Source organism: Hyla sarda, chromosome 2 (genome assembly GCF_029499605.1).
Source record: "Hyla sarda isolate aHylSar1 chromosome 2, aHylSar1.hap1, whole genome shotgun sequence".
In the NCBI taxonomy this organism is placed as follows: Eukaryota; Metazoa; Chordata; class Amphibia; order Anura; family Hylidae; genus Hyla; species Hyla sarda.
This window is the reverse complement of record NC_079190.1, coordinates 3400133-3519594: the sequence shown is the minus strand read 5'-3', so window position 1 is coordinate 3519594 and position 119462 is coordinate 3400133. Positions and strand designations below refer to the sequence as shown.

Here is a 119462-nt window from a genome sequence, read left to right as displayed (position 1 = left end):
TTGTGTCTCCTTCCTATACATTCCCCTCAGTATTGTCTCCTTCCTATACATTCTCCTCAGTATTGGGTCTCCTTCCTATACATTCTCCTCAGTATTGTGTCTCCTTCCTATACATTCTCCTCAGTATTGGGTCTCCTTCCTATACATTCTCCTCAGTATTGGGTCTCCTTCCTATACATTCTCCTCAGTATTGTCTCCTTCCTATACTTTTTCCTCAGTATTGTGTCTCCTTCCTATACATTCTCCTCAGTATTGTGTCTCCTTCCTATACATTCTCCTCAGTATTGTGTCTTCTTCCTATACATTCTACTCAGTATTGTCTCCTTCCTATACATTCTCCTCAGTATTGTCTCCTTTCTATACATTCTCCTCAGTATTGTGTCTCCTTCCTATACATTCTCCTCAGTATTGTGTCTTCTTCCTATACATTCTCCTCAGTATTGTCTCCTTCCTATATATTCCCCTCAGTATTGTCTCCTTCCTATACATTCTCCTCAGTATTGTGTCTTCTTCCTATACATTCTCCTCAGTATTGTCTCCTTCCTATACATTCTCCTCAGTATTGTCTCCTTCCTATACATTCTCCTCAGTATTGTGTCTCCTTCCTATACATTCTCCTCAGTATTGTGTCTCCTTCCTATACATTCTACTCAGTATTGTGTCTCCTTCCTATACATTCTCCTCAGTATTGTGTCTCCTTCCTATACATTCTCCTCAGTATTGTCTCCTTCCTATACATTCTCCTCAGTATTGTCTCCTTCCTATACATTCTCCTCAGTATTGTGTCTTCTTCCTATACATTCTCCTCAGTATTGTGTCTTCTTCCTATACATTCTCCTCAGTATTGTGTCTCCTTCCTATACATTCCCCTCAGTATTGTCTCCTTCCTATACATTCTCCTCAGTATTGTGTCTCCTTCCTATACATTCTCCTCAGTATTGTGTCTCCTTCCTATACATTCTCCTCAGTATTGTGTCTCCTTCCTATACATTCTCCTCAGTATTGTGTCTTCATCCTATACATTCTCCTCAGTATTGTGTCTTCTTCCTATACATTCTCCTCAGTATTGTGTCTCCTTCCTATACATTCTCCTCAGTATTGTGTCTCCTTCCTATACATTCTCCTCAGTATTGTGTCTTCTTCCTATACATTCTCCTCAGTATTGTGTCTTCTTCCTATACATTCTCCTCAGTATTGTGTCTTCTTCCTATACATTCTCCTCAGTATTGTGTCTTCTTCCTATACATTCTCCTCAGTATTGTGTCTTCTTCCTATACATTCTCCTCAGCATTGTGTCTCCTTCCTATAATCTCCTCAGTATTGTGTCTCCTTCCTATACATTCTCCTCAGTATTGTCTCCTTCCTATAATCTCCTCACTATTGTGTCTCCTTCCTATACATTCTCCACAATATTACGCTGTGTATGTGGAGATTTTCAGTCATACAAACCTTCAGAACAGTGAACTTCGTTATTTTATCCCTAATAATTGCAGACACAACGTGTACACATAGGTGTCGCTGCTTCTGGACGAGAACCTGAAAAATGCAGCCATACAGGTATATGAATAAACTCGTCCCCATAATTCACTAATAATGTAGCGCCCCGTGCGGTCAGGCTCGGTATAGCACAGGACACACATGACTCCTCTCAGCCCTGTACCTGTCACCGCCGCACACAGCTCTGGCCATAACTGACCGCTTACTAAACGTTTTTCCCGCGCTGCACTTCACCCAATCACATAACGCATTTTAAATCAGCTGACCGACATGCAATACCACATGACATTTGACACAGCACGTCGGCCATGTCTATACACCCTTTCAAGAGGCTCGGCTCTGTATATTTATTGAGAGCTAATAGAGTCAGCATTGATCTTTGTGGAGTTCCCCGGGGCGCCATTTTGCCTGAGACCAAATATATAAAAGGATCGAATAGGTTTTTGTCTCAGGCAAGATGGCGCCGCTCGTTCGTGGACGTTGACGGTTTCGCGCGACCTCTTGAGTTCGTAGCGTGTTCCGTTCCTAGTGCTGCGAGTGGGCGTGGTTTGTCTTTAGCCACAGAGGGCGCGATCTCTATGTAGTGCTAGCAAGATGGGCGTGGCCTGTTTGTAATTCCGTCAGCAGGGGCGTGGCCTGGTCCTGGACGCGGGAAGTTCGTAGTGTTGAGGATCGTGAGTATTCCCAGTGATCAGGTGACTGAACCTATAATAACAAGCTTCCAGCTGTTGTAAAACTACAACTCCCAGCATGCCCGGACAGCCTTTGGCTGTCCGGGTATGCTGGGAGTTGTAGTTTTGCAACAGCTGGAGGCACCCTGTTTTGTCTTAATCACTTATTATTACTTCCTGTAACTTTCTTACATTCATGTATTTGCAGATTCCGGTTATTTCCTCCTAGATGGCGCCGATCCCCATCCGTCACATCGTGTCCTTCAGCTCACAGGTGCGCGGCCGCCCCCAGGGGGCACCATCGCTCCTTTACCTATTCTCCATCTATCTACGCTTATCCTTCACATCTCAGTGTGTGTAATGCTGCTGTCAGCCACCAGATGGCAGCACAATCACCTTCTTGCTTTACAGCCTGCTGTGAGAGCCTGTCTATATTTGTAGACAGGTGTAGTACTGGCTGTTGTCCTCCAGGTGTCACTAGCGTTCTACAATGTTGTACTTAGTTGTCTATGTTTCTGTCCCAGGACCCGAAGCACCCGGCAGAGAACCTTCTGATGGAGAGCGCCCCCCGGCCGTGGCTCAGCTGTCCCCGGGAGCGCAGCCGGCAGCTCAGGGCGGAGTTGCAGTTGGAGCGTGCCTGTCGTATCGCCTACATTGATATAGGTAGAGGGGTAGGGGCGGAGCAGGCCATGTTGTATCTTATTGGGGGAGATGTTATTCAGTTTTGTGTCCTCCCCCCGTGTACAGGGAACAGTGGTTCGGCCTTCCTGCAGATCGACGTGGGCCGCTCCACCTGGGCCCCGGATAAAACGTTCACCACACTGCTCCCCATGACCACCATGATGTCACCGACAGATGCCAGGGCCATGAGGAACACCAGGAGAGTCCGGATGTTTAAGGAAGGTAAGGGCTAATAGATAGGAAACCAGCAGAATAGGGAGTGCAGCTCTGGAGGTGAATGGAGTGAACTGCACTATTCTGCTATTACATCATGTCTTATCCTCCTGTCACTTCCAGAGCTCCACTCACTATTCTGCTGTTACATCATGTTTTATCCTCCGGAGCTGCACTCACTATTCTGTTGTTGCATCATTTCTTATCCTCCAGTCACCTCCAGAGCTGCACTCACTATTCTGTTGTTGCATCATTTCTTATCCTCCAGTCACCTCCAGAGCTGCACTCACTATTCTGTTGTTGCATCATGTCTTATCCTCCAGTCACCTCCAGAGCTGCACTCACTATTCTGTTGTTGCATCATGTCTTATCCTCCAGAGCTGCACTCACTATTCTGCTGTTACCTCATGTCTTTTTCTCCAGAGCTGCACTCACTATTCTGTTGTTGCATCATGTCTTAACGTCCAGTCACCTCCAGAGCAGCACTCACTATTCTGTTGTTGCATCATTTCTTATCCTCCAGTCACCTCCAGAGCTGCACTCACTATTCTGTTGTTGCATCATTTCTTATCCTCCAGAGCAGCACTCACTATTCTGCTATTACATTATGTCTTATCCTTCAGTCCTCTTCAGAGCTGCATATAATATTCTGAAGTTCATCATATCTTAGGCATGATTTAACAGCAGAATAGTGAGTGCAGCTCTGGAAGTGACTGAAGCATAAGATATAATGTAACAGCAGGATAGTGACTGCAGCTCTAGAGGTGACTGGTGGATAAGACATGATGTAACAGCAGAATAGTGAGTGCAGCTCTGGAGGTGACTAGAGGATAAGACATGATGTGACTTCAGACTAGTGAGTGCAGCTCTGGAGGTGACTGAAGGATAAGACATGATGTAACAGCAGAATAGTGAGTGCAGCTCTGGAGGATAAGACATGATGGAACATCAGGATAGTGAGTGCAGCTCTACAGGTGACTGCAGGATAAGACATGATGTAATAGCAGAATAGTGAGTGCAGCTCTACAGGTGACTGGAGGATAAGACATGATGTAACAGCAGAATAGTGAGTGCAGCTCTGGAGGATAAGACATGATGTAACAGCAGAATAGTGAGTGCAGCTCTGGAGGATAAGACATGATTTAACAGCAGAATAGTGAGTGCAGCTCTTGAGGTAACTGGAGGATAAGACATGATGTGACAGCAGAAAAGTGAGTGCAGCTCTGGTGGTGACTGGAGGATAAGACATGATGTAACAGCAGAATAGTGAGTGCAGCTCCGGAGGTGACTGGAGGATAAGACATGATGTAACAGCAGAATAGTGAGTGCAGCTCTGGAGGTGACTGGAGGATAAAACATGATGTGACAGCAGAAAAGTGAGTGCAGCTCTGGAGGTGACTGGAGGATAAGACATGATGTAACAGCAGAATAGTGAGTGCAGCTCCGGAGGTGACTGGAGGATAAGACATGATGTAACAGCAGAATAGTGAGTGCAGCTCCGGAGATGACTGGAGGATAAGACATGATGTAACAGCAGAATAGTGAGTGCAGCTCTGGAGAATAAGACATGATGTAACAGCAGAATAGTGAGTGCAGCTCTGGAGAATAAGACATGATGTAACAGCAGAATAGTGAGTGCAGCTCCGGAGGTGACTGGAGGATAAGACATAATATCAGAGTAGTAATGAAGTCCAGTATATGATTATGCTCTTACAGAGATCTCTCCCCCGCAGGAGACTTCTTACAGGAGGCGGCCATGGAGCAGTGGGATCGGCTGCGGGTCACGTGCGGTCAGCCCTTCAATAAGCAGGAGCAGTTCGGCCTGTCCTTCATCCGAATCCGATCCGCGCTGAACGAGGAGGATGATCAGCGAGGCCCGCCTCCTCAGGTCAGCTCCGCTCCCCCCATCACATCTCTAATGGCGTCAGATCATCCTTCACTCATCACATGGTGGGACTACAACTCCCAGCATTACCTGTTCTCCATAGATTTATAGCCATGAAGGGCCGGTCGGTGACTACAGTAGACAGACATGGACTGGACGTCTTGTTCCATGTAGATCAGTGTTTCACAACTAGGGCGCCTCCAGCTGTTGCAAAACTACAACTCCCAGCATGCCCGGACAGCCAACGGCTGTCCGGGCATGCTGGGAGTTGTAGTTTTGCAACAGCTGGAGGCGCCCTGGATGGGAAACACTGATGTAGATTCTTCTCCCCCCTGATCCAGTGAGTTTCGGGGCAGAGGACCCCCTCAGTTGTGTGTATCCGAGCTGTATCACATCGTTTCTCTGTCTCTTACAGGACACAATCTCCTCTCTCCACCCCAGAGAAGAGTCCACAGAGGACCCGGAGTCCTGGTAAGGACCACACACTCTCACCACAGCTTATATAAAGCTCAGCTCCTCCCCCATGCTTTATACTGCAGCTCAGCTACATGTGCTCACAGCCATAAGGCTAAGTTTTTTTATCTTATTTTTGTGGCGTTTTTTGCATTTGAGTGGAAATTGCATTTTTGGACCCTTTTGGCGTTTTTATTTTATTTTTTTTATTTTTATTTTTTTGTTCCCAAAATTTGTTTGGTACCAATAAAAAATAAAAGGATGAAGTAGTGATGGCCAAAAAATGTATTTAACGAAATTTATAATTTTTTTATAACTAAATTTTGATAAATTTTTAATAAAGTGTGTGTGTGTCACCTTTTTTTTTTTTTCTCTATTTTTTTACATTTTTTAGGTAATACTGCTACTCCCTGCATGGAACATACTGCAGGTAGTAGTACCTGTGCTAATAGACATGTCGCCCCGGGTGTCACTCCTGACACGCGACTCGATCGTCCATACTATAGCAGGGATGCGGAGTGCCTCTATACAGCGCTCTCATCTTTGCACTATACTCCGGCCGGTGATGTGAATAGAACATCACTCATTCATATTTTCCGCCCAGAGTGGGGATTGGCCGGATGGTTGCAGCCAATCACAGCTCTGAGGGAAATATGAATGAGTGATGTTCTATTCACATCACCGGCCGGAGTACAGTGCAGAGATGCGAGCGCAGTATACAGCCGCTCCGCATCTCTGCAATAGATAGGACGATCGCATCGGGTGTCAGGAGTGTGTGATGTGATCTTTCTTTCCTTAAAGGGGTATTCCAGGAAAAAACTTATTGAGATAGATTATATATATATATATCTCAACTGGCTCCAGAAAGTTAAACAGATTTGTAAATGACTTCTATTAAAAAATCTTAAACCTTTCAGTACTTATGAGCTTCTGAAGTTAAGGTTGTTCTTTTCTGTCTAAATCCTCTCTGATGACACCTGTCTCGGGAAACACCCAGTTTAGAAGAGGTTTTCTATGGGGATTTGCTTCTAAACTGGGCGTTTCCCGAGACACGTGTCATCAGAGAGGACTTAAGACAGAAAAGAACAACCTTATCTTCAGAAGCTCATAAGTACTGAAAGGATTAAGATTTTTTAATAGAAGTCATTTACAAATCTGTTTAACTTTCTGGAGCCAGTTGATATATAGAAAAAAGTTTTTTTTCCCCCTGGAATACCCCTTTTAACTGCAGGTACTACTACTCCCAACCATGCAGGTACTACTACTCCCAACCAACTCCATGCTGGGAGCTGTAGTACTTGCATTAAAAGACAGATCGCAGCGAGTGTCACTTCTGACACCTGTTGCGATCTGTCTATTAATGCAGGTACTACAGCTCCCAGCATTGGAAGTAGTAGTACCAGCAGTTAAGGACAGATCACAGTGGATTTCACTCCTGACACCCGCTGTGATCCTCCTGTATATTGTATAGATGCGGCCCCTCTTCTATGGTCCCCCTGCTCTGCAGTATATATACACCTATTCATATTTCACACAGAGAGTTGTGATTGGCTGGGCCAATCTGGCCAATCACAGCTCTGCTGGAAATATGAATAGGTGTATATATACATCAGTACAGGGGACCATAGAAGAGCGGCCGCCCACATCTATTCATTATACAGGAGAATCTCAACGGGCTATCTATTAGTACAGGTACTACTGCTCCTATCATGGAACAATGTGTTCCATGCTGGGAGTAGTAGTACTACCTAAAAAAGTGAAAAACACACAAACACTACATTTCTCTATCAGCTCCATTGGGGACACAGACCATGGGTATATGCTGCTGTCTCTAGGAGGCTTGACATTATGGCAACAAGAAAAGTCGGCTCCTCCCAGCAGGGTATACCCGCCCACAGGCACCTGAGGTAATCAGTTTTAGCTTAGTGTCTAAGGAGGTGGACATGGTCTGGAGTTCTCTCCAGACCAGGTCTTATGTTTTATTATTTTCCTAGATTTAGGGATGTTAGTTTTTTATTATTCCGTTTTTTCTTTCCTGTTTTCAGGTGGGGACTCAGGAACTGCAGCTCACTGTTTCCCCATTGCGATTGAGGGGGCACAGACATCGCGTTATGTACTGTTAACCACCTCTCGCCAACGGTCAGTGCCTGGGGTTGTACCTCATGGGTCCGGGTCCCCCTACCTCCCTGCTCGCCTCGCTCGCACATGGTAGCCCGGCATGATGCAGGTGACAAAAGCTGGCTGAAGGAGGACTTCATAGGAAGACTTCAGGAGGTAAGTTCTTCTTCCTGAGGTAAGTATTTTTCCCCCTTTTTTCCTCAGGTGCGGATTTCACGTCCCGCCACAACCAAAGCGTTCCTCTCTCTTGGTCGGTGTTTGCCCTACCGTTATCTGTTTATTGGTCGGGCTTTTCCCTACCTTATCTGTTTCCTCCCCTTCCTCTCTTTTCAGGGTCCCGAGGAAACTCACAGCAGAGGGCGTTCCCGCCATTCTCGTGGCCCAGACTGGCCCCGGCAGGCGTGGTACGTTGTCATGGTCAAGCTCCTGAACGACTTACCGCTGCACCTTCCCTATTGTCCAGACCTCCTATATCAGGTCTCCTGGGTCACCCCTATTTACTGTCTCTGCTTTTGACGGCGTGGCGGTTGAGACAGCGGTTCATAGGACTCGCGGTTGCTCTTCCCAAGTGGTTCGCACCAGGCTGAGGACTCACAAGCCTTCCTCTGCAAAGATTTACCACCATACCTGGCGGTGTGAGACTCAGCCTTTTTTCTCCGATCGTGGTTGGCTTTCAGCTCCCTTAGGGGTCAAAGGTTCGGCCGTTTCCATTCTTTTTCAATGTTCTCTGGCGTTCAATTATAATGTCCAAATCTAGTTCAGGGAGTGGCACAAGCTGCCCCTCGTTATCAGTCTCCTTTTTTCCCTTGGGACTTGCACTTGGTCTTAGATGCCCTGCAATGCACCCCTTTTGAACCTCTCAGGGACATTTCTCTTCGCTTCCTTCCCCCGGAAGGTGGTGTTCCTTATTACTCTTCCCTCTGTTAGGAGGGTGTCAGAGCTGGCAGCTCTCTCCTGCCGTTCTCCCTTCCTGGTGGTATACCAGGACAAGTTGTTTTGTTTTCCGTCCAGGTCCGTTCTTCGTACCTGATATGGTTTTGACTTTTTCATCTCAATGAGGACATCATCCTACCGTCCTTTTGTCTGGCCCCTTCTCATCCCTGGAAGCGTTTGTTCCACTACCTGTTGTGGTCGTCGGACAGGACAACCATTTCGGGAGCTTACCGCGGCAAGAGGAAGATCCCGCCCTTCAGGGTTTTGGTTCATTCCACCCGTTTTTCGGGGCATCCTGGGCCCTCCGGTACGTGGCTTCGCAGTTCTGTACGGCGTCCACGTGGTAGTCTTTGCACTCTTTCTCAAGGTGCTACCAGATTCATACCTTAGCATCAGCTGATGCTACTCTGGGTCGTAAGACGTTGCAGGCGGCGGTGGTCCAACCGTCCACCCGTCTGATTCCTTACCCACCCAAGGGACGGCTTTGGTACGTCCCACGGTCTGTGTCCCCCAATAGAGCCGATAGAGAAAAGGCGATTTTTTTTATGCTTACTGTAAAATCTTTCTCGAAGGATCCATTGGGGGACACAGCTCCCACCCTTTTTTTGGTGTTCCTAGTTCAGTTATCTGTCTGAGGGTGGGTTCAGTTGCCTTTTCTTCTCCTATTGTTCTGGGACTAAAACTGATTAGCTCAGGTGCCTGTGGGTAGGTATACCCTGCTGGGAGGAGCCAACTTTTCTTGTTGCCATAGTGTCAAGCCTCCTAGAGACAGCAGCATATACCCATGGTCTTTGTCCCCCAATGGATCCTTCGAGAAAGAGATTTTACGGTAAGCATAAAAATCTCCTTTTTTTTATTCTTGTGAGCTACATTTCTAGGTTCCCGCCCACATAAATTGATCCCTGTTTTAAAAATGTTGTTATAAAAAAGATACATTTCATTAGATACAATTTTTTCCTTCACTACTGTACTTTTATTTTTTTATTTTTTTTAAATGGTACCCTACGAAATTTTATTAAAAAAGGTATCTACCTTACATTTTTTGGATCGCTAAAGTCCAAAAAAGAATAAAAATCGCCTGGAGAAACGTCAAAGTTAAAACCCACATGTCGTTTTTCTTGGTGTTTTTTCACTCCCATAGTCTTCTATGGGAGAAAAACGCCACGATTTCAGGGGAAAAAACGTCATTGGCTCAACATGCTGCAACTTTGCAAAACCGCCAAGGAGCAAAAAAGAGTGAAAAACGCCAAAAGGATAAAAAAAATGCCAGACTGAAAAATGGCAAGTGGAAAAATGTTTATGTGATTTCTCATTGATTTACAGATAACATCTGTCCGCAGCGGTTTTTGGCCGAAAAAATACCGTACGGCAGAATTGGCGTTTTACTTGGCGTTTTTACCAAAAAAAAACAAGTAGAAACTTGGCCTAATCCATGTTATTTCAGCCTAGTATTCTTGACTATTGTAACTGGGGAGGTCGTTTGCGATCCACCTCTTGTCTGAGCTCCTCTATTATTTACACTGCAGCTTCTTTCTAGAAAGTAGTCACATGACGACATGGCCCACCCTGTGTCTCTTCCCCCCCCCCCCCCCCCACGTCTCTTGTATTCATCCATTAGGCAGCACATCAAGAAGAAACTGAGAGAAACGTTCCAGACAACGTCCTCCCCTCCCCCGGCCTGTATGAGCCGCTCCGCCCGCATGCTCCAACTAACCACCGCCAAATCCCAGAAGCTCAGCCGGCCAATCACAGCGCCTCGGAGCCCACCCATCCCGCTGCAGAGGGAAGACAACTGCGGCCATCAAGAAGAGAGCCCTAGGTCATCTGGTGGGTACACGACCACTTAATTATGTCTTCTCTATTCTATATGGCTCCATCACCGTAGTTTACACGCCTCTGATCCAACCACAGGTTCTTGCCCTGAGACCCTTACAGGGAGGCTCCGCCCCTCACAGAAAGAACATGTGACCCCAAGTGCCCGTCGAAGGGTTAAAATGGTGGAGACCCAGAGAAGGTAGGACAACTCCTGAGACCCCACGATGTATTCAGGAAGGAGATCAGTGACTGTAACACCCAGAATGCATCATGTCTGTCATACTGTATAATCCATGTCCTCAGTCACTGACTAAGATTATCCTCCATTCACCTCCAGAGCTGCACTCACTATTCTGCTGTTACATCACGTCTTATCCTCCAGAGCTGCACTCACTATTCTGCTGTTACATCACGTCTTATCCTCCAGAGCTGCACTCACTATTCTGCTGTTACATCACGTCTTATCCTCCAGAGCTGCACTCACTATTCTTCTAGTACATCATGGCTTTTTCTCCGGAGCTGCACTCACTGTTCTTTAGTCTTCCTGTTAGCTCATCCCTCTGCTGGTCCAGTCTTCTGCAGTATTGATAAGTTATCTGGATCACCGAGTACTGTACAGTAGTTTAGAGATCACTACTCTGGTGCAGGACTGTACAGTAGTTTAGAGATCACTACTCTGGTGCAGCACTGTACAGTAGTCTTGTGTAGAGATCACTACTCTGGTGCAGTACTGTACAGTAGTCCTGTGTAGAGATCACTACTCTGGTGCAGTACTGTACAGTAGTCCTGTGTAGAGATCACTACTCTGGTGCAGCACTGTACAGTAGTCCTGTGTAGAGATCACTACTCTGGTGCAGTACTGTACAGTAGTCCTGTGTAGAGATCACTACTCTGGTGCAGGACTGTACAGTAGTCTTGTGTAGAGATCACTACTCTGGTGCAGCACTGTACAATAGTTTAGAGATCACTACTCTGGTGCAGTACTGTACAGTAGTTTAGAGATCACTACTCTGGTGCAGTACTGTACAGTAGTTTAGAGATCACTACTCTGGTGCAGTACTGTACAGTAGTCTTGTGTAGAGATCACTACTCTGGTGCAGTACTGTACAGTAGTCCTGTGTAGAGATCACTACTCTGGTGCAGGACTGTACAGTAGTCTTGTGTAGAGATCACTACTCTGGTGCAGTACTGTACAGTAGTCTTGTGTATAAATCACTACTCTGGTGCAGTACTGTACAGTAGTCTTGTGTAGAAATCACTACTCTGGTGCAGCGCTGTACAGTAGTCCTGTGTAGAGATCACTACTCTGGTGCAGCACTGTACAGTAGTCTTGTGTAGAGATCACTACTCTGGTGCAGTACTGTACAGTAGTCCTGTGTAGAGATCACTACTCTGGTGCAGGACTGTACAGTAGTCTTGTGTAGAGATCACTACTCTGGTGCAGTACTGTACAGTAGTTTAGAGATCACTACTCTGGTGCAGCACTGTACAGTAGTCTTGTGTAGAGATCACTACTCTGGTGCAGCACTGTACAATAGTTTAGAGATCACTACTCTGGTGCAGTACTGTACAGTAGTTTAGAGATCACTACTCTGGTGCAGTACTGTACAGTAGTTTAGAGATCACTACTCTGGTGCAGTACTGTACAGTAGTCCTGTGTAGAGATCACTACTCTGGTGCAGGACTGTACAGTAGTCTTGTGTAGAGATCACTACTCTGGTGCAGTACTGTACAGTAGTCTTGTGTAGAAATCACTACTCTGGTGCAGTACTGTACAGTAGTCTTGTGTAGAAATCACTACTCTGGTGCAGGACTGTACAGTAGTTTAGAGATCACTACTCTGGTGCAGCACTGTACAGTAGTCCTGTGTAGAGATCACTACTCTGGTGCAGCACTGTACAGTAGTCCTGTGTAGAGATCACTACTCTGGTGCAGTACTGTACAGTAGTCCTGTGTAGAGATCACTACTCTGGTGCAGCACTGTACAGTAGTCTTGTGTAGAGATCACTACTCTGGTGCAGGACTGTACAGTAGTTTAGAGATCACTACTCTGGTGCAGCACTGTACAGTAGTCCTGTGTAGAGATCACTACTCTGGTGCAGTACTGTACAGTAGTCCTGTGTAGAGATCACTACTCTGGTGCAGTACTGTACAGTAGTCCTGTGTAGAGATCACTACTCTGGTGCAGTACTGTACAGTAGTCCTGTGTAGAGATCACTACTCTGGTGCAGGACTGTACAGTAGTCTTGTGTAGAGATCACTACTCTGGTGCAGGACTGTACAGTAGTCTTGTGTAGAGATCACTACTCTGGTGCAGTACTGTACAGTAGTTTAGAGATCACTACTCTGGTGCAGCACTGTACAGTAGTCTTGTGTAGAGATCACTACTCTGGTGCAGCACTGTACAATAGTTTAGAGATCACTACTCTGGTGCAGTACTATACAGTAGTTTAGAGATCACTACTCTGGTGCAGTACTGTACAGTAGTTTAGAGATCACTACTCTGGTGCAGTACTGTACAGTAGTCTTGTGTAGAGATCACTACTCTGGTGCAGTACTGTACAGTAGTCCTGTGTAGAGATCACTACTCTGGTGCAGGACTGTACAGTAGTCTTGTGTAGAGATCACTACTCTGGTGCAGGACTGTACAGTAGTCTTGTGTAGAGATCACTACTCTGGTGCAGCACTGTACAGTAGTCTTGTGTAGAGATCACTACTCTGGTGCAGGACTGTACAGTAGTCTTGTGTAGAGATCACTACTCTGGTGCAGTACTGTACAGTAGTTTAGAGATCACTACTCTGGTGCAGCACTGTACAGTAGTCCTGTGTAGAGATCACTACTCTGGTGCAGTACTGTACAGTAGTCCTGTGTAGAGATCACTACTCTGGTGCAGTACTGTACAGTAGTCCTGTGTAGAGATCACTACTCTGGTGCAGTACTGTACAGTAGTCCTGTGTAGAGATCACTACTCTGGTGCAGTACTGTACAGTAGTCCTGTGTAGAGATCACTACTCTGGTGCAGCACTGTACAGTAGTTTAGAGATCACTACTCTGGTGCAGTACTGTACAGTAGTCCTGTGTAGAGATCACTACTCTGGTGCAGGACTGTACAGTAGTCTTGTGTAGAGATCACTACTCTGGTGCAGCACTGTACAGTAGTCTTGTGTAGAGATCACTACTCTGGTGCAGCACTGTACAGTAGTCTTGTGTAGAGATCACTACTCTGGTGCAGCACTGTACAGTAGTCTTGTGTAGAGATCACTACTCTGGTGCAGCACTGTACAGTAGTCTTGTGTAGAGATCACTACTCTGGTGCAGGACTGTACAGTAGTCCTGTGTAGAGATCACTACTCTGGTGCAGGACTGTACAGTAGTCTTGTGTAGAGATCACTACTCTGGTGCAGCACTGTACAATAGTTTAGAGATCACTACTCTGGTGCAGTACTGTACAGTAGTTTAGAGATCACTACTCTGGTGCAGTACTGTACAGTAGTTTAGAGATCACTACTCTGGTGCAGTACTGTACAGTAGTCTTGTGTAGAGATCACTACTCTGGTGCAGTACTGTACAGTAGTCCTGTGTAGAGATCACTACTCTGGTGCAGGACTGTACAGTAGTCTTGTGTAGAGATCACTACTCTGGTGCAGTACTGTACAGTAGTCTTGTGTAGAAATCACTACTCTGGTGCAGTACTGTACAGTAGTCTTGTGTAGAAATCACTACTCTGGTGCAGCGCTGTACAGTAGTCCTGTGTAGAGATCACTACTCTGGTGCAGTACTGTACAGTAGTCTTGTGTAGAGATCACTACTCTGGTGCAGTACTGTACAGTAGTCCTGTGTAGAGATCACTACTCTGGTGCAGCACTGTACAGTAGTCTTGTGTAGAGATCACTACTCTGGTGCAGTACTGTACAGTAGTCCTGTGTAGAGATCACTACTCTGGTGCAGGACTGTACAGTAGTCTTGTGTAGAGATCACTACTCTGGTGCAGTACTGTACAGTAGTTTAGAGATCACTACTCTGGTGCAGTACTGTACAGTAGTTTAGAGATCACTACTCTGGTGCAGCACTGTACTGACTATACTGTATATAATATCATCTTATACTGACTATACTGTATATAACATCTTATACTGACATATACAGTATAGTCAGTATTAGATATTATATACAGTATAGTCAGTATAAGATGTTATATACAGTATAGTCAGTATAAGATGATATTATATACAGTATAGTCAGTATAAGATGATATTATATACAGTATAGTCAGTATAAGATGTTATATACAGTATAGTCAGTATAAGATATTATATACAGTATAGTCAGTATAAGATGATATTATATACAGTATAGTCAGTATAAGATGATATTATATACAGTATAGTCAGTATAAGATGATATTATATACAGTATAGTCAGTATAAGATGTTATTATATACAGTATAGTCAGTATAAGATGTTATATACAGTATAGTCAGTATAAGATGATATTATATACAGTATAGTCAGTATAAGATGTTATATACAGTATAGTCAGTATAAGATGATATTATATACATTATAGTCAGTATAAGATGATATTATATACAGTATAGTCCGTATAAGATGATATTATATACAGTATAGTCAGTATAAGATGATATATACAGTATAGTCAGTATAAGATGTTATATACAGTATAGTCAGTATAAGATGATATATACAGTATAGTCAGTATAAGATGTTATATACAGTATAGTCAGTATAAGATGATATATACAGTATAGTCAGTATAAGATATTATATACAGTATAGTCAGTATAAGATGATATTATATACAGTATAGTCAGTATAAGATATTATATACAGTATAGTCAGTATAAGATGATATTATATACAGTATAGTCAGTATAAGATGTTATATACAGTATAGTCAGTATAAGATGATATTATATACATTATAGTCAGTATAAGATGATATTATATACAGTATAGTCAGTATAAGATGATATTATATACAGTATAGTCAGTATAAGATGTTATATACAGTATAGTCAGTATAAGATGTTATTATATACAGTATAGTCAGTATAAGATGATGTTATATACAGTATAGTCAGTATAAGATGATATTATATACAGTATAGTCAGTATAAGATGTTATATACAGTATAGTCAGTATAAGATGTTATTATATACAGTATAGTCAGTATAAGATGTTATTATATACAGTATAGTCAGTATAAGATGATATTATATACAGTATAGTCAGTATAAGATGTTATATACAGTATAGTCAGTATTAGATATTATATACAGTATAGTCAGTATAAGATGTTATATACAGTATAGTCAGTATAAGATGATATTATATACAGTATAGTCAGTATAAGATGATATTATATACAGTATAGTCAGTATAAGATGTTATATACAGTATAGTCAGTATAAGATATTATATACAGTATAGTCAGTATAAGATGATATTATATACAGTATAGTCAGTATAAGATGATATTATATACAGTATAGTCAGTATAAGATGATATTATATACAGTATAGTCAGTATAAGATGTTATTATATACAGTATAGTCAGTATAAGATATTATATACAGTATAGTCAGTATAAGATGATATTATATACAGTATAGTCAGTATAAGATGTTATATACAGTATAGTCAGTATAAGATGATATTATATACATTATAGTCAGTATAAGATGATATTATATACAGTATAGTCAGTATAAGATGATATTATATACAGTATAGTCAGTATAAGATGATATATACAGTATAGTCAGTATAAGATGATATTATATACAGTATAGTCAGTATAAGATGATATTATATACAGTATAGTCAGTATAAGATGTTATATACAGTATAGTCAGTATAAGATGTTATTATATACAGTATAGTCAGTATAAGATGATGTTATATACAGTATAGTCAGTATAAGATGATATTATATACAGTATAGTCAGTATAAGATGTTATATACAGTATAGTCAGTATAAGATGTTATTATATACAGTATAGTCAGTATAAGATGTTATTATATACAGTATAGTCAGTATAAGATGATATTATATACAGTATAGTCAGTATAAGATGTTATATACAGTATAGTCAGTATAAGATGATATTATATACAGTATAGTCAGTATAAGATGTTATTATATACAGTATAGTCAGTATAAGATGATATTATATACAGTATAGTCAGTATAAGATGATATTATATACAGTATAGTCAGTATAAGATGATATTATATACAGTATAGTCAGTATAAGATATTATATACAGTATAGTCAGTATAAGATGTTATATACAGTATAGTCAGTATAAGATGTTATATACAGTATAGTCAGTATAAGATGATATTATATACAGTATAGTCAGTATAAGATGATATTATATACAGTATAGTCAGTATAAGATATTATATACAGTATAGTCAGTATAAGATGTTATATACAGTATAGTCAGTATAAGATATTATATACAGTATAGTCAGTATAAGATGTTATATACAGTATAGTCAGTATAAGATATTATATACAGTATAGTCAGTATAAGATGATATTATATACAGTATAGTCAGTATAAGATGATATTATATACAGTATAGTCAGTATAAGATGTTATATACAGTATAGTCAGTATAAGATATTATATACAGTATAGTCAGTATAAGATGTTATATACAGTATAGTCAGTATAAGATGATATTATATACAGTATAGTCAGTATAAGATATTATATACAGTATAGTCAGTATAAGATATTATATACAGTATAGTCAGTATAAGATGTTATATACAGTATAGTCAGTATAAGATGATATTATATACAGTATAGTCAGTATAAGATGTTATATACAGTATAGTCAGTATAAGATGTTATATACAGTATAGTCAGTATAAGATATTATATACAGTATAGTCAGTATAAGATGTTATATACAGTATAGTCAGTATAAGATATTATATACAGTATAGTCAGTATAAGATGTTATATACAGTATAGTCAGTATAAGATGATATTATATACAGTATAGTCAGTATAAGATGATATTATATACAGTATAGTCAGTATAAGATGTTATATACAGTATAGTCAGTATAAGATGATATTATATACAGTATAGTCAGTATAAGATGTTATTATATACAGTAAAGTCAGTATAAGATGTTATATACAGTATAGTCAGTATAAGATGATATATACAGTATAGTCAGTATAAGATGTTATTATATACAGTATAGTCAGTATAAGATGATATTATATACAGTATAGTCAGTATAAGATGTTATATACAGTATAGTCAGTATAAGATGATATTATATACAGTATAGTCAGTATAAGATGTTATATACAGTATAGTCAGTATAAGATGATATTATATACATTATAGTCAGTATAAGATGTTATTATATACAGTATAGTCAGTATAAGATGATATTATATACAGTATAGTCAGTATAAGATGTTATTATATACAGTATAGTCAGTATAAGATGATAACATCTTATACTGACTATACTGTATATAACATCTTATACTGACTATACTGTATATAATATCATCTTATACTGACTATACTGTATATATCATCTTATACTGACTATACTGTATATAATATCATCTTATACTGACTATACTGTATATAATATCATCTTATACTGACTATACTGTATATAACATCTTATACTGACTATACTGTATATAACATCTTATACTGACTATACTGTATATAATATCATCTTATACTGACTATACTGTATATAATAACATCTTATACTGACTATACTGTATATAATATCTTATACTGACTATACTGTATATAATATCATCTTATACTGACTATACTGTATATAATATCATCTTATACTGACTATAATGTATATAATATCTTATACTGACTATACTGTATATAATATCATCTTATAGTGACTATACTGTATATAACATCATCTTATACTGACTATAATGTATATAATATCATCTTATACTGACTATACTGTATATAACATCTTATACTGACTATACTGTATATAACATCATCTTATACTGACTATACTGTATATAATATCATCTTATACTGACTATACTGTATATAACATCTTATACTGACTATACTGTATATAATATCATCTTATACTGACTATACTGTATATAATATCTTATACTGACTATACTGTATATAACATCTTATACTGACTATACTGTATATATCATCTTATACTGACTATACTGTATATATCATCTTATACTGACTATACTGTATATAATATCATCTTATACTGACTATACTGTATATAATATCATCTTATACTGACTATACTGTATATAATATCATCTTATACTGACTATACTGTATATATCATCTTATACTGACTATACTGTATATAACATCTTATACTGACTATACTGTATATATCATCTTATACTGACTATACTGTATATAACATCTTATACTGACTATACTGTATATAACATCTTATACTGACTATACTGTATATATCATCTTATACTGACTATACTGTATATAATATCATCTTATACTGACTATACTGTATATAATATCATCTTATACTGACTATACTGTATATAACATCTTATACTGACTATACTGTATATAATAACATCTTATACTGACTATACTGTATATAACATCTTATACTGACTATACTGTATATAATAACATCTTATACTGACTATACTGTATATAATATCATCTTATACTGACTATACTGTATATAACATCTTATACTGACTATACTGTATATAATAACATCTTATACTGACTATACTGTATATAACATCTTATACTGACTATACTGTATATAATAACATCTTATACTGACTATACTGTATATAACATCTTATACTGACTATACTGTATATAATATCATCTTATACTGACTATACTGTATATATCATCTTATACTGACTATACTGTATATAATATCATCTTATACTGACTATTCTGTATATAATATCATCTTATACTGACTATACTGTATATAATATCATCTTATACTGACTATACTGTATATAATATCATCTTATACTGACTATTCTGTATATAATATCATCTTATACTGACTATACTGTATATAATATCATCTTATACTGACTATACTGTATATAACATCTTATACTGACTATACTGTATATAATATCATCTTATACTGACTATACTGTATATATCATCTTATACTGACTATACTGTATATAATATCATCTTATACTGACTATACTGTATATAACATCTTATACTGACTATACTGTATATAACATCTTATACTGACTATACTGTATATAATATCTTATACTGACTATACTGTATATAATATCATCTTATACTGACTATACTGTATATAATATCATCTTATACTGACTATACTGTATATAACATCTTATACTGACTATACTGTATATAACATCTTATACTGACTATACTGTATATAACATCTTATACTGACTATACTGTATATAATATCATCTTATACTGACTATACTGTATATAATAACATCTTATACTGACTATACTGTATATAATAACATCTTATAGTGACTATACTGTATATAACATCTTATACTGACTATACTGTATATATCATCTTATACTGACTATAATGTATATAATATCATCTTATACTGACTATACTGTATATAATATCATCTTATACTGACTATACTGTATATAACATCTTATACTGACTATACTGTATATAACATCTTATACTGACTATACTGTATATAATATCATCTTATACTGACTATACTGTATATATCATCTTATACTGACTATACTGTATATAATATCTTATACTGACTATACTGTATATTACATCTTATACTGACTATACTGTATATAATATCATCTTATACTGACTATACTGTATATTACATCTTATACTGACTATACTGTATATAATATCATCTTATACTGACTATACTGTATATAATATCATCTTATACTGACTATACTGTATATAACATCTTATACTGACTATACTGTATATAATATCATCTTATACTGACTATACTGTATATAATATCATCTTATACTGACTATACTGTATATAACATCTTATACTGACTATACTGTATATAATATCATCTTATACTGACTATACTGTATATAATATCATCTTATACTGACTATACTGTATATAATATCATCTTATACTGACTATACTGTATATAATATCATCTTATACTGACTATACTGTATATAACATCTTATACTGACTATACTGTATATATCATCTTATACTGACTATACTGTATATAACATCTTATACTGACTATACTGTATATAATATCATCTTATACTGACTATACTGTATATAATATCATCTTATACTGACTATACTGTATATAATATCATCTTATACTGACTATACTGTATATAATATCATCTTATACTGACTATACTGTATATAACATCTTATACTGACTATAATGTATATAATATCATCTTATACTGACTATAATGTATATAATATCATCTTATACTGACTATACTGTATATAACATCTTATACTGACTATACTGTATATATCATCTTATACTGACTATACTGTATATAACATCTTATACTGACTATACTGTATATATCATCTTATACTGACTATACTGTATATAATATCATCTTATACTGACTATACTGTATATAATAACATCTTATACTGACTATACTGTATATAATAACATCTTATACTGACTATACTGTATATAATATCATCTTATACTGACTATACTGTATATAACATCTTATACTGACTATACTGTATATAATATCATCTTATACTGACTATACTGTATATAATAACATCTTATACTGACTATACTGTATATAATAACATCTTATACTGACTATACTGTATATAATAACATCTTATACTGACTATACTGTATATAACATCTTATACTGACTATACTGTATATAATATCATCTTATACTGACTATACTGTATATAACATCATCTTATACTGACTATACTGTATATAATAACATCTTATACTGACTATACTGTATATAATATCTTATACTGACTATACTGTATATAATAACATCTTATACTGACTATACTGTATATAATATCATCTTATACTGACTATACTGTATATAATATCATCTTATACTGACTATACTGTATATAATATCATCTTATACTGACTATACTGTATATTACATCTTATACTGACTATACTGTATATAATATCATCTTATACTGACTATACTGTATATAACATCTTATACTGACTATACTGTATATAATATCATCTTATACTGACTATACTGTATATAATATCATCTTATACTGACTATACTGTATATAACATCTTATACTGACTATACTGTATATAATATCATCTTATACTGACTATACTGTATATAATATCATCTTATACTGACTATACTGTATATAATATCATCTTATACTGACTATACTGTATATAATATCATCTTATACTGACTATACTGTATATAACATCTTATACTGACTATACTGTATATATCATCTTATACTGACTATACTGTATATAACATCTTATACTGACTATACTGTATATAATATCATCTTATACTGACTATACTGTATATAATATCATCTTATACTGACTATACTGTATATAATATCATCTTATACTGACTATACTGTATATAATATCTTATACTGACTATACTGTATATAATATCATCTTATACTGACTATACTGTATATAACATCTTATACTGACTATAATGTATATAATATCATCTTATACTGACTATAATGTATATAATATCATCTTATACTGACTATAATGTATATAATATCATCTTATACTGACTATACTGTATATAACATCTTATACTGACTATACTGTATATATCATCTTATACTGACTATACTGTATATAACATCTTATACTGACTATACTGTATATATCATCTTATACTGACTATACTGTATATAATATCATCTTATACTGACTATACTGTATATAATAACATCTTATACTGACTATACTGTATATAATAACATCTTATACTGACTATACTGTATATAACATCTTATACTGACTATACTGTATATAATATCATCTTATACTGACTATACTGTATATAATATCTTATACTGACTATACTGTATATAATATCATCTTATACTGACTATACTGTATATAATATCATCTTATACTGACTATACTGTATATAATATCTTATACTGACTATACTGTATATAACATCTTATACTGACTATACTGTATATAATATCTTATACTGACTATACTGTATATAACATCTTATACTGACTATACTGTATATAATATCTTATACTGACTATACTGTATATAACATCTTATACTGACTATACTGTATATAATATCATCTTATACTGACTATACTGTATATAATAACATCTTATACTGACTATACTGTATATAATATCATCTTATACTGACTATACTGTATATAACATCTTATACTGACTATACTGTATATAATATCATCTTATACTGACTATACTGTATATAATATCATCTTATACTGACTATACTGTATATAATATCTTATACTGACTATACTGTATATAATATCATCTTATACTGACTATACTGTATATAATATCTTATACTGACTATACTGTATATAATATCATCTTATACTGACTATACTGTATATAATAACATCTTATACTGACTATACTGTATATAACATCTTATTTCTCATTGTCAGAAGAAAAGTACAGACCCATAAGAGTGAGAGACACCAAACAACGAGGAGAAAGCAGGACAGCCCCCGCACAGCACAGCGCCCCCCAGAGACCAACATGAACACCTGTCCAGTCTGTGCAGGTAAGGAGCAGAGTACATGTGTATTATATCATCATCATCATCATAGGATTACATGTATATTATATCATCATCATAGGATTACATGTATATTATATCATCATCATAGGATTACATGTATATTATATCATCATCATCATAGGATTACATGTATATTATATCATCATCATAGGATTACATGTATATTATATCATCATCATCATAGGATTACATGTATATTATATCATCATCATAGGATTACATGTATATTATATCATCATCATCATCATAGGATTACATGTATATTATATCATCATCATCATAGGATTACATGTATATTATATCATCATCATAGGATTACATGTGTATTATATCATCATCATCATAGGATTACATGTATATTATATCATCATCATCATAGGATTACATGTATATTATATCATCATAGGATTACATGTATATTATATCATCATCATAGGATTACATGTATATTATATCATCATCATAGGATTACATGTATATTATATCATCATCATCATAGGATTACATGTATATTATATCATCATCATCATAGGATTACATGTATATTATATCATCATCATAGGATTACATGTGTATTATATCATCATCATCATAGGATTACATGTATATTATATCATCATCATAGGATTACATGTATATTATATCATCATCATAGGATTACATGTATATTATATCATCATCATCATAGGATTACATGTATATTATATCATCATCATAGGATTACATGTATATTATATCATCATCATCATAGGATTACATGTATATTATATCATCATCATAGGATTACATGTATATTATATCATCATCATCATAGGATTACATGTATATTATATCATCATCATCATAGGATTACATGTATATTATATCATCATCATAGGATTACATGTATATTATATCATCATCATAGGATTACATGTATATTATATCATCATCATAGGATTACATGTATATTATATCATCATCATCATAGGATTACATGTATATTATATCATCATCATAGGATTACATGTATATTATATCATCATCATCATAGGATTACATGTATATTATATCATCATCATCATAGGATTACATGTGTATTATATCATCATCATAGGATTACATGTATATTATATCATCATCATCATAGGATTACATGTATATTATATCATCATCATCATAGGATTACATGTATATTATATCATCATCATAGGATTACATGTATATTATATCATCATCATCATAGGATTACATGTATATTATATCATCATCATAGGATTACATGTATATTATATCATCATCATAGGATTACATGTATATTATATCATCATCATAGGATTACATGTATATTATATCATCATCATCATAGGATTACATGTATATTATATCATCATCATAGGATTACATGTATATTATATCATCATCATCATAGGATTACATGTATATTATATCATCATCATCATAGGATTACATGTATATTATATCATCATCATAGGATTACATGTATATTATATCATCATCATCATAGGATTACATGTATATTATATCATCATCATCATAGGATTACATGTGTATTATATCATCATCATCATAGGATTACATGTATATTATATCATCATCATCATAGGTTTACATGTATATTATATCATCATCATCATAGGATTACATGTATATTATATCATCATCATAGGATTACATGTATATTATATCATCATCATCATAGGATTACATGTATATTATATCATCATCATCATAGGATTACATGTATATTATATCATCATCATAGGATTACATGTGTATTATATCATCATCATAGGATTACATGTTTATTATATCATCATCATAGGATTACATGTATATTATATCATCATAGGATTACATGTATATTATATCATCATCATAGGATTACATGTATATTATATCATCATCATAGGATTACATGTGTATTATATCATCATCATCATAGGATTACATGTGTATTATATCATCATCATAGGATTACATGTATATTATACCATCATCATAGGATTACATGTATATTATATCATCATCATCATAGGATTACATGTATATTATATCATCATCATAGGATTACATGTATATTATATCATCATCATAGGATTACATGTATATTATATCATCATCATCATAGGATTACATGTATATTATATCATCATCATCATAGGATTACATGTATATTATATCATCATCATCATAGGATTACATGTATATTATATCATCATCATAGGATTACATGTGTATTATATCATCATCATCATAGGATTACATGTATATTATATCATCATCATAGGATTACATGTATATTATATCATCATCATCATAGGATTACATGTATATTATATCATCATCATAGGATTACATGTATATTATATCATCATCATCATAGGATTACATGTATATTATATCATCATCATCATAGGATTACATGTATATTATATCATCATCATAGGATTACATGTGTATTATATCATCATCATCATAGGATTACATGTATATTATATCATCATCATAGGATTACATGTATATTATATCATCATCATCATAGGATTACATGTATATTATATCATCATCATCATAGGATTACATGTATATTATATCATCATCATAGGATTACATGTATATTATATCATCATCATCATAGGATTACATGTATATTATATCATCATCATAGGATTACATGTATATTATATCATCATCATAGGATTACATGTATATTATATCATCATCATAGGATTACATGTATATTATATCATCATCATCATAGGATTACATGTATATTATATCATCATCATAGGATTACATGTATATTATATCATCATCATCATAGGATTACATGTATATTATATCATCATCATCATAGGATTACATGTGTATTATATCATCATCATAGGATTACATGTATATTATATCATCATCATCATAGGATTACATGTATATTATATCATCATCATCATAGGATTACATGTATATTATATCATCATCATAGGATTACATGTATATTATATCATCATCATCATAGGATTACATGTATATTATATCATCATCATAGGATTACATGTATATTATATCATCATCATCATAGGATTACATGTATATTATATCATCATCATAGGATTACATGTATATTATATCATCCTCATCATAGGATTACATGTATATTATATCATCCTCATCATAGGATTACATGTATATTATATCATCATCATCATAGGATTACATGTATATTATATCATAATCATCATAGGATTATATGTATATTATATCATCATCATAGGATTACATGTGTATTATATCATCATCATAGGATTACATGTTTATTATATCATCATCATAGGATTACATGTATATTATATCATCATAGGATTACATGTATATTATATCATCATCATAGGATTACATGTATATTATATCATCATCATAGGATTACATGTGTATTATATCATCATCATCATAGGATTACATGTGTATTATATCATCATCATAGGATTACATGTATATTATACCATCATCATAGGATTACATGTATATTATATCATCATCATCATAGGATTACATGTATATTATATCATCATCATAGGATTACATGTATATTATATCATCATCATAGGATTACATGTATATTATATCATCATCATAGGATTACATGTATATTATATCATCATCATCATCATAGGATTACATGTATATTATATCATCATCATCATAGGATTACATGTATATTATATCATCATCATCATAGGATTACATGTATATTATATCATCATCATAGGATTACATGTGTATTATATCATCATCATCATAGGATTACATGTATATTATATCATCATCATAGGATTACATGTATATTATATCATCATCATCATAGGATTACATGTATATTATATCATCATCATCATAGGATTACATGTATATTATATCATCATCATAGGATTACATGTATATTATATCATCATCATCATAGGATTACATGTATATTATATCATCATCATCATAGGATTACATGTATATTATATCATCATCATAGGATTACATGTGTATTATATCATCATCATCATAGGATTACATGTATATTATATCATCATCATAGGATTACATGTATATTATATCATCATCATCATAGGATTACATGTATATTATATCATCATCATCATAGGATTACATGTATATTATATCATCATCATAGGATTACATGTATATTATATCATCATCATCATAGGATTACATGTATATTATATCATCATCATAGGATTACATGTATATTATATCATCATCATAGGATTACATGTATATTATATCATCATCATAGGATTACATGTATATTATATCATCATCATCATAGGATTACATGTATATTATATCATCATCATAGGATTACATGTATATTATATCATCATCATCATAGGATTACATGTATATTATATCATCATCATCATAGGATTACATGTGTATTATATCATCATCATAGGATTACATGTATATTATATCATCATCATCATAGGATTACATGTATATTATATCATCATCATCATAGGATTACATGTATATTATATCATCATCATAGGATTACATGTATATTATATCATCATCATCATAGGATTACATGTATATTATATCATCATCATAGGATTACATGTATATTATATCATCATCATAGGATTACATGTATATTATATCATCATCATAGGATTACATGTATATTATATCATCATCATCATAGGATTACATGTATATTATATCATCATCATAGGATTACATGTATATTATATCATCATCATCATAGGATTACATGTATATTATATCATCATCATCATAGGATTACATGTATATTATATCATCATCATAGGATTACATGTGTATTATATCATCATCATCATAGGATTACATGTATATTATATCATCATCATCATAGGATTACATGTATATTATATCATCATCATAGGATTACATGTATATTATATCATCATCATAGGATTACATGTATATTATATCATCATCATAGGATTACATGTATATTATATCATCATCATCATAGGATTACATGTATATTATATCATCATCATCATAGGATTACATGTATATTATATCATCATCCTAGGATTACATGTATATTATATCATCATCATCGGATTACATGTATATTATATCATCATAGGATTACATGTATATTATATCATCATCATAGGATTACATGTATATTATATCATCATCATCATAGGATTACATGTATATTATATCATCATCATCATAGGATTACATGTATATTATATCATCATCATAGGATTACATGTATATTATATCATCATCATCATAGGATTACATGTATATTATATCATCATCATAGGATTACATGTATATTATATCATCATCATCATAGGATTACATGTATATTATATCATCATCATAGGATTACATGTATATTATATCATCATCATCATAGGATTACATGTATATTATATCATCATCATAGGATTACATGTATTGCATTATCAGGATATATTCTATCTCTGTATAACCAGTCCCTATATTGTATTCTCAGGATATATTATATCTCTGTATAACCAGTCCTTATATTGTATTATATGGATATATTACATCTCTGTATAACCAGTCCCTGTATTGTATTATATGGATATATTCTCTCTCTGTATAACCAGTCCCTGTATTGTATTATGAGGATATATTATATCTCTGTATAACCAGTCCCTGTATTGTATTATCAGGATATATTCTATCTCTGTATAACCAGTCCCTGTATTGTATTATGAGGATATATTATATCTCTGTATAACCAGTCCCTGTATTGTATTATATGGATATATAATATCTCTGTATAACCAGTCCCTGTATTGTATTATCAGGATATATTCTATCTCTGTATAACCAGTCCCTGTATTGTATTCTCAGGATATATTCTCTCTCTGTATAACCAGTCCCTGTATTGTATTATCAGGATATATTATATCTCTGTATAACCAGTCCCTGTATTGTATTATCAGGATATATTATATCTCTGTATAACCAGTCCCTGTATTGTATTATCAGGATATATTCTATCTCTGTATAACCAGTCCCTGTATTGTATTATATGGATATATTCTATCTCTGTATAACCAGTCCCTATATTGTATTATCAGGATATATTCTCTCTCTGTATAACCAGTCCCTGTATTGTATTATCAGGATATATTATATCTCTGTATAACCAGTCCCTGTATTGTATTATCAGGATATATTCTATCTCTGTATAACCAGTCCCTATATTGTATTATCAGGATATATTATATCTCTGTATAACCAGTCCCTGTATTGTATTATCAGGATATATTCTCTCTCTGTATAACCAGTCCCTATATTGTATTATATGGATATATTATATCTCTGTATAACCAGTCCCTGTATTGTATTATATGGATATATTATATCTCTGTATAACCAGTCCCTGTATTGTATTATATGGATATATTCTCTCTCTGTATAACCAGTCCCTATATTGTATTATCAGGATATATTCTCTCTCTGTATAACCAGTCCCTATATTGTATTATCGGGATATATTCTCTCTCTGTATAACCAGTCCCTGTATTGTATTATCAGGATATATTCTCTCTCTGTATAACCAGTCCCTATATTGTATTATCAGGATATATTATATCTCTGTATAACCAGTCCCTGTATTGTATTATCAGGATATATTCTATCTCTGTATAACCAGTCCCTATATTGTATTATATGGATATATTATATCTCTGTATAACCAGTCCCTATATTGTATTATATGGATATATTATATCTCTGTATAACCAGTCCCTATATTGTATTATATGGATATATTATATCTCTGTATAACCAGTCCCTGTATTGTATTATCAGGATATATTCTATCTCTGTATAACCAGTCCCTGTATTGTATTATCAGGATATATTCTATCTCTGTATAACCAGTCCCTGTATTGTATTATATGGATATATTATATCTCTGTATAACCAGTCCCCATATTGTATTATATGGATATATTATATCTCTGTATAACCAGTCCCTGTATTGTATTATATGGATATATTCTATCTCTGTATAACCAGTCCCTGTATTGTATTATGAGGATATATTCTATCTCTGTATAACCAGTCCCTGTATTGTATTCTCAGGATATATTCTATCTCTGTATAACCAGTCCCTGTATTGTATTATATGGATATATTATATCTCTGTATAACCAGTCCCTGTATTGTATTATATGGATATATTCTATCTCTGTATAACCAGTCCCTATATTGTATTATCAGGATATATTCTATCTCTGTATAACCAGTCCCTGTATTGTATTCTCAGAATATATTATATCTCTGTATAACCAGTCCCTGTATTGTATTCTCAGGACTCTTTCCAGCCGCTCACCTCCCGGCCCATGCCGCCACCTGTGGAGAAGCCCCCGGATCACGCAGCATCGTTCTGTCCTCTTCTTCTGATGATGATGATGTCATCCTTTGGCCGCCGGCCGCTCCTCATAGACCCGCCTCCTGGGTGCCGTGCCCGTTGTGTGCTTTCCCTTTCGAGGACCATAAAATAGAAGAACACGCCAGCAGGTGCGGAGAGTAGAGGAGTAATTTATCACATAAGGTATTACCCCAAAAGGGGCTCTAGAATGTGGTCGATCACAAGCCCCTTCTACAGAAGAGAGACCCCCCCCCCCAAACCATCCCGTCACCTGCAGAGGCCCAGGATCGACATCCGTTCCCACCTCTCAACCCTTTGGCCGAGGCTTATGGGGGGACCCCCCACACTACTCGTCTGCTACCCTGGTGTCCATAAAGAACTGATTGGTGTCCCCGAGACCTGGGAGGAACCTGATGGCCACATACATGTCCTCGGGACCTACAGGAGGGACATCCCTGAAGAATCCCAGTGACTGACACGGGTGTATAGTGAACATACACTGACATTTATCTGGTGTGCACTGTGTTATACATCCTGAACGTCTACGCGGATCTATAAATACCCCTCATAGAATTTACAAGGCCGAGGAGCTAGAGGTGCGGGCTCAATATTCCTGGCACCCCGTGGTCACCACTTCTGCACCTCGACTCTCTCCTACCCGCACCTTTATGGCCAGATACAGAGGTCAGATGAGCCCCAGGGTAGCCATTGGACCATCACTGGAAGCTGCTCTGTCTGACACCCGCTCTAGTGCCCTCCTCGGCTCTACAGATGGTGCAGGTAGCTGCATGGACCATCATAGAAAGCGAGCACGCATACTTCCTCATAGATTGTAAGCTCCTGTCACCTCCTATTGAGGGAACTGTTGAATAGTTAGTTGCATTATGTGATTCCGTCTGTATATGATCCCTGATGTACAGTGCTGCAGAATATTTATATAAATAAAGATGATTATTTATTATTATGATTATTATTATTATGTGTCTATAACCTAAATGAGGTGGATGTTAGCCGGTGACCATAGGTTAGCAGCAGCTTAAAGGGGTACTCCGCTGCTCAGCGTTTGGAACAAACTGTTCCGAACGCTGGAGCAGGGTCCGGGAGCTTGTGACATCATAGCCCCGCCCCCTCAATGCAAGTCTATGGGAGGGGGCGTGACGGCCGTCACGCCCCCTCCCATAGACTTGCATTGAGGGGCGGGGGCGTGACAACATGAGGGGCGGGGCTATAATGTCACAAGCTCCCGATGCCGGCTCCAGCATTCACACCAGTTTGTTCCAAACGCAGAGCAGCGTAGTACCCCTTTAAGTCTACTATCTAGTACAGAGGTCTCAAAATGTGGCCCTCAAGATGTTGATAAACTTCAACTCCCAGCATGCCCCGACAGAAGTCATCCGCTTCAGTAATGTAGACGTAAAAGCTACACGTATAGCGCTAGTACATAAACAGCAGCGTAATATTGTTCAGTGCGGAAAACGATTGTGGAACCGTACACCTGCAAACAGACTGGACCCAGCTACTTGGCTTCATCAGGGGTGTATGATTGATTCCTCCATGTATCAGTATATACAGGATACACGTGTGACCAATCAGCACCTTCTGTATATATAGACAATATACTGTAATAACTCACTACAATGCGGGTGCAGTACCCTGTCTGTGCTTCTACTCTCCACACGGGGGTGGGGGGGGGTGAGTATTGGCCATTCAGGGGTTAAGCAATGGTCCCCAGTTTGCTGAAAACTCTTTGCTACATGCACAGTGCACGTGCCGCTGTTATACCCAACGTTGCTGCGCGTTATCCCTTTGGCACAGACAGAGCGCCGCTCCCACGTTGTAGGAAGTTCTTACTACAGGTGTAAACATAAGGTACTGATTGGTTTCGACGTGTGTATACTGTATATATTCATATAATGGAGGAAAGGATCATTGACCCTTGATGAAGCCAAAAAAGAGAAACGCTCGTCGGGTTATCTGGACGCCACTTTTGGCTCATATTATTATTTCTGTGGCGATCGTCTGACTGACTGATTCCTGTATGTAGCAGTAGCTCAGTCCAATCTGTTCGCGGGTGTATGGTGTGTTACTTGGGGTGTGTTATTTGGGGTGTGTTACTTTTGGGTGTGTTACTTTTACTTTTGGGTGTGTTATTTGGGGCGTGTTTCTTATAGTTTACTTTTTACTTGTGCTGTGTTGTTATAAGTTAAACACATAATAGATTTGCTTTTCCTTTTGCATATTGTCCTCTCTCAGAATAGAGACATAAATTCCCTCCTTTATTGTGCATTTGTTTCCATTTTACGCGCTATCACTGTGGAACTGTTGAATTTCCTGAGAAATCGGCAAATAAAATGCTCATCAAAAACCTTAAAGTGGTACTCTGCCCTAGACATCTTATCCCCTATCCAAAAGATTGGGGATAAGATGTCTGATTATGGGGGTCCCGCCGCTGGGGATTCCCACAATCTCTCCACTTGTCATTAGCTTCATGGAGCAAAGAATGCTCCATGTCTGATGACTCCCGATACAGGGGCCAGAGTATCGTGATGTCACGGCCCCGCCCCTTGTGACATCACAACCTGCCCCCCTCAATGCAAGCCTATGGGAGAGGGCGTGACGGGCACCACGCCCCCTCCAATAGACTTGCATTGTGGGGGCGGAGCCATGACATCACGATACTCCGGCCCCTGTATCGTGGGTCATCAGACACTGAACAATCTTCGCTCCTTGCAGCTAATGACAAGTTGGTGCTGCAGGAGAGGAAAAAACGGGACTCCATGCTCCTAAACGGACAAGCCGGAGGACCAGGTCTGCAGACTTGTGTGGGCGCTCAGAGGCGACTGCCTGCAGTCGCCTCTGAGCGCCCACACAAGTCTGCAGACCTGAAGCATAATCCAACAAAAATTACTTAGTGTGCAGGTACCCTGTCACTTTTTTTTTTCCTGCGCTTGTTATATGGTCTCCTTGATACTTACCTTCTCAAGCTAAGGCTTAAAAGGGGGTTACTCCCCTGGAAAACATTTTTATTTTTTTTATTTTTAAATCAACTGGTACCAGAAAGTTAAACAGATTTGTAAATGACTTCTATTTAAAAATCTTAATCCTTTCAGTACTTATCAGCTGCTGTATGTTCCAGAGGAAGTTTTTTTTTTTTTTTCTTTTTGAATTTCTTTTTTTCTGTCTGACACCTCTGTCCATCTCAGGAACTGTCCAGAGTACAAGAGAATCCCCATAACAAACCTCTCCTGCTCCGGACAGTTCCTAAAGTGGACAGAGGTGTCAGCAGAGAGCACTGTGGTCAGACAAAAAAAGGAAATTCAAAAAGAAAAGAACTTCCTCTGGAACATACAGCAGCTGATAAGTACTGGAAGGATTAAGATTTTTTTTTATAGAAGTCATTTACAAATCTTTTTAATTTAAATCTGGGACTATTTGATTGAAAAAAAAAAAAATATATATATGTTTTCCAGGGGGAACACCCTTTTTAATATTAACCCCTTCCTTCAATAGGACATATGGGTATGTTCTGGAAAGTGGGGACTAGCATTGGAGCAGCATTTTGATGTTAGCATGGCATTAAACAGTGTATGCAGTCTAAGGATGGGGACTAAAAAAAACAAAAAAGGGTAAAAAAAATAAATAAATAAAAAGAAATACTTGTGAATAAGTCAGGTAGAAAAAGCAGACATGGCCGCACATCCACAATTTTGCATTTTGATCGAATTGCTTCTCAGCATAATTTCAAAAACTAACAGGTTGTTAGTATACATTTTGATCAAAAGGTACAAGCCCACTCACCACGTCAAGGCCACCTATCCAGAGTGGGTCCCAAACGTCCCTAGCATAAAATGGCGCAGCACCGGGCGGCGACCACCACCGCCGCGACGCTAATGCCCACAGGGGGGAACGATCAAAATGCAAAATTGTGGATGTGCGGCCATGTCTGCTTTTTCTACCTGGATTCACACTTGTGAATAAGCTCCTCCCCCCAATAAAAGTTGAAACACCTCCCTTTTTGCCATTTTCAAGTACAATAATGTCAACAAAATAACCATAAACATAAGTGGTGTCACCGCTTGCGGAACTGTCCAGACGAGTAAAATATGATGAAAATTAAACCGCGCAGTCAATGGCGTAAACATAAACAAATACCAAAATGCAGATTTTTGGTCACTTCATATACCAAAAAAAATAAAATGAATACAAAGTGAATACAAAAGTCCCATAAAAACAAAAATGGTTCCAATAGAAAATACAGATCATGGCGTAATGAGCCTCATACAGTTCCGTATACAGAATAATAAGTTATAGGGATCAGAAGAGGACAATATCAAGCAAACTCATCTTTATACAGAAAATTTGCATTTATTTATTTTTTTTTACTAGTAAAATAGAACAAAATCTGTATAAATTGGGTATTGTTGTAATCGTATGGACCTACTGAATAAAGATAATTAAAAAGGGTCCTCCGCTGCAAGGCATCTTATGGATAGGGGATAAGATGTCTGATCAAGGGTGTCCCAGTAACCCCCGTATTCAGACATATCCTCCATCTAAAGGATAAGGGAGAAGATGTGTTACGCCGAGCGCTCCGGGTCCCTGCTCCTCCCCGAAGCGCTCGCGGCGTTTCTCTCCCTGCAGCGCCCCGGTCAGACCCGCTGACCGGGAGCGCTGCACTGACATTGCCGGCGGGGATGCGATTCGCATAGCGGGACGCACCCGCTCGCGAATCGCATCCCAAGTCACTCACCTGTCCCGGTCCCCAGCTGTCATGCTCTGGCGCGCGCGGCTCCGCTCTCTAGGGCGCGCGTGCACCAGCTCTCTGAGATTTAAAGGGCCAGTGCACCAATGATTGGTGCCTGGCCCAATCACCCTAATTAGTTTCCACCTGCTCCCTGGCTATATGACCTCACTTCCCCTGCACTTCCTTGCCGGATCTTGTTGCCTTGTGCCTAGAGAAAGCTACTCTGTGTTTACCACTACTGTGTTCCTGACCTTCTGCTATCATCATTGACTACGAACCTTGCCGCCTGCCCCGACCTTCTGCTACGTCCGACCTTGCTCTTGTCTACTCCCTTGTACCGCGCCTATCTTCAGCAGTCAGAGAGGTTGAGCCGTTGCCGGTGGATACGATCTGGTTGCTACCGCCGCTGCAAGACCATCCCGCTTTGCGGCGGGCTCTGGTGAATACCAGTAGCAACTTAGAACCGGTCCACCGACACGGTCCACGCCAATCCCTCTCTGACACAGAGGATCCACCACCAGCCTGCCGAGTCGTGACAAGATGCCTAGCAGCGGAGGACCCTTTTAAGTACAAGTCCTGTAAAGAAATAGCCCTGTAGATGGAAAACTGATGGAAAGATTTAGAGAGTTATGTTTTTTAAAAAGCGAGAAGGAAAATTAAAATACAAGAAAACAATCATTGTGCCATTCAAGGGTTAAGCAGTGGTCCCGAGTTTGCTGAAAACTCTTTGTTATGCCTACCATTGGTGCGCGTTATCCCTTTGGCGCAGACAGAGTGCTGCTCCCACATTGTAGGAAGTTCTTACTACAGGTGTAAACATAAGGTACTGATTGGTTAGACGTGTGTATACTGTATATATGGCTATATGGAGGAACGGATTGTTGACCCTTGATGAAGCCAAAAAGAGAAACGCTTGTCGGGTTATCTGGACGCCATTTTTGGCTCCTATTATTATTTCTGTGGCGATCGTCTGACTGATTCCTGTATGTAGCAGAAGCTCGGTCCGATCTGTTTGCGGGTGTATGGTGTGTTCCTTGTGGTGTGTTCCTTTGCTTTTATGGTGTGTTTCTTATGTTACTTATGGTGTGTTACTTATGGTGTGTTACTTATGGTGTGTTACTTATGGTGTGTTACTTATGGTGTGTTACTTATGGTGTGTTCCTTGTGGTGTGTTCCTTTACTTTTATGGTGTGTTACTTATGGTGTGTAACTTATAGTGTGTTTCTTATGTTACTTATGGTGTGTAACTTATAGTGTGTTTCTTATGTTACTTATGGTGTGTTACTTATAGTGTGTTTCTTATGTTACTTATGGTGTGTTACTTATGGTGTGTTACTTATGGTGTGTTCCTTGTGGTGTGTTCCTTTACTTTTATGGTGTGTTACTTATGGTGTGTTACTTATGGTGTGTTACTTATGGTGTGTTACTTATGGTGTGTTACTTATGGTGTGTTCCTTGTGGTGTGTTCCTTTACTTTTATCGTGTGTTACTTATGGTGTGTAACTTATAGTGTGTTTCTTATGTTACTTATGGTGTGTAACTTATAGTGTGTTTCTTATGTTACTTATGGTGTGTTACTTATGAAGTGTTACTTATAGTGTGTTTCTTATGTTACTTATGGTGTGTTACTTATGGTGTGTTACTTATGGTGTGTTCCTTGTGGTGTGTTCCTTTACTTTTATGGTGTGTTACTTATGGTGTGTTACTTATGGAGTGTTTCTTATGTTACTTATGGTGTGTTACTTATGGTGTGTTTCTTATGTTACTTATGGTGTGTTACTTATAGTGTATTTCTTATGTTACTTATGGTGTGTTACTTATGGAGTGTTACTTATAGTGTGTTTCTTATGTTACTTATGGTGTGTTACTTATGGTGTGTTACTTATGGTGTGTTCCTTGTGGTGTGTTCCTTTACTTTTATGGTGTGTTACTTATGGTGTGTAACTTATAGTGTGTTTCTTATGTTACTTATGGTGTGTTACTTATGGAGTGTTTCTTATGTTACTTATGGTGTGTTACTTATGGAGTGTTTCTTATGTTACTTATGGTGTGTTACTTATGGTGTGTTTCTTATGTTACTTATGGTGTGTTACTTATGGTGTGTTTCTTATGTTACTTATGGTGTGTTACTTATAGTGTGTTTCTTATGTTACTTATGGTGTGTTACTTATGGTGTGTTCCTTGTGGTGTGTTCCTTTACTTTTATGGTGTGTTACTTATGGTGTGTTACTTATAGTGTGTTTCTTATGTTACTTATGGTGTGTTACTTATAGTGTGTTTCTTATGTTACTTATGGTGTGTTACTTATGGTGTGTTTCTTATGTTACTTATGGTGTGTTACTTATAGTGTGTTTCTTATGTTACTTAATGTGTGTTACTTATGGTGTGTTACTTATGGTGTGTTACTTATGGTGTGTTATTTATGGTGTGTTATTTATGGTGTGTTACCTATAGTGTGTTTCTTATGTTACTTATGGTGTGTTACTTATAGTGTGTTTCTTATGTTACTTATGGTGTGTTACTTATAGTGTGTTTCTTATGTTACTTAATGTGTGTTACTTATGGAGTGTTACTTATGGAGTGTTACTTATGGTGTGTTATTTATGGTGTGTTATTTATGGTGTGTTACTTATGGAGTGTTACTTATGTCACTTTATGGTGTGTTACTTACACAATCATTTCCCTGTGGTACGCTGCTGTTCATGCACTAGCACTTTACTTTCCTTTTACAGCATTTGATGTTTTTCTCTCGGAAACTTGATATTATGACTGGCGATATTCTGTATTTTTAACCCCTGAGTGTATATTTATGCATTTATGATATGAGGTGTTTTTTTTAGCATATATATCTTTTTAATTGGTGCAGGTTTAACCCCACCCTGCCTCCTCTCTACTAGTGGACCCCACTGTAAACCCCAACCAGTTTGGCTTTAAGTCGCACTTGAGGATGTTCATTAACCCTTTGCCCCCCCCCCCCCACGGTTATAGATTGCTAATCCTGCCCCGCCTCACAGAAATCTACCATCTCCACTGCTAAAATGTTGTCTCTGGGGTGAACAATCAGCATCAGTCACGTGACTGGCGGTTTTTCCTCTCAGAGCTGTATCTAGATGGAAGGCGAAAGAGACATAAATAGGGTTAACCCTTTACCACCCACCATGTCTTTCACTGAATGGCACTTGGAGGGTAGCAGGTGCTGGTGCTGCCAACTCCACAGCATGGCAAGGGTTAATGACAAAGTGAAAAAAAACAGCAACAAGTGAAACAGATGTATCGTGCTCATTGTGGCGTCCCCCAGGGGCTGAGGAGCAGAACGCAGGCTGATTCTTTCCATAATGACCCCAGAGAGACAGAGCTGGGAGGCGCAGGTGAGAGACGACAGCGGCAGCAGCGCAGGATCTGTACTGATCGTGGGGAGAGGACGACTTACTGTATGGACAGAACACAGGAACGGAGCCGCAACTATGGAGAACTTAACGGTGAGTGTTAACCCTTCACCCCTAATATAAAGCCAACGTTAGGAAGATCCCCCATAACAGTGTGTCCTCTACAGATCCCCCATAACAGTGTGTCCTCTACAGATCCCCCATAAGTGTGTCCTTTACAGATCCCCCATAAGTGTGTCCTCTACAGATCCCTCCATAACAGTGTGTCCTTTACAGATCCCCCATAACAGTGTGTCCTTTACAGATCCCCCATAACAGTGTGTCCTCTACAGATCCCTCCATAAGTGTCATCTACAGATCCCCCATAACAGTGTGTCATCTACAGATCCCCCATAACAGTGTGTCATCTACAGATCCCCCATAACAGTGTGTCATCTACAGATCCCCCATAACAGTGTGTCATCTACAGATCCCCCATAACAGTGTATCATCTACAGATCCCCCATAACAGTGTGTCATCTACAGATCCCCCATAACAGTGTGTCCTCTACAGATCCCCCATAACAGTGTGTCCTCTACAGATCCCCCATAACAGTGTGTCCTCTACAGATCCCCCATAACAGTGTGTCCTCTACAGATCCCCCATAACAGTGTGTCCTCTACAGATCCCCCATAACAGTGTGTCCTCTACAGATCCCCCATAACAGTGTGTCCTCTACAGATCCCCCATAACAGTGTGTCCTCTACAGATCCCCCATAACAGTGTGTCCTCTACAGATCCCCCATAACAGTGTGCCCTCTACAGATCCCCCATAAGTGTGTCCTCTACAGATCCTTCATAAGAGTGTAATCTACAGATCCCCCATAAGTGTGTCAGCTACAGATCCCCCATAAGTGGGTCCTCTACAGATCCCCCATAACAGTGTGTCCTCTACAGATCCCCCATAAGTGTGTCCTCTACAGATCCCCCATAACAGTGTGTCCTCTACAGATCCCCCATAACAGTGTGTCCTCTACAGATCCCCCATAACAGTGATCCCCATAACAGTGTGTCCTCTACAGATCCTCCATAAGAGTGTAATCTACAGATCCCCCATAAGTGTGTCATCTACAGATCCCCTATAACAATGATCCCCCATAACAGTGTGTCATCTACAGATGCCCCATAACAGTGTGTCCTTTACAGATCCCCCATAACAGTGTGTCCTCTACAGATCCTCCATAAGAGTGTGATCTACAGATCCCCCATAACAGTGTGTCCTCTACAGATCCCCCATAAGTGTGTCCTCTACAGATCCCCCATAACAGTGTGTCAGCTACAGATCCCCCATAAGTGGGTCATCTACAGATCCCCCATAACTATGATCCCCCATAACAGTGTGTCCTCTACAGATCCCCCATAACAGTGTGTCCTCTACAGATCCCCCATAACAGTGTGTCCTCTACAGATCCCCCCATAACAGTGTGTCCTCTACAGATCCCCCATAACAGTGTGTCCTCTACAGATCCCCCATAACAGTGTGTCCTCTACAGATCCCCCATAACAGTGTGTCCTCTACAGATCCCCCATAACAGTGTGTCCTCTACAGATCCCCCATAACAGTGTGTCCTCTACAGATCCCCCATAACAGTGTGTCCTCTACAGATCCCCCATAACAGTGTGTCCTCTACAGATCCCCCATAACAGTGTGTCCTCTACAGATCCCCCATAACAGTGTGTCCTCTACAGATCCCCCATAACAGTGTGTTCTCTACAGATCCCCCATAACAGTGTGTCCTCTACAGATCCCCCATAAGTGTGTCCTCTACAGATCCCCCATAACAGTGTGTCCTCTACAGGTCCCCCATAACAGTGTGTCCTCTACAGGTCCCACATAACAGTGTGTCCTCTACAGGTCCCCCATAACAGTGTGTCCTCTACAGGTCCCCCATAACAGTGTGTCCTCTACAGGTCCCCCATAACAGTGTGTCCTCTACAGGTCCCCCATAACAGTGTGTCATCTACAGGTCCCCCATAACAGTGTGTCCTCTACAGATCCCCCATAACAGTGTGTCCTCTACAGGTCCCCCATAACAGTGTGTCCTCTACAGGTCCCCCATAACAGTGTGTCCTCTACAGGTCCCCCATAACAGTGTGTCCTCTACAGATCCCCCATAACAGTGTGTCCTCTACAGATCCCCCATAACAGTGTGTCCTCTACAGATCCCCCATAACAGTGTGTCCTCTACAGATCCCCCATAACAGTGTGTCCTCTACAGATCCCCCATAACAGTGTGTCATCTACAGATCCCCCATAACAGTGTCATCTACAGAGCCCCCATAAGTGTGTCCTCTACAGATCCCCCATAACAGTGTGTCAGCCTGTCAGTGATCAGACTATACTGCGCACACTGTATCCAATTGGCCTGCATGGCTGTTGTCCCAGAAGGAAGCCTCTTCTACAGTCGAAGCACAGGAAACCCTGCAGGCAGTCTCCTGAAGGCAGGCAGACTAAGTGCATGGGTTACTGGAACCATATCCTGGGGTCCAATGAGACCAAACTAAAATGATTTGGTTGGTATGTTGTCAAGCCTTTGTGGTGATAACCAGGTGAGAACAAAGACAAATGTCCTGTCTACAGTCAGGCATGGTGATGGAAGTGTCATGGTCTGGGACTGCATGAGTGCTGCTAGGACTGGGGGGTGTAAGGAACCCTCCTTGGGGATAGCTCTGGGATCGTCCTGGTCACTGCCACGGGACACGTTTCCTTGCAATAACTCGGCAGACAACAGTTCAGGATACAAGTCTGGCACCTCGCCAGCTTTATTTATACAGGTTGCAAGCCAAAACATAACACAGGAACAAAATAAAATCCTAGACTGTCTGGTCACTAACTACAACTCTCAGCATGCCCTGTCTACTAACTGGTGAGCTACCTTCACCCTGTAAAACATATGACACCTGCGACCTGTTTACTCACAGTTCACAGTGCTTCCCCCAGCAGGGCCCGTGTCTCCCCCTTACAGCAGCTTACTGTTTGCCCAGATCAGACTGAGTCTCTTACTTTTGAAGGCCTACCCACTCTGCTGCCTGATTACTTAGGCCCCAGGTGAAGGATTCTCCAAAGTGAGTCAAGGAAATGTACCCTTTCGTTGCCACTTTATCACATATCCCCCCCCCCCCCCCCCCTTGCTCAGACCACCGGGATAGAGCACCTGTGCCTGAAAGGCAGAGTCCATCTGCCTTTCCTTCTTCTTGGACAATTACTGTCCCACAGACACCGAAGACCTTAATTTTTTTCTTCCGCACTCTTATTAGCCACCATGTACACGTTTCAGCTTCAGAGGATTCCCCACCTGGTTTCACCTCAGTCTTAGCTTCAGGGGACTTCTCAAATAGCTTCCCCTCAATCTTAGCTTCAGAGGACTTCTTACAGGGCTTCACCTCAATCTTAGCTTCAGACGACTTCTTACAGGGCTTCACCTCAATCTTAGCTTAAGAGGACTTCTTACAGGATTTCACCTCAATCTTAGCTCCAGAGGACTTCTTACAGGATTTCACCTCAATCTTAGCTCCAGAGGACTTCTCTACTTTCAGAGAAAACATCCCTGTATCCAGTAGCTTTTGCCCCAGAAGCCTTCCTTGAGCCAATTCCACCATAGATTGGTCTCTGCTCTCTTTTAGGACTTCCAAGTCCTCTTCCATCTTTTCATATTCTCACAGCTTACTCTGGAGCTTAGCGGACTTCCTCCTCTCACTATCGTGCAACTCTGTCAAGTCCCTGATAGTGCCTTCCGAAGACAGCAATTGTTTTCTCCACTGCTCATTGTCTGCCAGCAGAGCCTCCTGCTTGTAGAGTTGCGCTCCCAGCAAAACCAAGGCAGCTGCGTGGGACCTTCTGCGCGTTTCGTTCTGCGTTGCCAGGCTCTGCACTTTGTGAGCCAACAGCACTTTCTCTCCCTCTAGATCCTCCATGGCTACCAGCCTAGCCTTGTAGTCACACTGTAGAGCGTGATATGTACTATTCAGAAGACTCACTTCTTCCGTCAGGAAGGTAACCTGCTTGGCCAGTCTCTTGACTTCATTGTTCTGGCAGGTCACCAGATTCTGGGAGTGGGACAGTTCATCCTTCAGAGCTACAATGTCACTTTTGTGGGGCTCCGTGACTTTTTCCAGTTGACGCTTCGCTTCCTGCTCACTCTGGAAGTCTGCCAGCACTTTGTCCCTTTCCTCTGTCATACACTGTACCTCTTCCTCTTTTTCTGACAACTTCATGAAAACCAACTTCAGGGTTTCTTCCAGATCCTGGATTTGCTCCAGTTTCTTCCCCAGATCAACCCATTGTTTCCGAGACCTTTTACTGACAGCGGTCTCCTCACTCTCGCTCTTGGGCCTTGAGTCATTTTCTTGTCCTCTGTCAGACACTCGACCCGACTCTTCTTCTCCTTTACTTAGGACTTCGTCTGCGACTGTAAATGCAACATCCAGCTCTACTGGTACTCTGTCCCATAGTTTTGGCTTTTCCATAGCCATCTCCGTAACTTGACTTGCGGACTGCTCTTCAGCTCCCCTAGTGGTCTGGCATACTCTCACCTGACATACATCTAGGATCTGCTGACATTCCCCGTCCTCAGCCTCTGCTGAGATACTTTCCTCTGCTGTGTGGTGCAAGTCAAGTGTTGTGAGCCTATCAGGTGTTCCTGCTCTAGTCACCTGACTATCTTCCCACAACTGTTGGAAAAAACTGAAAATCCTTTCCCAGTACTACCTCGTATTCCAAGGAGGGCTCTATGACAACCTTGTGCCCTCTAGTACCGTAGGGAGTAGAAATACACACATTAACCGTTTTATAACCCCAAATACCGGCTTGCATAGACATTATAGCGGGGTCTGGCTTTCTACAGATGGTCTTTACCAGACTTATCACACATCTAGGGTCTAACAAAACCATCACCAGGTTTTCTTCTGTCCTGCTAGAGGTGGGAATAGAACTCTTTACATCTAAACACATCATCATACGTTTTTTCACAAAAACCTTATTATCCCGCATGGGTTCACAATTTATGGCACCATTCACACAGTCCAGCAAAGAGAGCCCAGCCTTTACTAATTCCGAAACCTTTGGGTGCAAATTTTCTGGTGCACTCTCGGCATCCCACAATTCCTAAAAGTGTGGAAAGTCTCTGCCCAGAACAACTTCCACAGTAAGTCCCGCACAAACCTCCATCACATGGTTCACTGTCCCAAAAGATGTATCAAAATTAATTTGAACTGTCTTACCGGGCTCCGGTTGGGACTTCACACACGGAATTACCTCAGGCATTATCCGAAACACAGTCTGATGACAGTCCAAGTCCACCCACAGTGGGATTCAGCCCACCAACAACTCACGCATCCTCGGCTACATCCTGGCGACCACAGGTTGTGACCCACGTCAGTTGCTCCCGGCAATGGCCTGCCGACGTTGTCCCATTTCCAAAAAACGTGATCCGTTGCACCTAGCAACATTCCTCCACAGATTCAGTCCTGTGCTTGTATTCATCTGCTGGGCTCCTCAGACTTGCAATCTTGCAGGGGGTTGCTCCTAGCAATGGCTCAACTCCAACTCGACAGTTGGTTGCCCTTGGCAACGTGATGCCCGCATCCTCCACCAAATGTAAGGAACCGTCCTTGAGGATAGCTCTGGGATCGTCCTGGTAACTGCCACGGGACATGTTTCCTTGCAATAACTTGACAGACAACAGTTCAGTATACAAGTCTGGCTCCTCACCAGCTTTATTTATACAGGTTGCAGGCAAAAACAAAACATAACACAACCTACACACACTTGTAGAACCAATTTATTAGCACAAATCTGCCCTAAACACAGCAGAGCAAAAAATAATAATATACAACCTACAGAGCTGACTATAAATGGGTAAATGAATATCTCACAAGCATAAGTGTTGAATCCCAATGATATACTTTATAGAGAGATACATAATGTAAACAGACAACAACCCCTGAAAACAATCCCTCCCTCCCACTAAAAACATATACACAAAGAAAGACAATTTAAAATATGGTGAGGGAACATCCGGAGTGCATACTAATAATACACATATGATCATGTAACATGTGGATCAAGGACCATACTGGGATCTTAACTAAACACCTGTGTCATACCCATAATCAGTTTATACAATAACTATTGCACATATGAAATTGCACACTGCCCATATTAAATATCAGTTATTCAATAAATATAGTCTGGCACCCAGAGTAAGGTGCATGCAGTGCTAAAATGTAAGCATGCACCCACAAATAAGGTGCATGAAGTGCACGGGGCAAACGGAAGATGACATTAGTATAAATATCTGCCTATGGATGTAAACTTTCACCCAAAATAAGGTGCATAAAGTGCTAAATTGACATTAACTTACACCCTAAAATAAGGTGAAAGCAGTGCGTAAGGCAAACAGAGGATGACACTAAATATAGGTGTCTGCTTATAGGAATAATAGATCGGTCCTCAGATATCACATATATATACAAACAATAACTAACAACAGTGGCCCTCATTTACTTAGAAAATCGGGTTGTAAGTCTATGTTGCTTTCTTACCCAATTGCTTTTTTCCCCTGGTATTTATTATTATGTTGCATCCTGTTTGTCGCACGTGGGTTTTGTTGGTTTTGGTTTCCAACTCCTCTGAGTTGTAGGGAAAAAATCCACAACAATTCAACAAATTCGGGTTGGAAATCTTTATAAATACGTGGGAAAGCTCAGAAATGTTGGGTTACGCCCCTTTTTCGGGTTTGGGAGAATCCACATTGGGTCCGTCGGGAAAAAATGTCGCATCGTGTCGCAGACTGGCGCACGATGTCTGTGACATGTCGCAGACAAAGATGCGCCAAAAAAACCCGACAAAACAAGTCGGGTTTAGAATAGTAAATGAGGGCGAGTGTGGTCACACTTACACCTGGATGTTCCCCCACCTCACACTCCGACGCATTTCGCTGTCTTCCTCGGGGAGTAGTGAGGTGGGGGAAGTCCGGGGTGTTTTATATACGGTGGGGAATTGATCAGGCCAATAGCTAACCTTTTCAGATGGCGCCATAAGTATATGGCGCTCGTGAATGCGTACCGCCACCCGCCATGTCACCGGAAGCCGTCCGTCCCTCCACGTGATCAGCCGCCGGAAGCGGCGTCACACGAGAAGGGAGAGGACAACCCCCGGCGGCCCGGCAGGTGCGCATGCGCACACGAGCACACAGCGTCCATGTTAAGTGTGGGAAAACTTTGCCCACACTTCTATCGGTACAGATACATAACACAGATGGGATAAAGTGGATACCTCAAAGATACTGGGAGCATATAATTAGTGTAGGATGTCATGATATCCTAATAAAAATAACAATAAATACATCTATTTACATAAGAATACATAATATAATAATACATAATACTTATAAGTGGAAAACTGTGACCGAAATATAAAATTATAAATGAAAATGTTTGATGAAGTGAATAGTGACATAAAGTTTGTGACTATACATAATATGAAAACTCAATAAGAGTAAATGAATACATATGAGAACAAATGAACTGACAATAATGCCATAATTAATATAAGATGTAGTGCATCTAAAATTACGAGTGCTTGAATAATAATAAATAATAAATTGATATGTGCATAAGCATACTAAATTTATAGATAAATATATAATAAAGTGCATGTAAAACCAAAAATGAATTAATAATAATATACATATAAATGAAAAATATAAAAAATTTAAATATATAAAAAAGATCTAATATACAATAAATAATAAAGTGACTATAGTGGATAAAAAAATTTATATTTAAAATAGTGCAAAAATTCATGTGTTATTAAAAATGTAAATATTTACCAGTGACCACAGTGTTGTTAGTTATTGTTTGTATATATATATATATATATATATATATATATATATGTAATATCTGAGGACCGATCTATTATTCCTATAAGCAGACACCTATACTTATTGTCATCCTCTGTTTGCCTTACGCACTGTTTGCACCTTATTTTAGGGTGTAAGTTAATGTCAATTTAGCACTTTATGCACCTTATTTTGGGTGAAAGTTTACATCCATAGGCAGATATTTATACTAATGTCATCTTCCGTTTGCCCCGTGCACTTCATGCACCTTATTTGTGGGTGCATGCTTACATTTTAGCACTGCATGCACCTTACTCTGGGTGCCAGACTAGATTTATTGAATAACTGATATTTAATATGGGCAGTGTGCAATTTCATAGGTGCAATAGTTATTGTATAAACTGATTATGGGTATGACACAGGTGTTTAGTTAAGATCCCAGTATGGTCCTTGATCCACATGTTACATGATCATATGTGTATTATTAGTATGCACTCCGGATGTTCCCTCACCATATTTTAAATTGTCTTTCTTTGTGTATATGTTTTTAGTGGGAGGGAGGGATTGTTTTCAGGGGTTGTTGTCTGTTTACATTATGTATCTCTCTATAAAGTATATCATTGGGATTCAACACTTATGCTTGTGAGATATTAATTTACCCATTTATAGTGAGCTCTGTAGGATGTATAAAAACAAAACATAACACAGGAACAAAATAAAATCCTAGAACGTCTGGTCACTGACTACAACTTTCAGCATGCCCTGTCTACTAACTGGTGAGCTACCCTCACCCAGTAAAACATATGACACCTGCAACCTGTTTACTCACAGTTCACACCTAACTTGGGCCACTCGCCGCTCCAGCTGTGTGCTTCCCCCAGCAGGGCCTGTGTCTCCCCTTAAAGTGACTTACTGTTTCCAAGGGAGAGCCCAGATCAGACTGAGACTCTTGCTTTTGATGACCTCCCCTCTCTGCTGACTCATTACTTAGGCCGCAGGTGAAGAATTCTCCAAAGTGAGTCAAGGAAATGCACCCTTTCCTTGCCACTTTATCACAGGGGATACAGTTCATTGAGGGAACCATGAATGCCAACATGTACTATGACATACTGAAGCAGAGCAGGATCCCCTCCCATCAGAGACTGGGCCACAGGGCAGAATTCACACATCATAAACACATCTCCAAGACCCCCACTGCCTTGGTAAAGTAGCAGAGGGTCTAGGTAATGGACTGGCCAAGCATGTCTCCAGACCTAAACCCTATTGAGCATCTATTCTATACTAAACTCCAGAATAACCAACCATAACAAGACAAGGACAGATGAGAATATTCAATTCACAGAAACAAGTGGAAAAGAAATGTAATATGTACACTCCCCCGGGGCGAGAAATCTCCAAGGTGTCATCATATTCTGTATACACAAGTATATATGAGAAGATGCACAGGATAATATAACAAAAAGCAATGATAACTACTGTCATAGTAGTTATATTGTTGTATATAGGGAGCAGTATTACAGTAGTTATCTTCTAGTATATAGGAGCAGTATTATAGTAGTTATATTCTTGTATATAGGAGCAGTATTATAGTAGTTATTGTTACGCCGAGCGCTCCGGGTCCCCGCTCCTCCCCGGAGCGCTCGCTACACTCTCGCTCCCGCAGCGCCCCGGTCAGATCCACTGACCGGGTGCACTGCGATACCGCCTCCAGCCGGGATGCGATTCGCGATGCGGGTGGCGCCCGCTCGCGATGCGCACCCCGGCTCCCGTACCTGACTCGCTCTCCGTCGGTCCTGTCCCGGCGCGCGCGGCCCCGCTCCCTAGGGCGCGCGCGCGCCGGGTCTCTGCGATTTAAAGGGCCACTGCGCCGCTGATTGGCGCAGTGGTTCTAATCAGTGTGTTCACCTGTGCACTCCCTATGTATACCTCACTTCCCCTGCACTCCCTCGCCGGATCTTGTTGCCATTGTGCCAGTGAAAGCGTTCCCTTGTGTGTTCCTAGCCTGTGTTCCAGACCTCCTGCCGTTGCCCCTGACTACGATCCTTGCTGCCTGCCCCGACCTTCTGCTACGTCCGACCTTGCTTCTGTCTACTCCCTTGTACCGCGCCTATCTTCAGCAGTCAGAGAGGTTGAGCCGTTGCTAGTGGATACGACCTGGTCACTACCGCCGCAGCAAGTCCATCCCGCTTTGCGGCGGGCTCTGGTGAACACCAGTAGTGACTTAGAACCGGTCCACTAGCACGGTCCACGCCAATCCCTCTCTGGCACAGAGGATCCACCTCCTGCCAGCCGGCATCGTGACAGTAGATCCGGCCATGGATCCCGCTGAAGTTCCTCTGCCAGTTGTCGCCGACCTCACCACGGTGGTCGCCCAGCAGTCACAACAGATAGCGCAACAAGGCCACCAGCTGTCTCAACTGACCTTGATGCTACAGCAGCTACTACCTCAGCTTCAGCAATCATCTCCTCCGCCAGCTCCTGCACCTCCTCCGCAGCGAGTGGCCGCCTCAGGCCTACGACTATCCTTGCCGGATAAATTTGATGGGGACTCTAAGTTTTGCCGTGGCTTTCTTTCACAATGTTCCCTGCACTTGGAGATGATGTCGGACCAGTTTCCTACTGAAAGGTCTAAGGTGGCTTTCGTAGTCAGCCTTCTGTCTGGAAAAGCTCTGTCATGGGCCACACCGCTCTGGGACCGCAATGACCCCGTCACTGCCTCTGTACACTCCTTCTTCTCGGAAATTCGAAGTGTCTTTGAGGAACCTGCCCGAGCCTCTTCTGCTGAGACTGCCCTGCTGAACCTGGTCCAGGGTAATTCTTCCGTTGGCGAGTACGCCGTGCAATTCCGTACTCTTGCTTCAGAACTTTCCTGGAATAATGAGGCCCTCTGCGCGACCTTTAAAAAAGGCCTATCCAGCAACATTAAAGATGTTCTGGCCGCACGAGAAATTCCTGCTAACCTACATGAACTCATTCATCTAGCCACTCGCATTGACATGCGTTTTTCCGAAAGGCGTCAGGAGCTCCGCCAGGATATGGACTTTGTTCGCACGAGGCGTTTTTTCTCCCCGGCTCCTCTCTCCTCTGGTCCTCTGCAATCCGTTCCTGTGCCTCCTGCCGTGGAGGCTATGCAAGTTGACCGGTCTCGCCTGACACCTCAAGAGAGGACACGACGCCGCATGGAGAATCTCTGCCTGTACTGTGCCGGTACCGAACACTTCCTGAAGGATTGTCCTATCCGTCCTCCCCGCCTGGAAAGACGTACGCTGACTCCGCACAAAGGTGAAACAGTCCTTGATGTCAACTCTGCTTCTCCACGTCTTACTGTGCCTGTGCGGATATCTGCCTCTACCTTCTCCTTCTCCACTAAGGCCTTCTTGGATTCCGGATCTGCAGGAAACTTTATTTTGGCCTCTCTCATCAACAGGTTCAACATCCCAGTGACCAGTCTCGCCAGACCTCTTTACATCAATTGCGTTAACAATGAAAGATTGGACTGTGCCGTGCGTTACCGCACGGAACCCCTCCTAATGTGCATCGGACCTCATCACGAAAGAATTGAGTTTTTGGTCCTCTCCAATTGCACTTCCGAAATTCTCCTTGGACTACCCTGGCTTCAACACCATTCCCCAACCCTTGATTGGTCCACAGGGGAGATCAAGAGTTGGGGTACCTCTTGTTTCAAGGACTGCCTTAAACCGGTTACCAGTACTCCCTGCCGTGATCCTGTGGTTCCCCCTGTAACCGGTCTCCCTAAGGCCTATATGGACTTTGCTGATGTGTTTTGCAAAAAACAAGCTGAGACTCTTCCTCCTCACAGGCCTTATGACTGTCCTATTGACCTCCTCCCGGGCACTACTCCACCCCGGGGCAGAATTTATCCTCTGTCCGCCCCAGAGACTCTTGCTATGTCTGAGTACATCCAGGAAAATTTAAAAAAGGGCTTTATCCACAAATCCTCCTCTCCTGCCGGAGCCGGATTTTTCTTTGTGTCCAAAAAAGATGGCTCCCTACGCCCTTGCATTGACTACCGCGGTCTTAACAAAATCACGGTAAAGAACCGCTACCCTCTACCTCTTATCTCTGAACTCTTTGATCGCCTCCAAGGTGCCCACATCTTTACCAAACTGGACTTAAGAGGTGCTTATAATCTCATCCGCATCAGAGAGGGGGATGAATGGAAAACGGCATTTAACACTAGAGATGGACACTTTGAGTATCTGGTCATGCCCTTTGGCCTGTGCAACGCCCCTGCCGTCTTCCAAGACTTTGTTAATTAAATTTTTCGTGATCTCTTATATTCCTGTGTTGTTGTGTATCTGGACGATATCCTGATTTTTTCTGCCAACCTAGAAGAACACCGCCAGCATGTCCGCATGGTTCTTCAGAGACTTCGTGACAATCAACTTTATGCCAAGATGGAGAAATGTCTGTTTGAATGTCAATCTCTTCCTTTCCTAGGATACTTGGTCTCTGGCCAGGGACTACAAATGGATCCAGACAAACTCTCTGCCGTCTTAGATTGGCCACACCCCTCCGGACTCCGTGCTATCCAACGTTTTTTGGGGTTCGCCAATTATTACAGACAATTTATTCCACATTTTTCCACCATTGTGGCTCCTATCGTGGCTTTAATCAAAAAGAATGCCAATCCTAAGTCATGGCCTCCTCAAGCGGAAGACGCCTTTAAACATCTCAAGTCTGCCTTTTCTTCTGCTCCCGTGCTCTCCAGACCTGACCCATCTAAACCCTTCCTATTGGAGGTAGATGCCTCCTCAGTAGGAGCGGGAGCGGTCCTTCTACAAAAAAATTCTTCCGGGCATGCTGTTACTTGTGTTTTTTTTTCTAGGACCTTCTCTCCGGCGGAGAGGAACTACTCCATCGGGGATCGAGAGCTACTAGCCATTAAATTAGCACTTGAGGAATGGAGGCATCTGCTGGAGGGATCAAGATTTCCAGTTATTATTTACACCGATCACAAAAATCTCTCCTATCTCCAGTCTGCCCAACGGCTGAATCCTCGCCAGGCCAGGTGGTCTCTGTTCTTTGCCCGATTTAATTTTGAAATTCACTTTCGGCCTGCCGATAAGAACATCAGGGCCGATGCTCTCTCTCGTTCCTCGGATGCCTCGGAAGTAGAGCTCTCTCCGCAACACATCATTCCTCCTGACTGCCTGATCTCCACTTCTCCAGCCTCCATCAGGCAAACTCCTCCAGGGAAGACCTTCGTCACTCCACGCCAACGCCTCGGAATCCTCAAATGGGGTCACTCCTCCCATCTCGCAGGCCATGCGGGCATCAAGAAATCCGTGCAACTCATCTCTCGTTTCTATTGGTGGCCGACTCTGGAGACGGATGTTGTTGATTTTGTGCGGGCCTGCACTGTCTGTGCCCGGGATAAGACTCCTCGCCAGAAGCCCGCTGGTCTTCTTCATCCTCTGCCTGTTCCCGAACAACCTTGGTCTCTGATTGGTATGGACTTTATTACAGACTTACGCTCATCCCGTGGCAACACTGTTGTTTGGGTGGTCGTTGATCGATTCTCCAAGATGGCACATTTCATCCCTCTTCCTGGTCTTCCTTCTGCGCCTCAGTTGGCAAAACAATTTTTTGTACACATTTTTCGTCTTCACGGGTTGCCCACGCAGATCGTCTCGGATAGAGGCGTCCAATTCATGTCAAAATTCTGGAGGGCTCTCTGTAAACAACTCAAGATTAAATTAAACTTTTCTTCTGCTTATCATCCTCAATCCAATGGGCAAGTAGAAAGAATTAACCAGGTCCTGGGTGATTATTTACGGCATTTTGTTTCCTCCCGCCAGGATGACTGGGCAGATCTTCTACCATGGGCCGAATTCTCGTATAACTTCAGAGTTTCTGAATCTTCTTCCAAATCCCCATTTTTGTGGTGTACGGGCGTCACCCTCTTCCCCCCCTCCCTACTCCCTTGCCCTCTGGTTTGCCCGCTGTGGATGAAATAACTCGTGATCTTTCCACCATATGGAAAGAGACCCAAAATTCTCTCTTACAGGCTTCATGACGCATGAAGAAGTTTGCTGATAAGAAAAGAAGAGCTCCCCCCATTTTTTCTCCCGGAGACAAGGTATGGCTCTCCGCTAAATATGTCCGCTTCCGTGTTCCCAGCTACAAATTGGGACCACGCTATCTTGGTCCTTTCAAAATTTTGTGCCAGATTAATCCTGTCTCTTATAAACTTCTTCTCCCTCCTTCTCTTCGTATTCCTAATGCCTTTCACGTTTCTCTTCTTAAACCACTCATCATCAACCGTTTCTCTCCTAAACTTATCTCTCCCACTCATGTCTCCGGTTCTTCAGACATTTTTCCTGTAAAGGAGATACTGGCCTCCAAAAAGGTCAGAGGAAAAACCTTCTTTTTGGTTGACTGGGAGGGCTGTGGTCCTGAAGAGAGATCCTGGGAACCTGAGGACAATATCCTAGATAAAAGTCTGGTCCTCAGGTTCTCAGGCTCCAAGAAGAGGGGGAGACCCAAGGGGGGGGGTACTGTTACGCCGAGCGCTCCGGGTCCCCGCTCCTCCCCGGAGCGCTCGCTACACTCTCGCTCCCGCAGTGCCCCGGTCAGATCCACTGACCGGGTGCGCTGCGATACCGCCTCCAGCCGGGATGCGATTCGCGATGCGGGTGGCGCCCGCTCGCGATGCGCACCCCGGCTCCCGTACCTGACTCGCTCTCCGTCGGTCCTGTCCCGGCGCGCGCGGCCCCGCTCCCTAGGGCGCGCGCGCGCCGGGTCTCTGCGATTTAAAGGGCCACTGCGCCGCTGATTGGCGCAGTGGTTCTAATCAGTGTGTTCACCTGTGCACTCCCTATGTATACCTCACTTCCCCTGCACTCCCTCGCCGGATCTTGTTGCCATTGTGCCAGTGAAAGCGTTCCCTTGTGTGTTCCTAGCCTGTGTTCCAGACCTCCTGCCGTTGCCCCTGACTACGATCCTTGCTGCCTGCCCCGACCTTCTGCTACGTCCGACCTTGCTTCTGTCTACTCCCTTGTACCGCGCCTATCTTCAGCAGTCAGAGAGGTTGAGCCGTTGCTAGTGGATACGACCTGGTCACTACCGCCGCAGCAAGACCATCCCGCTTTGCGGCGGGCTCTGGTGAACACCAGTAGTGACTTAGAACCGGTCCACTAGCACGGTCCACGCCAATCCCTCTCTGGCACAGAGGATCCACCTCCTGCCAGCTGGCATCGTGACAGTTATATTCTTGTATATAGGAGCAGTATTATAGTAGTTATATTGTTGTATATAGGGAGCAGTATTATAGTAGTTATATTCTTGTATATAGGAGCAGTATTATAGTAGTTATATTCTTGTATATAGGAGGCAGTATTATAGTAGTTATATTCTTGTATATAGGGGGCAGTATTATAGTAGTTATATTCTTGTATATAGGAGCAGTATTATAGTAGTTATATTCTTGTATATAGGAGCAGTATTATAGTAGTTGTTACGCCGAGCGCTCCGGGTCCCCGCTCCTCCCCGGAGCGCTCGCAACATCCTCGCTACTGCAGCGCCCCGGTCAGATCTACTGACCGGGTGCGCTGCGATACCGCCCCCGGCCGGGATGCGATTCGCGATGCGGGTGGCGCCCGCTCGCGATGCGCACCCCGGCTCCCGTACCTGACTCGCTCTCCGTCGGTCCTGTCCCGGCGCGCGCGGCCCCGCTCCCTAGGGCGCGCGCGCGCCGGGTCTCTGCGATTTAAAGGGCCACTGCGCCGCTGATTGGCGCAGTGGGTCTAATCAGTCATTCACCTGTGCACTTCCCTATTTAACCTCACTTCCCCTTCCCTTCCTTGCCGGATCTTGTTGCCATTGTGCCAGTGAAAGCGTTTCCTAGTGTGTTCCTAGCCTGTGTTCCAGACCTCCTGCCGTTGCCCCTGACTACGATCCTTGCTGCCTGCCCCGACCTTCTGCTACGTCCGACCTTGCTCTTGTCTACTCCCTTGTACCGCGCCTATCTTCAGCAGTCAGAGAGGTTGAGCCGTTGCTAGTGGATACGACCTGGTTACTACCGCCGCTGCAAGACCATCCCGCTTTGCGGCGGGCTCTGGTGAATACCAGTAGTAACTTAGAACCGGTCCACTAGCACGGTCCACGCCAATCCCTCTCTGGCACAGAGGATCCACCTCCTGCCAGCCGAATCGTGACAGTAGATCCGGCCATGGATCCCGCTGAAGTTCCACTGCCAGTTGTCGCCGACCTCACCACGGTGGTCGCCCAGCAGTCGCAACAGATAGCGCAACAAGGCCATCAGCTGTCTCAACTGACCGTGATGCTACAGCAGCTACTACCACAGCTCCAGCAATCATCTCCTCCGCCAGCTCCTGCACCTCCTCCGCAGCGAGTGGCCGCTTCCGGCCTACGACTATCCTTGCCGGATAAATTTGATGGGGACTCTAAGTTTTGCCGTGGCTTTCTTTCGCAATGTTCCCTGCACTTGGAGATGATGTCGGACCAGTTTCCTACTGAAAGGTCTAAGGTGGCTTTCGTAGTCAGCCTTCTGTCTGGGAAAGCTCTGTCATGGGCCACACCGCTCTGGGACCGCAATGACCCCGTCACTGCCTCTGTACACTCCTTCTTCTCGGAAATTCGAAGTGTCTTTGAGGAACCTGCCCGAGCCTCTTCTGCTGAGACTGCCCTGCTGAACCTGGTCCAGGGTAATTCTTCCGTTGGCGAGTACGCCATCCAATTCCGTACTCTTGCTTCCGAATTTTCCTGGAATAATGAGGCCCTCTGCGCGACCTTTAAAAAAGGCCTATCCAGCAACATTAAAGATGTTCTGGCCGCACGAGAAATTCCTGCTAACCTGCATGAACTCATTCATCTAGCCACTCGCATTGACATGCGTTTTTCCGAAAGGCGTCAGGAGCTCCGCCAGGATATGGACTTTGTTCGCACGAGGCGTTTTTTCTCCCCGGCTCCTCTCTCCTCTGGTCCTCTGCAATCCGTTCCTGTGCCTCCCGCCGTGGAGGCTATGCAAGTTGACCGGTCTCGCTTGACACCTCAAGAGAGGACACGACGCCGCATGGAGAATCTTTGCCTGTACTGTGCCGGTACCGAACACTTCCTGAAGGATTGTCCTATCCGTCCTCCCCGCCTGGAAAGACGTACGCTGACTCCGCACAAAGGTGAGACAGTTCTTGATGTTAACTCTGCTTCTCCACGCCTTACTGTGCCTGTGCGGATATCTGCCTCTACCTTCTCCTTCTCCACTAAGGCCTTCTTGGATTCCGGATCTGCAGGAAATTTTATTTTGGCCTCTCTCATCAACAGGTTCAACATCCCAGTGACCAGTCTCGCCAGACCCCTCTACATCAATTGTGTTAACAATGAAAGATTGGACTGTGCCGTGCGTTACCGCACGGAACCCCTCCTAATGTGCATCGGACCTCATCACGAAAAAATTGAGTTTTTGGTCCTCTCCAATTGCACTTCCGAAATTCTCCTTGGACTACCGTGGCTTCAACGCCATTCCCCAACCCTTGATTGGTCCACAGGAGAGATCAAGAGCTGGGGTACTTCTTGTTTCAAGGACTGTCTTAAACCGGTTTCCAGAACTCCCTGCCGTGACCCTGTGGGTCCCCCTGTAACCGGTCTCCCTAAGGCTTATATGGACTATGCAGACGTATTTTGCAAAAAACAAGCTGAGACTTTACCTCCTCACAGGCCTTATGACTGTCCTATTGACCTCCTCCCGGGCACTACTCCACCCCGGGGCAGAATTTATCCTCTGTCCGCCCCAGAGACTCTTGCTATGTCTGAATACATCCAGGAAAATTTAAAAAAGGGGTTTATCCGCAAATCCTCCTCTCCTGCCGGAACTGGATTTTTCTTTGTGTCCAAAAAAGATGGCTCCCTACGTCCTTGCATTGATTATCGCGGACTTAATAAAATCACGGTAAAGAACCGCTACCCCCTACCTCTCATCTCAGAACTCTTTGATCGTCTTCAAGGTGCCCACATCTTTACCAAACTGGACTTAAGAGGTGCTTATAATCTCATCCGCATCAGGGAGGGGGACGAATGGAAAACGGCATTTAACACCAGAGATGGACACTTTGAGTATCTAGTCATGCCCTTTGGCCTGTGCAACGCCCCTGCCGTCTTCCAAGACTTTGTTAATGAAATTTTTCGTGATCTCTTATATTCCTGTGTTGTTGTGTATCTGGACGATATTCTGATTTTTTCTGCCAACTTAGAAGAACATCGCCAGCATGTCCGCATGGTTCTTCAGAGACTTCGAGACAATCAACTTTATGCCAAAATGGAGAAATGTCTGTTTGAATGTCAATCTCTTCCTTTCCTAGGATACTTGGTCTCTGGCCAGGGACTACAAATGGACCCAGATAAACTCTCTGCCGTCTTAGATTGGCCACGCCCCTCCGGACTCCGTGCTATCCAACGTTTTTTGGGGTTCGCCAATTATTACAGACAATTTATTCCACATTTTTCCACTATTGTGGCTCCTATCGTAGCTTTAACCAAGAAGAATGCCAATCCTAAGTCCTGGTCTCCTCAAGCGGAAGACGCATTTAAACGGCTCAAGTCTGCCTTTTCTTCTGCTCCCGTGCTCTCCAGACCTGACCCATCTAAACCCTTCCTATTGGAGGTTGATGCCTCCTCAGTGGAAGCTGGAGCGGTCCTTCTACAAAAAAAATTCTTCCGGGCATGCTGTTACTTGTGGTTTTTTTTCTAGGACCTTCTCTCCGGCGGAGAGGAACTACTCCATCGGGGATCGAGAACTACTGGCCATTAAATTGGCACTTGAGGAATGGAGGCATCTGCTGGAGGGATCAAAATTTCCAGTTATCATTTTCACCGATCACAAGAATCTCTCCTATCTCCAGTCTGCCCAACGGCTGAATCCTCGCCAGGCCAGGTGGTCGTTGTTCTTTGCCCATTTTAACTTTGAAATTCATTTTCGCCCTGCCGACAAGAACATTAGGGCCGATGCTCTCTCTCGTTCCTCGGATGATTCGGAAGTAGAGGTCTCTCCGCAACACATCATTCCTCCTGACTGTCTGATCTCCTCTTCTCCAGCCTCCATCAGGCAAACTCCTCCAGGGAAGACCTTCGTTTCTCCACGCCAGCGTCTCGGGATTCTCAAATGGGGTCACTCCTCCCACCTCGCAGGCCATGCGGGCATCAAAAAGTCCTTGCAACTCATCTCTCGTTTCTATTGGTGGCCGACTCTGGAAACAGATGTTGTGGATTTTGTGCGGGCCTGTACTGTCTGTGCCCGGGATAAGACTCCTCGCCAGAAGCCTGCTGGTCTCCTTCACCCTCTGCCTGTCCCCGAACAGCCTTGGTCTCTGATTGGTATGGACTTTATTACAGACTTACCCCCATCCCGTGGCAACACTGTTGTTTGGGTGGTCGTTAATCGATTTTCCAAGATGGCACATTTTATTCCTCTTCCTGGTCTTCCTTTAGCGCCTCAGTTGGCAAAACAATTTTTTGTACACATTTTTCGTCTTCACGGTTTGCCCACGCAGATTGTCTCGAATAGAGGTGTCCAATTCGTGTCTAAATTCTGGAGGGCTCTCTGTAAACAACTCAAGATTAAATTAAACTTCTCTTCTGCATATCATCCTCAATCCAATGGACAAGTAGAAAGAATTAACCAGGTCCTGGGTGACTATTTACGGCATTTTGTTTCCTCCCGCCAGGATGACTGGGCAGATCTTCTACCTTGGGCCGAATTCTCGTACAACTTTAGAGTCTCTGAATCTTCTGCTAAATCCCCATTTTTCGTGGTGTACGGCCGTCACCCTCTTCCCCCCCTCCCTATTCCCTTGTCCTCTGGTTTGCCCGCTGTAGATGAAGTGACTCGTGATCTTTCCACCATATGGAAAGAGACCCAAAATTCTCTTTTTACAGGCTTCATCTCGCATGAAAAAGTTTGCCGATAAGAAAAGAAGAGCTCCCCCCATTTTTGCTCCCGGAGACAAGGTATGGCTCTCCGCTAAATATGTCCGCTTTCGTGTCCCCAGTTACAAACTGGGACCACGCTATCTTGGTCCTTTCAAAGTCTTGTGCCAAATTAATCCTGTCTCTTACAAACTTCTTCTTCCTCCTTCGTATTCCTAATGCCTTTCATGTCTCTCTTCTTAAACCACTCATCATCAACCGTTTCTCTCCCAAGCTTGTTTCTCCCACTCCTGTTTCCGGTTCTTCTGACGTCTTCTCAGTGAAGGAGATACTGGCCTCCAAGACGGTCAGAGGAAAAAGGTTCTTTTTGGTTGATTGGGAGGGCTGTGGACCTGAAGAGAGATCCTGGGAACCTGAGGACAACATCCTAGACAAAAGTCTGCTCCTCAGGTTCCCAGGCTCCAAGAAGAGGGGGAGACCCAAGGGGGGGGGTACTGTTACGCCGAGCGCTCCGGGTCCCCGCTCCTCCCCGGAGCGCTCACAACATCCTCGCTACTGCAGCGCCCCGGTCAGATCTACTGACCGGGTGCGCTGCGATACCGCCCCCGGCCGGGATGCGATTCGCGATGCGGGTGGCGCCCGCTCGCGATGCGCACCCCGGCTCTTGTACCTGACTCGCTCTCCGTCGGTCCTGTCCCGGCGCACGCGGCCCCGCTCCCTAGGGTGCGCGCGCGCCGGGTCTCTGCGATTTAAAGGGCCACTGCGCCGCTGATTGGCGCAGTGGGTCTAATCAGTCATTCACCTGTGCACTTCCCTATTTAACCTCACTTCCCCTTCCCTTCCTTGCCGGATCTTGTTGCCATTGTGCCAGTGAAAGCGTTTCCTAGTGTGTTCCTAGCCTGTGTTCCAGACCTCCTGCCGTTGCCCCTGACTACGATCCTTGCTGCCTGCCCCGACCTTCTGCTACGTCCGACCTTGCTCTTGTCTACTCCCTTGTACCGCGCCTATCTTCAGCAGTCAGAGAGGTTGAGCCGTTGCTAGTGGATACGACCTGGTTACTACCGCCGCTGCAAGACCATCCCGCTTTGCGGCGGGCTCTGGTGAAAACCAGTAGTAACTTAGAACCGGTCCACTAGCACGGTCCACGCCAATCCCTCTCTGGCACAGAGGATCCACCTCCTGCCAGCCGAATCGTGACAGTAGTTATATGCTTGTATATAGGAGGCAGTATTATAGTAGTTATTTTCTTGTATATAGGGGCAGTATTATAGTAGTTATATTCTTGTATATAGGAGCAGGATTATAGTAGTTATATTCTTGTATATAGGAGTCAGTATTGTAGTAGTTATATTCTTGTATATAGGAGCAGTATTATAGTAGTTATATGCTTGTATATAGGAGCAGTATTATAGTAGTTATATTCTTGTATATAGGAGGCAGTATTATAGTAGTTATATTCTTGTATATAGGAGCAGTATTATAGTAGTTATATTCTTGTATATAGGGAGCAGTATTATAGTAGTTATATTTTTGTATATAGGAGCAGTATTATAGTAGTTATATTCTTGTATATAGGATCAGTATTATAGTAGTTATATTCTTGTATATAGGAGCAGTATTATAGTAGTTATATGCTTGTATATAGGAGCAGTATTATAGTAGTTATATTCTTGTATATAGGAGCAGTATTATAGTAGTTATATGCTTGTATATAGGAGGCAATTTTTATTGTGAAAACAAACAAAATTACAATTAACATAAATTCTTACAATGCAAACCAAAAATAACAAGCATTGTACACACAATGACTACTCAACTAGAGTATGTACAGAGTAATATTAAACTTAGAAAGTCCACATTTGCTGGAAAAGGAAAAACACAAAAAAAAATTTAATAAAATAACATGACACCATCCGTGTTAAACCAAAGAGACATTCCTCCATAATTTCCCATTATTTTGGTTTCTCCGTATCTCTAATGACTTTACCCACTGGAGCTCGGACATGATCTGTCTTACTGCTGTGTTGTGATGGAATGGCTCGTTGTGTATGGACACTCTAGTTCTCATGTGCCAATGGTAATATTTAGTGATAGTAATTATTATGTACATAGTCCCCCTGTCTACAGTCCTGTTACTGGATGGTACAGCGTAGATGATGTCAGGATACGTCAGGTTCTGCAGTAATGGGATGTTCAGCTTACTGGACACTTCTTCCCATATCCTCCTCCCGGCCCTGCAGTCAGATATGAAATGCTCCATAGTCTCCTCCTGCTGACAACCCAGAGGACAGTTCCTATCAGAAACGCTTAGATATTTCAGGTTACCCCTGGCAAAGAGCCTCCCATGGAGCGACAGCCAAGCTATGTCAAAGAATTTTGCAGGGAGTCGTTTCCCATTGAGGAACTTTAGACTTTCCTGTAAAGTGCTGGTCACACAATCCCTCAAGGCAAGCGGAGAGCAGAAGAAAGCCCTACAAACCCTTACGTATAGATCCTTCCTTGGCTTACTCTCTATATAGGACTTCTCAATGCGCCATCTCTTCAGACATCTGAGCCCATATTCCAGGTACGGGGGGAGGTAGTCACGCGTCCATCTCCCCCTCTTGAGACTGCCACCTCGCACCCAAGACTCTGCAAAAGGCAATATCCAGTCCCTGATACTATTCGCCCACAGGGAGCTGTTGTTTGAGTCCATGCAACCAAAATTAACTTTTAGAAACATGGAGTCAAAGAACACCCTTGGATTCAGCATATCCAACCCACCCTCTCTCCTCTGCAGGTAGGTGACCCCTCTTTTTATCAGGTTCAACCTGTTCCCCCAGAACATTTGGAAGAACAGGCTAAAGAGCCGAGCAGAGAAAGATTCTGGCAAAGGAAAAACAACAGAGACATACAAAAAGACGGGGACCAGGTAAGTCTTCAACATTTTAACCCTTTCTCTATAGGTCAGCCTCCAGTTCTTCCATCGCTGAACCTTTGCATTTCCGATTTCCAACTTCTCTTCCCAATTTAGTTTGGCATTATCGTCCCTTCCAAATTTGACCCCTAGGATCTTAATATAGGTGGAGGCTCTCACAAATTGGGGCAGATCAAAGTCTGGATCAGAATCAGATATCCAGAGAGCTTGACTCTTCTCAAGGTTGACCAGAGACCCTGATGCCTCTGAGTAACTTCTGATGGCTGCAGACAACATCTCCACCTCACGAGGCTCAGATATCACTACAGTCACATCATCCGCGTAGGCAACAACACTCAGGGGTAGGCAGTGGGGGACCGGCACCCCCTGAAAACCACACTCCTGCAGTGACCTCAGAAATGGGTCTAAGGCAAATACATACAGCAGCGGGCTCAGTGGGCAACCTTGTCTCACCCCCGCCTCAACCCTGAACGTGTCACCCTGCCAACCATTGATCAGCGGAAAGCTCTCGGCCTCACAATACAAAGTCTTCAGCCAATCGATGAATTGTCCCGGAATACCGTACTTTGACAAAGTGGCCCATAGATACTCGTGATCTACTCTGTCAAAGGCTTTAGCCTGGTCAAGACTCACAACATATCTCCCACACCTCAGGGCTTTACATCTCTCAAACATCTCCCTTATGGAGATCACTGCCCCAGAGATGTTCCGCCCTTTTACTGTGCCATACTGACAGCCTGCCAACAGTGCCGGGGACAGACAAACTAACCTAAAAAACAGGATTTTTGCCAGAATCTTCCTGTCGACATTCAAGAGGGCAATCGGCCTCCAGTTCTTGATGTCACTCGGCTCTTTACCTTTAGACAGCAGAATCAGCGAGGACACTCTCATGGATGGAGGCATCAGGTGACTTTCTAGACAATTTGTATAAACATCCACGAGGATTGGAGCCAAGAGGTCTCTGAATGTCTTATAGAATTCTGCTGTTATCCCATCTGGACCTGGTGCCTTCTTCAGATGTAACTTATCAATGGCCTCTTTGACCTCCGCCACCGTCAATTCTGCTGTCAAAGGAGAAAAGTCCAAATCATTAGTATCAGGGAGCGGAGTTGTCTCCAAGAATTGGGTCATCTTGTCTCTATCCAAAACCTTCCTCTGAAACAAGTCAGCATAGTACGATCTCACCACCCCCAGGATACCCTCCCAAGATTCCTGCAAAACACCCTGGGAGTCAGTGAGACCGGTGACAGATTTATTTGCCACCCGCTCCCGACAATTCTCAAAGGGATCAGGAGACCCTAAGGACCCATAATCCTGTTCAAGAACCAGGGAGGTATACCTGCTGTACTGATACTGCCTTATCTCAGATTTCAGCCGGTCAATCCTTTGTTGGTCCCCACCCGCCGAATATAGTGACTCCAATTCTTTCCGCAGCTTGAGATACTGGCCATACTTACTCTTCCCCTTTATAACTGACAGTCTCTTTAAGAGGGTTCTGATCTCATCCTTGACATCCTCCCACCAGGCGGCCATATCATCATAGAAGTCCACCCTCTCTAGCTGACTCTGTATAAGAGAGTGAGCCTGTCTCTGCACAGAAGGATCCTCTAATAGGCTGGAATTCAGTCTCCACAACCCTCTACCTGTCTCAGGACACCGTGTGACACCCAAACAGAAATATAAGGCCAGATGGTCAGAATAAGGGACGATCTTCTCATCCTTCTCACCAATGGTCTCTGTGGGACTAACCAGAGCTATATCTATACAACTACTTCTTCCACCACAGAAATAGGTAAATTTTGGTTTCCGACCACCCTGCACAAACACATCTGACAACCCGGCCTGTAGAATGATGTTGTTTAAGACCTTGGAGTCTCGGGTTAGAGGTCTATTAGAGGATCTGTCACTAGTTGTTCTGGAGGCATTAAAATCTCCGGCCAAGATGACAGGGACAGATGTAAAGAGATATGGCTTCACTTCATTATAAAGGTTAACCCTTTCAGTCACTGTCTGTGAACCATAGATATTAATAAGTCGGAGCCTTCTACCCCATATAGTAACTTCTAGCATTAGGCACCTTCCCATCAATACCTCTATCAGCCTATGTACAGTTACATCATTGGTGGTAAAGAGGATAGAGACCCCGGCACTTGGTTCCACAGCCAGTGACCAAAAGGATGGACCAGACCGCCATTCACGCTCTGCTTCACGTAACAGTCCTTGAGTATTTAAACGTGTCTCCTGTAAGAAGAAGATGTCAGCATCAATAGACTTTAGATGGTCATATACGACGTGTCTGGTCCTCCTCACTCTGACACTGTTCACATTACTGGAGAACACTTTAAGGGTAAAGTCGGCCATCATAACAAAGGAAAGAAGAAAGTGCAGAGATGTCACCCCCATCATCACAGATCTGAGTCTGAGCCCTCCTGCTGACCACCTGTTTCCATGTCCGATTCGGACAGACGTTTTGCTCGTGGGGGTCTCCTTTTTGTGGGGGGATCACCCTCTTGGTCTTCATTAAATTCATCTACCACTCGCTTTAGCTCCCTCTCCATCTCTTCCTCAACGTCTGACTCTGATAGGACACTGTACCTATTTGTGATGGTCATGACACCTGACCCGGGGTCTACTTTCTTTTTGGAAGGTTTTTGGACAGTGGTCCATCCCTCCTCAGGCTTACGGCTGTCTTTGTCTTTCTTCTGTCTCTTCTGCGGGTTTATTGATGCTGGGGCAGAAGAAGACATGGCCACAACCTGCTCAGTGACCTCCCTGTTCCCCTCAGTGGCTTCTGGTTGGGACTGGTCGGGCACTGTGTCACCAATATTGTCACCCATATCGTCACCTCTAGTGTCACCCATGTTATGCTGAGGCTCGGGTTGTGTCACTGCTGACCCTGACACCAACGTCTCCTCCTCCAGGTCCTCTGCCCCCTCCAGCAGGTCCTCATCAGGGAAGTCCTTACAGATGTTATGCCAGGCGTCAGGACAGTCCCTGTGGGAGTGACCGGTCTTACCACAGAGGTTGCAGCGGATATTCTGGCAGGTGGCGCTGACATGGCCGATCTCCCCACATAAATTACACTTCACTAGGGTGCACACACTCGCGATATGACCGGTCTTCCCACACTTGAAGCATTTTCTGGGCTGACCTGCATAGAAACAAACCCCTTTCTCCCGGCCAATGAAGAAAGAATTGGGCAAATGTTGGGTTATGTTGTTTATCTGCCGTAACTTCACCAAAACCTTCCACCCGCCCGTCCATATGCCGTCCTCATCCCTGGTCTTAGTCAGTTCTGACATTAGGTCACAGTGTCTCAATAACCAAACAACAATATCCTGGGGGGGGACAGACTCGTTCCAGAATATAATGGTGACGTTTGCTGTGTCCGGTCTGGAGATGGGGACAAAGCTGAACTTATTCCAGCCATCAGCATCTCTCACCCGGGTGACATGGGCCCAGAAGCGATCCAGGTCAGACATGAGTTTGAAGCTGACGTCATAGCCCTGCCTGTCAGGAAGGTTTATCACTGCCAGGATGTTAGATGGCAGGAAGCCCATTTGGTGGCACAGAAGTTCACGGACCACAAACCTCCTGTCAGGCAGCTCCTCCTTGGCCCCTCTATGTCTGAACCTGACCACGTTCCTCCTCTTGAAAGCCTGACCCGTATAGTTTACATTGGACATAAATGGTGACCCGCGGCTCCAGGCATTACCAGAGGAGGCGCCACTACTTCTACCCTCCTGCTGTTCTTGGGGGCGCTGTGGTGGCTGCTGACCAGCTGTACTAGGGGGGTCTGATACTTGTGTGACTAAAGGGGGGAAGTGTTGTGCATCAGACTGTACAGCCCCCTCCCCACCATCAACCTCTATACTCTGGGGGTCACAAGCCTCTGGAGGCTGAACTAATGGTGGACCTGACCCCAGAGATGACCCCAGATCCCACACAGACTGTGAAGCGCCCCCCTCTGCAGACACATTATCAGTAATATCACATACAGTCATATCAGTGCAGTCACTGGCAGCATGATCCTGCACTACAGAGCCCAGCAAGCCCTGCAGAGCCATGTCCTGTGAACTCTCTGCTGCACTGCTGCCTTCAGGTAAGAGTCCACAGTCCTGCTGCTCTCTACTGCCCCCAGGGGCTTGTGGTGACTGCACAACGGTTACAGAGTTACCTTCTGGTAGGAGTCCATAGTCCTGCTTCACCGTGCTGACTGCTGGGACTTGTGGTACCTCTGGAGGAGTCTCTGCAGGTCTCTGATGTTGCTGGACGCTTGCTTCTGCTTGTCTGTACAAATTTCCTTTCTCAAAAGGGAAGCTGGCTGGTCTGAGGAGTGGTCTTGCACAGGACTGCTGGATGTCCTCTTGTCTTGTACAGGACTGCTGGGTGTCCCCTGGTGAGGCTGAAGACTTAGGTGCAGCAGTAGATGACTTTGGTCTTTCCTTATATCCCTCAAATCGCTGCTGATTTCTGAAGGTCTCAGCGACTGGTCCCATCTGGTCCAATACGTCCTCCATGTCCTGCACAGTGTCAGCGAGCTGCACAGCGAGGGAGCTCAGCTTCTTATCATGTACAGCCTGGTTATTGGGGTTTGCTGCCTTTAGCTTGTATATACAGTCTATCTGTTTCTGCAGCTGTAACTTTGTCTTTTTTAATGTCTCAAGTCTCTTTACCAGAGCTGGGATCTGCTCGGCCAGACATAGTTCAGGCGCCCGCTGAGTATTGGGGGGCCGCGCTGGTGGGGTACTCACAGGACTCTGCTTCTGAGGTGGGATCTGTCTCGGTGCTGTGGTCACTGCTGCGGGGTCACAATCTCCAGACTGGGGACCGGGCCCCTGGTTCTTCCCAGTGACCGCACTTGTGGCCCCCTGAAGCCTTCCTGGTGTATTCCCTCTGGTCCCCTCTGGCGTGCTTGTAACTTTTGCGCTGCTCCCGCTCCCGTATCGTGTGCGGTCAGAACGTATCAGGACAGGCTGCTGCAGATTCTCCTGCATGGTCTGCTTCTCCAGGGATGTTCTCCTCTGTCTGACTGCAGGAGGGGTGGATTGTACCTGCAGCCATTACCTTACTTGATGATTCCTTCTTTAGTTCCACAGCTTTCTTCTCATCTGTGCTTCTTACTGCACCAGAACTGACAACATTCTGAACATTTCTCACATCCAGAGAAACTTTAGGATTTTCATCCATGGTTTGTGGTGTCTGGGGATTAATTCCCAGAATAGGCCGAGAAGCCTGGGCCTTGCTTGGGGAGCTTCCCCACCCAGGGTGGCCCCTCCCTGGGCTTTCTCCAGACATCAGGAGAGCTACACACACACAACCTCTCAGCTAGGAGGCAGTATTATAGTAGTTATATCCTTGTATATAGGAGGCAGTATTATAGTAGTTATATTCTTGTATATAGGAGCAGTATTATAGTAGTTATATTCTTGTATATAGGGACAGTATTATAGTAGTTATATTCTTGTATATAGGAGGCAGTATTATAGTAGTTATATTCTTGTATATAGGAGCAGTATTATAGTAGTTATATTCTTGTATATAGGGACAGTATTATAGTAGTTATATTCTTGTATATAGGAGCAGTGTTATAGTAGTTATATTCTTGTATATAGGAGCAGTATTATAGTAGTTATATTCTTGTATATAGGAGGCAGTATTATAGTAGATATATTCTTGTATATAGGAGCAGTATTATAGTAGTTATATTCTTGTATATCGGAGCAGTATTATAGTAGTTATATTCTTGTATATAGGAGCAGTATTATAGTAGTTATATTCTTGTATATAGGAGCAGTATTATAGTAGTTATATTCTTGTATATAGGGGCAGTATTATAGTAGTTATATTCTTGTATATAGGAGCAGTATTATAGTAGTTATATTCTTGTATATAGGGGGCAGTATTATAGTAGTTATATTCTTGTATATAGGAGCGGTATTATAGCAGTTATATTCTTGTATATAGGAGGCAGTATTAAAGTAGTTATATTCTTGTATATAGGAGCAGTATTATAGTAGTTATATTCTTGTATATAGGAGCAGTATTATAGTAGTTATAATATTGTATAGGGGGCAGTATTATAGTAGTTATATTCTTGTTTATAGGAGGCAGTATTATAGTAGTTATATTCTTGTACATAGGAGGCAGTATTATAGTAGTTATATTCTTGTATATAGGAGCAGTATTATAGTAGTTATATTCATGTATATAGGAGCAGTATTATAGTAGTTATATACTTGTATATAGGAGCAGTATTATAGTAGTTATATTCTTGTATATAGGAGCAGTATTATAGCAGTTATATTCTTGTTTATAGGGGACAGTATTATAGTAGTTATATTATTGTACATAGAAGCAGTATTATAGTAGTTATATTCTTGTATATAGGAGCAGTATTATAGTAGTTATATTCTTGTATATAGGAGCAGTATTATAGTAGTTATATTCTTGTATATAGGAGGCAGTATTATAGTAGTTATATTATTGTATATAGGAGCAGTATTATAGTAGTTATATTATTGTACATAGAAGCAGTATTATAGTAGTTATATTCTTGTATATAGGAGGCAGTATTATAGTAGTTATATTCTTGTATATAGGAGCAGTATTATAGTAGTTATATTCTTGTATATAGGAGCAGTATTATAGTAGTTATATTCTTGTATATAGGAGCAGTATTATAGTAGTTATATTCTTGTATATAGGGAGCAGTATTATAGTAGTTATATTCTTGTATATAGGGGCAGTATTATAGTAGTTATATTCTTGTATATAGGAGCAGTATTATAGTAGTTATAATATTGTATAGGGGGCAGTATTATAGTAGTTATATTCTTGTATATAGGAGCAGTATTATAGTAGTTATATTCTTGTATATAGGGGCAGTATTATAGTAGTTATATTCTTGTATATAGGAGCAGTATTATAGTAGTTATATTATTGTACATAGAAGCAGTATTATAGTAGTTATATTATTGTACATAGAAGCAGTATTATAGTAGTAATATTTTCCATTTTCCTTTTTAGCAAGCTAACTGGAGAGAAATTGTGAATAAGAAGTTGAAGTTTCCAGTGAGTCTTATCAATGCCATACATGATGGGAACCTTCCTCAGATTCAGCAGCTTCTACAGGTTAGTGATGGGATCCTGCGACAGCTGGACGATAGTGAAGATCGATCATGGCGGGAGGCTCTTAATCTCGCCATCCGTACGGGAAACGAGGAGATTATGAAGACTTTGTTGCATTGTGTGAAGTTTGACTTCAGACAGATCCATGAAGCTCTCCTCGTGGCTGTCGACACCAACCAGCCTCATGTGGTTAAGATGTTACTGGATCGACTGGACCAAGAGAAAGGCCTAAAGATGGACATCAAGTCTTTCTCATTGGCTTTCTTTGACAACTCCATTGACAATTCACGCTTTGCTCCAGGAGTAACTCCACTCACCTTGGCCTGCGAGAAGGACCTCTATGAAATTGTGGAGATGCTCATGAAGAAAGGTCATGTGATCACCACTCCACATAAGATCTCCTGCGCGTGTCTGGAGTGCAGCAATGGACGCAAGTATGACCTTCTGAAATTCTCACTGTCTCGAATCAATACATACAAAGGAATCGCCAGCAGGGCCTATCTGTCTATTGCCAACGAAGATGCCATGTTGAGAGCCTTCAAACTGAGTCGGGAACTTAAGAGACTTTCAAAGAAAGAGCCAGAGTTTAAGGTTGGTGACCATCTTTTTAATGGTACTGAATTGGCCCAATCTGGTGAACATAATTCAGAGTGTATGGGTGGCTTTAAAGGGGTACTCTGCCCCTAGACATCTTATCCCCTATCCAAAGGATAGTGGATAAGATGCCTGATCGTGGGGGGCCTGCTGCTGGGGACCTTCGCGATCTTGGCTGCAGCACCCCAGTCATCCGGTGCATGGAGCGAACTTTGCTTCATGCCGGATGACTAGCGATGCGGGGCCGGAGGCTCATGATGTCACGGTCACGCCCCCTCAATGCAAGTCTATGGGAGGGGGCATGACGGCCGTGACGCCCCCTCCCATAGACTTGCATTGAGGGGGCGTGGCCGTGATATCACGAGCCTCCGGCACTGCACTCGATGCTCTGAACGAACGCCGGGTACAGCAGGGGGATCGCAGGGTGCCACAGTGGCAGTACCTCCGTGATCAGACATCTTAACACCTATCCTTTGGATAGGGGATAAGATGTCTAGGGGCAGAGTACCCCTTTAAATGTGCCATATTATAGAGTTAATAAAAATCTTAGACTTGTGTTGAATCTATCGGTGTCTACTAGTGCTATGGAATCTGTTGGCGCTATATAAAAAAAATATTATTATTATTATCCGCAGAAGGAATAGACCTGCCTATTCTTTCTACACATGCAGGAATCGGGATTTCTGTGGCAGAAACATCTGTGTTCACAGTGCAGCAGAATCCCATTGAAGTAAATGAAGAGGAATTTCTGAGCAGAATATTCCCACAGAATTCCACTTGGAAATTCTGCCGGTGTGAACATGGCCTTACCGGCCATACCTTTATGTCCTGTAGTTCAGTGCTCCAGTGTCCAATGGTTTAGTGCTCTAGTCCCTGGTGTCCAGTAGATTTGTGTTCCATACCCTAATGTCCAGTGGTTTAGTGCTCTAGTCCCTGGTGTCTAGTGGTTTAGTGCTCTAGTCCCTGGTGTCCAGTGGTTTAGTGATCTAGTCCCTGGTGTCCAGTGGTTTAGTGCTCCATACCTTCATGTCCTATAGTTCAGTGCTCCAGTCCCTGGTGTCCAGTGGTTTAGTGCTCTAGTCCCTGGTGTCCAGTGGTTTAGTGCTCTAGTCCCTGGTGTCCAGTGGTTTAGTGCTCTAGTCCCTGGTGTCCAATGGTTTAGTGCTCTAGTCCCTGGTGTCAAGTAGATTTGTGTTCCATACCCTAATGTCCAGTGGTTTAGTGCTCTAGTCCCTGGTGTCTAGTGGTTTAGTGCTCTAGTCCCTGGTGTCCAGTGGTTTAGTGATCTAGTCCCTGGTGTCCAGTGGTTTAGTGCTCCATACCTTCATGTCCTGTAGTTCAGTGCTCCAGTCCCTGGTGTCCAGTGGTTTAGTGCTCTAGTCCCTGGTGTCCAGTGGTTTAGTGCTCTAGTCCCTGGTGTCCAGTGGTTTAGTGCTCTAGTCCCTGGTGTCCAGTGGTTTTGTGCTCTAGTCCCTGGTGTCCAGTAGATTTGTGTTCCATACCCTAATGTCCAGTGGTTTAGTGCTCTAGTCCCTGGTGTCCAGTGGTTTAGTACTCTAGTCCCTGGTGTCCAGTGGTTTAGTGCTCCAGGCCCTGGTGTCCAGTGGTTTAGTGCTCTAGTCCCTTGCGTCCAGTAGTTTATTGCTCTAGTCCCTGGTGTCCAGTGGTTTAGTGCTCTAGTCCCTGGTGTCCAGTGGTTTATTGCTCTAGTCCCTGGTGTCCAGTGGCTTATTGCTCTGGTCCCTGGTGTCCAGGGGTTTAGTGCTCTAGTCCCTGGTGTCCAGTGGTTTAGTGCTTCAGTCCCTGGTGTCCAGTGATTTAGTGCTCTAGTCCCTGGTCTCCAGTGGTTTAGTGCTCTAGTCCCTGGTGTCCAGTGATTTAGTGCTCTAGTCCCTGGTCTCCAGTGGTTTAGTGCTCTAGTCCCTGGTGTCCAGTGGTTAAGTGCTTCAGTCCCTGGTGTCCAGTGGTTTAGTGCTCTAGTCCCTGGTGTCCAGTGGTTTATTGCTCTAGTCCCTGGTGTCCAGTGGTTTAGTGCTCTAGTCCCTGGTGTCCAGTGGTTTAGTGCTCTAGTCCCTGGTGTCCAGTGGTTTAGTGCTCTAGTCCCTGGTGTCCAGTGGTTTAGTGCTCTAGTCCCTGGTGTCCAGTGGTTCAGTGCTTCAGTCCCTGGTGTCCAGTGGTTTAGTGCTCTAGTCCCTGGTGTCCAGTGGTTTAGTGCTCCATACCTTTATGTCCTGTAGTTCAGTGCTCCAGTCCCTGGTGTCCAGTGGTTTAGTGCTCCATACCTTTATGTCCTGTGGTTCAGTGCTCCAGTCCCTGGTTTCTGGTAGTGTAGTGCTCTAGTCCCTGGTGTCCAGTGGTTTAGTGCTCTAGTCCCTGGTGTCCAGTAGATTTGTGTTCCATACTCTAATGTCCAGTGGTTTAGTGCTCTAGTCCCTGGTGTCCAGTGGTTTAGTACTCTAGTCCCTGGTGTCCAGTGGTTTAGTGCTCCAGGCCCTGGTGTCCAGTGGTTTAGTGCTCTAGTCCCTTGCGTCCAGTAGTTTATTGCTCTAGTCCCCGGTGTCCAATGGTTTAGTGCTCTAGTCCCTGGTGTCCAGTGGTTTAGTGCTCTAGTCCCTGGTGTCCATTGGTTTAGTGCTCTAGTCCCTGGTTTCCAGTCTTTAAGGGCTCCATACCTTTATGTCCTGTAGTTCAGTGCTCCAGTCCCTGGTGTCCAGTGGCTTAGTGCTCCATACCCTAATGTCCTGTGGTTCAGTGCTCCAGTCCCTGGTTTCCGGTAGTGTAGTGCTCTAGTCCCTGGTGTCCAGTGGTTTAGTGCTCTAGTCCCTGGTGTCCAGTAGTTTAGTGCTCTAGTCCCTGGTGTCCAATGGTTTAGTGCTCTAGTCCCTGGTGTCCAATGGTTTAGTGCTCTAGTCCCTGGTGTCCAGTAGATTTGTGTTCCATACCCTAATGTCCAGTGGTTTAGTGCTCTAGTCCCTGGTGTCTAGTGGTTTAGTGCTCTAGTCCCTGGTGTCCAGTGGTTTAGTGCTCTAGTCCCTGGTGTCCAGTGGTTTAGTGCTCCATACCTTTATGTCCTGTAGTTCAGTGCTCCAGTCCCTGGTGTCCAGTGGTTTAGTGCTCTAGTCCCTGGTGTCCAGTGGTTTAGTGCTCTAGTCCCTGGTGTCCAGTGGTTTAGTGCTCTAGTCCCTGGTGTCCAGTGGTTTAGTGCTCTAGTCCCTGGTGTCCAGTGGTTTAGTGCTCCAGGCCCTGGTGTCCAGTGGTTTAGTGCTCTAGTCCCTTGCGTCCAGTAGTTTATTGCTCTAGTCCCTGGTGTCCAGTGGTTTAATGCTCTAGTCCCTTGTGTCCAGTGGTTTATTGCTCTAGTCCCTGGTGTCCAGTGGTTTAGTGCTCTAGTCCCTGGTGTCCAGTGGTTTAGTGCTCTAGTCCCTGGTGTCCAGTGGTTTAGTGCTCTAGTCCCTGGTGTCTAGTGGATAAGTGTTCCAGTCCCTGGTGTCTAGTGGTTTATTGCTCTAGTCCCTGGTGTCCAGTGGTTTATTGCTCTAGTCCCTGGTGTCCAGAGGTTTAGTGCTCCAGTCCCTGGTGTCCAGTGGTTTAGTGCTCTAGTCCCTTGCGTCCAGTGGTTTATTGCTCTAGTCCCTGGTGTCCAGAGGTTTAGTGCTCCAGTCCCTGGTGTCCAGTGGTTTAGTGCTCTAGTCCCTTGCGTCCAGTAGTTTATTGCTCTAGTCCCTGGTGTCCAGTGGTTTAGTGCTCTAGTCCCTGGTGTCCAGTGGTTTAGTGCTCTAGTCCCTGGTGTCCAGTGGTTTAGTGCTCTAGTCCCTGGTGTCCAGGGTTTATTGCTCTAGTCCCTGGTGTCCAGTGGTTTAGTGCTCTAGTCCCTGGTGTCCAGTGGTTTAGTGCTCTAGTCCCTGGTGTCCAGTGGTTTAGTGCTCTAGTCCCTGGTGTCCAGTGGTTTAGTGCTCTAGTCCCTGGTGTCCAGGGTTTATTGCTCTAGTCCCTGGTGTCCAGTGGTTTAGTGCTCTAGTCCCTGGTGTCCAGTGGTTTAGTGCTCTAGTCCCTGGTGTCCAGTGGTTTAGTGCTCTAGTCCCTGGTGTCCAGGGTTTATTGCTCTAGTCCCTGGTGTCCAGTGGTTTAGGGCTCTAGTCCCTGGTGTCTAGTGGATAAGTGTTCCAGTCCCTGGTGTCTAGTGGTTTTAAAGACCCTGGTGTTTGCTGTGTCAGTCCTGTACTAATGCAGTGGAGAAAAGATTGCACAATAATATCATACGTAAATACAAGTACATTTTTGGTCCTGCCGGTTGTCATTGAGCAGCAGTACGGTGCGACAGCAGCATATGGCGGTGTGTTATATAATGCAGTACAGCTTGTGAATGAGGTTAGGCATTACCTGATCATTTACTCCAGACCAATGTGCTGCTGATCACTGACCTTTGACCTCTCCACAGCCCGAGTACCTGAGCCTGGAGAACCTGTGTCAGGAGTTTGCGGTGGAGCTGCTGGGAATGTGTCGTAATCAGAGCGAAGTAACCGCCGTGCTCAACGACTGCGGAGACGACAGCGATGAAGAAGAGATGGACAACCAGACGTTCGAGGAAGGAATCCCCAACCTGGCCCGGCTGCGCCTCGCTGTGCACCACAACCAGAAACGGGTAACCTAGATACAGGGCACCTGCAAAGACTGGAGTGGCCCTAAAGAAGGGCCCCAATGGACCATGACTCTCTCTCTCTCTCTCTACATATATATATATATATATATATATATATATATATACATAAATTAATTTTTATATATTTTTTTGCATTAACCCTTAATATATTATTTTCTTCTATTGATCTTATTTGTTAAAGGGGTACTCCGCTGCTCAGCGTTTGGAACAAACTGTTCCGAATGCTTGAGCCGGTGCCGGGAGCTCGTGATGTCATAGCCCTGCCCCCTCATGACATCACACCCCGCCCCCTCAATGCAAGTCTATGGGAGGGGGCGTGACGGTCGTCACGCCCCCTCCCATAGACTTGCATTGAGGGGGCGGGGTGTGACGTCATGAGGGGCTCGGCTATGACGTCACAAGCTCCCGGTTCCAGCATTTGGAACAGTTTGTTCCAAATGCTGAGCAGCGGAGTACCCCTTTTAAACTCCAGTCACATCCAAAGCTGCAGTCACAGTTTTGCCGGCCTCCCAACAATGTTCTGCTGTGATGCATTGTGGTAGTTTTTACACCCCACAGTACACAGAGGTCTGAATACCGCAGCTTTGGATGTGAACGGACTATTGTGCTCCTCCTGGGCGGGGTCTTGAGGATTTATAGTGTTATATGGCCTCCTTTATCCTTCTCCACCAGTTTGTGGCTCATCCCATTTGCCAGCAAGTCCTGTCCTCTATCTGGAGCGGGAAGTTATCGGGCTGGAGGGGCAGTAACACCATCTGGAAGATCTTCGTTTCCTGCGCCATCTTTCTTACCATGCCTCTCCTGTGCCTCATCTACTGGTTGGCTCCAAAGTCAAAGGTCGGCAGAATAATATATCTTTATGTATCCGTACTTAGCTCTTCAGAATTAAGGATTGTTTTGTTATTTGAAGAAAAAAATAACAATTCCTGGTGGGCTGTGAGGACCAGCCGGGTGTGCTGCAGCATTCTAGAGGGAATTATGACGATTTTATGTACTAGGACGTCAAATACATGTCCTAGGAGTCATAACATGTCCTAGGAGTCATAACACGTCCCAGGAGTCATAACATGTCCCAGGAGTCATAACATGTCCCAGGAGTCATAATATGTCCTAGGAGTCATAACATGTCCTAGGAGTCATAACATGTCCCAGGAGTCATAACATGTCCCAGGAGTCATAACATGTCCCAGGAGTCATAACATGTCCCAGGAGTCATAACATGTCCCAGGAGTCATAACATGTCCCAGGAGTCATAACATGTCCTAGGAGTCATAACATGTCCTAGGAGTCATAACATGTCCCAGGAGTCATAACATGTCCCAGGAGTCATAACATGTCCCAGGAATCATAACATGTCCCAGGAGTCATAACATGTCCCAGGAGTCATAACATGTCCCAGGAGTCATAACATGTCCCAGGAGTCATAACATGTCCCAGGAGTCATAACATGTCCCAGGAGTCATAACATGTCCCAGGAGCCATAACATGTCCCAGGAGCCATAACATGTCCCAGGAGTCATAACATGTCCCAGGAGTCATAACACGTCCCAGGAGTCATAACACGTCCCAGGAGTCATAACACGTCCCAGGAGCCATAACACGTCCCAGGAGCCATAACACGTCCCAGGAGCCATAACACGTCCCAGGAGCCATAACACGTCCCAGGAGCCATAACACGTCCCAGGAGTCATAACATGTCCCAGGAGTCATAACATGTCCCAGGAGTCATAACATGTCCCAGGAGCCATAACACGTCCCAGAAGTCATAACACGTCCCAGAAGTCATAACACGTCCCAGGAGTCATAACACGTCCCAGGAGTCATAACACGTCCCAGGAGTCATAACACGTCCCAGGAGTCATAACACGTCCCAGGAGTCATAACACGTCCCAGGAGTCATAACACGTCCCAGGAGTCATAACAAGTCCTAGGAGTCATAACATGTCCCAGGAGCCATAACATGTCCCAGGAGCCATAACATGTCCCAGGAGCCATAACATGTCCCAGGAGTCATAACATGTCCCAGGAGTCATAACATGTCCCAGGAGTCATAACATGTCCCAGGAGTCATAACATGTCCCAGGAGTCATAACATGTCCTAGGAGTCATAACATGTCCCAGGAGTCATAACATGTCCCAGGAGTCATAACACGTCCCAGGAGCCATAACACGTCCCAGGAGTCATAACACGTCCCAGGAGCCATAACACGTCCCAGGAGTCATAACACGTCCCAGGAGCCATAACACGTCCCAGGAGTCATAACACGTCCCAGGAGTCATAACACGTCCCAGGAGTCATAACACGTCCCAGGAGTCATAACATGTCCCAGGAGCCATAACACGTCCCAGGAGTCATAACACGTCCCAGGAGTCATAACACGTCCCAGGAGTCATAACACGTCCCAGGAGTCATAACAAGTCCTAGGAGTCATAACATGTCCCAGGAGCCATAACATGTCCCAGGAGCCATAACATGTCCCAGGAGCCATAACATGTCCCAGGAGTCATAACATGTCCCAGGAGTCATAACATGTCCCAGGAGTCATAACATGTCCCAGGAGTCATAACATGTCCCAGGAGTCATAACATGTCCTAGGAGTCATAACATGTCCCAGGAGTCATAACATGTCCCAGGAGTCATAACACGTCCCAGGAGCCATAACACGTCCCAGGAGTCATAACACGTCCCAGGAGCCATAACACGTCCCAGGAGTCATAACACGTCCCAGGAGTCATAACATGCCCCAGGAGTCATAACACGTCCCAGGAGTCATAACACGTCCCAGGAGCCATAACACGTCCCAGGAGTCATAACACGTCCCAGGAGTCATAACACGTCCCAGGAGTCATAACACGTCCCAGGAGCCATAACACGTCCCAGGAGTCATAACACGTCCCAGGAGTCATAACACGTCCCAGGAGTCATAACACGTCCCAGGAGTCATAACATGTCCCAGGAGCCATAACACGTCCCAGGAGTCATAACACGTCCCAGGAGTCATAACACGTCCCAGGAGTCATAACACGTCCCAGGAGTCATAACATGTCCTAGGAGTCATAACATGTCCTAGGCTGTGCTGCACTTAACTTGCCTGCGGACACTTCTGGGATGCGCAGGAGTCACATCATTGTGCATGTCTGTAGGTAGAGAAGCTCCTGACCTCTAGTGGCCACATGGAGAAGCTGCTGAGTATGTATATGTATGTGTATAAAGATTATGTTTTTTTTTTTTTTTTTTTTTTTTTAGGGGTGTCCATACAGGGTACAGTCTTCCTACAGGGTGGTCTTACATACAGGAGGGAAACTACTTACAGAGTGGACTTACCTACAGAGGGCAAACTACCTACAGGCCATCATATATACAGGACATCATATATACAGGACAGACAAACTACCTACAGGGCATCATATATACAGGACAGACAAACTACCTACAGGGCATCATATATACAGGGCATCATATATACAGGGCATCATATATACAGGACAGGCAAACTACCTACAGGGCATCATATATACAGGACAGACAAACTACCTACAGGGCATCATATATACAGGACAGGCAAACTACCTACAGGGCATCATATATACAGGACATCATATATACAGGACAGACAAACTACCTACAGGGCATCATATATACAACGCATCATATATACAGGACATCATATATACAGGACATCATATATACAGGACATCATATATACAGGACAGGCAAACTACCTACAGGGCATCATATATACAGGGCATCATATATACAGGGCATCATATATACAGGGCATCATATATACAGGGCATCATATATACAGGACAGGCAAACTACCTACAGGGCATCATATATACAGGGCATCATATATACAGGGCATCATATATACAGGACAGGCAAACTACCTACAGGGCATCATATATACAGGACATCATATATACAGGGCATCATATATACAGTACATCATATATACAGGACAGACAAACTACCTACAGGGCATCATATATACAGGACAGGCAAACTACCTACAGGGCATCATATATACAGGACATCATATATACAGGGCATCATATATACAGGACATCATATATACAGGACAGGCAAACTACCTACAGGGCATCATATATACAGGACAGGGAAACTACCTACAGGGCATCATATATACAGGACATCATATATACAGGGCATCATATATACAGGACATCATATATACAGGACAGGCAAACTACCTACAGGGCATCATATATACAGGACAGGGAAACTACCTACAGGGCATCATATATACAGGACATCATATATACAGGACAGGCAAACTACCTACAGGGCATCATATATACAGGACATCATATATACAGGGCATCATATATACAGGACAGGGAAACTACCTACAGGGCATCATATATACAGGACATCATATATACAGGACATCATATATACAGGACATCATATATACAGGACAGGCAAACTACATACAGGACATCATATATACAGGGCATCATATATACAGGACAGGGAAACTACCTACAGGGCATCATATATACAGGACATCATATATACAGGACAGGCAAACTACCTACAGGGCATCATATATACAGGACAGGCAAACTACATACAGGACATCATATATACAGGACAGGGAAACTACCTACAGGGCATCATATATACAGGGCATCATATATACAGGGCAGGCAAATTACCCACAGGGAAGTCCTATATACAATGGAGCAAGCTACCTACTGTGGTATCGGGGTGTGATGCAAAGGGCAGATAGAAATACCCTAGGGGCAGATGGCATTAACCCCTTGTGTTCGTGATGCCAGGGCGTGGTTTATCCTCGATACCACCCGAAGGTATACCGCTGGATCCTGGGCAATAATGACTCCGATGCCAAGTTACGGACAGCGGTAGCTTTACTGAGGGTAGACGGTAGATGGTAAAGTCTATACAGTTCAGTCAGGGGCCACGGAGGTGATCAGTGACGCAGAGACCTTAAAGGGGTACTCTGCTGCTCAGCATTTGGAAAACTGTTCCGAACACTGAAGCCGGGAGCTTGTGACATCATAGCCCCACCCCCTCATGATGTAATAGCCACGCCCCCTCAAAGCAAGTCTATGGGAGGGGGCATGATGGCCATCACGCCCCCTCCCATAGACTTGCATTGAGGGGGTGGGGATATGACGTCACGGTGCTGGCTCTAGCGTTCGGAACAGTTTGTTATAAACGCTGAGCAGCGGAGTATCCCTTTAAGAGATTGCGGGGACTTGTAGTAGATGGTAGATGGGGTCAATTTAATGCAGGCCACGTTGACTTGACAAATGGTGACTGTGACTGACTTGTCTGATGACTGACAATACTGAGACTGTGGCTACTTGTCGCTCCTTGTGGTCACAGAATGGACTTGAGGCTCCTAGGACTCTGGACTCTCTAGGACTCAACTTGAGGCTCCTAGGACTCTGGACTCTCTAGGACTCAACTTGAGGCTCCTAGGACTCTGGACTCTCTAGGACTGGACTTGAGGCTCCTAGGACTCTGGACTCTCTAGGACTCAACTTGAGGCTCCTAGGACTCTGGACTCTCTAGGACTGGACTTGAGGCTCCTAGGACTCTGGACTCTCTAGGACTCGACTTGAGGCTCCTAGGACTCTGGACTCTCTAGGACTGGACTTGAGGCTCCTAGGACTCTGGACTCTCTAGGACTCGACTTGAGGCTCCTAGGACTCTGGACTCTCTAGGACTGGACTTGAGGCTCCTAGGACTCTGGACTCTCTAGGACTCGACTTGAGGCTCCTAGGACTCTGGACTCTCTAGGACTGGACTTGAGGCTCCTAGGACTCTGGACTCTCTAGGACTCGACTTGAGGCTCCTAGGACTCTGGACTCTCTAGGACTCGACTTGAGGCTCCTAGGACTCTGGACTCTCTAGGACTGGACTTGAGGCTCCTAGGACTCTGGACTCTCTAGGACTGGACTTGAGGCTCCTAGGACTCTGGACTCTCTAGGACTGGACTTGAGGCTCCTAGGACTCTGGACTCTCTAGGACTGGACTTGAGGCTCCTAGGACTCTGAACTCTCTAGGACTCGACTTGAGGCTCCTAGGACTTTGGACTCTCTAGGACTCGACTTGACCTCCGCAAAGACTTAAGGAAAGAGAGAGAAGCTCCACCCAGGGCTTATATGGGGGAGACTAGTAGGGAGCCCATAGGTCACCTCTGGGATCACCTGGTCACTGGTACCTCCTGGGTAACAATCACATGACAAGTCACATGGTAAACAGTCGTAAAGTGACAACACTTTCTGAACACATTACATGGTATAATATATTAGAAACATATTTACATGGGGGGACAGATACAAGGGGGCCCAGGGGACACTGTACGGAGGCTGCCTGACAGGACAGCAAGGATACGGGGTAACACCTCCGTACTGGGCCACCACACTACAAGGTGGTATTACATACAGGGGGCAAACTACCTACAGGTGGTCCTATATACAGGGCAGGCGAGCTACCTACAGGGGTCAAACTACTTACAGGAAGTCCTATATACAGCTGAGCAAACTACCTACAGGGGGAACTATATACAGGGGAAAAACTGCATATTGGGGGAAAAGATACGGTAAATGTTCCCCATGAAAAAAAATAAGTTAAAAAGGTGGAAAACACTATCTTAGAGGTTACATACTTATACTTGATAGGACGTCTACTGTCTAAAAGCTGGTACTGTAGGCAGAGATTAAAGGGGTATTCCAGGCAAAACCTTTTTTTATATATATATATATATCAACTGGCTCCGGAAACTTAAACAGATTTGTAAATTACTTCTATTAAAAAATCTAAATCCTTCCAATAGTTATTAGCTTCTGAAGTTTTCTGTCTAACTGTTCATTGATGATGTCACGTCCCGGGAGCTGTGCATGATGGGAGAATATCCCCATAGGGACGTGAGTCATCAGAGAGCAGTTAGACAGAAAACAACAACTCAACTTCAGAAGCTAATAACTATTGGAAGGATTAAGATTTTTTAATAGAAGTAATTTACAAATCTGTTTAACTTTCCAGAGCCAGTTGATATATAAAAAAAAGTTTTGGCCTGGAATACCCCTTTAAGAGAGACCAAGCCTTGGTGTTATGGATGATCGACCACCACACAGGTCTTCAGCTTTTATTACAATGATAACTAATCCCGGGCAGCTTCTGATTATCCAGGAAAAGGCCGTACGCCCAGGAGACACTGCCTGCTGACTGTAGCACATGCTTTATATACAGTCAATAGATCAATAGGTCAATAGAGGGTTCCATTGAATTAGGAGAAAGTATTATTGCTGACATGTAAACGTTCCTCAGAGTAATGTGTTTTATATTCTGCTTATCTTAAGTTTGGAAGAACCCTTAAGATTCCGGTAATAAAGTTCCTTCTTCACTCGGCCTCCTACTTGTGGTTCCTGATATTCCTCCTGGTGGAGTCCTTGATAATGGAGAGAAGACATGATATATATGAAGGAAGAGAACAGACCATATGGCAGAACTCTCTACACATGATCTGGGTGGCAGGTTGGTCTACATCTGAAGCCAATGGTCTTGTATTATTCTGGTGTCAGCTCCAGTATATTAATAGCCCTGGTGGAGGTATTAGTCTACTGCACTGTGTATATGTTCTTCAACAAGCATAAAACTTCTATAATGCCATGTATATACAAGAATATAACTACTATAATACTGCTCCTATATACAAGAATATAACTACTATAATACTGCTCCTATATACAAGAATATAACTACTATAATACTGCTCCTATATACAAGAATATAACTACTATAATACTGCCCCCTTTATACAAGAATATAACTAGTATAATACTGCCTCCTATATACAAGAATATAACTACTATAATACTGCTCCTATATACCAGAATATAACTACTATAATACTGCTCCTATATACAAGAATATAACTACTATAATACTGCTCCTATATACAAGAATATAACTACTATAATACTGCTCCTATATACAAGAATATAACTACTATAATACTGCTCCTATATACAAGAATATAACTACTATAATACTGCTCCTATATACAAGAATATAACTACTATAATACTGCTCCTATATACAAGAATATAACTACTATAATACTGCTCCTATATACAAGAATATAACTACTATAATACTGCTCCTATATACAAGAATATAACTACTATAATACTGCTCCTATATACAAGAATATAACTACTATAATACTGCTCCTATATACAAGAATATAACTACTATAATACTGCTCCTATATACAAGAATATAACTACTATAATACTGCTCCTATATACAAGAATATAACTACTATAATACTGCTCCTATATACAAGAATATAACTACTATAATACTGCCCCTATATACAAGAATATAACTACTATAATACTGCTCCTATATACAAGAATATAACTACTATAATACTGCTCCTATATACAAGAATATAACTACTATAATACTGCTCCTATATACAAGAATATAACTACTATAATACTGCTCCTATATACAAGAATATAACTGCTATAACACTGCTCCTATATACAAGAATATAACTGCTATAATACTGCTCCTATATACAAGAATATAACTACTATAATACTGCTCCTATATACAAGAATATAACTTCTATAATACTGCTTCTATATACAAGAATATAACTACTATAATACTGCTCCTATATACAAGAATATAACTACTATAATACTGCCTCCTATATACAAGAATATAACTACTATAATACTGCTCCTATATACAAGAATATAACTACTATAATACTGCTCCTATATACAAGAATATAATTACTATAATACTGCCTCCTATATACAAGAATATAACTACTATAATACTGCTCCTATATACCAGAATATAACTACTATAATACTGCTCCTATATACAAGATTATAACTACTATAATACTGCTCCTATATACAAGAATATAACTACTATAATACTGCTCCTATATACAAGAATATAACTACTATAATACTGCTCCTATATACAAGAATATAACTACTATAATACTGCTCCTATATACAAGAATATAACTACTATAATACTGCTCCTATATACAAGAATATAACTACTATAATACTGCTCCTATATACAAGAATATAACTACTATAATACTGCTCCTATATACAAGAATATAACTACTATAATACTGCTCCTATATACAAGAATATAACTACTATAATACTGCTCCTATATACAAAAATATAACTACTATAATACTGCCTCCTATATACAAGAATATAACTACTATAATACTGCTCCTATATACAAGAATATAACTACTATAATACTGCTCCTATATACAAGAATATAACTACTATAATACTGCTCCTATATACAAGAATATAACTACTATAATACTGCTCCTATATACAAGAATATAACTACTATAATACTGCTCCTATATACAAGAATATAACTACTATAATACTGCTCCTATATACAAGAATATAACTACTATAATACTGCCTCCTATATACAAGAATATAACTACTATAATACTGCTCCTATATACAAGAATATAACTACTATAATACTGCTCCTATATACAAGAATATAACTACTATAATACTGCCTCCTATATACAAGAATATAACTACTATAATACTGCTCCTAAATACAAGAATATAACTACTATAATACTGCTCCTATATACAAGAATATAACTACTATAATACTGCTCCTATATACAAGAATATATCTACTATAATACTGCTCCTATATACAAGAATATAACTACTATAATACTGCTCCTATATGCAAGAATATAACTACTATAATACTGCTCCTATATACAAGAATATATCTACTATAATACTGCTCCTATATACAAGAATATAACTACTATAATACTGCTCCTGTATACAAGATTATAACTACTATAATACTGCTCCTGTATACAAGAATATAACTACTATAATACTGCTCCTATATACAAGAATATAACTACTATAATACTGCTCCTATATACAAGAATATAACTACTATAATACTGCTCCTATATACAAGAATATAACTACTATAATACTGCCTCCTATATACAAGAATATAACTACTATAATACTGCTCCTATATACAAGAATATAACTACTATAATACTGCTCCTATATACAAGAATATAACTACTATAATACTGCCTCCTAGCTGAGAGGTTGTGTCTGTGTAGCTCTCCTGATGTCTGGAGAAAGCCCAGGGAGGGGCCACCCTGGGTGGGGAAGCTCCCCAAGCAAGGCCCAGGCTTCTCGGCCTATTCTGGGAATTAATCCCCAGACACCACAAACCATGGATGAAAATCCTAAAGTTTCTCTGGATGTGAGAAATGTTCAGAATGTTGTCAGTTCTGGTGCAGTAAGAAGCACAGATGAGAAGAAAGCTGTGGAAGTGAGGAAAGAAACTTCATCAAGTAAGGTAATGGCTGCAGGTACAATCCACCCCTCCTGCAGTCAGACAGAGGAGAACATCCCTGGAGAAGCAGACCATGCAGGAGAATCTGCAGCAGCCTGTCCTGATACGTTCTGACCGCACACGATACGGGAGCGGGAGCAGCGCAAAAGTTACAAGCACGCCAGATGAGACCAGAGGGAGTACAGCAGGAAGGCTTCAGGGGGCCACAAGTGCGGTCACTGGAAAAAAACAGGGGCCCAGTCCCCAGTCTGGAGATTGTGACCCTGCAGCAGTGACCACAGCACCGAGACAGATCCCACCTCAGAAGCAGAGTCCTGTGAGTACCCCACCAGCGCGGCCCCCCAATACTCAGCGGGCGCCTGAACTGTGTTTGGCCGAGCAGATCCCAGCTCTGGTAAAGAGACTTGAGACATTAAATAAGACAAAGTTACAGCTGCAGAAACAAATTGAATGTATTTACAAGCTAAAGGCAGCAAACCCCAATAACCAGGCCGTCCATGACAAGAAGCTGAGCTCCCTCGCTGTGCAGCTCGCTGACACTGTGCAGGACATGGAGGACGTATTGGACCAGATGGGACCAGTCGCTGAGACCTTCAGAAACCAGCAGCGATTTGAGGGATATAAGGAAAGACCAGCAACAAAGTCATCTCCATCTACTGCTGCACCCAAGTCTTCAGCCTCACCAGGGGACACCCAGCAGTCCTGTACAAGACAAGAGGACATCCAGCAGTCCTGTGCAAGACCACTCCTCAGACCAGCCAGCTTCCCTTTTGAAAAAGGGGATTTGTACAGACAAGCAGAAGCAAGCGTCCAGCAACATCAGAGACCTGCAGAGACTCCTCCAGAGGTACCACAAGTCCCAGCAGTCAGCACGGTGAAGCAAGACTATGGACACATACCTGAAGGTAACTCTGTAACAGTAGTGCAGTCACCACAAGCCCCTGGGGGCAGTAGAGAGCAGCAGGACTGTGGACTCTTACCTGAAGGCAGCAGTGCAGCAGAGAGCTCACAGGACATGGCTCTGCAGGGCTTGCTGGGCTCTGTAGTGCAGGATCATGCTGCCAGTGACTGCACTGATATGACTGTATGTGATATTACTGATAATGTGTCTGCAGAGGGGAGCGCTTCACAGTCTGTGTGGGATCTGGGGTCATCTCTGGGGTCAGGTCCACCATTAGTTCAGCCTTCAGAGGCTTGTGACCCCCAGAGTATAGAGGTTGATGGTGGGGAGGGGGCTGTACAGTCTGATGCACAACACTTCCCCCCTTTAGTCACACAAGTGTCAGACCCCCCTAGTACGGCTGGTCAGCAGCCATCACAGCGCCCCCAAGTACAGCAGGAGGGTAGAAGTAGTGGCGCTTCCTCTGGTAATGCCTGGAGCCGCGGGTCACCATTCATGTCCAATGTAAATTACACGGGTCAGGCTTTCAAGAGGAGGAACGTGGTCAGGTTCAGACATAGAGGGGCCAAGGAGGAGCTGCCTGACAGGAGGTTTGTGGTCCGTGAACTTCTGTGCCACCAAATGGGCTTCCTGCCATCTAACATCCTGGCAGTGATAAACCTTCCTGACAGGCAGGGCTATGACGTCAGCTTCAAGCTCATGTCTGACCTGGACCGCTTCTGGGCCCATGTCACCCGGGTGAGAGATGCTGATGGCTGGAATAAGTTCAGCTTTGTCCCCATCTCCAGACCGGACACAGCGAATGTCACCATAATATTCTGGAACGAGTCTGTCCCCCCCCCAGGATATTGTTGTGTGGTTAAAGAGACACTGTGACCTAATGTCAGACCTGACTAAGACCAGGGATGAGGACGGCATATGGACGGGCGGGTGGAAGGTCCTGGTAAAGTTACGGCAGATTAATAACATTACCCAACATCTGCCCAATTCATTTTTCATTGGTCGGGAGAAAGGGGTTTGTTTCTATGCAGGTCAGCCCAGAAAATGCTTCAAGTGTGGGAAGACCGGTCATATCGCGAGTGTCTGCACCCTGGTGAAGTGTAATTTATGTGGGGAGATCGGCCATGTCAGCGCCACCTGCCAGAACATCCGCTGCAACCTCTGTGGTAAGACCGGTCACTCCCACAGGGACTGTCCTGACGCCTGGCATAACATCTGTAAGGACTTCCCTGATGAGGACCTGCTGGAGGGGGCAGAGGACCTGGAGGAGGAGACGTTGGTGTCAGGGTCAGCAGTGACACAGCCCGAGCCTCAGCATAACACTAGGGGTGACAATATGGGTGACACTGTAGGTGACACTAGGGGTGACAATATGGGTGACAATATTGGTGACACAGTGCCCGACCAGTCCCAGCCAGGAGCCACTGAGGGGAACAGGGAGGTCACTGAGCAGGTTGTGGCCATGTCTTCTTCTGCCCCAGCATCAATAAATCCGCAGAAGAGACGGAAAAAAGACAAAACCAGCCGTAAGCCTGAGGAGGGATGGACCACTGTCCAAAAGCCCTCCAAAAAGAAAGTAGACCCCGGGTCAGGTGTAATGACCATCACAAATAGGTACAGTGTGTTGTCAGAGTCAGACGCTGAGGAAGAGATGGAGAGGGAGTTGAAGCGAGTGGTAGATGAATTTAATGAGGACCAAGAGGGTGATCCCCCCACAAAAAGGAGACCCCCGCGGGATAAACGTCTGTCCGAATCGGACATGGAAACAGGTGGTCAGCAGGAGGGCTCGGACTCAGATCTGTGATGATGGGGGTGACATCTCTGCTTCTTCTGCTTTCCTTTGTTATGATGGCCGACTTTACCCTTAAAGTGTTCTCCAGTAATGTGAACAGTGTCAGAGTGAGGAGGACCAGACACGTCGTATATGACCATCTAAAGTCTATTGATGCTGACATCTTCTTCTTACAGGAGACACGTTTAAATACTCAAGGACTGTTACGTGAGGCAGAGCGGGAATGGCGGTCTGGTCCATCCTTTTGGTCACTGGCTGTGGAACCAAGTGCCGGGGTCTCTATTCTGTTTACCACCAATGATGTAACTGTACATAGGCTGACAGAGGTATTGATGGGAAGGTGCCTAATGCTAGAAGTTACTATTCGGGGTAGAAGGCTCCGACTCATTAATATCTATGGTTCACAGACAGTGACTGAAAGGGTTAACCTTTATAATGAAGTGAAGCCATATCTCTTCACGTCTGTCCCCGTCATCTTGGCTGGAGATTTTAATGCCTCCAGAACAACTAGTGACAGATCCTCTAATAGACCTCTAACACGAGACTCCAAGGTCTTAAACCAAATCATTCTACAGGCCGGGTTGTCAGATGTGTTTGTGCAGGGTGGTCGGAAGGCAAAGTATACCTATTTTTGTGGTGGAAGAAGCAGTAGGATAGATTTGGCTCTGGTTAGTCCTACAGAGACGATTGGTGAGAAAGATGAGAAGATCGTCCCTTATTCTGACCATCTGGCCTTATATTTCTGTTTGGGTGTCACACGGTGTCCTGAGACAGGTAGAGGGTTGTGGAGACTGAATTCCAGCCTATTAGAGGATCCTTCTGTGCAGAGGCAGGTTCACTCTCTTATACAGGGTCAACTAGAGAGGGTGGACTTCTATGATGATATGGCCGCCTGGTGGGAGGATGTCAAGGATGAGATCAGAACCCTCTTAAAGAGACTGTCAGTTATAAAGGGGAAGAGTAAGTATGGCCAGTATCTCAAGCTGCGCAAAGAATTGGAGTCACTATATTCGGCGGGTGGGGACCAACAAAGGATTGACCGGCTGAAATCTGAGATAAGGCAGTATCAGTACAGCAGGTATACCTCCCTGGTTCTTGAACAGGATTATGGGTCCTTAGGGTCTCCTGATCCCTTTGAGAATTGCCGGGAGCGGGTGGCAAATAAATCTGTCACCGGTCTCACTGACTCCCAGGGTGTTTTGCAGGAATCTCGGGAGGGTATCCTGGGGGTGGTGAGATCGTACTATGCTGACTTGTTTCAGAGGAAGGTTTTGGATAGAGACAAGATGACCCAATTCTTGGAGACAACTCCGCTCCCTGATACTAATGATTTGGACTTTTCTCCTTTGACAGCAGAATTGACGGTGGCAGAGGTCAAAGAGGCCATTGATAAGTTACATCTGAAGAAGGCACCAGGTCCAGATGGGATAACAGCAGAATTCTATAAGACATTCAGAGACCTCTTGGCCCCAATCCTCGTGGATGTTTATACAAATTGTCTAGAAAGTCACCTGATGCCTCCATCCATGAGAGTGTCCTCGCTGATTCTGCTGTCTAAAGGTAAAGAGCCGAGTGACATCAAGAACTGGAGGCCAATTGCCCTCTTGAATGTCGACAGGAAGATTCTGGCAAAAATCCTGTTTTCTAGGTTAGTTTGTCTGTCCCCGACACTGTTGGCAGGCTGTCAGTATGGCACAGTAAAAGGGCGGAACATCTCTGGGGCAGTGATCTCCATAAGGGAGATGTTTGAGAGATGTAAAGCCCTGAGGTGTGGGAGATATGTTGTGAGTCTTGACCAGGCTAAAGCCTTTGACAGAGTAGATCACGAGTATCTATGGGCCACTTTGTCAAAGTACGGTATTCCGGGACAATTCATCGATTGGCTGAAGACTTTGTATTGTGAGGCCGAGAGCTTTCCTCTGATCAATGGTTGGCAAGGTGACACCTTCAGGGTTGAGGCGGGGGTGAGACAAGGTTGCCCACTGAGTCCGCTGCTGTATGTGTTTGCCTTAGACCCGTTTCTGAGGTCACTGCAGGAGTGTGGTTTTCAGGGGGTGCCGGTCCCCCACTGCCTACCCCTGAGTGTTGTTGCCTACGCGGATGATGTGACTGTAGTGATATCTGAGCCTCGTGAGGTGGAGATGTTGTCTGCAGCCGTCAGAAGTTACTCGGAGGCCTCAGGGTCTCTGGTCAACCTTGAGAAGAGTCAAGCTCTCTGGATATCTGATTCTGATCCAGACTTTGATCTGCTCCAATTTGTGAGAGCCTCCTCCTATATTAAAATCCTAGGGGTCAAATTCGGGAGGGACGATAACGCCAAATTAAATTGGGAAGAGAAGTTGGAAGCCGGAAATGCAAAGGTTCAGCGATGGAAGAACTGGAGGCTGACCTATAGAGAAAGGGTTAAAATGTTGAAGACTTACCTGGTCCCTGTCTTTTTGTATGTCTCTGTTGTTTTTCCTTTGCCAGAATCTTTCTCTGCTCGGCTCTTTAGCCTGTTCTTCCAAATGTTCTGGGGGAACAGGTTGAACCTGATAAAAAGAGGGGTCACCTACCTACAGAGGAGAGAGGGTGGGTTGGATATGCTGAATCCAAGGGTGTTCTTTGACTCCATGTTTCTAAAAGTTAATTTTGGTTGCATGGACTCAAACAGCTCTCTGTGGGCGAATAGTATCAGGGACTGGATATTGCCTTTTGCAGAGTCTTGGGTGCGAGGCGGCAGTCTCAAGAGGGGGAGATGGACGCGTGACTACCTCCCCCCGTACCTGGAATAAGGGCTCAGATGTCTGAAGAGATGGCGCATTGAGAAGTCCTATATAGAGAGTAAGCCAAGGAAGGATCTATACGTAAGGGTTTGTAGGGCTTTCTTCTGCTCTCCACTTGCCTTGAGGGACTGTGTGACCAGCACTTTACAGGAAAGTCTTAAGTTCCTCAATGGGAAACGACTCCCCGCAAAATTCTTTGACATAGCTTGGCTGTCGCTCCATGGGAGGCTCTTTGTCAGGGGTAACCTGAAATATCTAAGTGTCTCAGATAGGAACTGTCCTCTGGGTTGTCAGCAGGAGGAGACTACGGAGCATTTCATATCTGACTGCAGGGCCGGGAGGAGGATATGGGAAGAAGTGTCCAGTAAGCTGAACATCCCATTACTGCAGAACCTGACGTATCCTGACATCATATATGCTGTACCATCCAGTAACAGGACTGTAGACAGAGAGACAATGTACATAATTATAACAATCATTAAATATTACCATTGGCACATGAGAACTAGAGTGTCCATACACAATGAGCCATTCCATCACAACACAGCAGTAAGACAGATCATGTCCGAGCTCCAGTGGGTAAAGTCATTAGAGATACGGAGGAACCAAAATAATGGGAAATTATGGAGGAATGTCTCTTTGGTTTAACACAGATGATGTCATGTTATTTTATTAAATTTTTTGTGTTTTTCCTTTTCCAGCAAATGTGGACTTTCTAAGTTTAATATTACTCTGTACATACTCTAGTTGAGTAGTCATTGTGTGTACAATGCTTGTTATTTTTGTTTTGCATTGTAAGAAATTATGTTAATTGTAATTTTGTTTGTTTGCACAATAAAAATTGCCTCCTATATACAAGAATATAACTACTATAATACTGCTCCTGTATACAAGAATATAACTACTATAATACTGCCCCTATATACAAGAATATATCTACTATAATACTGCTCCTATATACAAGATTATAACTACTATAATACTGCTCCTATATACAATAATATAACTACTATAATACTGCTCCTATATACAAGATTATAACTACTATAATACTGCTCCTATATACAAGAATATAACTACTATAATACTGCCTCCTATATACAAGAATATAACTACTATAATACTGCTCCTAAATACAAGAATATAACTACTATAATACTGCTCCTATATACAAGAATATAACTACTATAATACTGCTCCTATATACAAGAATATATCTACTATAATACTGCTCCTATATACAAGAATATAACTACTATAATACTGCTCCTATATGCAAGAATATAACTACTATAATACTGCTCCTATATACAAGAATATATCTACTATAATACTGCTCCTATATACAAGAATATAACTACTATAATACTGCTCCTATATACAAGAATATAACTACTATAATACTGCTCCTATATACAAGAATATAACTACTATAATACTGCTCCTATATACAAGAATATAACTACTATAATACTGCTCCTATATACAAGAATATAACTACTATAATACTGCTCCTATATACCAGAATATAACTACTATAATACTGCTCCTATATACAAGAATATAACTACTATAATACTGCTCCTGTATACAAGATTATAACTACTATAATACTGCTCCTGTATACAAGAATATAACTACTATAATACTGCTCCTATATACAAGAATATAACTACTATAATACTGCTCCTATATACAAGAATATAACTACTATAATACTGCTCCTATATACAAGAATATAACTACTATAATACTGCCTCCTATATACAAGAATATAACTACTATAATACTGCTCCTGTATACAAGAATATAACTACTATAATACTGCCTCCTATACACAAGAATATAACTGCTATAATACTGCTCCTATATACAAGAATATAATTACTATAATACTGCTCTTATATACAAGAATATAACTACTATAATACTGCCCCTATATACAAGAATATAGCTACTATAATACTGACCCAATATACAAGAATATAACTTCTATAATACTGCTTCTATATACAAGAATATAACTACTATAATACTGCTCCTATATACAAGAATATAACTACTATAATACTGCCGCTATATACAAGAATATAACTACTATAATACTGTCTCCTATATACAAGAATATAACTACTATAATACTGCTCCCTATATACAAGAATATAACTACTATAATACTGCTCCTATATACAAGAATATAACTACTATAATACTGCTCCTATATACAAGAATATAACTACTATAATACTGCCTCCTATATACAAGAATATAACTACTATAATACTGCTTCTATGTACAATAATATAACTACTATAATACTGCTCCTAAATACAAGAATATAACTACTATAATACTGCTCCTATATACAAGAATATAACTACTATAATACTGCTCCTATATACAAGAATATATCTACTATAATACTGCCCCCTATATACAAGAATATATCTACTATAATACTGCCCCTATATACAAGAATATAACTACTATAATACTGCCCTCTATGAACAGCAAAAAAAAGTACCATAATGTATGTGCAGGTTTCTTGTGGCATGAGTGTAAGGAGGTCTGGATCGAGGGGCTGCGGAGTTATTTCCTTGACTGGTGGAACTTTCTGGATATCGTGACTATCAGTATGTATCTGGCGTCGTTCTCTCTGAGGATCCTGGTGGCAGTGAAAGGTTATCTCACCTGTGACAACGACCCGGATTCAGATATTTGCTTCTATTACACTAAAGCAGGTGAGAGTCTGATAATATAAAGGCTTCCAGTGGGGCTTCTCCTTAGATTTGGACATCTGAAGAAGGATCTAGAATGGTTTATAAATACTGGAACTGTTTTGTAGGACGTCCAGATTGGAACACGGAGGACCCACAGTTCATTGCTGAGGTCCTGTTTGCTGTGACCAGTATGCTGAGCTTCACACGTCTGGCCTACATCCTTCCTGCTCATGAGACCCTTGGGACTCTACAGATATCTATAGGCAAGATGATCGATGACATGATACGGTGAGGAGCTCATCCCACACATGGTTCTGAAAGGCCAAGCATCACCAGGAGAGGTTTCCTTTAAATTAGGTCATCCATATGGTGTCCCAATATAGCTCTGTAGATAGAATTATGTCACTCTCTGAGTCCCAATCCTTATTATAGCGTAACGTTTCGGTCCAAATGAGGACCTTCCTCAGACCAGATTGCAGCGGAGGATAAATGTGAACACAGAAGAACAGCTCTCAGCCGTGTAGCTGGTATATGGAAATGCGACCATGGTCGCATTTCCATATACCAGCTACACGGCTGAGAGCCGTTCTTCTGTATTCACATTTATCCTCCGTAGCAATCCTGTCTGAGGAAGGTCCTCATTTGGAACGAAACGTTACCATTTTGGATTGCTTCATAAAATTCACATCGATGTGTTCACCGTAAACAGTGTACCAAGTCTTCATATCCGTCCCAATAAAGCTCGTCATCTGGAGAGGTCTCCTTTAAATTAGGTCATATATATGGTGCCCCCTCAAAGCCCCATCAGTGGGTGCAACTGCATTTTCTATATGATCTCCATATGAGCCATTCTGTTCTTTGAGTTCTTTATATCTCGGCATTTGTGGTTGGCTCTGGGCAAATATGGAAATAATTTAGGATGTAATTTCCCACTCCCATAGTCCATCATCATCATGACATGAACGGATTTACTACGAAGGGCCTCATATATAAAGGTAAATTCCACTGTTAGTCATCTCCTAATGATGTTCGATGGCCACACTAAATGGGCCCATGATGTTTGGTTTGGGCTGAGTATCATTTAGGGAATGTAGATGGTCCTGTAGACCCCAGTCATGTGAAGTGATAAGATGTCTGTTGCTATAGACAACAGAAGGATCTTGGCCACAACCTTCTTGATAAGTCTAACTACAGGCCCCATTTTCTCTACTTGACTTGACTAAGACATTGACTTTAGTCTAATCCAATGGTCCCCAACCAGTGGTTTCAGCTGTTGGGAAATTACAACTCCCAGACGTCCATGTTGGAGTTTTTGTCTTGTAACAGATGGAGAGAGACAGGTTGGAGAACACATTTGGTCATTGACTGCACAGTCACAACCTTGATGACTCCCTTGGGGGCCTTGAATTAATGGTCATACGGTATACAGTAAAACCTCTACAACAGACCACCTCTTTGAGAAGACGACCCCCTTTTCCAGATGGGATTTTCTGTGACAGATTTTCAGTTCCTCCGAATTCTCTGAGAAGACCACCCCCTTAGGAGACTGCTTTTTGTGCAATTTTGGGTGGTCATCTCAGAGGTTTCACTGTATGTGCTTATAATGCAGCTGATAATACTGCCACTACTAATAATACCACCATGTCTCTTGTGACCAGGTTCATGTTCATCCTGATGATCATCCTCACCGCCTTCCTCTGCGGCCTCAACAATATCTATGTTAACTACAGTAACGCAGACAAACTGGGGAAGTATGTATCCGCTCACCCTGTTATGATATCATGGTTAAATACTGTTTGAAATGCTCCTCAAGATAGAAAAGAGTACATCTAGCCATAGAGCTCAATGTCAGTCTGCAGCAGGGAAAGCTAGGGATTCTTGTGTCTTTGAAGTGATTCTTAAAGGGGTACTCCAAAGGATAGGGGATAAGATGTTAGATCGCCGCGGTCCCGCTGCTGGGGACCCCGGGGATCACCGCTGCGGCACCCCGCCATCATTACTGCACAGAGCGAGTTCGCTCTGTGCGTAATGACGGGCGATGCAGGGGCTGGAGCAGCGTGATGTCATGGCTCCACCCCTCATGACATCACGGCCCGTCCCCTTAATGCAAGTCTATGGCAGGGGGCGTGATGACCGCCACGCCCCCTCCCATAGACTTGTATTGACAGGGGTGGGCCGCGACGTCACAAGGGGCGGCGCCGTGACTTAATGATTCTCCGGCCCCTGTATTGTCCGTCATTACGTGCAGAGTGATCTTGCTCTGCGCAGTAATGATAGCGGGGTGCTGCAGCAGCGATCCCTGGGGGTCCCCAGCAGCGGGACCACAGCGATCTAACATCTTATCCCCTATCCTTTGGATAGGGGATAAGATGTCTAGGGGCGGAGTACCCCTTTAACCCCTTAAGGACGCAGGACGTAAATGTACGTCCTGGTGAGGTGGTACTTAACGCACCAGGACGTACATTTACGTCCTAAGCATAACCGCGGGCATCGGAGCAATGCCCGTGTCATGCGCGGCTGATCCCGGCTGCTGATCGCAGCCAGGGACCCGCCGGCAATGGCCGACGCCCGCGATCTCGCGGGCGTCCGCCATTAACCCCTCAGGTGCCGGGATCAATACAGATCCCGGCATCTGCGGCAGTTCGCGATTAAAATGAACGATCGGATCGCCCGCATCGCTGCTGCGGGGATCCGATCATTCATAACGCCGCACGGAGGTCCCCTCTCCTTCCTCCGTGCGGCTCCCGGCGTCTCCTGCTCTGGTCTGTGATCGAGCAGACCAGAGCAGAAGATGACCGATAATACTGATCTGTTCTATGTCCTATACATAGAACAGATCAGTATTAGCAATCATGGTATTGCTATGAATAGTCCCCTATGGGGACTATTCAAGTGTAAAAAAAAATGTAAAAAAAATGTAAAAGTAAAAGTAAAAAAAAAGTGAAAAATCCCCTCCCCCAATAAAAAAGTAAAACGTCCGTTTTTTCCTATTTTACCCCCAAAAAGCGTAAAAAACATTTTTTATAGACATATTTGGTATCGCCGCGTGCGTAAATGTCCGAACTATTAAAATAAAATGTTAATGATCCCGTACGGTGAACGGCGTGAACGAAAAAAAATTAAAAAAGTCCAAAATTCCTACTTTTTTAATACATTTTATTAGAAAAAAATTATAAAAAATGTATTAAAAGTTTTTTATATGCAAATGTGGTATCAAAAAAAAGTACAGATCATGTCGCAAAAAATGAGCCCCCATACCGCCGCTTATACGGAAAAATAAAAAAGTTATAGGTCATCAAAATAAAGGGATTATAAACATACTAATTTGGTTAAAAAGCTTGTGATTTTTTTTAAGCGCAACAATAATATAAAAGTATATAATAATGGGTATCATTTTCATCGTATTGACCCTCAGAATAAAGAACACATGTCATTTTTACCAGAAATTGTACGGCGTGAAAACAAAACCTTCCAAAATTAGCAAAATTGCGTTTTTCGTTTTAATTTCCCCACAAAAATAGTGTTTTTTGGTTGCGCCATACATTTTATGATATAATGAGTGATGTCATTACAAAGGACAACTGGTCGCGCAAAAAACAAGCCCTCATACTAGTCTGTGGATGGAAATATAAAAGAGTTATGATTTTTAGAAGGCGAGGAGGAAAAAATGAAAACGTAAAAATTAAATTGTCTGAGTCCTTAAGGCCAAAATGGGCTGAGTCCTTAAGGGGTTAAAGGGGTACTCCCGTGGAAAACTTTTCTTTTTTTTTTTTTAAATCAACTGGTGCCAGAAAGTTAAACAAATTTGTAAATTACCATAGAAACTCAAAGAAGGAGAGAGCACACCGGGTAGCAAACCAAATAAGTGGAAAATGCAAACATACGATACCGCGAGGTAACTGTTAGGAGCGTCCGGACTCACTTCAATATGTACTCAGCACCTGCGGGGGGCACACACTAGGTAAAGTATCAATATATGCAGAAACAAAGAGATAGTATGCACTCACCGCTGGTAAGCTGCTACGGGCTCCGAGTCCGGGATCACCACGGCATGTATGGAGACGATAAGGGGCGCTCAGAGGCTACGCCGGCTGTTTCGGACGTAGGAACGTCCTTCTTCCGGCCTCAATGTTCACGTCATCGCGCTACCTTATAAAGGTGTCTGCAGGAAATGTGAGTAACCATAGTTACATGTAAACTACGGGCCCAATGTAGGATCAAAAAGGTGATTAAAGCAAAAAAGGAACTCAAGCAAATAGGAACCCAGAAACCAAGGAGAACCATACAAAGCTGGCACCAATAGCTATTCAATAAGTGACATAATATAAAATAAAATCAAAGCTGCGATTTACTACGATAATAATAATTATAAAAAGAGGGACTAGTGGAATAAATAGAACAAAAAAAAGTAATGCAAAAAAAAAATATGTTAATGGATGCTAGTGGAAAAAATAAGAAGAAAGAAGAAGTGCTGGGAAAAACGTAACTATTAATTAGTTAAAAAGGGGGACATATCAAGTGGCTCATTCAGCCCAGCCGGGCCTTGAGCGCTACACTTGAGAATAAATCTTGCCTCACGTTGGAGGAGAATATTCTCTCTATCGCCACCTCGATCAGGGACTGGAATTCGTTCAATGCCACCGAACTTCAGCACTTCAATATTATTATTATGGACCTCACTGAGGTGTGCTGCTAGCCTGGGGGGACCTATCCCTATAGAGAGCGTATACCTGTGCTCACGGAATCTGGCACAAAGTTGTCTCTTTGTCTTGCCAATATAGAATCTTTGGCAGGGGCAGGCCATGAAATAGACAACAAATGTAGACTTGCATGTAACAAGCTGCTTGACGGTAATGGAAAAACCTCCTAGGTTGAGATGTTTTGCTTCAAATTTGCAAGACCCACAACGATGGTTGCCAGTGGGGGAGAAGTTAAATAACCAGTTATCCCTGGGTAACGGAGTATGGTGTTTAACTTTTTGAGCTATTGTTGTGTTCTTGCGGTATGTAATCAAAGGACGTTGTGCTGTGACCTGTCTAAGATCATCATCCGTAGACTGGATATTCCAATAGCGTCTAATAGTTGAATTTATGACCTCATTCATTTGAGTATTCTTAAATGAAAAAGTGAACCTTCGTTCATTGCTCTGTTCTTGTTTCCTCTTGTTTTTATTATACTGCAACAGATCCATCCTATTCATTTTTTCTACTTTATCATAAGCAGTCCGGATAGTTGCCAAAGGATACCCGCGGTCCAATAGCCGGCTCTGTAATTCATTTGCTTGAGCCGGCTTGTAAATAATATCCTGTTCGCTATTCAGCCTTTTAAGGTGCATAAATTGGCTCAGTGGGATAGCTCTCTTCGTGTGTCTAGGATGAGAGCTATTAAAGTGGAGAAGACTGTTGCGGGCTATTTCCTTTCTGTACCTCTCAGTTTGAGACCTTGGAGTGTATTTAGTATCTTCATATCAAGAAATTCCAAATGGCTCTGGCTGAACACGCATGTAAAACGCATGTTCATAGTGTTTGGATTCAAATAATCAACGAAGGTCTTGAAACTATCTTCTGACCCCTTTCAAAACAACAGTATGTCGTCGACATAGCGTTTGTAACCCTTTATATTCTGGATGAAGGTGTTTTTAGTAGAGAACACATAGTTGTACTCAAAAACCGCAAGAAAAATGTTTGCGAATGTACAGGAGATCGATGTCCCCATAGCGGTTCCTGTCCTTTGTCTATACCACTGGGTGCCGTATTGAAAAAAATGATTGTTATTGGCCTCAATTTCGGAATATGTGAACCCTTCGACATGACTCAGTTCGAGATAGACCTTTTTAAAGGTGCACGTAAAATACAACTGCATAAATTCTACAGTAAAAGGGGAACCCAAGTTCATACTGACTCAGTTGGAGAGGGAGAAAAGCCCTGTGTCATTGGTCCACTTGGATTTATTCCAGTTGGTGGCTTGAATAAAGAAGAGTGTATGCATATTAGGCTATTAGCTGATTTAGCTGATCCACCAGATGAAGTTATTGAGACTACCCCTGACGACTCTGAGAATCTAAGATTTACTAGCAGAAAACCGTCTACCTTTAACCCCCCCATACCGCCCGGATCACCTCTTGATATATTCATACAGTCAGTAACCCATGATATGAAAAGTTTGATCTATCCTACCCCACATAAAAATCTTACTTCAGAAGAACAGCGCATATTGAAATGGTTATCCATGCAGACCCATCCAACAGTTGTAAAGGCCGACAAAGGCGGTTCTATCATCATAATGCTGACATCCCAATATGACAAAGAAGCAAAACGTCAACTTTCTGATCAGACGACATACGAACATCTAACATCAGATCCTACTAAAAAAGTTATGGACATACTTCGTTCGTTCCTTCGTAGGGCAGTAGAGATGGGGGTTCTCAGCCACTCCACCGCAGAGCGATTAATACCCTCAGCGCCAAAAACCCCCAGATGGTATATATTACCGAAGATTCACAAGTCGCGGACCGATCCCCCAGGGCGACCTATTGTCGCTGGGATCGGTTCCGCGACCGAATACTTGTCAAAATACATTGAGTGGCTCTTGTGTCCCCTCCTCCCCTCCATTCCCTCCTACTTAAAAGATTTTAGTGACGTTCTTCGCTATCTACAGGATGTAGTTTGGTCAAATGAATACAGTCTTGCCAGTATAGACGTTGAGAGCCTGTACACTCGCATCCCTATTGGTGCGGGTGTACAGGCTGTCAGGTAATTTCTTGAACAAGCAGGTAAATCCCCTTTATTCATAAATTTCGTATGTGAGTAAATTTCCATCATCCTTAACAATAATTTTTTTCAATACGGCACCCAGTGGTATAGACAAAGGACAGGAACCGCTATGGGGACATCGATCTCCTGTACATTCGCAAACATTTTTTTTGCGGTTTTTGAGTACAACTATGTGTTCTCTACTAAAAACACCTTCATCCAGAATATAAAGGGTTACAAACGCTATGTCGACAACATACTGTTGTTTTGGGAGGGGTCAGAAGATAGTTTCAAGACCTTCGTTGATTATTTGAATGCAAACACTATGAACATGCGTTTTACATGCGTGTTCAGCCAGAGCCATTTGGAATTTCTTGATATGAAGATACTAAATACACTCCAAGGTCTCAAACTGAGGGGTACAGAAAGGAAATAGCCCGCAACAGTCTTCTCCACTTTAATAGCTCTCATCCTAGACACACGAAGAGAGCTATCCCACTGAGCCAATTTATGCACCTTAAAAGGCTGAATAGCGAACAGGAATCGTATAATTTACAAGCAAATGAATTACAGAGCCGGCTATTGGACCGCGGGTATCCTTTGGAAACTATCCGGACTGCTTATGATAAAGTAGAAAAAATGAATCGGATGGATCTGTTGCAGTATAATAAAAACAAGAGGAAACAAGAACAGAGCAATGAACGAAGGTTCACTTTTTCATTTAAGAATACTCAAATGAATGAGGTCCTAAATTCAACTATTAGACGCTATTGGAATATCCAGTCTATGGATGATGATCTTAGACAGGTCACAGCACAACGTCCTTTGATTACATACCGCAGGAACACAACAATAGCTCAAAAAGTTAAACACCATACTCCGTTACCCAGGGATAACTGGTTATCTAACTTCTCCCCCACTGGCAACCATCGTTTTGGGTCTTCTCAACCAAGGAGGTTTTACCATTACCGTCAAGCAGCTTATTACATGCAAGTCTACATTTGTTGTCTATTTCATGGCCTGCCCCTGCCAAAGATTCTATATTGGCAAGACAAAGAGACAACTTTGTGCCAGATTCCGTGAGCACAGGTATACGCTCTCTAAAGGGATAGGTCCCCCCAGGCTAGCAGCACACCTTAGTGAGGTCCATAATAATAATATTGAAGTGCTGAAGTTCGGTGGCATTGAACGAATTCCAGTCCCTGATCGAGGTGGCTATAGAGACAATATTCTCCTCTAACGTGAGGCAAGATTTATTCTCAAGTGTAGCGCTCAAGACCCGGCTGGGCTGAATGAGCCACTTGATATGTCCCCCTTTTTAACTAATTAATAGTTACGTTTTTCCCAGCACTTCTTCTTTCTTCTTATTTTTTCCTTTTTTCTACTAACATCCTTCAACATATTTTTTTTGCATTACTTTTTTTTGTTCTATTTATTCCACTAGTCCCTCTTTTTATAATTATTATTATCGTAGTGAATCGCAGCTTTGATTTAATTTTTTATTATGTCACTTATTGAATAGCTATTGGTGTCAGCTTTGTATGGTTCTCCTTGGTTTCTGGGTTCCTATTTGCTTGAGTTCCTTTTTTTGCTTTAATCACCTTTTTGATCCTACATTGGGCCCGTAGTTTACATGTAACTATGGTTACTCACGTTTTCTGCAGACACCTTTATAAGGTAGCGCGATGACGTGAACGTTGAGGCCGGAAGAAGGACGTTCCTACGTCCGAAACAGCCGGCGTAGCCTCTGAGCGCCCCTTATCGTCTCCATACATGCCGTGGTGATCCCGGACTCGGAGCCCGTAGCAGCTTACCAGCGGTGAGTGCATACTATCTTTGTTTCTGCAGATTTGTAAATGACTTCTATTAAAAAATCTTATTCCTTCCAGTACTTATTAGCGGCTGTATACTACAGAGGAAATGCTTTACTTTTTAGATTTCTCTGATGTCATGACCACAGTGCTCTCTGCTGACCTCTGCTGTCCATTTTAGGAACTGTCCAGAGCAGGAGAAAATCCCCATAGCAAACATATGCTGCTCTGGACAGTTCCTAAAATGGACAACAGAGGTCAGCAGAGAGCACTGTGGTCGTGACATCAGAGAAATCTAAAAAGTAAAGCATTTCCTCTGTAGTATATAGCCCCTTAAAAGTACTGGAAGGATTAAGATTTTTTAATAGATGTAATTTACAAATCTGTCTAACATTCTGGCACCAGTTGATTAAAATAAAAAGTTTTCCACGGGAGTACCCCTTTAAGAAGAATTAGGTACTTAGAATTAAAATGCTTGGACATAAGACGGCCATGATGGTCATTTTTATCAGATTGAGTATAAAGCCAATAAATAGACCAAAACTGAGCCTAAAGAACATGGCTTTATAGCGATACTCGAAAACCGGTGCCTTAGTTATAGATGGAAGTCCAGCGCGGTATAATCAAAGCAGATCATGTGGTTTATTATAACAAGCACGCAGTACACGGTAAATGCATGATGGTGACGCGTTTCGGCCGGTGCCACCGGCCGAAACGCGTCACCATCATGCATTTACCGGGTACTGCGTGCTTGTTATAATAAACCGCGCGATTGGCTTTGATTATACCGCGCTGGACTTCCATTTCTTTCTTACATCTTGCCTCCGGTGAGGTCCGCACCTGTCCAGGTCGCGGTTGGTCATCCTGGGTGAGCTGACTATCACTTTCTTCTCGTATACTTAGTTATACTCCGAGAAGATATTTACCATGATTGCTAATAATTATGTAACCTGAACACTGAGACTCACATGTTTACGTTGTGTCTTCGGCATCTTGCAGCTTTAATGAGACCTTCCAGTTTCTTTTCTGGACGATGTTTCAGATGGTGGAAAGGACGACTGTGGACATGAATCACTACGTGGTGGCAGAGTTTGTTGGCCGGGCCTTGTATGGTCTTTTTACTATTGTCATGGTCATTGTCCTTCTCAACATGCTCATTGCTATGATCACCAACTCATTCCAGAAGATCGAGGTGAGATCTTACATCAGTAGAGCTGTGATTGTCTCATCAGTGATATCATACAGGGGGCGGAGCTGTAATGACAGTTATTGATGAGCGGCAGGGGCCATGTTCGAATTTGCAATATTTCGCGAATATATTGACAATTATTTGTCCTATGTTCCCGAAATTCGCACATTTTTTTTTCATGCGAAAAATCGCATGGAAAATTCCCATAAAGATTCGCATGTGAAAAAAAACCCACAAAAAAATGAATATTCTTCATTATGGCACTAATATATATAGCTCAATATTCTAAATATTCGCAAAATCTCGAAGTGCTGATATTCGTGAAAAATAATTTGCATTACGAATATTTGTGCTCAACACTAATCACAATGGGGGAGATTTATCAAAACCTATGCAAAGGAAAAGTTGTCCAGTTGCCCATGGCAACCAATCATATTGCTTCTTTCATTTTTAACAAGGTCTCTACAAAATGAAAGAAGGGATCTGATTGGTTGCTATGGGCAACTTTTCCTTTGCACAAGTTTTGATAGATCTCCCCCAGTGTCATTATATTACTATTATATCAGTAATGTCATACTGTTGCATGTGGGCAGCAGGTAGTGGATCCTCTGGGCCTGTGAGGAAGGAGACTTGAGCCTTGCCGGGGAGCGGGGTCTAAGGTGCCAATGGTCTTCACTGGAGCCTGCCGCAAAGTGGCATGGTCTTGCTGCAGCAGGTGGCACCCAGGTCGCTACCCCTGGCACGACTCGTCCACACAGGTAGCTGGGGGGGTGACGTGGCGCTGGCAGGACGTAGCAAAAAGACAGCAGGACAGGGCAGAAACACAGGTACTGGATAGGACGGAACAGGAACAGATACACAGACTCTGGGAAACAGGACTACACTAAGTCTTAGACAACCAAAGATCTGACACCGGGAACAGGGAGGAGCAGATACTTATGGACAATGGACAGGTGCAAACACTTTAATTAATTGGGTACTGGCCCTTTAAGAAACAGAGCTCCGGCGCGCGCGCGCCCTAGGGGCTGGAGGCAGGCACACCAGAGCTGTGGGGATAGCAGGGAGCAGAGACACAAGAAGGTGAGTGATAGGCTGAGACTCGCATGCGGGCGCGTACCGCAATGCAAATCTCAGCCCCGTCGGCAGCGGGGACAGAGAGCGCTCATGGCCGGCGAGTCCAGCTGGAGCGCAACTGTAACACATACAAGGGGCGGGGCTGTGACAACCTCTCTCACATAATATAATACAGTCATAAGATGACCATTAGTGGAACATTTTATATCTCAGTGCTGTGTGTACATATACCATCTTCTCTGTGTGGAGCCAATAAATGACTTGATATATTTACAGGATGACGCTGATGTTGAATGGAAATTTGCTCGCTCCAAATTGTATCTTTCCTATTTCCGAGAAGGACTGACCCTACCGGTTCCATTTAATATCATCCCTACTCCTAAGTCGCTCTTCTACATATTCAGGTTAGGATTCCGGCTTACTTATCTGGCGTCCAGTTCGGTTAGTAGTGAAATCTTCTGGAACATTTAGTGTTTTTCTTCAAATGGAATTCTTTGGCTTCCCCAATTCCTTAGCGGTCCTGACACTTTCTCCCAGGGTGGTCTATGGGGTCAATGTATGGTGTGTAGTGATGCTTAGGACACCTGGGCGCTCATTGAGGTTCCATGTCCGGCTGGTCCTTTTACAGAATTTGTTGTTATTCTACCATACTTCATGAATACTGAAAACACTCTTGTGGGACATGACCTTCATATTTTCAGGGAATAATTAGTTTTCCTTGTATTTTTATTATAATTACAGAGGGATTTTCAGATTCCTATGCTGCTACAAACCCAAGAGGAAACCAGAATATCCTCCAATTGCTACCATCGTAAGTTTTCATTGGTCCTTCTCGCATCTTATTGTGCTTAACTATTAATTTTTTTTTCTTTACCTTTCAACTGAATGTTACATTGTTTATACATTGGTACAGTCCAACAGTGGCATCAATGGGGAGTATTTCAGCGAGAGTCGTAAATCGTACAGACTGCAGGTGATCAAAGCTTTGGTCCAGAGATACATTGATACGGCCAGAAGGGAGTTTGAAGAAGCCAAACGTAAAGGTAACAGAGAAAATACCAGCCAGTTGTTTTAGATCTTGTCTCATCATCAGTATTATAATAATTCCTTTCTATGTATACGGCAAACATATTCCCCAGCACTTCTCATCACTCAAATCGGTCACTGTCCCCATTGGGGCTAATAATCTAAATTCCAATATCACTATGTTTTTGGGAGTGTGGGAAGAAATCAGAGGACCCATAGAAAACCCACACAAATTGAAGACATACAAACTCCTTGTTTTGTGCCATTGATGTTGTCATTGGTGGATGACCTTAGGACCCTAGCACTGCAAGGGGTCTAAAGTTTTTTTTTTTGGCTTTGGTTGAATCAACACAGTAAGAAAAATAAAAGTTACACTCAATGGTACTTGGATTTCTAAATTCCCTCATCAGTGAGAAAGGAAAATAAGGACAACACCCCTTCTGTTCAGTATTCATTGTAGCACAGTGAGCATCCAACATATTTGAGTTTAAAGTTTATTTTTTTCCCCATTGTCCATGATAGGGAGGATCACCTTTGTATGTGTGAATACGAAGAATCAATGTGGCAATACTTGAAGACACTATGAAGAGAAATCCTAGTAGCTTTTCCACATACCTTGTCAATGGAAAGCCTGGAGGCCACCACTGATGTTGCTTTAAATGGATGTCAAAGATAGGGGGTCATTAAAGCAAATTGGGGTCATAAATAAAGTAACCTGTCAGAAAAGGCAATGTGATCATTCTCTTTAAGAGAGGAGACAGATCCTCAGGCTTGTATATGCCTCCATTGGACACAGATCCTGCCAGTGGCTTCTTAGTCCAATGGCTGCTGCCATGCTTGCCATTACAGTCCAGGCAAGGTATCTTGTAGTGGTCTTCAGTCCTGGTGAGGTGTCTGGTGTCTTTAAATGGAAATCCTAGGGTCCCCCAATTCTTTGGCTGTTTTGACAGTTTTTCCCAAGGTAGTCTATTTACCCTCAATGGATGGTGTGGAGTGATGGGACCCACTGAGGTCCCATATCTGGCTGGTAGTTCTAGAGACATCTTTTTCCCAGTTGTCTCACAGCTTCTGCAGATACCCGAGGAAGATCCTCTAACCCCATCAAAACTATTGCGGACTAATAGAGTTTTATTCTTGTTTTATCATTAAGCCTTGCCCCAAACAAAGTCAGATGTCTTGGTGGTGCGGTCAAGGTGGTGGAGGAAGTAATGGAATAAAATCTGCAAGATGTCTAGCAATCATGGCCAACCATATACAGTTCAGGATCCAGTAGGGGAAAGATATTTATTGCGTATGCCTAGTAACCTCCACATCATCCGGAATCTTAAACTCTAACTGTGATGCTTTCTTTCTGCAGATCTTGGGAACCGTATCACAGAGCTAAACAAGAACGTTATACGTCTGCAGTCAGAGGTGAAGACCCTGAGACGTTCCCTGGCAGATAATGGAGCGAACGTCACTCCAAAAGAAAATGAAAACGTGCTGAGCCGCTACATTATGAAAGTGAAGAACAGCTTCCAGCACTATGACCAGGAGTCAGTCGGTTCCGGGAAGGATTCTTCAGAAGTCACTGTTCATCAAGATAGTTTTAAGAACATTCTCCCGGAGGATGACTGCCCCCCATATCACGTTGTTCCCCTTGCTAATGACCTAGACCATGCTGTTGATAATTTAGAGGTTGGAGAGGACATGTAAGCAACTAGATAACTCATAGAATGTAATCAAGGAACTATGGTACCCAAAAATATGGCCACAACCAAAGATTACTAGAACGGGGATGAATGGGGGTCATCAGAGTGAACCCAACATCTGCTTGTAGCTTTGGTCTTCCCAGAGTTCTGGTGATTTCCAACTGAAACATGATTTGGTCATATTGGGAATCGGACTGTGAGCTCACACTGGGAACAGGTACTAAGAGTGTAATATCACTTAGCATTATAAGAGAAGCGGCTGATATTCGTAACAACTTATTACAGTACAGTAGTGTAATAAGAGGAGTGTCTGATATCAATCACATACAATGTAAATGTTTCTGGATGTAATATTAGTGGTGGGGTGTTATAAGCAGAGTAGCACTTTGTCACTCATCTGAAGAACACGTCATTCTCAACCCCGACTTCTATAGATTGTATTCACCTGCCCCACAGTTCGCTTTCTGTGGAATGGCTGCTCCCCTGATGACGAACTGATGTTTTAATAGCGCACAGGCAAGTAGGGCAACGACGATCAGCGGACTACAGACCTTATCACATAGGAAAAGTTTCCAATACAAAATATTATGTTATACACCATGTAACAAGGAAAAATAGCGGAGAGCACTATTGAATAATTACCACTAAAACAAAAAGGATATATATGCGGAGGTGGATGAGGGTCCAGCAGAATCAATGACACTTGTGGGGTGCACGCAATAAAGCTGCACTAACTAGAAATGGCAAGTGGAGAACAATAGCATGCACTCACCGCAGGGAATGCTTCTAGGCATCTGGAGGTCCGGGGTCCCGGGGGAGCATAGAGTAGGTACTGAAGCGCTCAGAGGCTACGGCGGTTGTTTCACGCGACTATGCACGCTTCTTCCGGCCTCTGAAGCAGGAAGAAGCGCGCATAGTCACTGAAACGACCGCTGTAGCCTCTGAGTGCTTCGGTACCTACTCTCTAGGCGTCCGGAGGTCCCGGGGGAGCATAGAGTAGGTACCGAAGCGCTCAGAGGCTACGCCGGTTGTTTCACACAACTATGCGCGCTTCTTCTGGTCTCTGAGGCCGGAAGAAGCGCGCATAGTCAGATGAAACGACCACCGTAGTCTCTCAGCGCTTCAGTACCTACTCTCTAGGCGTCCGGAGGTCCCGGGTGAGCATAGAGTAGGTACCGAAGCGCTCAGAGGCTACGTCGGTCGTTTCACACAACTATGCGTGCTTCTTCCGGCCTCTGAGGCCAGAAGAAGCACGCATAGTCGTGTGAAATGACTGCCGTAGCCTCTGAGCGCTTCAGTACCTACTCTCTAGGCGTCCGGGGGAGCATAGAGTAGGTACCAAAGCGCTCAGAGGCTACGCCGGTCGTTTCACGTGAGTATGCGCGCTCCTTCCGGCCTCAGAGGCCAGAAGAAGCACGCACAGTCATGTGAAATGACCGCCGTAGCCTTGGGGCGCTTCAGTACCTACTCTCTAGGCGTCCGGGGTCCCGGGGGAGCATAGAGTAGGTACCGAAACGCTCAGAGGCTACTCCGGTCGTTTCACCTCACCTCAGAGGCCGGAAGAAGCACGCATAGTCGCATGAAGCGACCACCGTAGCCTCTGAGTGCTTCGGTACCTACTCTCTAGGCGTCTGGAGGTCCGAGGTCCCGGGGGAGCATAGAATAGGTACCGAAGCACTCAGAGGCTACGCCGGTCGTTTCACGCGACTATGCGCGCTTCTTCCGGCCTCAGAGGCCAGAAGAAGCACGCACAGTCATGTGAAATGACCGCCGTAGCCTTGGGGCGCTTCAGTACCTACTCTCTAGGCGTCCGGGGTCCCGGGGGAGCATAGAGTAGGTACCGAAACGCTCAGAGGCTACTCCGGTCGTTTCACCTCACCTCAGAGGCCGGAAGAAGCACGCATAGTCGCATGAAGCGACCACCGTAGCCTCTGAGTGCTTCGGTACCTACTCTCTAGGCGTCTGGAGGTCCGAGGTCCCGGGGGAGCATAGAATAGGTACCGAAGCACTCAGAGGCTACGCCGGTCGTTTCACGCGACTATGCGCGCTTCTTCCGGCCTCTGAGGCCGGAAGAAGCGCGCATAGACGCGTGAAATGACCGGCGTAGCCTCTGAGCGCTTCGGTACCTACTCTATGCTCCCCCGGACCTCCGGATTCCTAGACACATTCCCTGCGGTGAGTGCATGCTATTGTTCTCCACTTGCCACAAAATATTATGTTACTGTAGTTTTAGGCCTTCTGGGTGGCTGTACACACAATCGTGTCCAGATATTATTGATTCCATCATGGCCACCTGGCTACAAAAAGCAGCGGAATATCAGCACCAATGTAGAATACTGTATAGGTAACCTGCACAAATCTTGTCTTGTCCTGTCTGATTGTACAACTAGAGGCGACCTCCTCCCCAATCCTGTGCAGGTTATGGCTGAAGTTCTGGAAGTAAAAAGCCAATAAACAGACTGGAAGTCTCTATACATATGTTGTGAAAAGCTAGCCTCTAATGGAAAATACACCACCATCAGAGAGTCTGGATGCGGCATTGCACTCCCCTCATTACACATGGTCAACTGAGCAGAGAAAATATTTATTTGGTGAACAAATGGGACACCTAATGGGAACTCCACTATCGGCTTCATATTCTGCTTGCTGCTGTCAGGGGAGCTGTCGCCTGGTGATATTATCTGCCAGAGAAGTACATATTACCATATGGAGCAGCGTTGTTGCCATCTCTTGCCCTTTAAAGGGGTACTCCGGTGAAGACCTTTTTTCTTTTAAATCAACTGGTGCCAGAAAGTTTAACATATTTGTAAATTACTTCTATTAAAAAATCTTAATCCTTCCAGTACTTATTAGCTGCTGAATGCTACAGAGGAAATTCCTTTCTTTTTGGAACACTGATGACATCATGAGCACAGTTCTCTCTGCTGACATCTCTGTCCATTTTAGTAACCATGCATAGCAGATGTAAGCTAAGGGCAGCATGGTGGCTCACTGGTTAGCACTGCTGCCTTGCAGTGCTGGGGACTAGGGTTCAAATCCCACAAAGGACAACAATAAATAAAGCGTTATTATTATTATAATGTCAGCAGAGAGCATTCCAAAAAGAAAATAATTTAATCTGTAGTATTCAGCAGCTAATAAGTACAGGAAGGATTAAGATTTTTTAATAGAAGTATTTTACAAATCTGTTTAACTTTCCGGAGCCAGTTGATTTAAAAGAAAAAAGGTTTTCACCGGAGTACCCCTTTAACCCCTTCAGGACCAAGCCCATTTTGGCCTTAAGGACCAGAGCGTTTTTTGCACATCTGACCACTGTCACTTTAAACATTAATAACTCTGGAATGCTTTTAGTTATCATTCTGATTCCGAGATAGTTTTTTCGTGACATATTCTACTTTAACATGGTGGTAAATTTTTGTGGTAACTTGCATCCTTTCCTTGTGAAAAATCCTAAAATTTTTCTAACTTTGAAGCTCTCTGCTTGTAAGGAAAATGTATATTACAAATAAAAAAAAATTTTATTCACATATACAATATGTCTACTTTATGTTTGCATCATAAAAGTGACGAGTTTTTACTTTTGGAAGACACCAGAGAGCTTCAAAGTTCAGCAGCAATTTTCCAATTTTTCACAAAATTTTCAAACTCACTATTTTTCAGGGACCAGTTCAGGTTTGAAGTGGATTTGAAGGGTCTTCATATTAGAAATACCCCACAAATGACCCCATTATAAATACTACACCCCCCAAAGTATTCAAAATGACATTCAGTCATCATTTTAACCCTTTAGGTGTTTCACAGGAATAGAAGCAAAGTGAAGGAGAAAATTCACAATCTTCATTTTTTACACTCGCATGTTCTTGTAGACCCAATTTTTGAATTTTTACAAGGGGTAAAAAGAGAAAATGTATACTTATATTTGTAGCCCAATTTCTCTCGAGTAAGCACATACCTCATATGTCTATGTAAATTGTTCGGCGGGCGCAGTAGAGGGCTCAGAAGGGAAGGAGCGACAAGGGGATTTTGGAGAGTACGTTTTTCTGAAATGGTTTTTGGGGGGCATGTTGCATTTAGGAAGCCCCTATGGTGCCAGAACAGCAAAAAACCCTCACATGACATACCATTTTGGAAACTAGACCCCTTGAGGAACATAACCAGGAATAAAGTGAGCCTTAATACCCCACAGGTGTTTCACGACTTTTGCATATGTAAAAAAAAATTTTTTTTTTCACTAAAATGTGTGTTTCCCCCCAAATTTCACATTTTTCCAAGGGTTTATAGCAGGAAATACCCCCCAATATTTGTAACCCCTTCTCTTCTGAGTATGGAGGTACCCCATAAGTTGACCTGAAGTGCACTATGGGCGAACTACAATGCTCAGAAGAGAAGGAGTCATATTTGGCTTTTTGAGAGCAAATTTTGCTCAGGGGGCATGTCGCATTTAGGAAGCCCCTATGGTGCCAGAACAGCAAAAAAAAAACACATGGCATACCATTTTGGAAACTAGACCCCTTGAGGAATGTAACAAGGAATAAAGTGAGCCTTAATACCCCACACGGGTTTCACGACTTTTGCATATGTAAAAAAAAAAAAAAAAAAATTCCACTAAAATGTGTTTCCCCCCAAATTTCACATTTTTGCAAGGGTTAATAGCAGGAAATACTCCCCAATATTTGTAACCCCTTCTCTTCTGAGTATGAAGGTACCCCATAAGTGGACCTGAAGTGCACTATGGGCGAACTACAATGCTCAGAAGAGAAGGAGTCATATTTGGCTTTTTGAGAGCAAATTTTGCTCGGGGGGCATATCGCATTTAGGAAGCCCCTATGGTGCCAGAACAGCAAAAAAAAAACACATGGCATACCATTTTGGAAACGAGACCCCTTGAGGAACGTAACAAGAGATACAGTGAGCATTTGCCCCCCACTGGTGTCTGACAGATCTTTGGAACAGTGGGCTGTACAAGTTTTCATTTTCACGGACCACTGTTCCAAAGATCCGTCAGACACCTGTGGGGGGTAAATTCTCACTGCACCCCTCATTACATTCCGTGAGGGGTGTCGTTTCCGAAATGGGGTCACATGTGGGGTTTTGTTTTTTTTGCGTTTGTCAAAACCGCTGTAACAATCAGCCACCCCTGTGCAAATCACCTCAAATGTACATGGCGCACTCTCCCTTCTGGGCCTTGTTGTGCGCCCCCAGAGCACTTTGCGCTCTCATATGGGGTATCTCTGTAGTCGGGAGAAATTGCGTTACAAATTTTGGGGGGGCTTTTTTCCCTTTTACCTCTTGTGAAAATGTAAAGTATAGGGCAACATCAGCATGTTAGTGTAAAAAATTTAATTTTTTTACACTAACATTCTGGTGTAGACCCCAACATTTCCTTTTCATGAAGGGTTAAAGAAGAAAAAGCCCCCCAAACCTTGTAACGCAATTTCTCCCGAGTACGGCGATACCCCATATGTCGCCCTAAACTGTTGCCTTGAAATATGACAGGGCTCCAAAGTGAGAGCGCTGTGCGCATTTGAGGCCTAAATTAGGGATTTGCATAGGGGTGGACATAGGGGTATTCTACGCCAGTGATTCCCAAACAGGGTGCCTCCAGCTGTTGCAAAACTCCCAGCATGCGTGGACAGTCAACGGCTGTCCGGCAATACTGGGAGTTGTTGTTTTTCAACAGCTGGAGGCTCTGCTTTGGAAACAGTGGTGTACCGGACGTTCTTATTGGGGGAGGGGGGCTGTGTAGGGGTATGTGTATATGTAGTGTTTTTAACTTTTTATTTTATTTTGTGTTAGTGTAGTGTTTTTAGGGTACAGTCACACGGGCGGGGGATTACAGCGAATTTCCCAGCGCAAAATTTGCTGCATCTCAAGATGCGAGAAACCCACTGTAAAAGCCTCGCCCATGTGAATGTACCCTGTACATTCACAGGGTGGTGGGGGGGGGGGGGGGGGGGGTGCACCAGCTGTTGCAAAACCACAACTCCCAGCATGCATGGTCTGTTAGTGCATGCTTGGAGTTATAGTTTTGCAACAGCTGGAGGCACACAGGTTAGCAAACACTGAGTTAGAAACAATGTTTCCCAACCAGTGTGTCTCCAGTTGTTGCAAAACTACAACTCCCAGCATGCCCAGACAGCTGAAGGGCATGCTGGGAGTTGTAGTTCGGCAACATCTGAAGGGCCAGATGTTGCTGAACTAAAACTCCCAGCATGCCTGGACAGCCAGTGCATACTGGGAGTTGTAGTTTTGCAACAGCTGGAAGAGCACAGATTGGAGACCATTATACAATGGTCTCCAAACGGGGGCCCTCCAGATGTTGCAAAACTACAACTCCCAGCATGCCCAGACAGCCAAAGGCTGTCTAGGCATGCTGGGAGTTGTAGTTTTCAGACTCCTAGAAGCAGCAGTGAAGATCTTCACTGCTGCCTCTGAGGACTACATACTTCTGAGGACTACATACCCGTCACTGCTCGTCCACGTGGCCGGTCCCGCGCTGCTCCTCGGTCCCGCCGCTGGATCAGGTAAGTCCGCCGGTCCCCACGTGTTCCCCCCGAATGCCGCAGGTCCCCGCGAGCCCCTGCAGCCTTCGTCCCCCGTTCTGCCCGACTTCCAGGGGCGGGCAGTGCGGGGGATCTGAACTTTCACCCCAGATCACTGTGATTGGTCCACAGGGACCAATCACAGTGATCGCTGACCAGGACCATCAATGGATGGTCCTGGGGGTGAAGCAGAAGTTGTCCCCTGCTGGAAACAGCGGGACTTCTGCCAGTTAACCCGTGCGATGCTGCGCATCGCCGGGTTAACTGAATGTCATTTATAAACGCCGGGATGCGCGAACGCACTGCACAACCCGGCGTTTATATATGACATTCTGCGGGAAGGGGTTAAATACCAGTCCCACCAGTGAGACATATCAGAACGAAGGTCAGATCTTGCTTTAGGCTCTTAAATGGGTACTCCCGTGGAAAACTTTTTAAAACAACTGGTGCCAGAAAGTTAAACAGATTTGTAAATTACTTTTTTTAACCCCTTCACGACGAGCGACGTACATGTACGGCGCTGCAAAGTGTCACTTGACGCGTGGCGACGTACATGTACGTCGCGGGGTTCCGGGAGCGCCGCGTCATCGGTAGCGGTGATCGGGCCGGGATGACTGCTGTTATCTAACAGCAGGCATCCCGGCACATCGCCGAGGGGGGTCCTGAGACCCCCCCCATGACCGCGATGGGCGCAATTCGCAGGTCAATTCAGACCTGCAATCTGCGCTATTCCGAGTCATACGGGTCACTGGTGACCCGGAAAATAAAAGAGTACGGGGGTGTCCGAGACACCCTCGATCCCCCTGAAGGGATAGGAGTTTGGTGGCATGGGTGCCACCCCTCCTATCCCTTCTATTGGTCGGCCGAGCGACCGACCGATAGCAGGCCGGGGGAGGGGGGGGGGGGGGTTACAGTTTGGTTCCCCCGCTTTGCCCACCTATCGGTGTCCGGGCAGGAAGGTCGGCGCCGAAGGTCCCTTACCTGGATCCCTGAGCGCGATCCTCCCCCACGTGCGGCGGCGGCGGCAGCAGCAATACTTCCGGGTCCTGCTAGGTGAGTTGTTGCCTAGCAACATCCGGAGGGCCACAGTTTACAGTGGTCTCTAAACCGTGGCCCTCCAGATGTTGCAAAACTACAACTCCCAGCATGCCCAGACAGCTGTTTGCTGTGTGGGCATGCTGGGACTTGTAGTTTTGCACTATATAGAGGGGTTCAGGTTGTAGATCACTAAGTGGTCTTAAACTGTAGCCCTCCAGATGTTGCAAAACTACAACTCTCAGCATGCCCAGACAGCAGTTTGCTGTCTGGGCATGCTGCGAGTTGTAGTTTTGCAACATCTGGAGGGCCACAGTTTTGAGACCACTGGACAGTGATTTACAACCTGAACCCCTCTAAATCTTGCAAAACTACAACTCCCAGCATTCAGGAACAGCATGAGGCTGTCTTGGCATGCTGGGAGTTGAACTTGCGTGCCTCCAGCTGTTGCATAACTACATCTCCCAGCATTCCCTTCCGCAATCAGTACATGCTAGGAGTTGTAGTTTTGCACCAGCTGGAGGCACACTGGTTGGAAAATACTGAGTTAGGTCATAGAACCTAACTCAAGGTTTTCCAACCAGTGTGCCTCCAGCTGTTGCAAAACTACAACTCCCAGCATGCATGGTCTGTCAGTGCATGCTGGGAGTTGTAGTTTTGACCCCCCTCCCATGTGAATGTACAGGCTACATTCACACTGGCGGCAGATTACAGTGAGTTCCCCGCTTCAAATTTGAGCTGCGGCAAATTTTCCGCCGCAGCTCAAACTCCTAGCGGGAGACTCAGTGTAATCCGCCGCCAGTGTGAATGTAACCTAAAAATACTACACTACACTAACATAAAATAAAGAGTAAAACACTACATATACACACGTACACTGCCCCCCCACCACCCCCCTCCCCAATAAAAATGAAAAACGTATTATTTCTAAGATGGAGCCTCCAGCTGTTGCAAAACAAAAACTCCCAGCATTTCTGGACATCAATTAACTGTCTAAGCATGCTGGGAGTTTTACAACAGCTGGAGGCACCCTGTTTGGGAATCATTGGCATAGAATACCCCTATGTCCACCCCTATGCAAGTCCCTAATTCAGGCCTCAAATGCGCATGGCGCTCTCACTTTGGAGTCCTGTCGTATTTCAAGGCAACAGTTTAGGGTCACATATGGGGTATCGCCGTACTCGGGAGTAATTGCCTAACAAATTTTGGGGGGCTTTTTCTCCTTTTACCCCTTATGAAAAGGAACAGTTGGGGTCTACACCAGCATGTTAGTGTAAAAAAAATAAAAAATTTTACACTAACATGCTGGTGTTGCCCTATACAAGAGGTAAAAGGGAAAACGCCCCCCAAAATTTGTAACACAATTTCTCCCGAGTACGGAGATACCCCATATGTGGGCGCAAAGTGCTCTGGGGGCGCACTACAAGGCCCCGAAAGCAGAGTGCACCATGTACATTTGAGGTGATTTGCACAGAGGTGGCTGATTGTTACAGCAGTTCTGACAAACGTAAAAAAAAAAAAAACACACCCACATGTGACCCCATTTTGGAAACTACACCCCTCACGGAATGTAATAAGGGGAGCAGTGAGAATTTACACCCCACTCCATGTAGTTTTTTTTTTGCTGTCCTGGCACCTTAGGGGCTTCCTAAATGCAACATGCCCCCGAGCAAAATTTGCTCTCAAAAAGCCAAATATGACTCCTTCTCTTCTGAGCATTGTAGTTCGTCCGCAGTGCACTTCAGGTCCACTTATGGGGTACCTCCATACTCAGAAGAGATGGGGTTACAAATTATGGGGGGTCTTTTCTGCTATTAACCCTTTAAAAAATGTGAAATTTGGGGGAAAACCAACATTTTAGTGGAACATTTATTTATTTATTTTTTTACATATTCAAAAGTCGTGAAACACCTGTGGGGTATTAAGGCTCACTTTATTCCTTGTTATGTTCCTCAAGGGGTCTAGTTTCCAAAATGGTATGCCTTGTGTTTTTTTTTTTTTTTTGCTGTTTTGGCACCATAGGGGCTTTCTAAATGCGACATGCCCCCCAAAAACCATGGATGAAAGTTACCACTAAAATTTACCACTATGTTAAAGTAGAATATGTCACGAAAAAACAATCTCTGAATCAGAATGATAACTAAACATTAATAACTCTGGAATGCTTTTAAAGTAACAGTGGTCAGATTTGCAAAAAAGGGCTTCGTCCTAGAGGTGAAAATGGGCTCCGTCCTTAAGGGGTTAAAAAAAAATCTTAATCCTTCCCATACTTATTAGCTGCTGAATACTAGAGAAATGGTTTTCTTTTTGGAACACAGAGCTCTCTGCTGACATCTCTGTCCATTTTAGGAACTATCCAGAGCAGCATATGTTTTCTATTGGGATTTTCTCCTACTCTGGACAGTTCTTAAAATGGACAGAGATGTCAGCAGAGAGCACTGTGGTCGTGATGTCAGCAGAGAGCACTGTGTTCCAAAAAGAAAATAATTTCCTCTGTAGTATTAGAGCAGCTAATAAGTGCTGGAAGGATTAAGATTTTTTAATAGAAGTAATTTACAAATCTGTTTAACTTTCTGGCACCAGTTGATTAAAAAAAAAAAAAGTTTTACACAGGAGTACCCCTTGACGTCAGCTCCACAGTGCAGAGCAGCAGTAACATGACAAGTGGGCTCTGCTCCATCTACAACATGTGACAGTATTTCCCAACCTGGGTGCCTCCAGCTGTGGCAAAACTACAACTCCCAGCATGCCTGGACAGCCAATAGTTTTGCCTCAGCTAGAGGCACCCTGGTTGGGAAACACTGACTTGTGAGGAGAGAAATCCCCAGATTCTCCCCCCTAGTCCAGACAACAAGCTCCAGGGTGGTCTCATCAGTGGAGAACGCCATGGCGGGGGATATGTTCAGAAGAGGAGTTCAGGGTGTTTTCTCCTTAGATAGAGGGGCACTGGCTGCGCTTTGCCCGGCGCTCAGCTGTGAGGGGCAGATGCCAGAGCAGGGGGCAGCACACAGGGCAGGATGAGTGGCGGCTACATGAACTCACAACTAGGAGTGAGGGAGCAGCTATTCTGCCTCAGAAGACAGGCTCAGGCGGGAACTGTACGTAGTGTCCGGAGCCTGGAGGATGCTTCATAAGAGGCATAGCCGAGCTCCGGGCGGGGCGGCGTGACTCCTCCCCCCTGCTACTCTGACTCCACAAATGCAGGCGCCGGTGCAGCAGTGGATGGGGGAGGGTGACTCCATCTTGGCACCCTCGTTGTGAGTGGTACTTTCTGTCTGACCACAGTGCTCTCTGCTGACACCTCTGTCCATGTCAGGAACTGTCCAGAGCAGGAGAAAATCCCCATAGCAAACCAATCCTGCTCCGGACAGTTCCTAAAATGGACAGAGGTGTCAGCAGAGAGCACTGTGGTCAGACAGAATGGAAAATCAAAAAGAACTTCCTGTGGATCATAAAAGCAGAGGCCTTGCTAAAAAAGAAGTGATCTGATTGGCTGCTATGGGCAACTTTTCCTCTGCACAGGTTTTGATAAAGCTTAGCCATTCAGATATATACATACAATCATGGCCGTAAATGTTGGCACTCCTGAAATCTTTCTAGGAAATTAGGTATTTCTCACAGGAAAGGATTGCAGTAACATGTTTTGCTATACACATGTTTATTCCCTTTGTGTGTATTGAAACTAAACCAAAAAGGGAGGAAAAAAAGCAAAATTGGACATAATGGTCACCAAACTCCAAAAATGGGCGGGACAAAATTATTGGCCCCCTTAACTTAATATTTGGTTGCACACCCTTTGGAAAAGATTACTGAAATCATTGTCTTCCTATAACCATCAATAAGCTTCTTACACCTCTCAGCCGGAATGTTGGACCACTCTTCCGTTACAAACTGCTCCCGGTCTCTTATTGGAAGGCGCCTTTTCCTCCCAACAGCAATTTTAAGATCTCTCCACAGGTGATCAATGGGATTTAGATCTGGACTCATTGCTGACACTTCAGAATTCTCCAGCGCTTTGTTGTCATCTATTTCTGGGGGCTTTTTGACATATGTTTGGGGTCATTTTCCTGCTGGGAGACCCAAGATCTCAAACTCAAACCCAGCTTTCTGACTCTGGGCTGTACAGTGCGACCCAAAATCCATTGGTAATCCTCAGATTTCATGATGTCTTGTACACATTCAAGGCCCCCAGTGCCAGAGGCAGCACAACAACCCAAAACATCACTGACCTCCACTATATGTCACTGTAGGTACTGTGTTCTTTTCTTTGTAGGCCTCATTCCGTTTTCGGTAAACAGTAGAATGATGCGCTTTACCAAAAAGCTCTATCTTGGTCTCATCTGTCCACAAGACGTTTTCCCAGAAGGATTTTGGTTACTCAAGTTCATCTTACTAAAATGTAATCTTGCTTTTTTAAGTCTCTGTGTCAGCAGTGGGGTCCTCCTGCCATAAATTTTATTTAACTGAACTGATGGATAGCTCACGTTGACACTGATGCTACCTGAGCCTGCAGGACAGATTCAATATCTTTGGAACTTGTTTGGGGCTGCTTATCCACCATCCAGATTATCCTGCGTTGACACCTTTCATCAATTTTTCTCTTCTGTCTGCACCCAGCGAGATTAGCTACAGTGCCATAGGTTGCAAACTTCTTCATAATGTTGTGCACTGTGGACAAAGGCAAATCTAGATCTCTGGAGATGGACTTGGCACCTTGAGATTGTTGACATTTCACAATTTTGGTTCTCAAGTCCTCAGACAGTTCTCTTCTCCTCTTTGTTGTCCATGCTTGGTGTGGCACACACAGATACACAATCCAAAACCAAGTGGACTTCTCTCCTTTTTATCTGCTTTCAGGTGTGATTTTATTTTGCCCACACCTGTTACTTGCCCCAGGTGAGTTTAAAGGAGCATCACATGCTTGGAACAATCTTATTTTTCCACAATTTCGAAAGGCTGCTAATAATTTTGTCCAGCCCATTTTTGGAGTTTGGTGACTATGTCCAATTTGCTTTTCTTCCTCCCTTTTTTTGGTTTAGTTACAATACACACAAAGGGAATAAACATATGTATAGCATAATATGTGATACTGCAATCCTTTCCTGTGAGAAATACTTCATTTTCTAGAAAAATTTCAGGGGTGCCAACATTTGCGGCCATGACTATATATGTATATTAAAAAGGGATGGTGCAAAATTATATTCATAACCGAGAGAACATAACACAAATGTATTACAATGAAAAGACTCTCTATCCAAGTTGTCTCTCTGCACTACAGGGATTCAGAATTACATCCATTGGTGACACGACTGATGTCTAAGCAGTAGTCCAATTGTCCAGACATGGTTCAGCATCTCCTCGGATATGGACTCCAGCGTGTCAATGATGTGTTGTCTCAAGTTGGTCATATCCTATGGCTTTGAGCAGATTCATTGAAATCTTTATAAAGCTCACAACTAAAGAAAAGTCACAGGGTGTTAGATCTGGCGATCCTGGAGGCTGGTAGAGTTTCCTTCAGATAACGGGAGAACATCCAAATGGAACTGTGGAGGGGACCATCCTGCCATAAGGAGTCTGTGGAAAAGGAATTTCTATAACATGTCCCCGTAGGAGTGGCCAGTGACAAGATCCATAGACTTTATGCTGTTGATTACAGTTACTTTGGGAGAGTCCTTCATGTGCTTGATAAGAACTAATGTTTTTTCTGAGCCTCAAATTCTGTGGTGATGTGACGATTGAAATATCCACTGTGTGAAAGGTCTCCTGATCGCTGAACACCAGCCTGAGAGAAATCGTCCTCTTTCAATCAGCCCAACAAATCAATGCAAAAATCGTGACATTCTGGTTTATTGTCTGGTTTCATCTGAAGATGTAATCTGTAAGTCTGACAATGCAGACGCCATACTGGGGTGTGAAAGAGCTGTGGGTCTACAATAGTCAGCCTGT

The 119462-nt window shown here is 42.8% G+C and overlaps 2 protein-coding genes across 6 annotated transcripts; both read left to right on the top strand.

Annotated features, from left to right (window-relative positions):
* Positions 1-1448: 1448 nt before the first annotated feature.
* Positions 1449-31533, top strand: XNDC1N (XRCC1 N-terminal domain containing 1, N-terminal like). Of its 5 annotated transcripts, none has more exons than XM_056561052.1 (10): positions 1449-1557; positions 2377-2442; positions 2693-2831; positions 2916-3071; positions 4796-4950; positions 5363-5418; positions 10070-10278; positions 10363-10465; positions 22998-23116; positions 30511-31533. In XM_056561052.1, the coding sequence occupies exons 2-10, from the start codon at positions 2398-2400 to the stop codon at positions 30729-30731; spliced, it is 1203 nt and encodes a 400-aa protein (XP_056417027.1). In that variant the 5' UTR covers positions 1449-1557; positions 2377-2397; the 3' UTR covers positions 30732-31533. The 5 variants fall into 5 exon arrangements, with proteins under 5 accessions (XP_056417027.1, XP_056417029.1, XP_056417028.1 ...); XM_056561054.1 differs by lacking the exon at positions 1449-1557 and adding an exon at positions 1873-2171 and having other exon boundaries at positions 2398-2442; XM_056561053.1 differs by lacking the exon at positions 1449-1557 and adding an exon at positions 1873-2192 and having other exon boundaries at positions 2398-2442.
* Positions 31534-38712: 7179 nt separating this feature from the next.
* On the top strand, positions 38713-106669 carry LOC130358176 (short transient receptor potential channel 2-like). Its single transcript, XM_056561045.1, has 13 exons — positions 38713-38792; positions 68434-69126; positions 73568-73771; positions 74462-74626; positions 81149-81323; positions 92217-92417; positions 92522-92684; positions 94055-94147; positions 101959-102151; positions 103499-103626; positions 103964-104033; positions 104136-104265; positions 105606-106669. The coding sequence occupies exons 1-13, from the start codon at positions 38778-38780 to the stop codon at positions 105941-105943; spliced, it is 2568 nt and encodes an 855-aa protein (XP_056417020.1). The 5' UTR covers positions 38713-38777; the 3' UTR covers positions 105944-106669.
* Positions 106670-119462: the final 12793 nt, after the last annotated feature.

Coding starts and splice junctions, on each gene's coding strand:
- XNDC1N (XM_056561052.1), top strand. CDS start 2,398: ATGGCGCCGATCCCCATCCGTCACATCGTGTCCTTCAGCTCACAG. Junction 2,443..2,692: donor TCGTGTCCTTCAGCTCACAG/GTGCGCGGCCGC, acceptor TTTCTGTCCCAG/GACCCGAAGCACCCGGCAGA. Junction 5,419..10,069: donor ACAGAGGACCCGGAGTCCTG/GTAAGGACCACA, acceptor TTCATCCATTAG/GCAGCACATCAAGAAGAAAC.
- LOC130358176 (XM_056561045.1), top strand. Junction 81,324..92,216: donor ACACATGATCTGGGTGGCAG/GTTGGTCTACAT, acceptor ATGTATGTGCAG/GTTTCTTGTGGCATGAGTGT. Junction 102,152..103,498: donor ACTCATTCCAGAAGATCGAG/GTGAGATCTTAC, acceptor ATATATTTACAG/GATGACGCTGATGTTGAATG.